Source organism: Triturus cristatus, chromosome 10 (genome assembly GCF_964204655.1).
Source record: "Triturus cristatus chromosome 10, aTriCri1.1, whole genome shotgun sequence".
NCBI lineage: Eukaryota > Metazoa > Chordata > Amphibia > Caudata > Salamandridae > Triturus > Triturus cristatus.
Window position 1 is genome coordinate 65,819,200 of NC_140593.1, and position 111,481 is coordinate 65,930,680.

The 111,481-nt window shown below is 49.1% G+C and overlaps 1 protein-coding gene across 1 annotated transcript; it reads right to left on the reverse strand.

Annotated features, from left to right (window-relative positions):
- Nucleotides 1–10,778: 10,778 nt before the first annotated feature.
- Nucleotides 10,779–77,305, reverse strand: LOC146788843 (vitelline membrane outer layer protein 1-like). Its single transcript, XM_085630433.1, has 3 exons — nt 77,081–77,305; nt 73,413–73,519; nt 10,779–11,165 (listed from the first exon to the last, which is right to left on the reverse strand). The coding sequence occupies exons 1-3, from the start codon at nt 77,282–77,284 to the stop codon at nt 10,868–10,870; spliced, it is 609 nt and encodes a 202-aa protein (XP_085486559.1). The 5' UTR covers nt 77,285–77,305; the 3' UTR covers nt 10,779–10,867.
- Nucleotides 77,306–111,481: the final 34,176 nt, after the last annotated feature.

A 111,481-nucleotide genomic window follows, 5' to 3' on the forward strand; every position in this document is an offset into this window, starting at 1 on the left:
GTTTTTTTTTAGTTTCAGTGTGTTTTTTTAGAATAAAAAAACAACATATAGAGGTGTAGAGTACTGTTATGTGCCCGGGTTAGACCCAGGTAACGGAGCTACACATTTTTTTTACATTGTCCTAATTTTGCACAAATACATTTCTACTGTGACCTTTTGGACATATTTGCATTCAAGACAATGTTCGATTAGTTTCTCTGAAACTACTTTGTTTACACAGCTAGTTTGGCATAACATTATCACAATGCCTCGAAGACCATGTGCAAAGCCTCTTGACGCACTATGTACAAATAACATCCTATCTTCATCCACGGGGTGACACGGCTATCTTCATATGCATAGCATCACTAATCTGTATGCACATCACAAGGGTGCTTTTTATTATACATAATGCGTATCCCAAAAGATTAGCAGAGGAAGCACTTCATCTGACACTGAGGGTCCCTGCATGCTGAGACTTCACGACGCAGCGGTCTGACATCTCAAGAGGGGTGCCCAGTTTGTAACCAAGACGGGGTCCTTCATTCTCTCCCACCAGGTAATGGGGTTGGATCGTTACACCTACAAGCACACTAGGTACACGCAGAGTAGGATTTACATAGTAGGAGTATGCCTGATTACTGCCTTGTTTAAATGCCTGCATATATACCGTGTTTTAGCACCATGGTAGAATTATACCTACAATTTACTCTTTTAGTGCTTGTAATCACTTTTATCTGCTTCTGTCTACTGATTATCACAGCCCAATGTATTCTATACAAGAAGAATAACGTTGGTTCAATAAATATATTGAAAACGTCCCACTGTGTATTCTATATATTTCTCTGAGTACTACCTCGACTGACTGAGCAAAAGGTTCTGATCTGTTTTCACGATCCCTGAGGGGCCAGGTTCGTCATGTTCAGTGGTTGCCAGAAACCATTCACACCCTGGTACAGTTAGGGGGGCTTTTGGTGGTACTGTGAGCTAGCTGGTCTCTAGGCCAACATATCCTACGGGGGTGCCTGGAATCAGCCTAGGCACCTCACCCAAAGTGTGTGTTGTCCAACAAATGCGCTGATCCTACGAATTAGTAGGAACTACCCGATAGTATAGAAACAAGGTTCATCGGTATTAGCTGATAATGGTTAGCGACTGATTTATACCTTGTAAGAGTTTAGAGGCTGGAGAAAATGTAGTGGAAAGACGGTGGAAGGGGAGGGGAGGAAGTTGTGGATTCACATCCCAGGTGACCTGTGGTGGGTGGGTATGGTAGACGTTTTATTGCCTGGTTTAGGGGGAGTAAAGGGGTTATTTTGGAGGGGGTTGTATAGACTTTATTAGACTTCCACATCTTGGCAACGTATTTCTGATTATCCACTTGGTTGATGTGTGTTTTGTGTGTAGGTGACCCGTGTCCTCCACGTGTGGGAGGAAATGTGGTCAGCTGATTTCCATTCACTCTATATGAGTCAGTAGTAAATCTAATAGATTTCTGTCATCTGCTTTGAGAGGAGTGTTGGGGCTTTGAGAGGGCCCAGGATTTCTTTGTCATGTCCAGTTTGAGAGGAGTTTTAAAAATATTACTGAGGAAGTTAGAGACCAATTCCCAGCATGGTCTGAAAAGGTCTCGCCTGAGGAACATGTGTTCTGTGTTTCCCTAACTCGCTTTACACTTACAGCAGAGATTGGAGTCGATCAGGGTATATTTTGCAAGTTTGTCACAAGTCCAGTATAATTTGTGTATTGAGAAAAGTGTTTTTATGGAAGGGAGGGTGATTATTATTTTTTTTATATCATTATTCCACAATTTTGACCAGATTTCGCCTGTGAAGTGGTCTCCTCTAGAGTTCTTGGATTTGTTTTGCATTTTGTTGTAGGTGAGTGGGGGTTTTAGTTTTGTGTTATCACTTTTTATGCATTTATGAGGCTGCATGTCCTGATGAATTCAATGTTTTTATTAGGGCCGAAACCGTAGGATCTTTCAGAGTACCCAGTTTAGATATTATAGTTTTTCATAAATCTGTAGGACTCGAGGTTAGCAAGGGAGTGGGTGCTTTGGTGTTCTGTATAGTTCAGGGGTCTGGCTGAGGAATATACCTCTCTGAAAAGGCAACTAGGTGCTTTTTGTAGCACAAAACTGCTCAATCGAGGGCAATGAATCTATTATGATTTAAAAAAAAAAATCCACAGTGTTATTAGTAATATTACATTTGTCAGTTGATTGGTCATCTTTTTGTCTACGTACATAAGAGATCTAACCATGAGTTGGGACAGAAAAGTCCTCTTCACGGTAATGAATGTGCACCTGCCCTGAGTGCCCAACAGTACTGTTGTCTGGATCCCTAATGCTAATTACGGATCAGCGCGTGCGCCATGACATACGCCTGTCTCACAGATTGCGGTCTTGTTGGACTGGGTGGGGCCTCCAAACAGCTGCCCTCACAGTGGTGAAAAGTGCCCGCCTTCACCAAAAATAAGTATAATCACCTGTGGTTCTGTTGGAATTATTTCAAAAACATTTACATAATTATGATGAGAGCAATAACTCTTACTCCATATCGTTTTGTATCAAACACATTAAAAACGGCCACCAGGTTCCGTAATATATTGCCCAATGTATTTAAGCAATATTTGCTGTTATGAATATAACACATTTTTGAAGAACACTTTCATAGAAACTGAATATGCTAGTACAATGGTGACATAGGTGCTCGTGCAGTACAGGGAAAGTGCTAATATTAAGATCAAAAGCAATTTCTTCAATGAAAGTTTGCAAGTTTTTTTACAAAAGACTTGGCAAAGAGCCACTTGCCAACCTCCTAGTACATTTGGGGCGCTGACATTCGCTGTCTCCCAGCCAGATAAAAGTAGACCAATCGCTGTTGTATAAAGCGCTTAGAGTAAGGGTTTTTGCTTTCCTAGAAATGATGTAAACATTTTTTCAATAATTCCGACTGAACCACATGTGAATATACTGCTTTATTAAAGCAAACAGAAGGAGATGATGGACGGAGCACTGAACCTTTTCAGACACTCGCCCCCAGTCACAGATCTGCGTTGAATGCATCATTGTTCTTTAGCTCACTTCACCACCCCAGTTCGGACACAGCCATATGCAAATCAGGCTTGACCCTGTGCATCACGGGAACAGTACAGACTGAACTGCCACGGCATATCTTCCCTGGACCAGAAATAAGCATCCTTGGACTGGTTTCAGGGTAACACCTCTCATCAGCCAGGCTAGCTTATATCCAGTGGCAAAGTGAGGAAGGGACCCACATCTGGACATACCCTGCCAGCTTAGGGCAAACAAAGCAAAACAAGGAGATGATGGACGGAGCGCTGAAACCTTTCAGACACTCACCCCCAGTCACAGATCTGGGTTGAATGCATCATTGTTCTTTAGCTCACTTCGCCACCCCAGGTTAAACTCAGCCATATAGCAATAAGTATTTGACTGAACATTGATTTATTGACACTGCTGTGCGTTCTTTGAGTTTTGAGTCGTGTTCGCTGACCTGTATTCACACTTCTCCACTGAGGGAGCCTTGTACTCCTCAGCCATAGCTACCACTAAGGGTCTAGTGCAGAAGGAGTACGTGGCCAGTTGCTCTGGATACATAGTAGGTCAGGCCCAGGACATCAATAGTAAAAGGCCTACCCCCATGGTTGGACCCAGTAATTCCTTTGTGCTCCTTGGCCCTCTGAAAGTAGTTCTGACCATGTCAAGTATTATTTACTTTGAGTGTAGGACATTGATAGGGTTCAGCTTTAGGAGCAAGATTATGGGGTAGGGGAAAGGGAGTTCCCGTTCCATATGATGCCAATAATGTTGGTGTTCAAGATGATCAATGAACCAGTGGGTACCGTGCGTCTGAGAAGAATGCTGTTTAGTAGTTAAACTAATTCGCGAACCTAAACCCACCTTTACTACGATCTAGGCGAGGTTTTAGTATGCTGTTCTGGCTCTCTTTGAATTCCAAAGAAAGACAGGGGTGAATTTGTCAACAGAAGTGTAGAAATTATTTGAGAGCCTTATAGGAATCAGACGTGACATTAATTATAGGTGTCATCATCATTTGTAGAGCTTTAGGTCTGCCCCACCGGGATATATAAACCAGAAGTCCAGAAGGTCTTTGATTTTGGCTTTTGTGTTTTCTGTTCATAATACCCTACTGATTCATTCAGCTCATTTGTGAACCATATAGCCAAGCATTTAATTAATGTTGTCTGCCAGTGTAGGCCTGTATGTCTAATACAGCTGGGGGGGGCACCAAGCATTGTGGGGTAAGACTTTGTTTTTTTTCTTTCTTCAGGCAGTAACCCATAGTGCTGCTTATGAAGTTATGGAAGAGGTTTTGTAGAGCTGTATTCAAGGTTTCTGCTTCCTCAGTGAATATCAAAATGGTGTCCGCGTCTGCAAAGTTTTGAGGATGCCAAATTGAAACTCAAAGCCTTTGATATTCACAGCGTGGTTTACTAGTTCTAATAGGGGATCCGTTGTGAGGAGCAATAATGGGGCGGGGGGAGTGGGCATCCCACTCGTGTTCCTGTCTGACATATTCCGCTGATTGTACCTCTTGGTGTTGGTTTTGCATACAGGGCCATGGTCACTTTAATGAATTGTGCTCCTAGTTTGTGTCAATGGAGCACTGTCACAGGTAAGACCATGTGACCTTATCGAAGGCCTTTTCTACATCCAGAGTAATAGCTAGCGCTGCTAATTCAGACAGACACGCTAGTTCTATGATATGGCTAAAACTGCAGGTGTTCTCGCTGGCAAGTCTACCTTTGACCAATCCCATTGTGATGTATGCATTCGTTTTGGGATTAATTTCTCTAGACATCTAGCTAGCACTTTAGCAAATATTTTTGTGTCCATAATGATGAGGAATACGGGTCTGTGGGTCTTTGGGTTTAGATGCTTTTTGTTCACTTTTGGTATAACAACAACATTCACCTCTGCAGCTGTTCCGGTAACCTCTTGCTTGAGAGGTAAATGTTTGAGAGCAGCTTCTAGTAGGTCAATAACCGCGCATGAAAATCGGGAAGCCACCTGGACCTGGGGTTTGCCAGAGGGAATGGCCTTGAGGGCAACGATGATCTCTTCTTTCTCAAGGGGTTTGTTGAAGGCGATTTTGTCTTTAGAGAGTTTGGTAATAGCAATGTTGCTTACGAATGCTAAGCTTTTTTCCTTTAATATAGAATTATTGGGGAAGGGTGGCAGAGAAATTCTTGAATGCCCTTATAATGGCATACTTTTTAGTCAAGATATACTTAGAAGATACCTTAATGCTAGAGATTATTGATTTGTTTTTTAACATTTTAGATAAGCAGCAAAGGTTTCCCTGCTTTGTTGAGATAATATAGTTTCATTTTCTGTGACTGTGCCCATAAAGGAGCTCTCTTGTTTACAATTCTGTTGTGTTTAAGGTGTTTGTGTGTGTCCAGGTGTTTCAATTTTTTGCCTTGCCAATTTGTTTATTCTATATCTTTGATTTCTTTGGACAGATTAATTAATTTAATTTTCATCTCTCTGGTCCTCCTCGACATACGGCTTGTCATTTGGCCTCTGGTGTAGCATTTTTAGGCACCTCAAATTATTGCGAAGGACAAAACCAAACCCTCATTATCCTGAATGAAGGGTTTATGTGTTCCTTTATCTCAGTATCATCAGCTTCATGCTCCAACAATTCATGTGCCAAGATTTATTTCTGGATGTGTTGGAGACATTTTTAAAGGATAGCGTGACACATACGTGGTCCGAGATTACCATGGTTCTATGGATGTCTCTGTGCCTGACTGTATTAGCCTAGACGCTGGATTTAGTCCCAGATCTCTGTACTGGGGTGAATGTATGACATTGTTCTGCATTCTGTCCATCAATTGTTCTTTTTGCATTTGTCACCACGAGTGGGCAATTATGCCCAGATGTGGGTCCCGTGCTCTCCATGCCACTGGAGTCAAACTCATATGGCTGATGATGGCTGAAAGCCCGAAACCGGTCCTAGGATGCTTGTTTTCAGTCCAGGTAGGACCTGGCCTGGCAGTTCGGGCTGGACTGTTCCTATTGGGCGCAGGGTCAAGACTGATTTGCATAAGGCTGGGTCCAAACTGGGATGGCATGGTGAGCAAAAAAACGATGGATTTAGACCCAGATCTCTGTACTGGGGTGAATGTATGACATTGTTCTGCATTCTGTCCATCAATTGTTCTTTTTGCATTTGTCACCACGAGTGGGACGAGTGTGCCCAGACGTTGGTCCCGTACTCTCCATGCCACTGGAGTCAAGCTATCCTGGCTGAAGAGGGCTGAAACCCCGAAACCGGTTCAAGGATGCTTGTTTCCAGTTCAGGGAAGACCTGGCCTGGCAGTTTCGGCTGGACTGTTCCCATTGGGCACAGGGTAAAGACTGATTTGCATATGGCTGGGTCCAAACTGGAATGGCATGGTGAGCAAAAAAACGATGGTTTTAGGCTCAGATCTCTGTACCGGAGTGAATGTATGACATTGTTCTGCATTCTGTCCATCAATTGTTCTTTTTGCATTAGCCTAGACACTACTAGTAGGTAGTTAATACATGTCTAGCTTTGATGAGTGGCTGAGGAAAAGGTGAGCTCACTACCATCTAAGTTGTGTAACCTCCAGACATTATTATGTTTGTGGAAGGAGTAGAAGTTGCAAATTTGTTTGTGGGTCTTGAAGGATCTGGATTTAGACCATGATTGTCTGTCTAATGTACCATCTATTGGTAGGTTAAAGTCACCTCCAAGTATGGTGGGAACATCACGAGGGAGGAGCGACAATTTTGTATTCATTGATTGCCAGAATTGAGGACATCCAGCGCTTGGAGCATATACATTTATGGGGGAATAAATCTTTATTGCCATTTTTAAGTCTGGTGATAAGCCATCTTCCCTCATCCTCGTGTTCCAATGTGACAACTGTGAGTCCAGAGTGTTTAGATAATAATGTGATGACATAATTTCATTTAGCAATGGCATCTGAGGAATTATGTCTTCAACCCAACCGGTCCTAATAGCTAGAGCTTTGCGGTAACCAATTTATGCTTCTTGCAGAAAAGCTATGGCTGCTTTTAATTTCATTGCATTATTAATATGAGGACCAGTTGGGATTCATTTTAAAGCACTGAAGCACTGCAGGCAGGAAACGTGGCCGGCACGGCTCCCAGCAACAAAACCAGCCCCCACCAGCAGCACAATGCCCCCACCTAGTTGGTAAATGTCCTGGCCTGCACCCCAATCCCCTCCACTCTGGGAATGGACATGTTGCAGCACTATGTGTGGCCAGTGACCAATCCTCTGATATTTGTGGACATAAGTGTACAACAGGGAGGCCTAGTACTTCAACGCAAGAGATTGACTCCACTGTAAGGTGTGGTGTTGGCGCTGTGTATTAATTCTGTGTTTTATCTTCACATTTCACTTGAGTGTCCATTTTCTCTTCTAGCGGGTGATTTTTTCCTCTGGAAACGAGGCAGGTCCTTGCGGTGGTTCATACGGTCCTGGTTACACCTGGTTGCAGCCTGAGGATGTGACGGTCAGCACTGGGTGGGTCCTCAAGCGGTTGGAACCCACAGTATCGGGCCCTTCAGTGTGCTTCTCCCAGACCCCAGCTTCCAGGGACCATGCTGGCCACTCCTGAGAGCTTGTTTCAAAGTTATGTGACTGTTTCCTCGACAAGTGTCAGGATTAGTTATTTTTGCAAATCTCATCAAAGTGTCCTTTCCACCTGTTTGTCTGGACCTGGGTTCTGTGCTGTTGTCTATATATAAACTAATTCAAGATCTTTGTGAATCCTTGTACCCAGGTATAGGAGCCACAACAGGCTTCTTGTGAGAATTACAGCATTCTTGAAAAGTCTCTTGGGACATGCTGGCCATTATCATGAACACAAAATTATGAATTGAAAAACTACAAGGAATCTTTTGAATTTTGATAGATTGGTCAAAAGGGTCTCATATCCACCTAAACTCCTAAAGGCTGCATGTCCCACCTGCTTTTTGTATAATTTACAGTGTGGAAATAATAATTTAGTGATATCCAGGATCCCAAGAAAGAAAATTGGAGCAATTTCTTTGCTTGGGAAATCTGCATAAGGATATAAAAAAAAGTGGATGCTTTACAAAGCCCCCCCGCAGGTTGAGCAATACTTGTACATTGTACGTGGCTAGGGATCTCTCTCATTCCATGGAATGGACTCAACATTTAGCAACTTTCTTTCACGGGAAAATTGTGACTATTCAAGACTCTTTCGCAAGGGTCTCTCCCGAGGATGGTCCTGACAGAGTTGCCCCTGGTAAAGAGCTCCCCACTAGAGACATTCCTGCTCTCCTGCAGTTCCCTCAGCTGCTGCCGAAAATATCCCTTGATAGCATCAAGTGTCTAAAGTCAGGTTCCCCTGCGGACCCTTGTCCAGCTAAATTTCTAGCTTCGGTGGCCCCGGTCATAAATCCTCTGGTCACTAAGGTACTCCATTCCTCTCGAGCTGCTGGCCATATGCCTTCCATTTGGAAACATGCTAAAATGTTGCCACTACTCAAGAAACCCTCAGCTGATCCTAAAGAACTAGCAAACTACAGACCCATATCGCTTCTGCCGTCTCTCTCTAAGGTTCTGGAGAAATTTATGAATTCTGCTTTTTCAGATTATGCTGAAAAAAATAACCTTCTTCACATTAGTCAGTCTGGCTTCAGAGCGAACTATAGTACTGAAACCGCTCTGCTGAAGGTCTCGGAACATGTCAAGGTGAAGCTTGATCAGGGGGGCAAAGCTTTTCTGATTCTACTAGATCTATCAAAAGCCTTTGTTACTGTCGCAGATAACAGGCTCCGGGAGAGGCTACGAGAACTTGGAATAGGCGGCTAGGTGTTAGAAAAGCTTGCCTCCTTCCTTGACAACAGAAGCCAGAAAGTCTGGACGCCTCCCTTTGCGGCCCTCATCCTGAGCCTGAAAGTTGGGGTTCCACAGGGCTCTGTATTGAGCCCCACTCTTTTCAACTTATATATGCCCCCTTTGGCCCCTCTGGCGGAAGAGTGTGGGGAAAAAATTATTTCATTTGCTGACGATGCACGCTTCAATTCACTTGTGACAAGGGAGCGGACTTTGAGGGTGAGAAGATCAGAACGTGCCTCACAAAGGTGTTTACGGGGCTAAGGAGGAATCAACTGAAATGTAATCCAGAGAAATCTGAAATCATTTTCTTTGGATCCTCACCGTCAGAAGAGTGGAGACGTTGGTGGCCGGCGGATATGTCTCCTCCCCTCACTGTGCAAAATACTGTATAAAATCTGGGCATTATTATGGATTGTACACTCTCGATGAGATCACAAGTCCAGTGAGTTGTAGGTACCTGCTTCGGCCTCCTGTGCATGCTGAGGACATTTATTTCCCTTCCGTCAGTGGACTACAAGAAAACTGTGGTCCAGGCGTTGGTCACTTCTAGACTTGATTATGCTAATGTCCTGTACCTGGGCCTCCCCGAATGCCTTCTCAATCGTTTGCAGGTGGCACAAAATGCAGCTGCTAGAATGATATTTATGCTTAAGCCCAGGATCCATGTATCCCCGCACCTCAAGGGGCTACACTGGCTACCAGTAAAAAAAAGGATCAAGTTTAAGACGCTGGTATTATTTTTCAAGGCCCTGCATGGTAGTGGTGCGGGATATCTCAGACGTAGAGAGCCTTGAGGTCAACCGCAGCGGGCCGTGCCTCCGTCCCTAGAATACGACGAGCCAGGTCTGCAGGTAGTTCTTTTAGGTTTCTGGGAGCCCAATCCTGGAATCTTCTTCTGTTATCCCTCAGGTCTGTGACAAACCTCGCCGTTTTCAAGAAGCTGCTTAAAACCTGGCCATTCCACAACTGACACTGTAGTTTTATGCTACTGCTTAAACCTGGCTTATTCAACAGCTAGGGGCTTTCATGCAGGATAGATGGGGACCATGAGAGCAGGGACACTCTGTTTGAGTAGCTGCGCGCTTTATAAATTATCTCATTCATTCATTCATTTCAAAGCAACTGATCTGTGACTCTAAAAGAACCAATCAACCTATATTAGGGCTAAAACATCTACATCTTTTAAATGTAGGCTTGGACATAGACTACGTGTGGCTTGCAGATCGTCCAAAAGTCAACTTGATGGATTAGCACAGGTTTGGGTCCTCCCCCGATTTGTAGCTCTATAGCCAGGCGAGGGCGCTTCCCGTGTGCTTGTCTGGAGCTGTGTAGACTGTATGCGGTGTGTTTATGCTTTGCTTCAATACCCGTGCGACACATCTACCATTGATAAGTTTCAAACGTCATCAGCATTTGTTCGCTCCTGGGTACCATTGATCCCAGTGGACGCTTCCGTTCTGAGGGTGCACTGGGTGAAGGCACTGCACATCACCCCAGGTCAGATCCCTCTTGTTCACATCACCCTTTAGAAGGGTAAGAAAGATGTTCTTATTGTCACTGTTGTGTGAGACTGAGGCCCTTTGGGGGGAGCAATATAAACACAAATCTCAATTCAAGACATAACAAACAATTTGTGTGTGTGCATATGTGTGTGGGTGCACGTGTGCATGTGTGTGCACGTGCATGTGGGTATGTGTGCGTGTTTATGCATGTGTGTGTGTGTGTGCGCGCATGTGCACGTGTCTTGGTGTGCGTGAGTGTGTGTTTCTGTAGGTGTGTGTGTGTGTGTAGGTGTGTGTGTGTGTAGGTGTGTGTAGGTGTGTGTATGTTTGCTTTGAGACCGACTGTGGCCTTTGGTTCAAAGGATGCCAACTAATGTCAGTAGTTCTATAATGTTATTTATTGCAGATTGCAACGCCCCAAAGACTAGACCCGTCCAATCTACAAACCCAGCCACATCACACTGAGATTTACTCGCAACAGTGGAAGCGCACATCGTTGAGGGAGGTGTCGTCCACAAAGGCCCCACCGTAGGGCTCCACCTTGGTTTGTATGCCACAGATGCCACCGCGTGCACAGTCGTCGCTCCAGTCACCATACTGACCCAAGTCTCCCACCTCCCCTTCAATAATGGCGCCCGAGGTACAGCGGAACTTGATGGTGTTGGCAGCGGTGTCGTCCAGAGCGCCCCGGGGTTCCTTCACCTTCAACTGGAAGGATTTCAGGTATCCATCCGGGCACCACGTCACCCTCGACCATTTGCCAAATCTGGAAAGAGGCACAATAGAACATTTATTGAGATGTCTGCATGTGGGGTTCAGCAACAACTGGATCAGAGCACTGCACATCTGGTTCAGAGCATTGCACATCTGGATCAGAGCAGAGCACGTCTGGATAAAAGCATTCCACATCTGGATCAAAGCATTCCACATCTGGATCAAAGCATTCCACATCTGGATCACAAGCATAACACATCTGGATCAAAAGCATAACACATCTGGATCAGAGCACAGCAAATGTGGATAAAAGGCATAGCACATCTGGACTTTAAAAACAAAGAAATGTTTACAACACATTATCCACAACAAGGAAGTTTCCAAGACACCTTGATCTTTTCTAATAGTATTCTCTCACTATCTCCTGCTACTACTTCAATTTATCTTTATTTCACATAAACCTTACATTTTAAACTAAATCTAAAATTAATTTTTGTCTTGTCTGAATATATATCAAGCCTACCTAGAGAGAAAAAAGATGCCAGAACATTAGCAATCCATGGTATACTAATTACCCCGTCCAGAGACAAACATTCCTCAAGAATCAACCGACTTAACTTCAGCTCCTCCCTACTCCAAATCCTAATCCAGCACAGGGGCGAGCTTAGAGCGACTGGGTACGAGACATATTCAAGCCCCAATTCCGCGTGCACAGAAAACGCCATGGTGGACTGGGGAACCTGGGCCAATTTGCTCAGAAAGTTGTTCTCCATAGTCTGAATCCGATCCACCTTAGTGTACCTCCAAACCTCGCTGCCATAGCGTAGCTATGTAATGCACTTTGTTTGATACGTTTTTGAAAGATCCCTTGGTGCTCTCGACCCAAACTTCTGTGCAAGCCTAAAAACCTCTCCCTCAGTTTTTACGGACTCTGATCTTTTGGCATCAACCAGGCGTTTCCAACAATTTTTAATGTCATATAAAACTCCAACATAAGGAAAGGCCTAATCTATGGCCAAGGTAAAATTGGATACCTTAAATGAACAACAAACAAGGGGTATGGGGTAATTGTCACTGCACCTATCTTAATGTACAGAGGTTAATATTTTTACAGAATTCACGGGTGCAGACAATCAGAGGCTCAATACCCCTTAAACCTCCTAGGAAACAAATCCTATAAATTTACAACAAATACAGCGATTCCGCACTCCAATAGGTCAAGAAATTAATGTAATTTGCAAATATAAACAACGTGAGAAAAGGCAAATGTATTCTGCAGGTTCTTAATTCTTGGTTTTTTTATTGAGAAAATCTTCTTAAAAACGACCGTAGCCAACGCGTTTTGACTCAGAAGGTCTTCTTCAGGGCAATCACAATAATAGCAGTATTTTTTAATTTATTTCTTAGCTTTTTCTGAACTTCTACTTGGCCCCTCGCTCCAAGGTCGAAGTGCAAGTTAGACCTTATTTTTTTCCAAGTACATCAACAACTGAAGTATAACTTGTTCAATAAATTCTTTAATGGATCATTTCCCATAATTCATAGTGATTTGCTGTGTCCATAAAAATTGCAGGACAGTGTTGCTTTCACCTCCATCACAACCCACTTGGGGAAAGAAATGTTTATGGACGCAGCAAATCACAATCACCCACTGTGGAAATGCAGAACTACCTGACCCATAATGCAAAGCAACAGAAGTCCCATATGGGAGGGTCGTATTGGCAAAGTTTGCACAGCTGTGATGCGGCGCTCATAAGCCAGTGATCAAGGGCAGGCTGCCCGAAACATGTTGGGCGTTATGTGTTTTAGGAGAGAGCACGGTGTCGGTGGCAACCTTCAATAAATATGGAGATACTTCACCTGTGTTGTGTTTTTTTTTTCTTCTTTGAGTAATTGAGTATTTTTTAAGTCATTTACACTTTTGAGTAAGTTTACTACTTTTGGATTTTCACGATTTTAATACTGAAAATAATACAGTAGTAAGTCCAGCACCACACATGGCGAACCACTGAAACTGCAACATTAGTAAATTATGTTTAATTAAATTAAAATATTTATATTAGTTAAATATATACATAAATATAATTTATTGCTAAAAAACATAAAAATCACACATAGTTATTATATAATTGTAAAAGATGTTAATACCCTTGTTTTCATTAAAACATAATTTAGCAATACGTTTTATTAAAATATAACTAAACTAACTGTAATTAATTCTTTACATTGCTTCGAATAATGGACCCATTAAGATTCAGCGGTGGTCTCAGGACAGTGGGTTAGATGAGTTTGCAGGTGTGGTTAGGCATACTGTGAAATATTCAGCAGGGGCTTCAGAACTGTTTTAGAAGCGCTCATGTGTGAGTTTAGGTGGACGCTTAAGATTCAACAGGTGCTTCTGAAGAGTGGTTTAGAAGTCCTCGGGTACTAGGTTAGGTGGACTCTCTAGCAGCTGCTTCTTAGGAGTGGTTTAGAAGACCTCGGGTACTCGTTATGTGGACTCTCTAGGATTCAGCAGGTGCTTCTGAAGAGCGGTTTAGAGGTCCTCGGGTACTAGGTTAGGTGAACTACCTAGGATTCAACAGGTGCTTTTGAAGAGCGGTTTAGTAGACCTCAGGTACTAGGTTAGGTGAACTCCCTAGTATTCAACAGATGCTTCTGAAGAGCAGTTTAGTAGACCTCGGGTACTAGGTTAGGTGGACTCCCTAGGATTCAACAGGTGCTTCTGAAGAGCGGTTTAGAGGTCCTCGGGTACTAGGTTAGGTGAACTCCCTAGGATTCAACAGGTGCTTCTGAAGAGCAGTTTAGTAGACCTCGGGTACTAGGTTAGGTGAACTCCCTAGGATTTAACAGGTGCTTTTGAAGAGCGGTTTAGTAGACCTTGGGTATTACGTTAGGTCAGAGGTCTTCAAACTGTGGGGCGCGACCCCCAGGGGGGCCCTGGAGTCATGGAAAGGGGGTCGCACATTTCCAGGCCTCACTTCTGCCTGGAATCCAAAAATGTGATTTTCATTTAGGATAAAGACAACAGTTCGGGACGCTTCATTCTGATCGGTAAAATGCTTCTGCTGAACTTGATTGCTGAAGTTACTCGAGTCTCCTGTGCGGCGAAAACAAGAGGCCGGGCAGAGAGGTAAAACAATCCCTCACACCAGGGTGCCTGCTTGGCTGAATGAAATGCAAATGCAGCTATGAGTTAATCTGCAAATGTAAAGGGTGCTTGGGAGCGGTAATCACTCCCAGCATTGTGAGTGCAAAGACTTGTTTATTTTTCAGTGGTAGTAGGAAGAGTTAATACCTGGGCTGTGAAGTGCGTGCTTTTAATCATAACTGTATTTACACAGCGCTTAGTACCCCTGAGGAGGGTTGAAGGGACAGTTATGTAAAAGAAAATTACATTACTTATGTACTGGTATTACTAAAATCTACATTTTGAAAGCTCCATTTTATCTTAAAATATTATAAAATAATGACTTCCGCATTCACAGTGCTTTTTGTCACAGCCTGTGGTCTCGTAGCACAAAAAATTACACATCACTATTCTCCACTGCACCAACCAAATATAAATCTCTGGCTCTCTGGTTACAGACACAGACCTCTGCAGTGCATTAACTAATATTGGTTTCATAATGTACTACAGTGCATTTCCCACTGAGTAACATATTTTTAAAATGTATTTTTCAGTTAAGCTATCCATTATTATATATGTAGCTACCGAATTGTGAAAGTTCTTAAAAACAAACAAAATATTTTGGGGCTTATTTATGAGACGCTTGTGCCGCTGGAGCGTCACTTTTTTGAAGCTCCAGCAGCGCAAGCGTCTCAATTATATCTATGTGGCGACGCAAAGTCACCCAGCGCGGCTCTGCGTGGCCTCATAGATATGGAGTTAGACAAAGCAGTGCAAGTCGCTGCGAAGCCTTACTCTGCGTCAAGTAGGCGTTCCATGGGCGTTGCGGTGGGTGTTCCAACGCAACACCCATGGATTGTGACGCTGCCCCAGATTTACAAAACCATGTAAACCCGGGGCAGCGCCAAAAGCTTACGCCTCCTCAGAGCAGGCATAACGGGGAGAAATGTTTTCATTTCTCTTCATTATTTCCACTTTCTGCAGCACACACAGAAAGAGGAACACCCCTCTCTGGATTGTTTTTGTGCAGGAAGGTGTCCCTCCCTGCACAAAAACAATGCTTACTATGTTGGCGCTAGGCAGCAATGTGTGCGCCAACGCAGGGGGAAAGGACAGAAATGTACCATATTTCATAAATAAGGTGCATTCCGGCCCTTTCACATTAACGCGCAGGGCAGCGCAGCCAGAGGACTTGCTGGTCTGCCCTTTGCCAATTCCTCATAAATGAGCCCCTTTGTTTTTAGCTACACCTCTGACCACACCCCTAGGATCATTAACCTTTGCTTTGCTAAACACTGTTTAATATTATTTCCCCACCGTAAAAAAGATTTGTTGTTGGAATTGGGGGCGTTTATGGTTGTTGATAGTTGTCAATGATGAGGAATACCAAGTTCTAGAATTTTTTGTCAGTGGGCGTCCTTACGCCGAAAAGATTTTGACACGGGGGTCTCGGCATCAAAAAGTTTAAAGACCTCTGGGTTAGGTGGACTCCCTAGGATTCAACAGGTGCTTCAGAAGAGCGGTTTAGAAGACCTCGGGTACTCGGTTAGGTGGACTCTGTGGGATTCAGCAGGTGCTTCTGAAGAGCGGTTTAGTAGACCTCGGGTACTAGGTTAGGTGAACTCCCTAGGATTCAACAGGTGCTTCTGAAGAGCGGTTTAGTAGACCTTGGGTACTAGGTTAGGTGAACTCCCGAGGATTCAACAGGTGCTTCTGAAGAGCAGTTTAGTGGACCTTGGGTACTAGGTTAGGTGAACTCCCTAGGATTCAACAGGTGCTTCTGAAGTGCGCTTTAGTAGACCTCGGGTACTAGGTTAGGTGGACTCCCGAGGATTCAACAGGTGCTTCTGAAGAGCAGTTTAGTAGACCTTGGGTACTAGGTTAGGTGAACTCCCTAGGATTCAACAGGTGCTTCTGAAGAGCGCTTTAGTAGACCTCGGGTACTAGGTTAGGTGGACTCCCTAGGATTCAACAGGTGCTTCAGAAGAGCGGTTTAGAAGACCTTGGGTACTAGGTTAGGTGGACTTCCTAAGATTCAGCAGGTGCTTCTGAAGAGCAGTTTAGAAGAACTCGGGTACTAGGTTAGGTGGACTCTTTAGGATTCAGCAAGTCCTTCTGAATAGCGGTTTAGAAGAACTCGGGTACTAGGTTAGGTGGACTCTGTAGGAGAGTAGGATCTGCTTCTTATGGTTACCCCCACTTTTTGCTGCTGTAACACTGTTTTCCGACTTTAGTCTGGCTGGGGCCCTGCTAGTCAGGACCCCAGCCTAGCTGCTACCTCTGTAAATTGATTCTTAGTACCTTAGGTACACCACAGATTGGATTCTGAGGTGCCCTTATAAGTCCCTAATATATGGTATACTATGTACACAGGGCATAGGTACCACAGAGGCCTACCAGGGGCTGAAGCATGCATTATGCCACCCCTGGGAAGCCATCCAAAATGACACCACAGGTCTGATACTGCAGCCTGGGTAAGGTGGTGCATGCAACCCTTACAGAGATATAGGTTCACTATATCTCACCTATCACTGCACACAGAAACCTATCAGTCACCCCCATGGCAGGCCTTATCAATCCGGAAAGCAGGGTGCTTGGTTTTGTGTGAGAGGGTGCCCATGCATGAGCAGAGCCCCTCTGCAGCCTTTGGAATCTCTTCTCCGGGGGTTGTCTGTGATGCAGCCTGACCATATACTCTTAAGTGCATTATAACTAGGGCTCCCGGCTTTATGGCATTTATTTTTTTGCCATTTCCGTCTGTATTTATCCATGTTTATTTTTTGCGAATGATATCTGGATTTATCCATATTTATTTGGGGTTTTGTGAATAAATTAAGATGAAACTAGTATTTTCCCACATTTATGTAACCAGTAAATGTGCATTTATACTTGAACGCCAGATAAGTTCCAGTGATAGGAACACCCACAGATAATAATTCAATGCACTTATAAGAAAATATGAACATTTTAGTATCAAGGTTGTGCACATCTACTGCTGTTTAAGCCTTTTTTAACCCCTTACCTGGCAATCAGCACAGCTATTGGCCTGGCAGTCATGATTGGCAGCATTTATAATCTCAAAAACAAAATCCAATTTCCGTTTTTATCCACATTTAAAAATAAATTCAGGCAGGAAAATAAATGGTTTCTGTCTGTTTTTTTCTGTAAAAATCAGTAAAACGGAAAACAGGGAGCCTTAATTATAACCCAACGGTAAATGCTAACTTTGGACTGGCTGCACGGAAACATGCCGTGCTTGGTGTCAAACACCTTGGAATCATACCCCCACACCAGTAACTGGTGAGGGAGTATGATCCCACCCTTCTAGAGGAAGAGACATGACAGCACCGGTATTACCGGTACCAGCTTAAAAGAGCCCTGGCATCACAAAATGGATGCTGCAGCCACAGACACGAGTCTGGCCTCCTCCTGCTGACCGAAACTCCAGCAGGGGAGGCCGGGACAATAGGTTTCCTGTCACAGGGAGGTGTTACCATCTCCCAGACAGGCGTTAGTGGATTAGGGCTGGGTGGGAGCACTCCAGGAGTGCTTTGAAGTCCTGCACTGGGGGACATTTGGTGTCCCTGTGCACAGTCGAGCTCTAATCGGTTGCAGGGGCTACCAGCCCCTGCTCTGGCGTGAAACTGGACAGAGGAAATGGGTGTAGCCACCCCTCTTTCCAAACCCTCCCATAGGTGGGTCCCCTGAGTTAGTCCAACCCCTTCCTTGGGTATGAAGAAGGAACCTCTGTAACCAGAATTTTAGATATCCCTGTACGAAACTCTGAAACCGAATCCTGGAACTTTGATGATCTGTTCAACACCAGATGACTGAAGAATCTCCCTTGGAGTAAAGGAGTTACTCCCCTGCTTGGCAGGCACCAAAGACGCATCTGCCCGGTCTGCATCTCCGAAGCTCCCGCCGGACGCTGAAGACTTTGCAACACCAGAGGTGGACTTCCAGACTTCCCAGAGGCTGAACCGAGTCTCCAGCAAAGCTGAGACCCGTAGCCCTTGTGGGTACTGTGGAACCGGAACCCTTTGACACCATGCACATTTGCAAGTGCATCAGCTTCCCGATGACTCTCGAGTCTGTGCATTGGATTACTTGTAGCCCAGATCCCGAGCCCCTTTTGCACTTAGGATTGTGGGCCTACACTCTACGAGTATTCCGTGAGCCTGCTCTTTGCATTCCCGCTCGAGGTCCCTTTGCGATCCCTGGTCCGTCGACTGGTGGGTCCCTGTGAAGGTAACTCTGATTTTCTTTGGGCTTCCCTGGTTGCTCCAGATTTGCCCTAACTCCTCCTTGCTGGGGGAGTCCCTCGGACCTTGCTGGTCCACACCGAAGTATCTTTCTCCTTTATGCATGGGTTGCTGTTGCCAAGGCTTGTTTTGTCCAATCCGGGCACTGACGCTGCAACACTCGACATCCTTCGTGGGGCAGCTCTAATCCAGCTCCTGGTCATCCTAGACACCTCCTGGTCCTCGTGGCTGAAGAGTCAATCTTCACCTTCTTTACCTGAAATACCCGACATCGGTGGGCATTCGTCTATCGTGCCCCTCGTCACTGGCAAGTGACCCAGACTCTGTCCCCTCTGCTTTCAGGTTCTTCACATCTCCGATCCAGGTTTGGATCCCTTCGGACACTTCGCATCTTCCTGGCATCAGCACTTCTTCGCCAGCGGCCATTGAAAACGACGACGCGACCCGGCACCATTTGACACCTATGCACCTGGCTTCCCTGGGTGAGGTAACTTGAGTACTCCGGTGCTCCCATGGGTGTTGTCCCTAGAACTGCCTAAGTCCAAGACGGTTTGGTCCTCGTCCAATTCTAAGTGTCCTTTATCTTTAAAAATCTAACCGCGACTTTCCCCATAGAAGCTAACGGGAGCTCGCAGCTGTGTTCTCACACTGCACACGGCCCCCGTGGATCCCCTGTGTCACTACCATGGGTTGTTCCTTGGGGTCCCAGTGATTCTACAGGCTCTAGGCCTTGTGTCTAGTTAAGTCGTGGTTCTTATACCACTATTTTAGTATATGGTTTGGTCCGCCCCTAGGGCCTAACGTGTATTTGTGCTACTTTACTGTAATATTGGAAGTGTAACTTATGTGCTTTTACCTCTAGCCTCATAAAGAGACTAATAGGGTGTGTTTAGGAATAAATACATATATTTTATATATATACCTGGTGTGGTCTCCTTTCATTTAGCCACTCAAGAGATTATAGACTGGTAAAACAAGCTGCTTTACATTCCTTCAAGACTTAGCCTGAAGGCTGCTCTCCATAGCTACCACTAGGATAGCTTTCAATAAAGGTTGTCTTTAACCTATCATCAATAAGGGGTTGTTTGGACTGGTGCAGGGTGCCCACTATAACTAGTGGACAGCATATACCAGGCCAACTTCTCAAATTGGTGTGCAGCGTGTGGGATTCCAGCTTGCTTTTGTTTTGAGTGACTAACTGAAAACCACTAAAGGTACCTAAGGTACATATAATACAAGCTTTAGAATACAGTAAGTTCTACTGAAGTTAGAATTGTGTGTCAAGGGCTTAGCACACCCTTCCTACAACTCAATAGTTTAGTAGGCCACACTAGAGTAGGTAGTGAATACAGCACACCTCACTAGTAATGTCTTCAAGGTCAGGAACCAGTGGGTCCCTGCCAGAAGCCAGTGGGCTTCTAGCCTCCAAGTATGACAAACTCCCATTCTTGGAATTGAGAGCATTGTGTAGTACTAGGAAGTTGAAGACAGGCAAGAGTGCAAACACCCAACGCCTCATAGAGTTACTCCTAGATGATCTCAGAAAGACCTCAGGGTCTGATGGGGTAGGTAGAGTGGGTGCGGTAGCTGATGAGGGAGGGCCTAGGGGTTCAGACACGCCTGACCTGACCTCTGGAGCTGTCCAGGAGGATGACAATGATCCTGACCTGGAAAATGCAACTCCTCCTGAAGATGAGGAAGATGGCCATGATGGCCCTCTCTTTACTCCACCAGGTAGAGTTGGGAGTGTGCCTAGAAGGTCTAGATCTCCTTCTCAGGAGTCTAACCATTCTGACGCCTCCATAGGGACCTCTGTCTCCTCTCATAGGATGGACACCTCTCAGGAGAGGAGGGAGAGACTGCTCCAGTATGAAGAAGCTCAGCTTAAGATTAGGAGAAGGCAGATAGCCCTAAAAAGGGAGTCCCTAGAGCTCCATAGAGCTGGACAAAAGATGGGACTAGAGTCCCATGGTGGCAGCAACATCCCTATTGTTAGGGAGAGGTCTCATGACCATAGAAACCTAAACAAGATTGTCCCTCCCTACCAGAATGGGGATTACACCCACAAATGGATTACTGCACTGGAAAGGGCCTGTAAAGTACAAAGGGTCCCCCCAGGAGCAGTGGGCAGCAATCTTGTGGCTCTTCTTTGCAGACAAAGGTAGAGATAAGCTCCTCACTGTTAGAGAGGAGGATGCCGATGATTACTCCAGTCTGAAAAGTGCATTGATTGATGGGTTTGGCCTAACCACTGAACAATACAGGTTAAAGTTCAGAGATACCCAAAAGGCACAAAATCAAGACAGGGTGGACTTTGTAGATTGTGCTACTAAGGCTCTGGAGGGCTGGTTGCTTGGCAGCAGGGTGCATGACTTTCAAGGATTGTACAACTTAATTATGAGGGAGCAGATCCTTAATAATTGTCAAAATCAGCTGTTGCATCAGTACCTGGTGGACTCTGATCTGACCTCTCCCCAAGAGATGGGAAAGAAGGCAGACAAATGGGTCAGAACCAGGGTGAGGCAGAAGGTGGTGACCCAAAGAAGCAAGGTTCAAAGAACTCTGACAAGGGTGGGGAGAAGGGTAAAGACCAGAAGTCTTCACAAGGTCCCCAAAAATCTTCTTTGGGGGGAGTCCCAATCCAACAAAGGAAAAGGCCAAAAGAAACCCTGGTGCAAGATCTGTAAACAGAAAACTCACTGGACTAGTGGTTGCACCAAGTCCAAAGACTCAACTCCAGCCACCATTGCCCCTAAGGCAACTGTTCCCCCTAGTGCAGCTAAAATTGGTGGTGGTAATACTCAGAAGAAGGGTGTAGTAGGGTTAACTCTGTGTTCTGAGATGGACTCTGGCCTAGTCAGAGTTCCAACTCAAGCTGTCCTTATCTGTGATGGAGGCATGGACATGTCCTCCTTTGTGAGTCCCAGTAACTTGGGCAAATACAGACAGCAGCCTTTGATTAATTGAAAAGAGGCTTTGGTATTCAGGGACACGGGAGCAAGTGTCACAATGGTGACAAAAGATCTTGTGGATCCTGGGTAGATTATACTTGGTGAAATGTACCAAGTGACCAATGCTAGCAATGTCAGGACAGACCATTCCTTGGCAGTTGTTAATTTCTCCTGGGGAGGGCTATCTGGCTTCAAAAAGGTTGTGGTAAGTGCAGACCTCCCTGTTGAATGCTTGCTTGGCAATGATCTAGAAACTTCAGCATGGGCTGAAGTGGAGCTCAGGACACACGCAGAAATGCTAGGGATCCCTGCACATGTATTTGCTGTGACCAGGTCACAGGCCAAAATGTCTAAAACTGAACTGGCCCTGGATTCTGGAAGAATGGACCAGGTGCCTCTCAAGAGGAGGAGCAGTAGGGTTAAGGCAGTGCCTTCCACCCTGACTCAGAATACAGATCCGCTTCCTGAGGGAGATGATCTACGACCTGCAGAAGAAACTGTCCCAGAGGAGCTGGAACCTGACCAGGTTGAGTTCTTGGGGACAGGGGGCTCTTCCAGGGCAGATCTGAGCCAGGAGCAGCACAACTACCCCTCTCTTGAACCCCTCAGAAAGCAAGCTGCTGATGAGGCTGCTGGGAATGCTAGTGGCACCCATAACATTTATTGGGATGGTGAACTCCTATATTCAGAGAGTAGAGACCCCAAGCCTGGTGCTTCCAGGAGGTTGGTAATACCTTTGAAGTTTAGGGGCTTCCTATTGACACTAACCCATGATATTCCCCTAGCAGGACACCTGGGTCAAAACAAAACTTGGGACAGAATTGTTCCTCACTTTCATTGGCCCCACATGTCTGAAGACACTAAGGAGTTTTGTCGCTCCTGTGTAACCTGTCAAGCCAGTGGGAAGGCAGGTGGAACCATAAAGGCCCCCTGATACCACTACCTGTGGTGGGGGTTCCCTTTGAGAGGGTTGGGATTGACATTGTTGGTCCCATGGCATGGATCCTCAGACAGCATCTGGGCACAGATTTATCCTGGTGGTGGTGGACCATGCCACTAGGTTTATGTTATGTTAAGCCGAACTTTTTGAGCGCACGGCTACCCCAAAAGGGTGTCCCGGCGCTTTAGCAAAGAGGCCCAGAGAAACAGGAAACCAAAGGCAAACCTACTACAGTCACAGCGGATTACTTGGTAAAGAGCAGAGTCTTCAACTCCTTCCTGAAAGCCAGGAGGTTGTTCGCTTTCCGAAGGGAAAGTGGGAGCTCGTTCCACAAGCAGGCTGTCACGTATTGGAAGGAACGACCTCCCATCCGAACACGTTTGACCACAGGCACCTCCATTTTAGCCAGGTCCGCCGACCTCAGCAACCTCCGCGGCACATAGAAAGCAATACGCTTCCTCAGATAGTTAGGGCCAATCGCATGGAGGGCTTTAAATGCCAGAGTGAGGAGCTTAAATCTGATTCTCCCCGAAATTGGCAGCCAGTGCAGCCTAGCCAGGAGCGCAGAGGCGCTAGCTCTCCTGGGCAGCCCATAGATGGCTCTGGCCGCCGAATTCTGGACAATCTGCAGTCTGGATAACAGATACTTAGGTAGGCCTGCAAAGAGTGCATTAGCATAGTCCAGGCGGGAGCCCACAAGCGCCTGGACTACATTCCTACGATACTGCAGTGAAAGCAGAGGAAGAAATTTCCTAAGCATCTTGAGGATGCTGAAACATTTCCCTGCTAATCCCAGGATGTGTGGACGGAAGGATAGATCATCGTCAAACACCACTCCGAGATTTTTTACCTGAGAAGATGGTTTCTCTGGGGGGGAACATGTCCTGGGGCCACCATGTCTTCCAGCCCGGATCAGGGGCACAGCCGAAAAAGAGCAGCTCAGATTTGTCTGAGTTGCATTTCAGGCTGTGCCGCTGAAACCACGCAAAGACTGCGCTCAGACAGTCCTTGATTCTGCCGCCGTTAAAGGCCTCTCCCTTCCTGCAGGTGAACAAGAGCTGGGTGTCATCAGTGTATGAGATGACCCGGGCCCCAAACGCCTCCGCTACCTCCGCTAGAGGGGCCATGTATATGTTGAAGATGGTGGGGCTCAGGATGGAACCTTGAGGCACCCCCACCTCCAGCGAAAGCATTTCGGCCGAGAACGGCGGAGCCCAGATCACCTGTCGGCGGTCGGCAAGAAAGGATTGAAACCAGTCCAGCACCGTCCCTCGCAGACCAATCTCCCTGAGTCTTGAGAGGAGACCTGCGTGTGGGACGGTGTCGAACGCCGCCGATAGGTCCAACATGACTAGCATAGCCTTTCCCCCATGATCGATTGTCTCCCTGATGGCGTCGGTAACCTCTACCAGAGCCGTCTCCGTGCTGTAATTCGCACGAAAGCCGGACTGGGAGTCATGCAGCAGTTTGTTGTTCTCAATAAAGGTGGTCAGAGTATGCTGAACATGTTTCTCCAACACCTTCGCCAGAGCAGGGAGGAGGGAGATTGGTCTATAGTTAGCGCATTGCAGGGGGTCGAGCAGAGGCTTCTTAATCAGCGGCAGAATGAGTGCGTGTTTCCATTGTCGTGGAACCACCCCTGAACTCAATGATAGATTAAGCAGGGGGTTCAGCAAGCTGTTCAACGCTGAGGCCACCTTGCCCAAGCATTTCGCCGGACAGGCATCCAGAGGCGAGCCAGATTGCAGCCGGGATAACAGCTCAAGCGATGTCTCACAGGACAGCTGGGGAAAGACAGATAGTAAAGGCCCAGATTCAGCCTGTGAGGGAGCTAAATAGGTCGACTTATCCCCTAACACAGCATCAGCCGTTCGGGAATCCACAGATGGTAAAGTGTCCTGAATCTTTAAGATTTTAGTCACAAAAAAGTCGGCGAGCTGTTTGATCCATTCTTCCGTGTGTGAATGGACCGGGGTCCCTACTACAGGGTTGACAAACTCCTTCACAATCCTAAAGAGTTCCCGGCTCGTATTATCGGCTTTGTCAATTCTCTGCTCAAGATAGTTCTTTTTGGCTGCGGCAATCTGTTTATAATAAGACTTTATCGCGTCGCGGTATTTCGTTAGCTCCACAAGATCGTACTTGCGCCGCCACCGCCTTTCCAACTTTTTGCAGTCTTGTCGCATTGTACGTAAAGTGGAAGAGAACCAAGGAGCGGAATTAAGATGAGGTGCTGTTCTAGCAGGCTTCAATGGGGCCAGCTCCTCGAATCTTGCCTGCATCCAGTTCTGGACCAGGATTAGGTCGGTTTCCAGAACCCCTGTCAGTTGACACGGGTATTGGCAGAGAGCATCGGAGACCATATCTGCTGTCACTAGGTGGTAGGCTCTAGATTGCCGGGACCCTTCCTTCAGAGCCCTTTGGCTAAGCTTAGATTCAAACACTAAGGCAAAGTTTATCAGATAATGATCTGACCAGAGGACCGGGAGTGGAGGGGACACCTCAATAGGCTTGGAGGAAAAGATCACATCTAATGTGTGGCCTTTCACGTGAGTGGGGCTGTGGATAAAAGGGGCTAGCCCTAACATCGCCGTGATATCACGGAGTTTGGTAGCTTCAGCATCGGTTAGACAGTCCATGTGCAAATTTAAGTCGCCTAATAACAAGCAGTGCGCAGAATGCATGCAAGGTACTGATAAGGCCGACTGTAGGTCCTCGAAAAAGGACCCGATGGGTCCAGGGGGTCTATAGAGGAGAATTCCCAGTACCCAGAAGCCATTCCACTTAGGATCACTACAGCACCTGTGCTGGCAAGGGCCCTCTTGGGTGTATTCTCAAGACTGGGTTTTCCTAAGGAGGTAGTATCTGACAGAGATGCAAACTTCATGTCCAGTTACTTGACTGAAATGTGGAAGGAGTGTGGAGTGAATTACAAATTCACCACACCCTATCACCCACAATGCAATAGTTTAGTTGAAAGATTCAACAAAACCTCGAAGAGCATGATCAAAGGTCTCCCAGAAAAGCTTAGGCGCAGATGGGACATCCTTTTGCCCTGCCTTTTATTTCCCTACAGGGAGGTGCCTCAAAAGGGGGTTGGTTACAGCCCTTTTGAACTTTTGTTTGGCCATCCTATTAGGGGTCCTTTGTGTCTGGTGAAGGAGGGATGGGAGTTACCTCTCAAACCCCCTAAACAGGACATAGTGGACTATGAACTTGGTCTCCGCTCCAGGAGTATATGAAAAAGGCAGATAAAAATGTCAAAAGGAGTAAATAATGGAATAATGTTTGATCTGAGCTTCACTGCTTATAATTATAATATTGTTAATATTTATAGTTTAAGATTCTATCAAAGTATGGTTGAAATAACTATGTGTTTGCTGAAGACAACTGAATGGACTTTAGAATTCTCTATAAGAGTGTTAGAAGGGCAGTCATCTGTATCACTTATGTGCCGAATTCTGATGTCTATTACCATAGTATTGCTAGTACTGTTGCCGTATATAGTTCTGAGGTCTATAAACCCCTGGCCGCAAAAACTTTTTTCTTGTTTCGATGCAAAGGATAACTTGCAGAGCTATGCTATGTGGGCCTTAGTTTTTTCTACGATTTATAAATGGAGCTAATCAAAATCATATCTTGGAATGTTGCCGGACTGAATTCAATGAACAAACGCCAGATGGTGCGGGCAGAACTCCAGAATTACAAACCCCATGTCGTCGCTCTGACCGAAACACATTTGGCATATAAGGGTAGGCATCTGCTAAAACAACTGGGCTATAAGATAGCGGTTTGTACTTCACAGATGGTGTCCATTAGAGGCGTTGCTTTGCTAGTCGATAAAAAGCTTGAATATACTCTGCTTAGAACCTCCCATGATATTAGAGGCAGATGGAAAATCGCACAGCTGCTTATCCAGGGCCATAAGCTTGTAATATGCGTAGTTTATGGTCCAAACCTGGATGACCCATCTATTTTTGATTCACTATCTTTGGATCTTTTTGAGTGGCAGGGGGATCTCTTAATTACTTACTATAGCAGACCTCACTGACAATATTCAAGAATTTATATGATTTTTGTTAGTAATTCTATCCTTAATATAGCTAAATGTGAAATTTGCCCCAAGATAGCCTCAGATCATAATTCTCCGACACTCACATTTAGCTCATCTAATAAACAAATATGTCAATTCTCTTTTCCTCGTTATCTGTTGACGGATATAGAATACCAATCTTTTATGAAGGAGAGTATTAACAATTTCTTAATTGATAATGATGGCTCTGCCTCCCTTTTTAGGTCTCGCCTACGCAGCGCACATGCGCTGCATAGGAAAGAGACCTTTAGTAATCGGCACAGCTTTCCCTGCAAAAACGTGCACGCAGTGCATTGTTTCCAATGGCAACGCGTGCACGTCTGGCAATTCACTTGCGGGTGCGAGCAGCTGGCGCCATATGTTATCAATTATCGTGCCTTACCGCTCGCTCCCGCAAGGAAATCACGCAGGCCCCCTCCTCTCTCCCCTCCCCCTGCTGCTGCGCGCGCGCTTGTTGTTTGTTAACCAGAATGTACTTCCTGCCGTGTCCAGGGCCCACGGGTGACGTGGTTATTCCATGGCGGTGACTTGTTGTGCCTGTGCCTCCGGGTGCCATGACAGTCGCTGCTCTTTGGAGTGATGTGTTTTGCTTTGAGCCCCGGGGTGCAGTTGTAACCGCTTGTTTCCCAGCAGTAACCTCCTGCTCCGTCCGCATTCCTGCTGCGACTCCTCGCTGCAAGGCCGTCCTCCCCGGAGGGAAGGGGCGGTGATTCGTCGCACAACAACAAAGGCGAGCATGTTGCGCTGCAGTGCGGGCAGTGATTGAGCCAAGGTGCAGCCGCTGCTCCCAGCTTCTGCCCGGCTCAGCCCCCAGCTCCTTCGCGCCCGACCCAACCCCAATTCTGACGCACTTTCTGATTTGTGATGATGAACGATCTGCTGGCGGAATACCACTGAGCGATGTACGTATTTTACAAGGCTGCGGGCCTTGTATATAGCTGCAGCAGTAGCAGCGTAGACACTGTCATTAGCCATAGTGCAAGGAAGAAATGCACGGCCGCCCCCCCACCCGGCTGTTTTTTAAATTATAAAATGAAGCAATAATGGGGGTTCAGTGGGCCCCTCGGGCCTCTTGACCACGGTGCTACTGCACCTGGTGCATAAATGGAAGATACGCCCCTACGCTGACTGTACCACTCAGACCCCTTCATTCTCCCTGGTGCAGGTGACCCACCAACTATAGGGGGTGCGCCAAGATAGCTAAATGCCTTTCATGTCGAGCTCGCCTCACAAAAAAACAGCAGCTGAAGAGTTAAAAAGCGGGTGGTTGGATCTCAGCCTACCCTGCCGAACCACATGTGTAGAAAATACCTTTCCGCTCTAGGTTAATCCAGCCATCCTGGTGCTTGTGCATGTACCACTGCCTCCCCCCACTCGCCCCACCCTAAAGATGTGGGTTCTCCCGATCAGGAAAGCCTTTCAAAGTGGGCCATGGGCTCTGCACTGCCCTGCAAGGCCCTACGCCAGCTTGCCTTGTTTAGTTCAAGGCCCTGAACCCTCCGGTTACCCCTTTGTAGCACAACCCTACCAGCGCCTTATCACCTGAAAAGCCCGGTTCTCCCACACATGCATTTTCCCTTCTCACACTTGACACATTGAGGCACTTCCCTCCTCTACCTACGACCCACCACCTCTCTGGACACCTTAAAATAGCCCTCAGACACCACGTTCTTTCACTGGTAGCACCCTCTTACCTCCCGTTCTCCACTACACCCACAGCATGGCCGCCACAGAGTGCAATTATAAAAGCACCGGAACTCTACTGCGTCATATCCACATTAACTGCTGCAGCTGCCTTTCGGTGTCTCACTCACCACATCCTCTCCCTCAGATCATATTTTTGTGTCTGTTACCAGGCACTACTAGGCTACTCGTGGGAAATATATTGCCTTTAGAACACGAGACTTGGAATTTATTCCCAGCACTCCTCCTTGACTAAACTGTGTGATCCGGGGTAAAGAATTCTGATTTAGTGTCCAGAATCTGCTAAATGCCAGAGACCCTCCTTGAATGAAATGCGTGATCGTGGGCAACTTGTAGCCTTGGTTACCATGGCGTACCCGTTTATACACCTTCTGTATACCTTTTGAAAACCAATAAAATATTTTTTTTAAAGTTAAAAGTCTGCTAAATACTATGAACGCTGAGGCGGCTCAGTGTGTACTGCCCGTCATGCAAGAAACATTAGTTCTACAAGCGTTTTATTTAATTTTTTTATACAGCGTTTTTATTCAAGATATTTATAGATAAAGATGCAAGCACAATCGAAAAATATGTCCTTGTTAGCAGATTCGTCTTCCCTTCAGTGGTATAGCTTTCAGTAGTGTAATATCTGTAGTAGCACTGCAGCCCAAAATATTACGGCCCATTGCTCTCCAGTGGCGTGGCTCCTTTTTAATGCTTAATCAAGGGATACGTAGCCCCTCCACACGTCACCACACTGGCACACAGCTGTGACAAGACTCTAGCCTTTCGACACTATGACATAGCAGCAAGTCATGGCAGGAAAGGAGTGTTTGTCATTAAGTCGAGGGAAGACAGAGCGAACCTACAATAAATGGAATGTTTGAAATCGAGGATCGATTGTTTCCTTTAACTATTTATTGACTGTTTACAAGGTATCTTAGTCCACAGGATTCCATAATAAAAGGGCACCAGGTTGCACCAAAAGTCCGCCAAAACTGCGGTGTTGCTAGGCGAGAGGGGAGTGACAAATTGATCAAATATACACAGCTACTTATGGCAAGGTTTCATGCGCAAGTTAAATCACAGTAATCCCTACAGTCAAATATGCTGGTTATCAAATTGTGTGCGCCAAGGTAGAGGGCAGCCACTAATACCCCCAAAACTTTAGGACCAGAATGACCAGTCCACCGATGCATAAACAATTTATCCTGAGCACCACTCCATGTATGAAAGTCACAGTCCAATCTGTCTTTGTTCCAACCCCGTTGTTTTATTCCTTCAATATTTCATTACACGTCTTCTCCAGATGCACGTATAGCCAACACGTGTTTCGTCAGATAGGATGCGTCTGCATCTCTGACTTCCTCAGGGCTTGACAGTGTACCGCTATTCAAAAAATGCAATACTTGTCGAAAATGTAACTGTAGTCGCTAGTCTTCCAACAACCTTCTTAAAGAATATACAGTGATCACAATATCGTTTCTCAGACTTTGAGTGGCAGAGAGTACTCTTCACTCGTCGGCCGGCGTTTTGATATAATTGCATTTTACCTGTGGCTCTGAAAAGCTTTTGACCGAAGGCGGGAATAGCCAGAATGCTACAGCAAGGGTTATTCTGAATCTCAGGATGGCTGACTCATTTAATTATTATATAATCTGTTTATTGGCATTTATCAAGGTTTGCAGCACACATTGAAGCCAGAGCAACTTAAAGCAATAGCAATATCAACGGCATTAACCCAAGCAGAAACACATGAAGTATCGGAAGGCCGGCATATGTCCAGCTCTCGTAGCAATAGTCAAGGCGTCTCAGCTGCGGGGAACCATAAAGCCCCTGTCAAGTTCTTGCCGCCGAGAAACCTTCCTCCCATAGGGGCCTGTCAACATGCCGGCTACCTTCCCCAGATGCCTTTCCATAAACAGTTAGCGAACCAGGACATAATGGGATAGAACATCAGATACCCAAGCGAAACAACAACAGCCCCAGCAACATCTGACTTATGTTCTAGCGTCACTTAACTCAGTCCCCCGATCCATCCCCCCCATCTCGATGCCCCTTGTATAACTACTCGATTGGCAATGTCATATTCGCTGTGCGCCACACCCGCGTGACTAGAACCTCATTGCCATACTGTCCACCCCGGCCCTGGGCTGCCCACTATCCGGCCTCTCTAGGGGACTGCTCATCCCGCACCCGTGACCGATCCCTGTACTCTCCTAGTCTAGTCTCACCATGGCCTGCAATAGTGCCTCCCACTGATGCGCTATAGTCGTCTTCCTGAGGCCCAGTGTTTCCTCCCTTGAAAGAGCCTTACCCTCCGCCTTGGCCCACACTAGGAATGATCCCCTCCATGCACGCGCATGAGGTGGGTCAGCTGCTTTCCATCGCTTAGTGAGCAGTCGCTTCGCTACCACCATCCCCAGGTCGATAAACCGAGAGGCGGTCTTCGTGGAGGGAGTTCTGCGGAAAAGGTGCAGCATGTAGGTACGCCATTCGAATGGGATGGTATGTCCTGTGCATGTGTAGAGTGTCTCGTGTACCACCTGCCAGTACGAGCACAGCGCGGGACAGCTCCATAACATGTGAACCAATACGGCATCTAGTTCTGCACAGCGAGGACAATCCGCGTCCGCACGATGGAAATATCTGTTGACGGATTTGGGCGTAAGGTACGCTCTATGTAGAATAAAAAATTGTATTTGGCGGAAGCGCATGTTCCAGGGAACGGGAGGCGAACACCATCTCGGTAAAGGTCCCCCATCGTTTGTATATCTGCCGCGGTCCAGTTCGCCAGCTCCGAGGCACTAAGCACACCCAGCCCGCTGGGGGAGCCCTCAATCAGTATAGCCGGAGCGTAAGGGGTTCGAGCTAGAGTAAGGTAGAGAGCGCGACGGTAGCACTTGTAGGCCACCACCATAAGGAGGGGCACAGGTCTTACTTCTTTTGCAGCCGGGTGGAATAGGTTGAGGAGACCAGCCAGAGGGATGAGGGGCGCCGTGGTCGCCGTATCGTCCCGCCCTCTATCCGCCAACCATCGGGCTATCCATTGCAGCTGCGCAGCCAGGTAATAATGCTCAAAACACGGCATCTCAAGGTCTCCCTGGTCAGTGGGGAGATCTACCTTAGGCAACGCGACTCTATGACAAGCGTTACCCCATATGAAGTCCCGGAGGGACCGTGTGAGGGTTGTAAAGAAGGAAGCCGGGATATAAGTGGGCAAATTAGCGAAGTAGTACAGGAGCCATGGTAGAATCACCATTTTGACTAAGGCGATTCGCCCCGTGACCGCCAATGGGAGGGTGCCCCAGAACCACATCTGGGTCCTGACCGCTGTCACAGCTCTGCCCAGGTTGCCCTCCACGAGATCTACTGGTCGTCTATATATCTGGATACCCAGATAACGGAAGGTGTCCGGCTGCCAATTAACCTGCACGCCTCCGAGATGGTAGTTCGGGTCCTGGGTGTTGTCTCGAAACGCGCAGAGGCATGATTTAGCAGCGTTCACCCTGAGGCCCGAAAGAGCGGCGAAGTCGAGTAGAATTCGCTCCAGTTCGGCCGGGATGTGTGCCACATCCCTGACAAAGACCAGCAGATCGTCCGCATAAAGCGATACCTGGTGCGTCGCGTCCCCTAACGGAATTCCATCGGCCAGCACCTTGCGAAACGTGGTGGCAAGGGGTTCTATTGCCAGTGCAAATAGGAGGGGTGAGAGCGGGCACCCCTGCCTGGTGCCACGACATATCGGAATAGCATCAGATATATATGGCCCTGTTCTTACCCTCACCGTGGGGTCCTTGTACAATAGGGCCGCCATTTGGAGAAACTCGAGGCCCAGCCCATAGTGCGACAGTGCCACTACCAAGTATCCCCACTCCAGGCAATCAAAGGCTTTCTCAAGATCTAGGACCAGACAGCCCACCCTAGGCCATTGCTGCGCACTGTCAAGTGCCACCCGGAAAAACCGCCGCAAATTAAGAGAGGTACTACGCTTGGGTACAAAGCCATTTTGGTCCCCATGTACTTGCACCGACAACGTTGGGGCCAGCCGCTCCGCTAGCACCTTAGCCAAAATGTTATAATCCGCATTAAGCAGAGCGAGAGGGCGATATGATCCTAAGTTGGTGGGATCCCATCCAGGTTTGAGCAGGGACACCAAGTGGGCCTCTTGCATAGAAGCAGGCAAGGTGCACTCCTCAAGGGCCGCAATGTAAAGAGCGTGCAACCTGGGCACAAGTGACAGAATTAAAGTGTATCGGCGTGCATCCCCCGTATATTCCATGTGATTACGTCAGTGGCAGCCATCTAGAGCGGTTGAGATCCACAGCGGTCACTGGAGCAGGGGCGAATCGGATGGAGGGGCGAATATAGACTCTATGTGTCATGTCAGTGTGCTGTGACAGAATCCCCCCGAACAAAAGAACACTTAGGAACTGCTGAGTGCATGTAATAAAGAACAATAACAGTGAAACTACCAGGGCAAACCCCAAAATAGGCATTCGTCCAAACTTCAAGCTAAACGCTTATTGAGCAAAACTAAGCCAGTTAATGACTAACGGATGCACGATGTGGCTGTAGCTAAGCCAACCTGCACTTTCCCTGCGTTACTCCCACATTCGCCAGGTGTGCCTCTGATGTCACCAGTGGTGCGAAGCATGCGTGGGTGGCCCCACCGCTCCTCCCGACACCGCCCGCCGCCAATCCCCCACCACACTCAGTCCCCCCCCTTTTCCAAACAGGAGCTCCCCCTCCACCCCATCCACCTAGCAGGATCCAGCAGACTTGTACATGCCCACGTCCGACACTGCACCACATCTTACAGGAGGAGAGGGAGAGACCCCCCCAGCTGTCCCTGCTGCATCTTGCCTCAGTTATTTCGTCCCTCGTTTCAGCAGTTGCCACCGCCCCAACACCCTGGGCTTATACAATATGGTCAGCAGTTTGGGGCGTCACCAGCGGGAGGACTTGATCATCTGAAAGTACGGTGGACGGGGAAGACGACCTGCTAGTTTCAGGCTCACTATGTTCATGAACAGCTGTTGCACCCTGGCTGCTCGTGGACCCCAGGGTTGCCACCGCTTCCAGGGCTTCCTGTCGCTCTTGCCGCATCCTTTCCGGGCTGGGTGCCATGGCAGGGCCCGACCGCGCTGTCCCGTGGGCCTCCTTCCGTCGTCGCCGTCTTGGTCTCCTCTCCTGGCGTCCGTTAGCTCCCGGGTCCATAGGTCTCCGGCCCCCGCTCAATCCTGCCTCCTCCAGCCAGTCCCAGACATCAGATGGGGCATCGAAGAACCGGGTCCCGTCTTTCGTAATCACTCTGAGGCGTGACGGGAACAGCAGGGAATATGGGATCCCCAGGTCCCACAACTGGTGCTTCACCGCCAGATAGTTACTTCTCCGTTTTTGGACTGTAGCAGTATAATCCAGAAAAAGCATCACCTGTCCTCCTCCTACTGTGATGGCGTCCAGTTTCCTGGCCTCACGAAGCACCACATCCCTGTCTCGGAAGTTGAGGAGTCTGAAGAGAAAGGGGCGTGGTCGTGCCCCAGGCTGAGGCTTCCGCGCAGGGACCCGGTGTGCGCGCTCCACCACGAACTGCTGAGAGCACCCCCAGAGAAGGAGGTCACGGATCCACCCTTCAACAAACTGCTCCGGGTTCCGTCCCTCCGCACCTTCCGGCAGACCCACCACTCGGACATTATTGCGCAGAGAGCGCCCTTCCGCGTCCTCAGCACGGTCCTCCAAGGCATGGACACGGTCGATCAGGTCCTGCAGGGCCGCAGTGTGGTGGCGCACCACGGGGTGGACCTCCTGGAGCGTTTGGCGTTGCTGGGTGACAGAATCCGCCAACTTACGATGGTCTGTGTGAAGGAGGGTAAAGTCCACCGTGACTTTATCTATCCGGGACTCCAATGAGGCCCTAGTCTGCTCCAGCGTAGTACCCAGACGCTCCACCGCCGCCAATACTCTGTCCATTTTCACCTCGAGCGCCGTCGCCGGAAGCGTCATATCACTGTCCGGACGGCCAGGTGTGGTGCCCAGCTACTCCGTCTGTGACCGGCCCACGGGCAGCTTGTTCCGTAGCCGGCCCATGGCCAGTTGCTGTGCGGAGGCAATTCAACGTCAACGCCCGTCCCCAACGTGCAGTCCAGCCGCCTCTGTCTGCCTTGCCAAGGTGCGACAGAAAGAACACCACGTTCTCCTTGCTGGCGCGGGGATAGGGAGGAAGGATGGGAGGAAGGCAAAGACCCCCCCGGGACGACTCGGGCACCTTCTGTCCAAGGCCCACTACTCGGTATCCGCCAAGCCCCGAGGCCGCCGGTGTCGCCTCACATCGCCCACACCATGGATTGGTGTCCCCGGCCTGGCACCGCACCTCCAACTCAGCGTCCGTGTCCCGCAACTGCCAGGCTAGTCACAATGCCACCTCCACGGCCAGTGCCCACTGCGCCCAGGCCACTAGCGAACTGGTCACTCTTCTTTTACCGCCGGTTGCGCATAAATAGCGGTGCAGTCCGGGTAGGGCCTCGAGTGTCGTCCAGGGCCGGGCCCTCTACACCATCGGCCCCAACCGGAACGGGGTACTCAGGGGCGTAAGTCTCTCCTCAGTGTGCCAGCTTCGTGGGGGTGCGCACCAAATGCCGCCACCGGTCTCGCTTTGAGGCCGAGCCGCTCCCCTCAGCCTCTTCAGTCGTGTGCCACTTGAGCTGCCTGTAATGGTCAGGACACCAGTCACAAGTCCCGCAGGCCCCTGGTCCCCGATGTTGTGTCCGCTAGGGGTGGGACATCCTGACACTCCCCAATCGATCGCTGCAGTCGTCGCTGGGCCCCCCACGGTGCCGCAGCCTTCAAGGAGGCCCACCTCACTACTGGGCCTCCCCGCTGCACCCTGCGCCCACTCCGGAGTGTTGGGGTCAGGTCCGCGCAACTCAACCGGGCAGTTCCGGCAGGGGGGAGGCGTCCAGATCACCCAACTAAGTCCTCTGGGCCAGGGTCGTGTGTAGGGCCTCAGGGGCGGCCTCCCCAACTCGTTCCGCGGCGGCGCTTCGCCAGAGTGGGCCCACGAGGCCTACAGTGAGCCACCGCCTCAATCGTACTTGCGCCGCCTTCTGTGCCGTTGCAGACCTGCCGGCTGGGACCCCGTGGCGGCCGGTAGCCACCAGGGCTGTCGCTGTCCTCCTCAGCTAGCACCAGCCTCTGTGCCCCTGACGGCCGGCCGCCGCCTCGACTCCACTATCGGAAGCACTGCCCCTGCGGTCCAGCTGCCTCGTGGCAAGCCGCGAGCTAAAGTAGTTCCCTTGGCCGGCCGAGGTCTAGGTCCCACTTCGCGCCTCCTGCAGGCTCCAGACTCAGCGCGGCTCGGCTGGGGGCTACAGGCTGTCTCCGGCTCCGAGCGCTTCCATGGAGTTGCGGGAGGTACTTGGTCCGCGGCCGGCGGCGTCTGTCGCGGCCACCCGCACCACAGGCAGGAGAATTCCCAACATTTCGGCACCCGATGGCAGGAGCTTCACGCTCCGGCGTCCATCTTGCCAGCGCGCCACCTAGCGCCCCCCCATGGCAGACTCATTTAATCGCCATTTTTCAAATTGGCTTCCTAATCACCGCCGCATTACAGTTGAGGCCTTCTGTACAGTGCGTCTTGCAGCGTGTGGCATTTTGCCCTAATTTCCCCCCAAATAAGCTTTGGCTATTACCCTACCCATTTTCTGCACTTCTAGGAACTGCAACTATGGGGCTCATTAAGATATCGGGCGATCGCCACCGCCCGTATGGCGGTGGCGATCTGCCCGCAGACAATAACCACCCGCATATGAATTCCCCCCCGCCACATTACCATGGCGGGGGGGACCCCGGCGGACGGGAAGACCGTCCACCGGTTTTCCACCGGTAGGCAATCCGCCCGATTGCCTACCGGGTGGAAAAGCAGTTAATATGGTGGTGTTGTCTGGTAGACACCGCCATCCATATTAGTATGCAGGTGGGGTGTTGCCTTTTCGTGGTGGCAACGCCGCCACAGAAAGGCAGGCGGTTCTCGCCATTGGGAGCCCATAGCAGGCCCCCAGGGATTCTGGGGGGTGCACATGGGGGGTACCTATGGTACCCCCCTGCCTTTCAATGAACAACGTGGCAGGCAACGCGTACGGTACCTGTCACGTTGTGCATTGAAACGCACAACCTGCCTTTGTGGCATTGCGGTGGGTGCTGCTCTCTGCACCGCCCGCCGCAATGTTGCAGATGCGCCATGAGCCCGCCAGTGTGGTGGGCGCATTCTAATCGGGAGTGCGGGACCGCCGCACCCTCAGCGGGCGATCCCGTTTCCCGATGGTATGACGGGCAGACTTTGTCTGCCCGCCATACTAATGTAGCCCTTAGTGTTCACATACTGGGCCTGGGGGAGACCCTACTGGCTGCTTGCTCCTTCCATGTGAAATACTCTTCGCCCCTCCCCGGACCCATTTTGCCTCTCTTTCAGCAAGACGCTGAAAACGTTTCTCTTCATTTGTCAGTGCAGGTAAATCCACAGTTTGAATTTTCAGCACCACCAAACTCTTGGTGTTTACACGTTCTGCGTAATTAAATAATATAAAACAAAATAATAATAAAATGCAACATTCAGGCTTATATAAAGTATTCAAAGATGGACTTCTTTTCATATTTCTATAGAAATCTGAGCTAATGGCCTCAGATGTTTGCTCTTTTGGATTACTTGTTTCAGAACATGTACAGAGAATCTCAGTGATGCCATGCCAATGGCAAATTGTGCGCTATAAAAATACCATCAATATTACAAATATAAATGAGGGAAGATACCCTGGTTACAGATACCCTGGTTACAATTCTTGGCAAAATGTAAGCTAAAACGTGAGAATTTATAGGTCATAAGTGTCGCCCCAAGGTGGTCTCTTAGGCTATTGAGAAATACTATGTTTTTTATTGCCTTCTTCAAAGATAATCGTCTTTTGAATGATGAAAGGCTGATTGGACAAGGCGAGATTCGCAGATTCGTTGTGCAGGTGCATCAGTGCACCGAGCTACTAGCGAAACATTATGCCCACCTAAAAGAACAAGCATTGGCATAGCCAATAGGTCTCGCCTTTGGGACCTTATAAGTGTTCAGTTATCCAGCACAATATTCTTGGAGCAACAACATCACCTGTTGTATGGCTAAACACTTATAAGGTCCCAAAGGCAAGACATATTGGCTATGCCAATGCTTGTTTCTGTCTGGGACTCACTTAAAGCTTTTATAAGAGGAGCTACCCAACAGTATGTCTGGAGACAAAATCGCATCAAACCTCAGACAAGTGAGGACACTAGAGCAGAAATCAGACAACTAGAAATAGCACATTCGGACGAAATTAGGCGAGGGAATATTCAAAAGACCTTAGCTCCCACACACTCTCAAACATATCTACTTCTAATTGAGAAACGTGCTGCATTAGGACGGTCTCTAAAAGATAAAACTGAGGCTTACTATAATAAAAATGGAGCTCTCCAATATGAGTATGGCGAACAAGTAGGCATAGTGCTTGCACACCAACTCTCTGATAAAAGGACGGGGCGAGTAATAAAAAGTAGAAGAGGAGCTGGTGGATTACTTCATACACACCCAGAAGAGATATTAGAGCAATTCTCAAATTTCTATCAGGCAGTTTACAGCAACCCTAACGTGTTCGACGCAAGGAAATTTATTGAATATATGGATAAATGCAAATTCCGCGAAGCTATCCACAGATTAGAAATAGATCAGATACAAGATCTTTATTTAGATATTACAGCCAAGGAAATATTTGACACTACTAATGTACTTCCATCTGGCAAAGCGGCAGGAGAAGGAAAAATACAGTTGGAATTCTATAAAATATTTAAGACTAACTTAGCCCCTATCATGTCCCGGCTTATGAATCATGTTGGTGTAAAGGGGATGGTACCGAACTCGTGGGATATGACAAATATTGTCTTCTTTTTTAAAAAGAGCAAACCGAGGGAAGAATGTGGGTCATATCGACCGATTTCATTAATCAACACCGACTCGAAAATCTTCGCAAAAATATTGGCTATGCGCCCTGCACCTCATATTGCACAATTAGTCTCTGGCCTACAACATGGATTCATACCCGACAGGGACACAACTTCACATGTGAATACAGCTCTAGTTGCCTTTGATGCTGCCTCCAAACTTAATAAGGACTTAGGAATGATCATGCTTGATGCTGAGACAGCATTTGATCGTGTAACTTGGGACTGTCTTTGGGCTATACTCTCAGCATATAACATCCATGGCCGCTTCTATGATGGATTCATGTTCTGTGCAAAAGCCCAGTAGCTAAATTAATGTATTTACTGCCTTAAGCTTATTGGTAATTAAACTGAAGTTCTTGTGATAGGTAAAGCTCCCACAATCTGGTCATCAGCATGGTGGCCTCAGACACTGGGACCAACCCCGTCCCCTTGTGATCAGGTAAAGAATCTTGGGGTGTGGTTGGATTCTAAGCTTTCCTTTGATAATCACACTAGGCGAGTGGCGGGAAAATGTTTTGGGGTTCTGTTAGGTCTCCGGAAGACCTTGGACCTTCCCTTATCGGGAAGCTGTACGGTCAGTCAGTGATAACTTTATTTCGGCCGTTAGACCATAAAAGTGCACATAAGTACATCAACAAGTACAATAAAACAATAAATAATTTTACAATTTAAAAAGGAATTAAACAACACGTTATCATGTGAAAAGTAGATACAAAGATTAATTTAGAAAGATTCGTCTCCTGCGCCACATGCCATATAAATAACGAGATACGGCGAATACAATAGGGGGGTGGGTATCATAAGTTAGGGACCTAAGAGCCTGCTTAAAATAACGAAATCCCAAATTCCTACAAATGGGAATTAACCAACATTTTCTAATTGCAGAGTATGCAGAGCAGAAGAACAACACATGTGAAACGGTCTCCAATTTGTAATTACATGCGGGACAACTTTCCTGATTCTGCGTCTGCCACTTAGCTGAAAAGGACCTGACTGGTAAAGTGCCGTGTCTTAGCTGAGTGTATAGTTTTCGAGCAAGCGGGGGTTCGATTTGATCCATGAATTCCTCAAATTTTAAGTCAGATTTAACTGTGAGGAACTCAGAAGTCAATCTTCCCACTGTTATAGAGCTCGAAAGTATTTGGAGATTCCGTGTACATATCAGTGAAGATAGTTCTTTCTTTGTTAATCCGGTACAAAAAGTTTCTGGGGAAGCCCAGAATTCCGGGAGTCCTAGACAGGCACTGGCAGCTTTGATATGTTGGAGCCAGGGGATCTTTTTAGATTTAAGGAGAGGCCAGATCGCAATGAATTCAGCTCTGTATGAGGCCAGTTCAGGAACCGACCACAACCTTTTCCAATACAAGATTGGTCTGGCACTTACAATCTCATCTATTGAGACTATGCCAAAATCCAATTTCAAGGGAGTCAGAGGCGTGCTAGAGGGGAGCCCTACAAGTGTTCTTAAGAAGGACTGCTCAACCTTAGTAAGGGTCTCTGTTTGCTTATGTCCCCACAAATCAGCCCCGTAAATTACGGCCGCTCTGGCCTGTCGACAAAAAGTCTCCAAAACAGGTGACACTGGTTTATAGGTCGATTTTTTAAAAACTTTAGTGAGACCCCCCACCAACTGGGAAAGCTTAAGCGTCGACTTAGCTATCTGCTTATCCCAGTTAAATTTCTCAGTCAGATTGAGGCCTAGATAGACAAAAGTTTTAACCCTTTCAAGGGGAGTGCCGTATAGAATTGGGTTTGGACGTACCCGGTTAGGGGGGTTGAAAATCATAAATTTTGTTTTCCCCAGGTTGATTTCCGATCCCCGCTGCTCACAGAACTGTACAAAACCATCGAGTGTGTTTTGAATGCCCGATGATGTTCTAGACAACAACAGAGTGTCGTCTGCGAACATCAGAGCGGGCACTCGTCCTGTTACTAGTTTTGGGGCATCGTTGTTTGCCACACAATTCAAATGGTCGACAAGACCATTGATGTAAAGGCTAAATAGTGTGGGGGCCAACACACACCCTTGGCGGACACTTTTACGAACAGGAAATCGATCAGTAAGGTCACCATGCTTGCCACATCTCACCTGGGCAAAATTATTTTCATGGAGCCTAAATAAGACTGCTAACAAATAGGGCGGGAGGCCCAAATCAGCTAGAACCTGCCACAATTTAGCTCGTGGAACTAAGTCGAAAGCTGCCCGCAGGTCGACAAACACAAGGTAGAGGCTGCCACCCTCCACCTTGGCTGTTTTCCAATACAGGACCTGCAGGCGAAAAATCTGATCGACAGTAGAAATACCAGCCCTAAAACCTGCCTGGAAGGTAGAAAGAATCCCTTTCTCTTCAATCCACTCCAGGACCCTATCCAGCAGAATCCTCCCCATTAATTTTTGGGAAGTATCAATTAGGCTAATGGGCCTGTAGTTGGAAGGGGTTAATGGACAACCCTTTTTTAGGATAGGGACAATTTCGGCTCCAAGCCAAGTTGGAGGCACATTGTCCCCCTGCAGAATACAGTTAAATAGGGTAACCAAATAAGGGGCCCATATCTTTGGTTGTGCCCTGAACAAATCTCCAGGCAATTTATCAAGGCCGGGAGCCTTATTGGGGAGCATCTTTCCTATTGCTGTTTCCACTTCAATCAGAGTAAAACAATCAGCTGAATCACAGCAACCGGGTGATGGTAAAAGTTCGGAAGTACCAATAGTTAGACTGTCCTGATCGGGCATACCATATAAGTCACCAAAATGACTTTCCCAGATTGAGGAGGCAATATTAGGTGTAGGAGCATGGTGTTGCCCACCAACTCCAGTTGCTACAATGGACCAAAAAGATTTGGCGTCATTTCGGCTAAGTGCCAAACCCAGTTCTTCCCACATCACAACCTCCCTTTCCTTCTTCGCGTCACTGATTGCTTTTTTATACAGGGAGCGATTTACCCTGATTACTTCTCTGTCGTTGGTTTTAATGGCCAGCAACAGAGCCTTTTTGGCCATGCGACAGGTCGTGTTAAACCAGCGAGCAGTTGTGGTCTGAAACTGAGTTACCTTCTTTACCGGAAACAATGTATCTTTTAGAGCCGTAACCAGTTGGCCATGTATATCAATTGGACTGGCCGATAGGCCAATTTTCCCCATTTCTTCAAGAAATGGTATGATAATCTCGTAAAGTTCCGCAAGTTTACTGTCGGACGTTAGGAATTTAGGCCATTTGACCCTCCTTCTGCAATTTGCAATAATCAGTGGACTAGTAACTTTGTTTACATTCGGTGAGGGATTTTTTAGGCCAAAGCTCCCTGGTTTAAGGGTCAATGCTAAGGCATTGTGGTCACTATCAAACCTCTCAATGACCTCAAATTTATAAATCCTGTCCCAATACCTAGCTTCCCAAAAAATATAATCAATTATTGAGGTATGATTTGGTCGATTAAATGTTGCCTTCCCAGGTCTATCTGGATTCACCCTGCCATTGCATGCTCGTAATGATGCCGCTAGGGCCAGCGACTGCAATTGCAAAACAGGGGGAGTCCAGACTTTAACCAACGGCATCAACGGATCAGGGATATTCCATAATAAATCTACTTCGTCTGCATCTCCTAAATTTGGGTCCCAAAGAGGCTCGAAGTGACAATTAAAGTCCCCACCCAGTAGTATCACAGTGGAGGGATCGAGTGACTGCATAAGTTTGGACAGTTCGACAATAGTCTCAGATTCATGGCCCCGCTTGTTTGGCCTTGCATAAACATTTATCAATGCAATTTTAGGGCCATTTACTAGATCCAATAAAACGAGTTGTACATCCCGAGAGTTGGTTTGAATTTCCACTGCCTTTACTCCTAGGCATGTACCAACCCATATGGACAGGCCACCCGAAGGTCTACCCCTAATGCCCATACTTGCCAAAATATCATATGTTACGAAGCCCAAAACCACACTCTCATTAAGCAGCCAAGTTTCCTGGAACAAACAGATATCAAAAGTGGCAATAAACGCGCCCCACTCAGCAATAGGAAGCTTGTTTTTAAGACCCGCCACATTCCACGAAAGGATTCTAACATGGTCAGCAGCCATAGCATTCTTAGATAATACAAGGTCCAGAGAACCATTAGAATTGCTCAATGTAGGTAAACCAACACCAGCCCCTTTAACAGGTATAGAATTTATGGGGAGGCAAAGAGTAGAAAAAGGGATAGGAGGGAATTCAACAAAGGGTTCTAAAATCTGGGTCCCCGTACACTGCACAGATCGTTCAATTGGGTCAGGTTTGCCAATATCCAATGGGCTAAAGATGTCATTTGGGTTAGATTGGGCAAGAACAGGGGGTGAGTTAGTCAGTGACCACGTATGTCAGTCACATCCGTCGAGGCCAGAAAGAGCTTCATATCTATTAGCAGCCTCGAACGGCGTGAATGGCATCAGGTGGTCCATCCTCCTGCTTCTATTCCCATAATTCCTAGGCGGTATGGTATCCCACTTTGGGGCATTATCCAAAGCTTTTGAAATATAGTTTGGCTCTAGTAATGTATAGCCATCATCAGAAGGTGCACGTAGGTTAATCTGGGGGAAATCACAAACTACAGGGTACCCAACTCTGTTCCCTTGAGTTCTGGGATAGAAATATGTAAGTTCGAGGGGGACAATAAAATTACCAGGGTTCCCTACTGGCCAATTTAGGATGTGTCTAACAGCCTTGGGATCTCTAAAATTTATAACGATTAGGTCCCCCTTGATATCCTTCACCCTGCTTCCTAGCCAAGAGAGTCGGCGTACATGGAGGATCTCACCATTGATGTTATAAGGAAGGGGACGATTCTGTCTTAACCAGTAAACTGTTTTATTTTTAAGTTGATAGAACCCTTCCCTCCTGCCTTCTGGTAGTTTAGGAACTCCCGCTAGTACAACTACGTAAGGGACAGATTCTGGAGGTAGTTCCACTTGGGGCTCCTTACATTTTATATCCTTAACAATACTAGAACTCCTATCGACACCCATATTTCCCACACCCTGATTTTTTTCGGCCCTAGATGTCATGCTGGGAGCAGGTGGGACTGAATGCCTTACAGGTTTGGGAGATATAGGCCTCTGTTGCCTGGGATCTGAAGTCGTACTACCTACAGTTGGGCATTCACTTAAGGCAGGAATAGACGAAGGCGTGATAGCTACAGGAGGATGGGCTAGAACCGATAGATCCTTAGCCTGCCCTACTTTACTACAAGTTGCCAACTCTAGATTCCGTAGCCTTTCCTCAACCCTCTTTAACCTCTCAATGATTGGTAAAATAAATGACCTTATAAGCTGTTCAATATTGGCCAACTGGTCAATATGCTGTGTTTCCTTAAGTGGACAATGTGAGGTAGCGACCAATTCCACTGATATCGGAGCTGTGTTAGAGGCAACCTTTGGGGTAGGTGTATTTACCATAGTGGCCTTAAGAGTAGATGCATCCAAATTAATGGCATTAATTTTTTTTTTTCCCAAAGTCACTATGGCTAATCCTAAGTCTGCTTGAATCTCCTCCCTTTTTCCTCCTTTTAATTGGTGGAGGACCAGGAACTTTAGAAGACACTAATTTCCTAGTCTTCTTTTTAGCTATCACCGCGTTTGGCAAAGGAGAATTTGCCATCTCTTCTATGAGTACAGGAACGCTATCTGTAGACAACAAGTCGTCACTGTCATTAAGAGGGCTGGGATCAGGCAAGGTAGCTTGTTGGATTAAATCTTCGAAGGGCCTATTCTTCCGTGTTAGACCTGGCACCTTGGCGTGAGTTTCCCTTCCACTTTTTTGATGGTGTGCCTCGATTGTTTTGCTGGTGTTGTCCGCTCAGGGCACTGCGCCACGGCTAATCCGTGCCGCAGTGCAAGTGCTCCCTAGGTAAAGTGTACCTGTAATTGATGTTCCTGATTGGTTTATTGGATTCACTGTCAGTCCCCAGTAAAGTGCACCAGGGGTGCCAGGGCTGGTGAATGCCAATGCTGCTGGTGGGCTTGCAGCGCTGGTTGCGCCACCCACAGAAAGCGGCTTTGTAAAATGTGTCTAGGGTCTGCCACCGCAGACCCTGCGTGCAGTCTGGGACTGTCGCGCTGACTGCGCAAGTGCCCCCACTTGCCAGTCCCTAAACCTTCCCTTACCTACATATTAGCCACCCCTCTGGTAGGCCCAAGGGCAGGGTGCATTGTAGGCATAAGGTAGGACATGCCCTGATGTGTGTGGCCTGTCTTAGTAGTGAATTACAGCCCTTTTCCGTTTTTCACTATTGAAGGCTACCTGCTCTCCATAGGCCAGAATGGGCTGCTGGGATCTCGCCAACGCTGTGACCCCAGTGGACTCAGAGAGCATGGTAGAGTGTCAAGTTTAGTATGCCTGAACTCAGAATAATAAAATACTTCTTGTAGTCAAGTTTATTTTAGTATCATGGGTTTGTAAATACTACTTTTTAGAAAGTTAGTACTTACTGACCTGACCATCTCAGTCCGCCTCTGCGGTGTGTGTGTGTTCTGCCTAGCAACCGTAAGGAGCAGGGTGGGGGGATCCCCAGAGACAGGTTGGCTGCCAGGTGGTGTGTAGAGAGGTGACACCTGGATGGGTGGGAGGAGTACACCTTGACTCTTGAATAGACCTGTGCTCTGCCACCACAAAGCCGGCGCCGCCCCCTGTGGAGCGGCTGATGTCTCTGCCCTGCTGCTGAAAGGAGAGAGCAGAGTCACCATAACAAAGTGCTCCAGAACTGGACTGAGCCAGGCCCAGGCCCCCTGGCGCTAAAGAACAAAAGAATCATGGTATAAAAATAGGAGCCTGGCTCCTAAGAAATCAGAATCCTGTTTACCACAAAGAACCTCTACCCGACTAGAAGGAGAAGAAGACGCTGGAGGAGCTGGCCTGCTGCTTGCCTTGCTGAGAAAGGAGAGGAAGAGACTTACTGAAAAGACTTTGCTACTTTGTGCTTGAACATTCTCCAAGCGTTACAACAAACAAATGATGGACGGAATGCTGACAATGCAGACATTCTCCCCCAGTCAAGAGATCTGGGTTAAATCCATCGTTCTTTTGCCCACTACACCACCCCAGTTCAGACATGGCCATATGCAAATCAGTCTTGACCCTGTGCCTCATGGGAACAGTCCAGCCCGAACTGCCAAGCCATGTCTTCCCTGGACCGGAATCAAGCATCCTAGGACCGGTTTCTGGCTATCAGCCATCATCAGCCAGGATAGCTTGACTCCAGTGGCGTAGTGAGCACGGGTCCCACGTCTGGGAATACCCATCCCACTTAGGGCGAAAAGCGTTACAACAAACAAATGATGGACGGAATGCTGACAATGCAGACATTCTGCCCCAGTCAAGAGATCTGGGTTAAATCCATCGTTCTTTTGCCCACTACACCACCCCAGTTCAGACATGGCCATATGCAAATCAGTCTTGACCCTGTGCCTCATGGGAACAGTCCAGCCCGAACTGCCAAGCCACGTCTTCCCTGGACCGGAATCAAGCATCCTAGGACCGGTTTCTGGCTATCAGCCGTCATCAGCCAGGATAGCTTGACTCCAGTGGCGTAGTGAGCACGGGTCCCACGTCTGGGAATACCCATCCCACTTAGGGCGAAAAGCGTTACAACAAACAAATGATGGACGGAATGCTGACAATGCAGACATTCTCCCCCAGTCAAGAGATCTGGGTTAAATCCATCGTTCTTTTGCCCACTACACCACCCCAGTTCAGACATGGCCATATGCAAATCAGTCTTGACCCTGTGCCTCATGGGAACAGTCCAGCCCGAACTGCCAAGCCATGTCTTCCCTGGACCGGAATCAAGCATCCTAGGACCGGTTTCTGGCTATCAGCCGTCATCAGCCAGGATAGCTTGACTCCAGTGGCGTAGTGAGCACGGGTCCCACGTCTGGGAATACCCATCCCACTTAGGGCGAAAAGCGTTACAACAAACAAATGATGGACGGAATGCTGACAATGCAGACATTCTCCCCCAGTCAAGAGATCTGGGTTAAATCCATCGTTCTTTTGCCCACTACACCACCCCAGTTCAGACATGGCCATATGCAAATCAGTCTTGACCCTGTGCCTCATGGGAACAGTCCAGCCCGAACTGCCCCCTTTTTCCCAAATCGATTTTATCCACACTCAGTGTGGGAGGGTATGCTCAGACGTGAGTCCCTTGCTCATTGCACCATCAGGATTCAGGCAAGCCGGGCCGACGAAGGCTGTGATGCCAGAAACTGGTCCCCGGAAGCTTGTTTCCTTCCCAGTACAAGAATTGGCTTGGTAGTTTGGTTTGCCCTGTTCCCATCATGCACTGGGACAGGTACAGACTAATTTGCATGTAGCCAGGTTCTGAGCTGGGATGGTGCAGTGAGCTAAAAAACGGTGATGGATTAAAACCATGATCTCTTGACTTGGTAAGAGTATTCTGCATCATTCAGAAACTCTGTCCATCACCGCCCCCTTTTTCCCAAATCGATTTTATCCACACTCAGTGTGGGAGGGTATGCTCAGACGTGAGTCCCTTGCTCATTGCACCATCAGGATTCAGGCAAGCCGGGCTGACGAAGGCTGTGATGCCAGAAACTGGTCCCCGGAAGCTTGTTTCCTTCCCAGTACAAGAATTGGCTTGGTAGTTTGGTTTGCCCTGTTCCCATCATGCACTGGGACAGGTACAGACTAATTTGCATGTAGCCAGGTTCTGAGCTGGGATGGTGCAGTGAGCTAAAAAACGGTGATGGATTAAAACCATGATCTCTTGACTTGGTAAGAGTATTCTGCATCATTCAGAAACTCTGTCCATCACCGCCCCCTTTTTCCCAAATCGATTTTATCCACACTCAGTGTGGGAGGGTATGCTCAGACGTGAGTCCCTTGCTCATTGCACCATCAGGATTCAGGCAAGCCGGGCCGACGAAGGCTGTGATGCCAGAAACTGGTCCCCGGAAGCTTGTTTCCTTCCCAGTACAAGAATTGGCTTGGTAGTTTGGTTTGCCCTGTTCCCATCATGCACTGGGACAGGTACAGACTAATTTGCATGTAGCCAGGTTCTGAGCTGGGATGGTGCAGTGAGCTAAAAAACGGTGATGGATTAAAACCATGATCTCTTGACTTGGTAAGAGTATTCTGCATCATTCAGAAACTCTGTCCATCACCGCCCCCTTTTTCCCAAATTGAACATTCTCCAAGGGCTTGATCTGAGCTTGCCCCCTGAACTGAACCCCAGGACCAGTGGGTTCTCTGTGCTTTTGCTCGTCCTCCAATTCGAGCCGTGTGTGCATCCCGCTGGAAAGAGACTGCGCCCCTCATCGCCCCTCCTAGGGCCGTGACACTCAGAAGCTTGCCTGCCTCAAACCCGTGAGAGCCCCGCTCCGTCCAGAGCCGCTCTCTGTCCCCGGGCCAGGCCGCCTGCATCCCTGTCACCGCCTGCTACTGGAGCGCGCTGACCGCGCTATCACCCCTCCCGCCGGAAGCCGTCCGACGACTGTGATCTACGCTGGGTCATCCAGCTGCACTGACCGTGCCCTGCGACCCCGCTTCGCTATCCCCGGACATCTCAGGCCGCGCCGCCCCCGCTGTGGAGACCCTCCGGCACCGCCGTGCTAAAGGGTCGCTGGCCGCACCTGCCTACTTGCCCACACCTGCTGATTGAGGACCCAAGAACACTTCCCAAGCTGAGAGTCGCACCGACCTGTGCCGACTCTCCACATCACGAAAGAAGTTCCAGTATCGGGCTCGGGGTCCGCAACGCCTTATTTCCCCGTTCGCAGGAGCCGATCTCTGTGAGTACTGGAAACTACAAGTAACATTTGCGAGAGACTACAAAGTACCCATTTGAAACTACGAACAAAGAACATCTGCCTGCTTGACAACCTGGTGGCATAGCGAAAACGTTATTGGTCTTGTGATAAGTCTGCTGAGATATATATACCTATTTTTACATAAAGAAGCGTATTTTTATATATATCCAAGTCTGGTGTCCGTTTCTGGGGGGATTGATGTATTTACTGTATGTGTGATTGTAAGTGCTTAACCAACAACGCCTAAGGAATCGCCTTGGCTGCTCACGCCACGCACCTAGAGGGTGAGCAAGGGTCATTCGCAAGGGGTTATCCTGCGCCCTGACGTGGAGGAGAGGGTTCCTGCTTGACACAAGGGCAACCTTGCGCCAACCAGAGATCCCCGACTCTAACATTGTTGGCAGCGGCTGGGATTTCGGATTTGCACTTGTAATTTGCATACAGTGAATTATTAATCACCAGATAGTGAGAGCAGACCAAGTAACGCAGCCACAGGTTCATTTTTGAACTTTGTTGAGACATCTGCCATTACTGCAACCATGCCTGGCTCACTCTCTGCTGAAAGAGCGCTCTCTGTGATTTCTGGAATAGATGAGGTGGATTGGGAGAGACTGGAAGGCTACACGATGGAGCAATTGAAAGGCTACAGTGTAAAATTCCGAGTTCCCCATGCTGGATTCAAGAGGAAGAACCAGTACACCAAGGCGTTGAGAGCCTGGAAGGAGTCACGAGACCCACGGAATGCGGGGGACATCGTTCCACCCGACAACCTTGAGGAGCCCAGCAGAGTCCGGTCGCCAGAGGAGCTGGCAGACAGGGCCGCCGACAGGGCGCATGCAATGGAGATGGCAAAGTTGGCAGGACAAATGGAAATGGAAAAGCAGAAGTTGGCCCTGGAGGCACAACAACGCCAAATGGATCATGATATAAGATTGAAGGAGTTGGAGCTGAAGGCGAAAAGTTTGGACACCGCTCCTTCTGGTGGCAGCACTCCACCGGTGCAGGTAGAGTCCAAGGTGTACATCCCCAAAGATGTAGTGAAGGAGTATTTTAGAAAGGATGACATAGGGCAGTGGTTTAGAGCCTACGAGGTGGCCATGTCCTCACACCGGGTCCCTGAGAAAGACTGGGGAGCGGGGTTGTGGGGAAGGTTCCTTGCTGAAGGGCGTGACACACTGTTAGATTTACCCTTAGATCTCCAAGCCTCATACCCCCATATGAAGGAAGCTTTAATGACCAGGTATGGGTTAACTCCTGAGCTATATAGACAGCGGTTCAGGGAGACTAAGAAGATCCCTGAGAGTACGTATGTGGAGTATGTAACCTTTTTCTGCAGAGCACTGGATGGTTGGGTGAAGGGTAGCAAAGTGAATGATTATCAAGGGCTGCTTGATTTAATTGCATGGGAGCACTTGTCCAGTCAATGTTTTCCTGAGCTACGCCAGCACCTGATTGATAGCAAGCTGTCCAACCCGAGGAAGCTTGCTGAGGAGGCGGACCGCTGGCTCAGCACCAGGGTCCACAAGGGTCAAGTGGGAGACTCCGCCAAAGGTGGGCAGGGTCCCCAGCAGAAGAGTGGGGGGGACAGGGGTAAACAGAAGGGGTTCCAAAAAGGCCCCCAAAGTAATTCCCAAGGGAACCAGCAGAAGGGTTCTCAGCCTCCCCCACCCCCGCAGCAGAACGGGGCCCCGACAGGTAGACCTGTTCCAAAGGGGCCCTTCAATTGTTATAGGTGTGGTGACCCGGGTCACATTGCCTCTGATCCTAAGTGTCGCCTGTTTGGTAAGACCGCACCCACTGGTGCTCCACCCCGGCAAGTAGCTAGTGTTAACTTTGGGGAGGAGGTAGCAGTCCAGGAGGGTGGGGGTCCCGGGCAGATGACCCTAGTCTCGCTAGGAGACAGTGAGATGGTCCCTGTAACCTACCTGCCCTCTAACACTAAGAAATATGGGCAAGTAGTGACCATCAATGGAAAGAAGGTTGAGGCTCTTAGAGATACAGGAGCCAGCGTGACCTCGGTGAGGCAACACCTGGTGTCTCAAGAGCAGATTGTACCCAATGCCTACTGTAGGGTTGTCAATGCTGACAACATAGAGAGCCGTTGTCCAATGGCTCAAGTTCCCTTTGAGTGGGGGGAGGTCTCTGGTACTCTACAAGTCGCTGTGAGAACCGACATGCCTGTAGACTGTCTGCTAGGGAACGACCTGGAGAGCTCCCCTTGGGAAAAGGTGGAGAAGACCACGCATCTGAGGATGGTGGGTCTACCCGACTGGGCGTGCGTGACTACCCGGTCCATGGCAGCCAGTAGGGGTGTTGAGAGGGTCCTGGAGCCTGAGGGAGAGGTCCAGGAACCGGCCTTAGGGAGAAGGCGCAGGAGGCGCGGGAAGCCGGCCCCCGAAGTTCCCACGGCCCAGGAGGAAGCAGACCCGGAGGGGGATGCTCTGGGGCCTACCGGGGAACAGATTGCCGAACTGGGAGACCTGCCTGAGCTGACCCATTGGCAGCAAGAAGGAGGTCCCTCCAGGGAGGAATTCTGCAGGGAGCAGAAAGAATGCCCTTCTCTCGTGGGTATGCGGCAACAGGCTGCAGACCAGGCCAATGGAGTTCAGGCCAAAACACATTACGTGTACTGGGAGAGTGACCTCCTGTATTCCGAGCCTAAGGCTGCTGAACCTGGGTCAGCCCGTGTGCTGGTGGTACCCCAGAAGTTCAGAACCTTCCTACTGGGGCTGGCTCATGATGTGCCTTTAGCAGGACATTTGGGGATGGACAAGACCTATGACAGGCTTGTCACCCACTTTTACTGGCCCCAAATGCACAAGAATTCAGATTCCTACTGCAGAACCTGTCAGACTTGCCAGGCAAGTGGTAAGAGCGGAGGGAAGCACAAGGCTCCTCTGCAACCTTTCCCTGTGGTCGGTACGCCATTCCAACGAGTGGGTATTGATATTGTGGGGCCTCTGGACCCCAAGACAGCCCTGGGCAACAGGTTCATCCTGGTCTTAGTGGACCATGCCACCCGGTACCCTGAAGCCATCCCTCTGAGGACAGTGACGGCCCCCGTGGTGGGACGGGCACTGATGGGAATTTTCTCCCGAGTGGGATTCCCTCTAGAGGTGGTGAGCGACAGGGGGACCAATTTTATATCCACGTATATGAAATCCCTGTGGAAGGAGTGTGGGGTAACTTACAAGTTCACCACTCCTTACCACCCCCAAGGAAATGGGTTGGTTGAGAGATTCAACCGAACCCTCAAAGGCATGATCATGGGCCTGGACGGTCCAATGAGGCGTAAGTGGGACGTCCTCTTGCCATGCCTGCTCTTCGCTTACCGAGAGGTGCCACAGAAGTCTCTAGGGTTCAGCCCCTTTGAGCTTCTGTATGGTCACCCGGTAAGAGGACCTCTGAGTTTGGTAAAGGAAGGCTGGGAGCAATCTCCCAGGAAACCTCCCCAGAATGTATACAGTTACATGCTGGCCTTCCGAAACCAGACTCGGCGTTTCAGGCAACTTGCTGAGGCAAATCTGGAAGCCAGCCAGGAGGAGATGAAGCGGTGGTACGACCGGAATGCCACTCTGGTAGAGCTTCAACCTGGACAAAAGGTGTGGGTCTTGGCCCCAGTGGAGCCTTGTGCACTTCAGGATAAGTGGACAGGTCCATTTGAGGTTGTGGAGCGCAAAAGTCCTATCACCTACTTGGTGGACATGCAGTCTCCCAGGAACCCCTTGAGGGTCCTACATGTTAACCGCCTTAAGCCCCACTTAGAGAGGACCGAAGTGGGCATGCTGCTGGCCACTGATGATGGAATGGAAGAGGAGACCGAGCCTCTTCCTGACCTCTTAGTGGCCTCTGAGAAAGATGGGTCAGTGGATGGAGTTAACCTCTCACCCACCCTGACGCCCGAACAACAGGAAGATTGCCGCCACTTGCTGGGGCAGTTTCCAGATAGATTCTCCCTGGTTCCTGGTGTCACAGATTGGTGCGTCCATGATGTGGACACAGGAGACAGCTTACCTGTGAAGCACAAGGCTTACAGGGTAACTGACAGGGTCAGAGCTTGCATCAAGGAGGAGGTCTCCAAGATGCTTGCGCTAGGGGTGGTTGAGTCCTCCAGCAGTCCTTGGTCCAGCCCCGTGGTCTTGGTCCCCAAAGCTGCTGCGCCGGGAGCCACACCTGAACTCCGGTTCTGTGTGGACTACAGAGGACTCAATTCAGTAACGAAGACTGACGCGCACCCCATCCCCGGAGCTGATGAGCTCATTGATCGGCTGGGGGCTGCCCGGTTCCTCAGCACGTTTGATTTAACGTCTGGGTACTGGCAGATCGCCTTGACCGATGGGGCCAAAGAGAGGTCAGCATTCTCTACTCCAGATAGGCACTTCCAGTTCCGAGTCATGCCATTTGGAATGAAGAATGCCCCTGCCACCTTTCAGAGATTGGTCAACCAGGTACTGGTTGGGCTGGATGCGTTCAGTGCCACCTACCTGGATGACATCGCAGTGTTCAGTGCCACCTGGCCCGAACACCTGCGCCACCTCTGGGAAGTGTTGATGGCTCTGCGCCGAGCAGGCCTCACGATCAAGGCAAGCAAGTGCCAGATCGGGCAGGGTTCCGTGGTGTACTTGGGACACCAAGTGGGGAGTGGCAAGGTGGCACCCTTGCAACCCAAAATTGAGACCATCCTGGCTTGGGAACCCCCCAAGACGCAGACCGCAGTGAGGGCCTTCCTGGGGCTCACTGGGTACTACAGGAGGTTTGTCAAGGGCTATGGAACGATTGTTGCCCCCTTGACAGAGCTGACTTCCAAGAAGCAGCCCAGGAACGTGATTTGGACTGACACCTGTCAGAAAGCTTTCGACACCCTGAAGACTGCCATGTGCACGGCGCCCGTGCTCTTGGCCCCTGACTTCTCCAAGGAATTCCTAGTGCAGACAGACGCTTCAGAGCATGGTGTAGGGGCTGTTCTCTCACAGATGACTGAGGAGGGCTGGGACCAACCCGTAGCCTTCATCAGTAGGAGGTTACTTCCACGGGAAAGTAGGTGGAGTACAATTGAGCGAGAAGCATTTGCTGTGGTCTGGGCGCTGAAGAAGCTAAGACCCTACTTGTTTGGGTCTCACTTCCGGGTTCAGACGGACCACAGGCCCCTCAGATGGTTGATGCAAATGAGGGGTGAGAACCCGAAGCTGTTGAGGTGGTCCATCTCCCTACAGGGTATGGACTTTACGGTGGAACACCGTCCTGGTACAGATCACGCCAACGCTGACGGTCTGTCCAGGTATTTCCGCCTTAGTGACGAGGAACCCCCTGGGCAAGGGTAGTTCTCCCCACATTTCAGCTGGAGGGGACACGTGTTAGACCTGGCACCTTGGCGTGAGTTTCCCTTCCACTTTTTTGATGGTGTGCCTCGATTGTTTTGCTGGTGTTGTCCGCTCAGGGCACTGCGCCACGGCTAATCCGTGCCGCAGTGCAAGTGCTCCCTAGGTAAAGTGTACCTGTAATTGATGTTCCCGATTGGTTTATTGGATTCACTGTCAGTCCCCAGTAAAGTGCACCAGGGGTGCCAGGGCTGGTGAATGCCAATGCTGCTGGTGGGCTTGCAGTGCTGGTTGCGCCACCCACAGAAAGCGGCTTTGTAAAATGTGTCTAGGGTCTGCCACCGCAGACCCTGCGTGCAGTCTGGGACTGTCGCGCTGACTGCGCAAGTGCCCCCACTTGCCAGTCCCTAAACCTTCCCTTACCTACATATTAGCCACCCCTCTGGTAGGCCCAAGGGCAGGGTGCATTGTAGGCATAAGGTAGGACATGCCCTGATGTGTGTGGCCTGTCTTAGTAGTGAATCACAGCCCTTTTCCGTTTTTCACTATTGAAGGCTACCTGCTCTCCATAGGCCAGAATGGGCTGCTGGGATCACGCCAACGCTGTGACCCCAGTGGACTCAGAGAGCATGGTAGAGTGTCAAGTTTAGTATGCCTGAACTCAGAATAATAAAATACTTCTTGTAGTCAAGTTTATTTTAGTATCCTGGGTTTGTAAATACTACTTTTTAGAAAGTTAGTACTTACTGACCTGACCATCTCAGTCCGCCTCTGCGGTGTGTGTGTGTTCTGCCTAGCAACCGTAAGGAGCAGGGTGGGGGGATCCCCAGAGACAGGTTGGCTGCCAGGTGGTGTGTAGAGAGGTGACACCTGGATGGGTGGGAGGAGTACACCTTGACTCTTGAATAGACCTGTGCTCTGCCACCACAAAGCCGGCGCCGCCCCCTGTGGAGCGGCTGATGTCTCTGCCCTGCTGCTGAAAGGAGAGAGCAGAGTCACCATAACAAAGTGCTCCAGAACTGGACTGAGCCAGGCCCAGGCCCCCTGGCGCTAAAGAACAAAAGAATCATGGTATAAAAATAGGAGCCTGGCTCCTAAGAAATCAGAATCCTGTTTACCACAAAGAACCTCTACCCGACTAGAAGGAGAAGAAGACGCTGGAGGAGCTGGCCTGCTGCTTGCCTTGCTGAGAAAGGAGAGGAAGAGACTTACTGAAAAGACTTTGCTACTTTGTGCTTGAACATTCTCCAAGGGCTTGATCTGAGCTTGCCCCCTGAACTGAACCCCAGGACCAGTGGGTTCTCTGTGCTTTTGCTCGTCCTCCAATTCGAGCCGTGTGTGCATCCCGCTGGAAAGAGACTGCGCCCCTCATCGCCCCTCCTAGGGCCGTGACACTCAGAAGCTTGCCTGCCTCAAACCCGTGAGAGCCCCGCTCCGTCCAGAGCCGCTCTCTGTCCCCGGGCCAGGCCGCCTGCATCCCTGTCACCGCCTGCTACTGGAGCGCGCTGACCGCGCTATCACCCCTCCCGCCGGAAGCCGTCCGACGACTGTGATCTACGCCGGGTCATCCAGCTGCACTGACCGTGCCCTGCGACCCCGCTTCGCTATCCCCGGACATCTCAGGCCGCGCCACCCCCGCTGTGGAGACCCTCCGGCACCGCCGTGCTAAAGGGTCGCTGGCCGCGCCTGCCTACTTGCCCACACCTGCTGATTGAGGACCCAAGAACACTTCCCAAGCTGAGAGTCGCACCGACCTGTGCCGACTCTCCACATCACGAAAGAAGTTCCAGTATCGGGCTCGGGGCCCGCAACGCCTTATTTTCCCGTTCGCAGGAGCCGATCTCTGTGAGTACTGGAAACTACAAGTAACATTTGCGAGAGACTACAAAGTACCCATTTGAAACTACGAACAAAGAACATCTGCCTGCTTGACAACCTGGTGGCATAGCGAAAACGTTATTGGTCTTGTGATAAGTCTGCTGAGATATATATACCTATTTTTACATAAAGAAGCGTATTTTTATATATATCCAAGTCTGGTGTCCGTTTCTGGGGGGATTGATGTATTTACTGTATGTGTGATTGTAAGTGCTTAACCAACAACGCCTGAGGAATCGCCTTGGCTGCTCACGCCACGCACCTAGAGGGTGAGCAAGGGTCATTCGCAAGGGGTTATCCTGCGCCCTGACGTGGAGGAGAGGGTTCCTGCTTGACACAAGGGCAACCTTGCGCCAACCAGAGATCCCCGACTCTAACATTCATGTATTCCACTGACTGGCGACGCTCAGCCCGTCGCTCAGCTAGAGTGTCTTCCTTCCCTCCATCTGTGAGAACCTTACTGAAATAGCGATCTAATGTACCTTTCATGGGACCCCCTGCCTTACTCAATGTCACAATATCGTGACTCTCGGCCATAATTGATAAGTGATATGGTGTACAGTGTATGACCCTCACGACGGACAGAGTATGACCCCCGCCCGGCCTCCTCTGGCCTCTGAGGGCCTCAAAGGGTCCACCCTTTGCCCGGGCTATGCCCCGCCCGCGTTCCGCTCACGCAAAAGAGGAAGGGAGTAAAATAGGGAAGATAATTAATAGGGGGGATCGGGAAGAGGACCAGGTGCGACAAATCAGTCAAACAGCAAAGCGCCCTGGTCCTCGCAGTCCCGCGATGGCAAATAATACAAGTCTATCCCTTTAGCTCCTCAAACGAAAGGAGAGTTCACCGCATCTGCCCTAAACAGAAAGAGTCATGGTCCAAAACCTCGAGCGGCGCCCACGAGGCGGGGGCCGGGAGGCGCTTTATGCAGGCAAAGGGAAAAGTCGGGAAGAGGACCAGGTGCAGCAAATCAGTCAAACAGCAAAGCGCCCTGGTCCTCGCAGTCCCGCGATAGCGAATAGTACAAGTCTATCCCTTTAGCTGCGCAAACGAAAGGAGAGTTCACCACATCTGCCCCAAACAGAAAGAGTCACGGTCCAAAACCTCGAGTTGGAATAGCAGTACGGCAGTACTGCAAGGGGGTAACAATGTCAGTTACAGTTAAAGATAGGAAGTAAGTGGTGCTCACCTGGCGAGTGACCTCTAGCTGTCCTCAGTTGTCAGGGGTATGGCCCAGACCAGACTCCTCCGGGCTCTGACGGGCAAGGTACGGAATACAGGCCATTGCAGCGAAACTCGCTTTAAATAGGCAGCGAGGGACCTCAATCACATTAGCCTTGCGAGATTTGCACTGGCTGCCGATCCACCCGCAAATTCAATTCAAAGCTCTATGCACTGTCTTTAGGGCAGCTCATGGAATGGGCCCTAAGAACCTGCAAAGAAAATTCAGCTGGTATTCTCCAACTAGAATTCTTTGTTCTGCTTCTGCATTTCTGATGAATGTAGTCAGGTTCAGGCGGTCCAGAACAGGTGGGAGATCCTTCTCTGCCGTTGCTTCTCGGCTATGGAACACTCTCCCTTTGGATCTACGTCAGGTCCAAAGTCTTATGGATTTCAGGAAACAGTTGAAAACGTTTTTATTCCCTAAGCTGGAGTAATTTTTCCTTCTGATATTATTTCTTTTTTCCTCCCTTCCTGTGTCACACCTCGGCTGCCCCTATTAACTTCTGGTGGGGACTCTCCTTTTTAAGCGCCAGGATACCCGTCGGGTGATAGAGCGCTATATAAGCACCTCATTACATTACATTACATTACATGTACTGCCAATTTCAGCGAGGAAAACTATGGTCCACGCTCTGGTGACGTCACGCATGGATTATGGGAACGCCCTTTATTTGGGAGCTAGTTCAAAATGTGTGCAGAGACTCCAGCGCATTCAGAATGCTGTGGCTTGTCTTGTTTTAATGTTACCCAGGAGAGCCTCTTCCAACAAGGCCCTGGCTTCCCTTCACTGGCTCCCGGTAAGGGGAAGAATTCTTTTCAAAGCTATGTGTGTGAGCCATCGCATTTTACAGAGAAAAAGGACTCACTTATCTGCATGACTTTCTTACCCCGTACGCACCCCGTACGCTCCGACCCGCTGTTTAAGATCTAGAGGGACAGGGCAGGTTAGAATTCCGACCATTAGGAGAGCTAGGATGGGCGGCCGCTCCTTTTGTTTCCTAGCTGCCAAACATTGGAATAAACTCCCCCCGGGGCTCCGGCTGGAGTCTGCGGAGACAGTCTTTCGGAAAAAGCTAAAGACCTGGCTCTTTCCATCTTTGAGTTCTCTTGTTTAATCTCTTCTTCTTTCCTCTGCCCGGAACCTGATTTGTGCCGCAGCGCGGGGACACCCTAGTAAGTGTAACCAAGCGCTTTATAAGCTTGTTATTATTATTATTATTATTTAAATTACCAGTCCGCTCCTTTCTCTATACTGAGGGGTACTCGGCAAGGGTGCCCTCTATCACCTTTACTATTTGCCTCATACATAGAGCCATTTATTAGATCCTTAATTACTAACCTTCAAATCATTCCTGTCTTACTAGGCTCTGAAGAATTAAGAGTGACGGCCTACGCGGACGACATTGCCGTTTTCTCTGCGGACCCAGCCAGGGCTATAGAGGCTATTCAAATCGAAGCCAGTACATTTGGGGACTTCTCTGGGTATAAATTAAATGTTAATAAGACCCAGATTATTCTTAACTTTCGGGCAAACAGGGCAATAATTGGGATTGTCACGTCAGCAACCTATCTAGGAGTACAGATTTCCGCAGACCTAGGACAGGTCATCAAAATGAACTATGAGCCTTTATTTAAAGATATGGTTGCTAAAATGAAGGAATGGCATAAACTTCCTATTAGTATCATAGGACGTTGTAATATCTTTAAGATGATTATTTTGCCCAGGGGGCGTGGCTTGGAGGCCGCCGAGCATGGACGCGTGAGCTCTGAGCTCCGTGTTGGCCGTGCAAATTCTCCTGATCTGACCCTCTCTGGCAGCGTCTGAGACCTGGGAGGGGGCTCCCCCGGACGGAGAGGAGCTGGCCGGACGATCGGACTTCCTGCGGCGGCACCGGGGGCCACCCGGATCGGAGACTGCGGGGAACCTGCCTGGTGGGGCAGCCCCGCCTGGAAGTGGCAGGTGACCAGGCTGGGGCGGGGCGCTGCGGCTTGCAGGACCTGAAGTGAGCGGAGGGAGCGGTGTCGGCCCAGGCGGGGTGTAGAGGATTGTGGATGGCCAGTGGCATCGGCGGAGCCTGCGAGGTCTGAGGCGGCACTGCTGGATCGGCGGCGCTGGTGGCGGCTGGATCGCGGCTGAGCGAGGCCGTGCCGCTTCGGGGCTCTGGAGGGCGGATTGTGGCCCACAGCGAGGACGGTGCAGTCGCCGGGGGGACCTCTGGGGTGCCAGACGACCCTACAGCGCTGTGGGGATCCCGCCCCTCCGCGTGCTGGAGTGTGTGGACATCGGCCCGCGGGAGGGCTAGCGAGGACTGGACCTGTGGTGGCCCCCGCTTCAGGTAGAGGTATAGGGGACTTGGCGCCTACCTTGTGGACCTCAGAGACAGTTGGTGCTGCGGGGGATGCTGCGGTGGCTGGGTTGTCCAGTGGCCTGCGCCCGGCTGTTGTGGTGATCAGACGCCCTTGCTGGCGTTGGCGTCGGGCGTGCTGAGCCTGCGCTTCCTGGGCGGTGGAGGGAGCCCTCATCCGGTGAGACGGGTTCGGGGCTGTGTGGTCCCATGCGGCGCGGAGCTGGGAGCGGTGCCGGACTTCAAGCTGATGGCATAACACCGGAGTGACCACGATGGAGCGCCGCACCCGCATTCCTATCGCTGCCCGCTGACCCCCTCCTGCCTAGCGGCGGTCGCTGCAGTTGCCCCTGCGGCAGGTGCGGCGGGCAAGGACTTGCCCTTACTGGTCCTGTTGTTGTGGATCTGGGTGGCCCCTGGAACTGTTGTTGCTGGCCGGGGAGCTCAGTGCTGGACTGTGGTTGGGGCCCGGGCATGAGGAAACCGCGGCGGGGCCCAGGGGCGGCTCCGGCTGAGCACCAGGAGGGTCCACCTGACTCTCAGCCTCTGGACACAGATGGCGCCTCGGCGGCGGGACTCCGGCAGCAGCAGCTGGATCAAATCCTAAAGGCCATATCGGACACGCGGGAGGCATTGGACCACGACATTGCGCAAGTGTCCACAAGTCTTGGATTTTTGCGCGTCGATCATGCCAAATTGGTTGACCGCGTCAAAACTGCAGAACAAAAGTTGGAGACGCTGGAGCCTGCCCAGAGGGCGACGGAGACCTCACTGAGTGACTTATTGCATAGAGTGCAGCTGTTGGAGAAAAGGGCTGAGGAGGCGGAAGGGTGCAATCGGCGCAATAACATCCGGGTGGTGGGCCTTCCCGAGAGAATCGAAGGGGACAACATGGTTGAGTTTTTGGAGAAGTGGCTGCGAGAGGTGGTGGCGCAGGAAGGATTATCGCAGTTCTACACCCTGGAGAGGGCCCACAGGGTGCCGTTCTGCCCCCCGGCTGTGGGCCGCCCCCCTAGGCCGGTGGTTGCACGCCTGCTGCACTACAGGGACCGCAACCCTATATTGCGGAATGCTCGGGCATCAGGCCCGTACAAAGTGGATAATGCTTCGGTCTCTCTTTATCCTGATTATTCCAAGGAGGTCCAGCGGAGCCGCTTCTCCTTCATGGCAGTCAAGAAGGTCCTCCGGGAGGAGGGGCTCCAGTATGCTCTGTACTTTCCGGCCCGTCTGAAGGTGATGGTGGATGGGAAGTCTACATTCTTTGATGCGCCGGACGACGCCTGGCACTGGCTGGAGCGGCACCGTGCAGGTGGGGACGGCACTGGTCAACGAGCCCCGGAGGTGGGGGCTGGGCTGCGGCTCCACGGCTCCGCCGGGGCCGCCGCAATAGACAGCGCGCCAGGAGTGGACGATCGCCGCCGGCTTCTCAGACGGAGCTGGAGAGGCAGGCGGCTCTGCAGCCAGTCTCTGCTATTTCTGGAGCGGCAGCGTCGCCGGCGGGTTCGGGCTCCCGGCGGACGTCCGCGGGGGCAGACTCGCCGGGGTCGGAGGACACTGGGGAGGACGTCGAACTCCTATCGGGGGTGACGCCAGGAACTGCCGATGGCCTTTTGGATGAGTGATGCTGCTTCTTTCTTCTTGGGCTACGACTGGAGTTGGCATGTTGAGGGTGGTTAAGTGGCGCAGTGGGATGTGGCGGGGGTTCTGCTGACGAGGGCAGGGGCTTGGTGGGGGTCTTGTGGTTCGGGGGGGCCGTCTGGGGCAGGACGCTGTCAGGGGGAGGGGAATGTTACGATTGAGGCCTGACACATAGGGTGGGCTGGTGAGATCCCGGTCCGGCTTGTGCTGATGCTAGGTCACCCCTTCTACCTCACACCTATTGTGAGTCCCTGGTAGGTACCAGGGGTTTTTCTTCGTTGGGACAGTGTTTGGATGGGTAACTGTGGTTTAGAGCCTGTTCTGGGGAAGGGTTGGAATGGGGTTTGTTGGGGATGTTTTGCAGGGGGGGGTTTGTCAGTGTGCCCGCTAGGCTGTGTTGGATTGTGCTCAGTTGTATTCTTCAGTATGGCGACCCGACTTGAGTTGCGATGTGTCACTTGGAATGTGCGTGGGCTGAAATCCATGAGGAAACGTTATAAGGTACATGCTTATTTAGTCCGTAGGGGGATCCAGGTGGCCTTCCTGCAGGAGACACACGTTGACCAGGCGGAAGGGCGGGCACTACAGCGGAGGTGGAGGGGTCAATTGTTCTACACCACATTCTCAGCCTTTGCTAGGGGGACTTTAATTTGGGTACGAGCTGGGGTTCCTTTCCAACCTCTGACCACGCTAATAGACCCTGAGGGGAGGTTTGTGTTGGTGTCTGGCCGTCTGGACGGCAGGGATGTGACATTTTGCAGTATATATGCCCCGAACTCTGATCACTCTGGATTCTTTGCGCGGCTTTCTGGGAAGCTGGCGACGTACTTAGCGGGTACGGTGTTTATCGGGGGAGACTTTAATTCTGTAACGGACGTGGAATTGGATCGATCTCACCCCCCGCTGGCTCAGTCAGGGGTGCGTAGAGTGGCTAAGGTGAGACGAGATTGGCAGGAGGCGTGGGGTCTTGTGGATGCATGGCGGGTTCACCACCCGTTAGACAGGGACTACTCCTTTTATTCGGTACCGCATGATTTGCATGTTCGACTGGATGGCTTTTTGTGTACCCCAGGGGCCCTAGAGTTTACGTCCTATAGTGAGTACCTGGCAAAGACGCTCTCGGATCACAACCCGTGCCTGATCACGATACTTTGGTCGCGACAGCGACCGGCGATCCCGACGTGGCGTTTGAACCCGGTGCTGCTGGAGGACCCCGTGTTTAATGCGGAGTTGGGGGACGGTGTGGAGCGCTACTTCCTAAGCAACTCGGGGACGGCGACGAGTAGAGCGCAAGAGTGGGACGCACTCAAAGCAGTGGTGAGAGGGATTTGCATTTCGTCAGTGGCTGGGACGCGCAAAGTGCTGCTACGGGACGTAGATCGGGCTGAGACGTGGCTGCGCCAGGCAGAGTTGAACGACCACGCGTCTGAGGGTGACCGGGGGGAGCTGCTGGCGGCGCGGGAGGAGGTAGCCCTGCAGGTTGAGCGGCTCCGCTGCTATGACCATAAGGAATATATGGTGCGGGCACAAGCGGAACAAGACAAGGTGGGGTCGCTTTTGGCCTGGTTGGCTGATCCGGCGGTTCGGGGCTCCCCGGTGGTGTCACTGGCTGCGCCGACGGGGAACCTAGTCCACTCGCAATAGGAGATTAATGACCAGTTCTTGGGTTATTATTCACTGCTGTACCAGAGTAGGATGCAGGGTCTACCGGATGGACTAGACGATTACTTGGATGCTGCGGGGTTGCCCAGCCTGGAGCCAGAGCAGGGCTCTGCTCTGGGGTCGGATATCTCTCTGGGCGAAATCAGAACAGAGGTCAAGCATATGGCGCGGAAGAAGACTCCTGGGGCGGATGGCCTTCCGGTGGAGTTCTACGCTGCGTATTTGGACGTTCTGGCGCCGCGGCTCCAGGCGGTATATCGGGAGGCGTGGGTTCTGGGATGGCTTCCGGTCACCATGAGAGAGGCGATCATAGTACCATTGCTGAAGAAGGGCGGGGTTTCTACCTCCATGACGGCATACCGACCGCTCTCTATGCTCTCGGTTGATTATAAGATCCTTAGTAAGATCTTGGCCACACGACTGTTGGGTCACATGCGCTCCCTGGTACATTCGGACCAATCGGGGTTCATCCCGACTAGGAACACTGCGACGTGCATCCGGCGGTTGGTGAGGATAATGGGAGACGAGGAGGAGGGGAGGTCGGACGCCGTGGTGCTGTCGGTGGACATTGAAAAGGCATTCGACAATGTGGAGTGGCCGTATTTGTTCCGGGTTTTGCGGGAGTTCGGCCTCGGTGATAACTATGTGCGCTGGACCGAGCTGTTGTATAGCTCCGCTACGGCTAGGGTTCGTACGGGACGTACTATCTCGGCGGCGCGTCAGGTGGGGAGGGGCACACGTCAGGGTTGCTCTCTCTCCCCACTGTTGTTCGCGCTGGCTGTGGAGCCCTTGGCGGCCCATGCCCGGCAGGGGCGGTACTACGGGGGTGTTTGGTTGCGAGGTGAATTACATCACATCTCGTTGTATGCGGATGACCTCCTATTATATCTGGCCGATGCGGGGGGTTCCCTCCGGGGTGCCAAGACCTTACTGGAGGAATTTGGTCGCTTGTCGGGGTTGCGGGTGAATTGGACTAAGACCTGCCTGTTTCCTTTGTCCCCGGGAATGCAACAGCCTTCGGAGTTGGCTGACCTGCAGTGGGAGCCTGTCTGCTTGCCGTACCTGGGCGTTCGTATATTCCACACCCCCAATGACCTTTTTGAGGGGAATGTGGGGGGCGCGCTGAGGGGGCTCAGGGGTAGTATGGCGTTCTGGCGCACCCTTCCTCTCTCGGTTGCTGGACGGGTGGCGCTGTTGAAGATGATAGCGCTACCGCGCCTGCTCTATCATTTCCGTACTTTGCCGGTCTGGATCCCGGTCACCTTTTTCAAGACGCTCCGGACATTGATAACAGGGTTTATTTGGGGATCCGGGAGGCGACGAGTGGCGCTGTCGACGCTGATGAGGCCGTGGGAGGAGGGAGGGCTGGCAGCCCCAGATTTTGAATGGTACTACTTGGCGGCACAGCTGCAGTGGCTGACGCAAGCCGTGGCGCGTGAGTTTCGAGGCCCTGAGGGCCCGCAAGATAGGGTCATCCCGTGCCATGTGCTGTCATTCATTGTGCTCCGGCAGAGGCTCAGACTGGACCAGCTTATCCTTGAGGAACGCACGCTCCGGCTCTGCTGGATCCGTAGTCAGAAAAGGGCAGGCTTTGCGATGCCGTATGCCCCAGAGATACCACTGGGCATGTGCACGGCCCTCCAGCACGGCGGGGATTGCTCGGCGCTGGCTCACTGGGAAGAGTGTGGGGTACACATGATTGGGGACTTATACAGGGATGGCGTCTTGTTGTCGTTCCAGGATCCTCAGGGGGTGTATGACCTGCCGAGGGGGGACTATCTTTTGCATTCCGCCTTGGTGTGTGGGATGCAGAAACAATGGAAGATGGGGCTGTCGGAGCCCCCAACTTCTCGGGGATGTCAATACGTCACTATGGCGGCAGGTACAGTCAAGGCCATCACTTGTCTCTACAGACGGCTGTCCACGGAGAGGTTGGCACCATTGGATGTCTTGCGGGGTAAATGGGAGGGGGATCTTGGCAGGCCCATTCCCGAGACGACGTGGGCGCAGCTTTTGCGGCGGGCCTGGAAGGGCACGCGCAATGCTAGATTTCAGTTGATCCAATTTTACACTCTTCACAGGGCTTACCTAACCCCGGTCAAAATTCTGGGGTATTTCGGAGGCTCTCAGTCGCCGTGCCCACGGTGCGGGGTAGAGGGGGCTGATTTTGGTCATATGTTCTGGTCCTGCCAGGGACTGGGCTCGTACTGGGCAGACGTGGTGGCGTGCCTGAATCAGGTGACTGAGCGTGAGCTGGAAGCGGAGATGGGGACTTGCCTTTTGTTGTGGTTTCCGCACACCCCCAGTACCAAAATTACGAGCAAGTTTTGCGATTTGGGTCTGATACTAGCGAAGAGGGAGCTCACTCTGCATTGGAAGGCCAGGCCCGGTCTGAGTTTTCGGAGATGGAGGGGGAGTTTCTTGGCCTGGGCGGGAAGCGAAGGGACGCTTCGGCTTCAGATGGCCAGACGGGCAGCTAACGATAAGGCGCTGGAAGTGGCGAGGACGTGGGGGGTGTTGGTGGAAGAGCTGCGATCCTGGGAGACGAGGAGTGAGGAGGACGTGGATTCTGTAGGTATGGACCGGAGAGAGGAACCTGGGACAGGGTCGGCGGGGGCTACGGGGGAGTCCATGCAGGACGGGGCTACTTAGGTACACTCATGGAGGACTCGGTATCTGCACTCTACATTGACAGCTGATGAGGAGTCTGGGTGGGAACAGGGCCGCGGAGGGAGGTCGCTGCGGGGCCCCTTCTCTCAGGAGACCACTGACAGGGTTTTCCCGTTTGTTCGGAGCTGGGATATCTCAGACCATGGGGCCCGATTGGCAGCGGGTGATGAGGGGGTTGCTGCGGGCACACTGACGGGGGGGTGGGGGTACAGAGGGTGGTGGGTGGGGAATATAAGTTGGGAACATAGCAGAGTGGATTTCTCCTAATGTGTATTTTGCCTTTTATGATGCTAATGTGTGTAATGTTAGTCCTCGGGACTCTGGGTGTGAAAAACTCAATAAAAATCTTTAAACAAAAAAAAAAAAAGATGATTATTTTGCCCAAATATCTTTATTTATTTAGGGCGATACTGCTGCGTGTCCCGAATTATTTCTTTGAAAAATTGGAGGGGGCTATCAGTATTTTTATTTGGAGCTATAAACAATCGAGACGTGCTATAAAACTTTTAAAACTACCTTACAGATATGGAGGATTACAATTACCTGATTTTAAAACATACTTTGGGCCTTCTTTGCAGGACGTCTTAGCGATCTCCTCGCTCCTAATAAGCTGCATTGTTGCTATAGTCTTGCCGTTGGCAATGATAGTACCATGTTTTTATACAGGATCCACGACCCAAACTACTTTAAAAGAGTAAAATTCAAGACACTGAAGGACATAGCGTACATATGGCGGGATATAACAGCTAGGTGCAATCCACCTTTGGCGCGTTTTTGCATGCCATTATTGAGCAACCCCTTGCTTCCGGAAATATTTCATGATATGCAAGCTAAATCTTGGAACATCTACGGTATTAATCAACTCAATCATCTATATAATCCTACTGGCTTCCTTACGTTCTCAGACCTTCAGAAGTCATATGGCATCCCCAAAAATATGTTTTACAAATATTTACAGATTAGAGACTGTCTACGGGGGAGTAGAGAAATCAGGCACCCTACAGGTTCGGATATACTGAATTACCTACACTCAGAGCGAAAATTGACCATCGGTAAGGCTTACCAACTATTTTCTCAAATATGGGAGAACGACTGCCTTAAAACAGCGTCTCAATGGAGTGAGATATTGAGACAAGATGTAGGTCCTGGGGATATTGAAGAATCATTGGAGAGCTTAGATACTGTGATATGTTCTATTGATTTAAAGCTGCAATAATTTAAAACTGTATATATGCTCTATTATACCCCAGAACGTATAGCTAAATGGACAGACCCCATTAGTAAAAATTCAAATGACAAATGCAAATGCCCCAAGTGCGGACTGGTTGCTGCAAATATCCTACATATGTTTATTACTTGTCCTGGCTTGACTGATTTTTGCAAGGACATCTTCTGTATAATAACTGTCCGCTTACAAATTAATATACATCTAACGGATAAAGATTTGATACTTGGCTACAAGCCAGATGTAGCTCTGGGATTAAGATCTTTTATTTCGATTATTATAGCAACAGCAAGACTCTGCATTGCCGGCGCATGGATATCTAAATTTCCACCCAAAGCTTATGAATGGTGGGTAATTTAATGGATATCTTTTAAAGGGAGATGGCTATAGCCAAAAGTAGAGGTATCCGTTCTGGAAAGAAGTTTCATCGAATTTGGGGTCCTATGTTAAATTGACTAATTGTCCCATGTCAAAATATTGTATTTCTCTTTTTTTTGCTTTTTCTCCTCTGTTTTCTTTATGCTTACCTCTTATTTGTTTAATGTAGTATGATCTTTTTAGAAGCTCGTTTTTTTCTACTGTTTTTTCCTTTGTTATTTACTCCTTGTGATGAATACAATTTATTTTCTTAAAGCAACTAAAAACCTTGAGGCTAGCCAGGAATTACAAAAGGCCTGGCATGACCAAAAGGCTGTGCTGACTGTTTACCAGCCAGGGCAGAAAGTGAGGGTGTTGGAGCCTGTGGCCCCAGCAGCCCTCCAAGGTAAATGGAGTGGCCCCCATACAACTGTTGAACAGAAAGGGGAGGTCACCTACTTGGTAGACCTTGGAACCCCTAGGAGTCCCCACAGGGTACTTCATGTCAACAGACTTAAACCATATGTTGACAGGGCAGACATGGGCTTGCTCATGGCTACTGATGAAGGACAGGAGGAAGAGAGTGACCCACTCCCTGACCTGCTCTCTCAGAACCCTGATGATGGCTCAGTAGATGGTGTAGCCTTGGCAGGCAGCCTCACTGCCCAGCCACAAACTGACTGCAGAAGACTTCTCAGCCAGTTCAGACATGTGTTTTCGCTGACTCCAAGTCAGACTACCTGGTGCACTCATGAAGTGGACACTGGAGACAGTCTGCCTGTGAAGAATAAAATCTACAGGCAACCTGATCATGTCAGGGAATGTCTAAGGACAGATGTCCAAAAGATGTTGGATTTGGGAGTCATTGAACCCTCAGATAGCCCTTGGGCTAGTCCAGTAGTCCTTGTGCCTAAACCTCACACCAAAGATGGAGAGAGATGAGGTTTTGTGTGGTAGAACAGGGGTCTCAATGCAGTCACCAGGACTGATCCTCATCCCATCCCAAGGGCAGATGAGCTGATAGACACTTTGGGAGTGCGGTGCGTACATACAGGGGGAGTGGGGGTACGGTGCGTACATACGGGGGTGGGAGTACGGTGCGTACAAACGGGGGTAGGGAGTACGGTGCGTACATACAGGGGGTGGGAGTACGGTGCGTACATACGGGGGTGGGAGTACGGTGCGTACATACGGGGGGTGGGAGTACGGTGCGTACATACGGGGGGTGGGAGTACGGTGCGTACATACGGGGGGTGGGAGTACGGTGCGTACATACGGGGGGTGGGAGTACGGTGCGTACATACGGGGGGTGGGAGTACGGTGCGTACATACGGGGGGTGGGAGTACGGTGCGTACATACGGGGGTGGGAGTATGGTGTGTACATACGGGGGGTGGGGGTACGGTGCGTACATACGGGGGTAGGGGTACAGTGCGTACATACGGGGTGGTGGGAGTATGATGCGTACATACGGGGGGTGGGAGTATGGGAGTACGGTGCGTACATACGGGGGTGGGAGTACGGTGCGTACATACAGGGGGTGGGAGTACGGTGCATACATACGGGGGTGGGAGTACGGTGCGTACATACGGAGGGGTGGAAGTACGGTGCGTACATACGGGGGTGGGAGTATGGTGCGTACATACGGGGGGTGGGAGTACGGTGCGTACATACGGGGGGTGGGAGTACGGTGCGTACATACGGGGGGTGGGAGTACGGGGCGTACATACGGGGGTGGGAGTATGGTGTGTACATATGGGGGTGGGAGTACGGTGCGTACATACGGGGGTAGGGGTACGGTGCGTACATACGGGGTGGTGGGAGTACGGTGCGTACATACGGGGGGTGGGAGTATGGGAGTACGGTGCGTACATACGGGGGTGGGAGTACGGTGCGTACATACAGGGGGTGGGAGTACGGTGCATACATACGGGGGTGGGAGTACGGTGCGTACATACGGGGGTGGGAGTACGGTGCGTACATACGGAGGGGTGGAAGTACGGTGCGTACATACGGGGGTGGGAGTATGGTGCGTACATACGGGGGGTGGGAGTACGGTGCGTACATACGGGGGTGGGAGTACGGTGCGTACATACGGGGGGTGGGAGTACGGTGCGTACATACGGGGGGTGGGAGTACGGTGCGTACATACGGGGGTGGGAGTACGGTGCATACATACGGGGGTGGGAGTACGGTGCGTACATATGGGGGTGGGAGTACGGTGCATACATATGGGGGTGGGGGTACGGTGCGTACATACAAGAGGGGTGGGAGAACAGTGCATATATACGGGTGGTGGGAGTACGGTGCGTACATACGGGGTGGGAGTACGGTGCGTACATACAGGGGGGTGGGAGTACGGTGCGTACATACGGGGGGTGGGAGTATGGGAATACGGTGCGTACATACGGGGGTGGGAGTATGGTGCGTACATACGGGGGGTGGGAGTACGGTGCGTACATACCGGGGTGGGAGTACGGTACATACATACGGGGGGTGGAAGTACGGTGCGTACATACGGGGGGTGGGAGTACGGTGCGTACATACGGGGGGTGGGAGTACGGTGCGTACATATGGGGGGTGGGAGTACAGTATGTACATACGGGGGTGGGAGTACGGTGCGTACATACGGGGGTGGGAGTACGGTGCATACATATGGGTGGGTGGGGGTGCAGTGCGTACATACGAGGGGGGTGGGAGTACAGTGCGTACATACGGGGGTAGGGGTAGGGTGCGTACATACGGGGGGTGGGAGTACGGTGTGTACATACGGGGGGTGGGGGTACGGTGCGTACATACAGGGTGGTGGGAGTACGGTGCGTACATACGGGGGATGGGAGTATGGGAGTACGGTGCGTACATACGGGGGTGGGAGTACGGTGCGTACATACGGGCGGTGGGAGTACGGTGCGTACATACGGGGGTGGGAGTACGGTGCATACATATGGAGGGGTGGAAGTACGGTGCGTACATACGGGAGTGGGAGTACGGTGCGTACATACGGGGGTGGGAGTACGGTGCGTACATACGGGGGTGGGAGTACGGTGCGTACATACGGGGGTGGGAGTACGGTGCGTACATACGGGGGTGGGAGTACGGTGCGTACATACGGGGGTGGGAGTACGGTGCGTACATACGGGGGTGGGAGTACGGTGCGTACATACGGGGGTGGGAGTACGGTGCGTACATACGGGGGTGGGAGTACGGTGCGTACATACGGGGGTGGGAGTACGGTGCGTACATACAGGGGTGGGAGTACGGTGCGTACATACGGGGGTGGGAGTACGGTGCGTACATACGGGGGTAGGAGTACGGTGCGTACATACGGGGGGTGGGAGTATGGTGCGTACATATGGGGGTGGGAGTACGGTGCATACATATGGGGGGTGGGGGTACAGTGCGTACATACGAGAGGGGTGGGAGTACAGTGCATACATACGGGTGGTGGGAGTACGGTGCGTACATACGGGGTGGGAGTACGGTGCGTACATACAGGGGGGTGGGAGTACGGTGCGTACATACGGGGGTGGGAGTATGGGAGTATGGTGCGTACATACGGGGGTGGGAGTATGGTGCGTACATACGGGGGGTGGGAGTATGGTGCGTACATACGGGGGTGGGAGTACGGTACGTACATACGGGGGTGGGAGTACGGTACGTACATATGGGGGGTGGGAGTACGGTGCGTACATACGGGGGGTGGGAGTACGGTGCGTACATATGGGGGTGGGAGTACAGTGCGTACATACGGGGGGTGGGAGTACAGTACATACATAAGGGGGGTGGGAGTACGGTGCATACATACGGGGGTGGGAGTACGGTGCATACATATGGGTGGGTGGGGGTACAGTGCGTACATACGAGGGGGTGGGAGTACAGTGCGTACATACGGGGGTGGGAGTACGATGCATACATACGGGGGTGGGAGTACGGTGCGTAAATATAGGGGGGGTGGGAGTACGGTGCGTACATACGGGGGGTGGGAGTACGGTGCGTACATGCGGGGGTGGGAGTACGGTGCATACATACGGGGGTGGGAGTACGGTGCGTACATACGGGGGTGGGAGTACGGTGCGTACATACGGGGGTGGGAGTACGGTGCGTACATACGGGGGGTGGGAGTACGGTGCGTACATATGGGGGTGGGAGTATGGTGCGTACATACGGGGGGTGGGAGTATGGTGCGTACATACGGGGGTGGGAGTACGGTACGTACATACGGGGGGTGGAAGTACGGTGCGTATATACGGGGGGTGGGAGTACGGTGCGTACATACGGGGGGTGGGAGTACGGTGCGTACATACGGGGGTGGGAGTACGGTGCGTACATACGGGGGGTGGGAGTACAGTACATACATAAGGGGGTGGGAGTACGGTGCGTACATACAGGGGTGGGAGTACGGTGCATACATATGGGTGGGTGGGGGTAAAGTGCGTACATACGAGGGGGGTGGGAGTACAGTACGTACATACGGGGGTGGGAGTATGATGCGTATATACGGGGGTGGGAGTACGGTGCGTACATATAGGGGGGTGGGAGAACGGTGCATACATACGGGGGGTGGGAGTACGGTGCGTACATGCGGGGGTGGGAGTACGGTGCGTACATACGGGGGTGGGAGTACGGTGCGTACATACGGGGGGGTGGGAGTACGGTGCGTACATACGGGGGGGTGGGAGTACGGTGCGTACATACGGGGGTGAGAGTACGGTGCGTACATATGGGGGGGTGGGAGTATGGTGCGTACATACGGGGGGGGGAGTACGGTGCGTACATACGAGGGGGTGGGGGGCCTGTACGACTCTACCCCAGGAACAACTTTTCCCGGGCTACGAGTCGTACAAACTTCGCTTCGTAGCGGGTAGAGTCATTCCCCGTGTACGGGCCGTTTTCCGTACGATTCGTAAATCGGATAGCCGGTCTGGATCGTACTTGCACGCTCGGACTGTCATTTTACGAATGGTACGGAAAAGTGTCCGGGTACATCTCGTACAACTTTTCTCGCTACGATTCGTACGGAGCGGGCCGATCCGTACGTACTTTTTCCCGTACGAATCGTACTTCACGGGTCGGACGTGACTTGTACGATTCGTACGGAAAAAAGTATGGATTCGAGTCGTACCGGAATAATTTTTAACGGATCGGAATCGGCCCCTATATGTATTAGTTATTATTTTTTTAAAAATTTAACTATGTTTCTTTTACTTATATGTATCATTTACTTTATTTTACATTATTTATTTAACATTTTAAAAAACCAATATTTTTTACAACGATATTTTTGACATCGATATTGTACTTACCATGATGTAGATAGGATGTCGATATTCTTGACTTTGATATTTTTGTCACGATATTTTTGTACCTCGGTATTATTGTAGTCGATATTTTGTCAGTGATTCATGACAATGATATACATTTAAGCACTCCCAAATGTTTGATCACCCATCCAGCTGATGGTTTAAAATACTTCAACCCGTCAGAATATGGTGCACCATTCATCTTTGTCAATCTCTTCAGGGGCTTTTTATCTTTAGCAGATCTTTCTGATGGTCCTGTGTCATCTATTACACCTTGTTTTAAACAGTACCTCAATTCTTGAGGGAGGGGCAGAAGCTGTAGAGACTGGTCGAGCAGCACTAAATGCTAATATCAATCATTTGGAGATCTCCCAATTCAAGCAGGCAATGAAAGGAGGGCTCTCCTCTCTGTGGTAGCATCCTCTACGAGTCTACGTAGGCACTGCAGGCTACCTAGAGCAGGTCTTTTTGGTTTTTAGTTTAAAAAACAGGAGGTTTCTTTTTTATTTCTGCAAGAAGTGCAGACAGTGTCTGGTAACCCATCCAGGAGGAGCACAGAGGTCACCTGGGGTGTTTGTGTGTAAAGCACCAAACTCAAACCAAGGTGGGTTGACCATACGGAAGTTTTTATATCAGCCAAGAGGCCTTCTACTGAAAAACTGCCTTTTAAAACGGTGACTTACTTTCCACCGTGGAGCCTTGACTAAAGTGATGTATTTCAACCGAGATGACTTCATCTGAAGAAACTTGCATCAAATGAAGCCTTTTCCTCCTCCTACAAGGTCTTCCACTGAAACAACTAACTCCAACCAACCTGACATTAGTCAAACTGAGGAGAGTTACTTAACTGTAGAGCCTTATTTTACTTCAGTTAAGTTGGCTTCCACTGCAGGAGCAGACTTAAAAAGAGGTACATACATGGGGAGCAGGGGCTGTTACTATGAACAGAGGAAAAACTAAGAAATAAAGGTCGGAACCCTGCAGATCCGAATGATCAGAAGACAGAGCCCTCAGACACCCCGAAAGGGTGTCATGCTTCATCATTGGTCATGCTCCTCATCGGGTCGGCACTGCAAAGCCTGACGGGCCCCGCAGGCTCTTTGTCGGAGATCTTCTGTTTTTGCCGTAATGATGACTGAGGGAAAGGTGAGTGTAGGGTGGCGCACTAGATCAAGTGCTGTGTGAATTAAAACTGCCTAAGGGGTACCGATCCAATTTTAATAAAGTGGCCCTTTTGACAGAGATAAAAAGAATGAGCGAGTGCTGTCAATTGAGATCTATGAATCGTGAGAGCCTCAGAGTGAGTGTTTTAGGGTCGGCATGTTTCGCGTCTCGCTGGCCCAAGATGGAATCATGGCGTTTCTTCAGGACCGAGAAAATCCCTACCCGGCACCTACGTGGGATATGGGACAAGAATTAAGCATTCCCAAATAAACTAACGTCTGCTATAGCTGCTTGTATGCAGATAAAAAGAGGGAAATGTTCCATCCTAAGAGGAAATTAAAACAAATGTACAAGTGTATAAGGGGTGTCACCTATCAGTCATATAGGCTGACAGTCCCAACAGCATTCATCATATGCCAATAGAGGTACATAACAGACGTCACTCGAAGCCGCTTACATCAAACTCAAACACTACAACTGAAGGTTCCTACTACTTACAAAAGGACTCGAATGGGCAGAAGAGACTTAAGCTTACTTCAACTGAGTGGTTACTTCATCCATGGACATTTATCTCAACCTAGTAGACTTCCTTCAACAAAAGAGCTTTACTTCATCGTGTAGTCCTACTTTGAGCGAAGAGACTTACTCTCCAACTGCAGACTCGACGGTGTAGGCCACTCCTTCTTGACTTGTGCAGAAGAGTCGGACACCGTTGAGGGCGGTGTCGTCACTTGCAGAGACGGACTTCTCCAGCTGAAATATAGCAACACAAATACATCATCACTGTTCAAAGGGACATTGTACAGACCAGGACACACCAGAGAGTGGACACAGGTTCACTGCTGGCCACCCTCCATAACAGCAGAAAGCATGGAGCCCGTGCAGGAGAACAGTCCACGACTCAGCAGAAGGGATGCTGTACCTCTACTGGGGGTTGCATTGCTGTAGTACCTTTTAGGGGGCAACTGCTGGCCTGCTGAGCAGGGCTGCTGTACCTCACATGGGTCTGCAGCCCCCTCTGAGCAGGGCAGCTGTACGAATATATACGCCTTTACAACGCATGCTTTAGATCACATGCCGTTACAACACGGACGTTACAACGACCGCGTTGTTACAATGTGAACCATTACATCGCAAGTTGTTACAACGACGTGCTGTAGGGGGCGCGCTGGATTTAGGAACAGTATAATTTACTATTCCTACTCCAGTTTATGCAACAGCAGGGAAGGTGTTGGATTATAAATCCAAAACCTTCTGTCCCCTACAGCAAGTCGTTGTAACGACTTGCGATGTAATGGTTCGCGTTATAACAATGCGGTCGTTGTAACGACCGCGTTGTAACGGCATGTGATCTAAAGCATGCGTTGTAAACGCTATTTCCCAGCTGTACCTCCACTGGGGCTGTGCCTCCCTTCTGAGCAGGACTGCGGGTACCTCTACTGGGGCTCCACCCCCTTCTAAGCAGGGCTTCTGTACGTGAAATGGGGCTGCACCTTCCACCTGAGCAGGGCTGCTGTACCTCTAATGGGGCTGCACTCCCCTCCTGAGCAGGGATGCTCTACCTCGACTGGGGCTGCACCCAGTTCTGAGCAGAGCTTCTGTACCTTCTAATGGGTCTGCAGCCCTCTCTGAGCAGGGCAGCTGTACCTCTACAGGGGCTGTACCTCCCTTCTGAGCAGGACTGCTGTGACCCTCATGAGCCTGCACCCCCCTCTGAGTAGACCTTCTAAACCTCTATTGAGGATGCACCCCTACTAAGCAGGGCTTCTGTACGTGAAATGGGGTTGCACCTTCCATCTGAGCGGGTCTGCTGTACCTCTAATGGGGATGCACCCTAACCTGAGCAGGAATGTTTAGGCACTCATGGGGCTGCACCCCCTCCGTAGCAGGGCTGCTCTATCTCTAATGGGGCTGCACCCCCCTCCTGAGCAGGGCTTTTGAACCTCTAATGTGGCTGCAACCCCTTCTGAGAAGGGCTACTATACCTCTATTAGGACTCCACCCCCTTCTGGGCAGGACAGCTGTGCCCCCCTCTTAGCAGGGCTGCCGTACCTCTTCTGAGGCTGCATCCCCTTCTGAGCAGGGTTTCTGTACCTCTAATGGGACTGCACCCCCCTCTGGCAAGGTCTTATGGGACTGTACCCCCCTCTGGCAAGGTCTTCTGTACCTCTAATGGGACTGCACCCCCCTCTGGCAAGGTCTTCTGTACCTCTAATGGGGCTACAGAGAACCCTGGCACTTCTCAGCAGGAATCAGGCAGTGATGGGGAAGTCACAGTACCACCACTCCCCGCAGAAATAACAGAGCCTGCAGGAAGGAGACAGAGTTCGACTGAAGCTCAGTACTGAAAACACCAGTGCCAGCTCTCTCTCCACTTCTGGGTGTGCAGTACTGAAAGTAGAGTGCTGGTGAGACTGGAAGGAAAGGACATGCACATCTAAGCAGGAAGATGGCAGTCAGACGGAGGGACAGAACTAAAATAATTCTGAGTGCCTGCACTTTCTCCATTTCTAAATGCTCAGTACTGCTGAGTGCCTGCACTTTCTCCATTTCTAAATGCACAGTACTGCTGAGTGCCTGCACTTTCTCCATTTCTAAATGCACAGTACTGCTGAGTGCCTGCACTTTCTCCATTTCTAAATGCTCAGTACTGCTGAGTGCCTGCACTTTCTCCATTTCTAAATGCTCAGTACTGCTGAGTGCCTGCACTTTCTCCATTTCTAGATAGACAATACTGCAGGAGAGTACTGGTGGGACAGAGCGTAAGCCACCTCTATATTTAAGCCGGAAGGAGGCACAATTAGACTGAAGATCGGGACTGAAAACACGGAGTGCCTGCACGGTCTCAGTGTCTAGATTTACCTTGCCATAGTCAAGTACAGGTGAGGCAGAAAAGACAGGGCCTGCATATGTAAGCAAGAAGGAGGCACGGTCAGGCTGGTGACTAGTACGGTAAACAAGTCTGAGTGCCTGCACTTTCTCCATTTCTAGATGCACAGTACTGCAGTACAGTACTGGTGAGATAGAAAGAACAGGGCCTGCGTGTTTAAGCAAGAAGGAGATGCAGTCATACTGGTATATGGTACTTATATGAGTCTGACTGCCCACACTTTCTCCATTTCTCGATTCACAGTACTGCAGAGTGCCTGCACTCTCTCCATTTCTAGATGCACAGCGCTGCTGAGTGCCTGCATTTTCTCAATTTCTAGATGCACAGTACTGCTGAGTGCCTGCACTTTCTCCATTTCTAGATGCACAGCGCTGCTGAGTGCCTGCACTCTCTCCATTTCTAGATGCACAGTGCTGTTGAGTGGCTGCACTTTCTCCATTTCTAGATGCACAGCGCTGCCGAGTGTCTGCATGTTCTCCATTTCTAAATGCACAGTACTGCTGAGTGCCTGCACTTTCTCCATTTCTAAATGCACAGTACTGCTGAGTGTCTGCATGTTCTCCATTTCTGGATGCACAGCGCTGCTGAGTGGCTACACTTTCTCTGTTTCTAAATGTACAGCGCTGCTGAGTGCCTGCACTTTCTCCACGCCTAGATGCACAGTGCTGCTGAGTGCCTGCACTTTCTCCATTTCTAGATGCAGTGCTGCTGAGTGCCTGAACATTCTCCATTTCTAGATGCAGTGCTGCTGAGTGCCTGAACATTCTCCATTTCTAGATGCACAATTTTGCTGAGTGCCTGCATGAACTTCATTTCTAGATGCACAGTGCTGCTGAGTGCCTACACTTTCTCCATTTCTAGATGCACAGTACTGCTGAGTGCCTGCACTTTCTCCATTTCTAGATGCACAGTACTGGTGAGTGCCTGCACTTTCTCCATTTCTAGATGCACAGTGCTGCTGAGTGCCTGCACTTTCTCAATTTCTAGATGCACAGTGCTGCTGAGCGTCTGCACTTTCTCCATTTCTAGATGCACAGTGCTACTGAGCGCCTGCACTTTCTCCATTTCTAGATGCAGTGCTGCTGAGTGCCTGCACTTTCTCCATTTCTAGATGCAGTGCTGCTGAGCGCCTGCACTTTCTCCATTTCTAGCTAGATGCACAGTGCTGAAAAGTTCCTGCACTTTCTCCATTTCTAGATGCACTGTGCTGTTGAGCGTCTGCACTTTCTCCATTTCTAGATGCACAGTGCTGCTGAGCGCCTGCACTTTCTCCATTTCCAGATGCACAGTGCTGCTGAGCGTCTGCACTTTCTCCATTTCTAGATGCACAGTGCTGCTGAGCGCCTGCACTTTCTCCATTTCTAGATGCACAGTGCTGCAGCCCCAGTGGCTTGGATGTGAGGTAGGGACACATCAGACAGTACCTGTACACTGTACCCGGTGGCGTAGGACCCCTTGGGGCACATGTCTATCCAGGTCCAGGACCCCCAGGGGCCGCCGTTGGTCACACTGATGCTGGTGTAGTACTGTCTGCCCGCGAAGGTGCCATTGGCCTTGATCTCGGTGCCATGGGCGTACTGGAGGCAGAGGGCAAGGGCACACAGGAGGCCTGGGAGCCACGACATCATTCACAGAAGCAGAGACGGGGGAACCACCGCCTTTTATGCACCTGCTCCGGCCCCCCTGCCTGTGTACTCAGCGCGGGAGGTGCGTCAGGAGGGCCCGTTGGCCCCTGTGGAGAAAGGGTTCAGACGCCAGCCGGAAACTAAGGGGGGCATGGGGCTGTAGGGATGGTTCCCACACTGCACTGAACCAACATAAACAAACAAACAGCTTTCGTATAGCGCACCGCTGTCACCCAGAGGGGTCTCTGGGCGCTGAGGGTGCCACGTCTCCATCGAAAAGCGTGGTGTTGAGTTTCTTCCTGAAGTCTGCCAGCGGGGGTGCTGCATGGAGGGGGGGAAGGGAGGCGGGAGCAGGTCGCTTCAGGTCATGTAGAAGAAGGCGTGGCCCCCGCTGCAAGTGCGTCAGATGTGGGGGGGTGAGTGTGTGGGGAGTGAGGCGGAGCCCAGGTGTCATGTGGGTAGATGGAAGTTGATGGAGGAACGCAGCTCCTGCTTTTATGCAGGTTTTTATTTTCCTGCGGCACTTTACTCTTGCATGGTGCACACTGTGAAATGAGTCACTTCTCGGGCTTGAGTGAGGTCAGGCTGTAGGTGGGTGTTTATAACGGGCATGATTGACAGCTCTGATGGCAAGCTCTGGCGCAGAGGCTGAGCAAGTGCCAGTAACTCTGTCAGTGGTCTTAAAGCTGTTCAGCACACATGCTCATCCACTCCTTGGCCTCTCTGTAGATCACAAAGAGCAATGGCCACGTGTGGTAATGTAAATTATGCTTCTATGCAAAAGTGTATAAAGGAGGTAGACGGCTGCTGAAATATTGACAGGGAGAAAGTAAAAGAAACGCAATTCCGACAGGTGAGTGTGGGGGGTTGAAGTGAAGGCGATGCACAGAAAATAGATGCAGGAGAGAGTGCTGAAGAGGAAGGAGACGAGGTGTGAAATGCACAAGTGGAGGATTTCAGAAGGATGTGGAGAAAAAAGTGACAAACCTAATCGAGAGACCACAGAGGACAGGGGTTGAAGCACTCCGAAGACCACTAAACTTCCAGACTTTAATATTATTTATTTCACAGTCTCAATTTTTCATAATTTAAACATTTTCAACGATAATGATTCAGAACAAAATCACTGTTTTCACTTGTTGATGTGATACTGCTTTTTTATCCATTGTTGTCAATGTTTTATATTGTTTTTATGTGCTTTTATGGATTATTCCGAAATAAAGTTTTCTTGAATTGATACTGCTGACAAGCATTGGCAAAGGCTTACTTGTTTTAGGAGCATGCCCGTCACTGTGTGATATTGTCTGATGCAACAGCAGAAAGCTCACAGAGGCGCCAGAATACTGGGCGCGAGGCTCTCTATGGGAAGCACAGCATTCTAATTCACATGTTTCATGCTTGATTACATAGGCCACGCCTCCAGGAGACATTCCAAATTATGCTTCTTAGGCCACGCCCCTTTTCGAGACCCCAACTTTTAAGGCCAGTTAAAGACCTCCTCATGTCTGCCGGATTCTGAATCCGATTGGTGGATGACATCCACGCCCTGCTGATGCTCTGAAGAAATATTGACCAGTGAGGAGCTCCTGTAACCCGACCTCGGTGAATGAGTGCTCTGGCATCACCAGTGACAACGTCATACCCGTGAAACTCGTCCCCAGTGGCACTAGGGTGACCAACTGGCATTGGTGCAAATTCAGGATGGTGAGTGTAAAAATTCAGGACAAAGGGTCAAAATTCAGGACACAAATTCAGGACAGGAGGTCAAAATTCAGGACAAAACTTCAGGACAATAGATACGTTTTACAGACACATCAGAGGAGGACGTGCAATAGTATATAAGTAAGCCCAGCCATATCCAAACATATTCAACCATTTGCAAACCTATCCATCATGTATCCTTCCATCTATCATTTCACTCATCCATTCCTTCATCCATCCTTTCACTCATCCATCCATCATCCATCCACCCTTTCACCCTATCCATCTGTACACTCATCCATCAACTCTTCTACCCATCCATCCATTCACTCATTCATCCAGCCATTTACCCTTTCACCCATCCAGCCATCCTTTCACTTACTCATCCATCCATCCAGTCACTCATCCTTCCACCCATCCACCCTTTCAGTCATCCATCCATCCTCCCTTTCTCTCTCCATCGACCCTTTCACTTAGCAATCCTTCCTTCCATCCATCCATCCACCCACCCATCCATCTACTCATCCACTCATGAATCCATCCATTGACCCTATCACTCATCCATCCTCTCTCTCATCCATCTATCCTTTCACTCCTTTACTCATTTATTCATCCTTTTGTCCATCTACCCTCCCTTTCACTCACTCATCCATCCTTACATCCACACTTTCACTCATCCGTCCATCCATTCACCCTTGCACTTATCAATTCATCAATCCATCCATCATTTCGCTCATCCATCCACCCACTCACTCATCATCCACCTTTTCACTCATCCATCCTTTCACGCATCCATCCTTTCACTCATCCATCCACCCATCCAGCTACACTTCCACCCATACAGCCAGCTATTTACCTTTTCTCTCATCCATCCTTCCACTCACTCATCAATCCATCCATCCATTCTCTCTCATTCTCCATCTATTCAATCTTTCATTCATCCCTTCACCCTTTCACTAATTCATCCAGCCATCCACCCATCCCTTCACTTACTCACTCGCTCACCTTTTCATATTAATTTTGAGCTGAGCCTTTTGGAGAAGAGGCCCATCAAGAACTCCACCCTCGCTTCAGGAGCCATTCCAGGACTGGGGCAGAAGCCACCCAGGGCAGAGACAGGATCCACCACAGGGGGGACAGGAGCCATCAAAGGCAGGGGGGGCGACAGGAGCCACCACATGGGGGGACAGGAGCCATCACTGGTTGGGAGGGGGGGCAGGAGCCATCACAAGAGGGGGAACAGGATCCACCAGGGTGGGCACAGGGATGGGCATGCAGTATTCAAGTTTCATCTTGGTCTCTTCCAGGGTGGGGTAGGGCTCCTCACCCTCTCCTGGACAAGACAACGAGAAGACACGCTCTCTTTCCAAAATGTTAGTTTTGCCATCCCTCACTGTGATGTACAGTACTTAAGGGAGATACTCCAAGAGAACTGATTTAACTGATTGTCCTCCATACTTTGTTAATCAGTGGGGGTGCGATTGTGCCATTTCTTTATTTTATTACATTATAGACTGCATGTTTGCAGAACCGAGGTTTGTTTGCATTTTAGTGACAGTAATTAAGCTCTGTGAAGAGAACCACGTGCTGCCTCGGGGTAATCAGGGCCGGTTCTAGGATGTTTGGGGCCCTGGGCAGAAAGGGAATGTGTGAGGCCCCTCTAAATTGCAGAGACATGAGGCATTCAGGGCTGTTTGCATCTGAATAGATGCCCCTGCGCCTGAAGCTGCAGCCCCTCCCTCTCAGTCACCTTCAAGCACCTCTTAACAGCTCATCAAGGGCGGAAGGTGTGAGGGTTGCCATCCCGCTGTGCCTCTCCAGTGCTGCCGGGTATCGGAGCTTTGGTGCTGCATCGGAGTCTGTTACACCGGCCTCAACAGCATCGGAGTCAAGCAGGGAGGTGGGTGGAAGCTGTGACTGCATTAGGGTGGTGCGATCGGTGTCCGGTTAAAATTACGGACAAATGGCGTCCGTTAAAGAACCCTTCACGGACAACGGACAGACGGCCGAAATTACGGACTGTCCGTGAAATTTACGGACGGTTGGTCACCCTAAGTGGCACTGGGCTAGTGTGACCCGGATATAATCACCAACCCTTCACCTCTCCCTTCTCACAGGGGATATTGAGTCACTGATGGCGGGCTACAGTTCCGGGCTGCGGATAAAGTCTTGTAGCACTCTAGCTTTTAACAGCACCTTTTCCTGCAAATTCTCCCTACAGCCAATACCTTACACCGAGCATCCCTATTCTGAAAGGGCCTCCACGTGTCTACTGCCCCAAGAAAAAGTCCCCAGCAGCTGACCTCTTGAAATTCCTTTGGAGTCCACCCTTTATGCACGGACGTCGATTTACCACAATGTCAGAGGTAAAGGAAGTGACATCACACACCCTTTGATCTTAATGACATCACAGAAAGGGCCATCACCTTTGACCATGAACCTTCTCAGGAAGTGATTTGCGTGCCCTTAACTCAGGTGACATCCCAGTAATTGACATTGCTGAAGTTTCATATTATCTGCATGAGAACATAACACCACAACACAACATGTCTATTGAGACATCACCTATGTGAGGGCTCTGACATTTATTTATTTATTTTATTTATAGGCTTATAACGCGCTAGACTCGACTCCCGAAGGAGTATCTCCGCGCCGTTGGTCGACCATCCTACAGTAAAAGAGGGCTAAGCAGTTTGTCATAATAATTAGTTCTGAAATAGGTATGTTTTTAATTGCTTCCTAAAAGGGAGATAATAGTCACAAAGTCTTAAGGATAATGGGAGGTTATTCCAAAGAGTAGGCCCGGCAACTGAAAGGGCTATAGCTCCCTGTCTTGTTCTTTTTACTCTGGGTACACACAGCAAAGCCTGTGCACTGGATCTCAGAGGGCGCAATGTTACATAAGGGGAGAATTTCTGAGACAAATATGCAGGGCCCATCCCATGCAAGCATTTGTGTATAACACAACAAACTTTAAACTTCACCCTTTGTCTGATGGATAGCCAGTGAAGCTTCGTTAACAGAGGTTTGGAGGGAGTGCGAGGGAGTTGATTTAGGACAAGGCGAGCAGCAGTATTCTGGACCACCTGGAGTCTAGAAATTACTCCCTCATTTGCTGCCAATAGTAGCCCATTACAATAGTCCAGTCGACTCATTACTAAAGCCTGCACCAAAGTCTTTCTAGCAGAATCTGGCAGCAAAGGGAAGACTTTCCGTAACAAACCAATAGTGTGGAAACAAGAGCCCACCACTTGGTTGCCATGATGTTTTAGGGATAACTCCTGATCCAATCTGACCCCAAGATTTTTCACTACGTGTTTGGGTTCAGGGACTGGACCCAGATCTTGGGGCCACCAATCCGGTGACCACAGGAGTTTAGCCTCCCCGAATAGCATCACTTCTGTCTTTGCAACATTGCATTGCAGGAAGTTAGATGCCATCCAGTGAGCCACTGCTTTCATCCCCCGGGAGAAGGAGTTTCGAACTTCCACAGTGAGGCTTTTAAACGGAAAGAGGAGTTGGGTGTCATCCGCATATGACACTGGGATAAAACCGTGGGACCTCATGATGTCAGCTAGGGGAGCCACATAGATGTTAAAAAGAGTAGGGCTCAGACAAGAGCCCTGTGGCACCCCTTTAGAGATCCCTACCTCCTCTGACCGATATTCACCCAGAATGACCCTTTGGGTACGACCTGTTAAGAAACTCCTCAGCCAGGCAAGAGCCTTGTCTTCCAGGCCGATGTTAGCTAGCCTAGTGGCCATGGTGCTATGTGACACCGTGTCAAACGCCGCAGACAGATCTAACAGAACCAGGACAACAGAGTAACCTTTGTCCTGGAACATGTGTAGATCGTCCGCGACTGACAACAAGGTGGACTCAGTACTATGTCGTGGCCTAAAGCCCGACTGGGAAGAGTCTAACCCGCCTGTCATTTCGATGTAGTTTGACAAGTGTCGATTTACAAATTTCTCAATCATTTTACCCAGAAAAGGGAGGAGCGAGATAGGTCTTAAGTTAGACAGTTCCGTCCAGGGGATCGCAGAGTTTTTACTCAGCGGTCTTACCAAGGCCCTTTTCCATTCTGGAGGAACATCCCCTGTGCTAAGGGAAAGATTGACTAAATTTAGCATATCTGGTCCTAGAACATCTGCCAACATAGGCATAATGCGTGCAGGGATGGAGTCTAAAGGACTACCACTCTTGATTTGAGAGATCAAAGAGATTACCTCCTCTAAGGAGATAGGGGGAAAGCTCTTAAGACAGTGAGTACCTTGCGCTTGCTGAATCGCATTCTGGGGGGTGTAGTTTTCTCCAGCAGCAATTGCATTTGAGGCTATAATCCTATCATAAATTCCATCTATCTTTTTCATAAAGAAGAGAGAGATCTCATCACAGAGGTCCTGAGAAGCATCCTCCATAGTATCGCAAGCTACTGGTTTGGTGAAAGTTTGTAGTATATTATACAATACTTTTGGGTCTTTCCCTGCTGCTATTAGTTGTGCTGCAATGTAATTTTTCCGTGCCGCCCTAATGGCCCTATGATATGTCTTTAGGGAAGTTCTATACTGTTCTTTATCACCTAAAGACTTAGACTGTCTCCATAGCTTTTCCAGTTTCCTGGTTTTTTGTTTCAGAGATTTTAAATCCTCCGAAAACCAAACTTCTTGTTTATTTGTCGGTCGAACCTTGTATGTTTTCAGCGGGATAATAGTGTTAATTACCACTTTGACCGTCTCCTCAAACCTGTTGAGAGCAGTTACCATATCATCTGTAGGGTTCTCGAGCCGGGAGGTATCATATACCTTTTTAAAGGTTTCCGTGGTAAGTTTGTGCCAGGGTCTCCTTTTACTAGCCAAAACATTCTGAATTCGTGGCTTACACATAGAGGCAGTATAAAATTTTAAAATAAAATGATCAGTCCATTCTACCTGAATAGGTGCCAAACATTTAATAAAGGGTGAGCTGGACAGAACTAAATCCAAGGTGTGACCTGCTTCATGTGTGGGCCCAATATTAATCTTTTTTAGTCCCAGAGAGTCAAGATCCATTAGGAGCATTTTTGCCTCCGTACATTTCTCTGACTCACTATGGACATTGAAATCCCCCACCAGAAGGAAATCCTGGTTTTCTGTGACATACGGTGCTAAAGCCTCTATAAGTGCGACAGAAAAATTCCCACTTGGGCCCGGTGGACGATACACCAATGCTCCCTTCCTTTGTTCCCTAGGTGTAGAATTAATTTTAAAAATTAATAGTTCCATCTGGGGTGTGCATATTTCTTCGAGGATAGTGATATTCAGGTCCTCCCTATGAACAATTGCCACCCCCCCACCTGTTTTAATAGGGCGGTCAAGCCTAATTATTTTGTATCCCAACGGGATGCCCATTGTAATGGCTGGGACTAAGTGAGACTTCATCCATGTTTCTGTTAAAAAACAGAGTTCAGGGGGCGTGGCTTGGACGCCGCAGCGACATGGCGGCTTTCCCGTGAGCTCCGTTGGGACGCGGAGCTTTTCTGCTGCTATTCCACCCTTGGACGCCACCTCTTCCCGCTTGGAAGACGTCTCCGTATCCGTGATGGGTCGGTGAGTCAGCGGGCTGCGAATGGAGGCTTCTACGTTGTTTTTCGCCCTGGGAGCTGCGGCGGTGAATATTTCCTCATAATAACGCGAGCGTCCGCCATTTTGAAGCGCGGCGCTCGCGTTCCGATTTTTCTGGCTTCTCCCTCCTCAAATGTTCGCTGCCTGGTTGTTCATGACTCTCATTTGGCCATTCCTACATTTTTATGATGTGGACAGTACAATACAGTACAATGAGTAATTTTTAACGCCCTTTTCATCAGTTTAAGTGGCTCTTCACAGTTTGATGCTGGTATTTACCTCTAAGATGCGAGCGTCCGCCATTTTGTATGTCTTTTTTGCGGTGCTCGGCTCTTTTTCCATTATTTAACTTTGTACTAAGGAATTGTCTCTTTTTTGTCTACAAATGCTCATACATATGGCCTGATGCTCCTCAAGGGCATTTTTGCTGCCTCTTTTCGCCTCCTGCTGCTGCATTTGTGTTTTTTTTTTCTTTTTCCATGGATTTCCAGCCAATGAGTCTTTCCTACTTATGTTCTTCATGACGTGTTTTTCCCGCCTCAGCTGCGGTCACCTCAATTGCTTGCTGTTTTCATGAGGCATTTTTCCGTTCGTCATCATTGTGCCAAGTCCAGTCATGGCGGGGTCTTGTTGTACTGTGTTCTAGTATTCAAATTGACTAACTGCTCCAGGATTCTTTATTACATATTAGACTTCTAAGTCGTGTTCCTGCTTCTGCTGAATTTGCTACTAGCCCACGTTAATAGTATCGCTAGGCTTTTCCTGCTTTCGGATTACTGTATCCTGAACTCTCTACCGCTCCAGGATGTCAAACGACCCTCATGTGCCTAGAGCTTCTAGCTCTGGTACAAAACCGAAAAGGCACAAAAACGACCCGCCTTCACCGATTTTATCTTCACAGAACCCTGTCCTGGACTCCATCTTGGATGAGGTTCGTGGCCTCCAGCCATTCATGTCCGCTACTAATGACAAACTTAAACAAATTGAGGAAAGATGGATTGTTATGGAAAGTAAGGTGCTAGATCTTGAACAACGGGTCAGTGATTTGCAGGATATCTCCACGAAGATCCCTTTTCTTGAACAGGAAGTTCTTAAATTAAAGCTCCATACAGAGGATCTTGAAAATCGCAATCGAAGAAACAACCTTCGCCTTTTTGGCCTGCCGGAAAATGTTGAAGGGGCTGATCTAGTTTCGTTCCTAAAGAACTTCCTTCGTGAGCTCTTAGATCTTCAACCTTCATCAAATCCTCTTAACATTCAAAGGGCTCACCGATTGGGTCGGCTTATACCATCTGCTAACAAACCGCGTGGTATTATAATGCTTTTCCTGGAGTTCACCGATCTTATGCAAGTCTTGAAAGCTGTCAGAATCAAGCGCCGTCTTTCCTGGTCTGGCCATAATATTTTTATTTCTCAAGATGTTTCCAACGCTACCAATGCCAGACGTAAAGAATTTCTTGCTCTACGACCTCAGCTGCGTCAACATAACATTCAATATGGAATTCTTCATCCCTGCCTGTGTAAAATTACTCATGAAGGTCGCACACGCTCCTTCGAGGATCCGGAAAAACTCAAACTGTTTCTACAGAATTTTTCTGCACATGGCATGGACACTGGCTCATGATGGCTTCCTTATTGCTGGATTGTTTCTTTTTATTGTTATATTGATCTGCTTATATTCCTTTCTTGTTTTTCTGTCAGCTCTCTACTTGTGAGGTTTTAGTACATTTTACTGTTCTCTCCCTCTGGTCTCATGGTGGTCCATGTTCTCGGTGTCACTATGCTCCCCATTCTTTGATCTTTTTTTACAGATCTGGATGTTTTTCCTTGATCTGTCTACTCTTCTTCATCTGCTCCTTTTTTGTATTCTCCTCTCTCTTTCATCTATTTCTATTTCTCTTTTCCTCTTTTCTCCATGCTTTTTCTTCTATCTTCTTGCGTTGGTGTTTTTTTCAGGATTATGTCCTTTGTTTTTGCTATTGTAACCTGTCTTACTTTATATTTTTCTGTCACCTTTGCAGTATTGTGGTCCTATGTCTGTACGTTCCCCTCCGTCCAGAAGAATGGTTAATGTCGTTTTGTGGAATGTTCGTGGTCTGGGTCACCCGGTCAAGCGTCAGAAGGTATTGTCTCATCTCGCTAAACTTAACACCCAGATTGCTTTTTTACAGGAAACCCACTGCAATGACTCAGAATCTCTTAAACTTAAACGTCAGTGGGCTAATCAAATTGTTTTCTCCCCTGCTGCAGATCGTCATGGTGGTGTTGCTATTTTGTTTCACAAATCTATTAATGCTCAAATTTTATCGACTGAATGTGATCAAAATGGTCGTTGGGTATTGGCTGAGGTTATCATAGCTAAGAAACAGATTGTTTTTTTCAATATTTACGGGCCTGTTAAACCAGATCCGGATTTTTGGCATTCTATAAAGTTGAAACTCCTATCCCTGTCCAATCCTAATCTTGTGGTAGGTGGTGATTTCAATAATTGGTTAGACCCGTTCACAGACAGACAATCCAAATGCAAGTTCAAACCTGATAAATCCCACAAGTCATTCCAAACTGCCATTGCCTCCCGCCCTCTATTTGATTCATGGAAAACGTGCAACCCTGATACTTCTGAGTTTACATTTTTTTCACCCGTTCACCATACTAGATCCCGTATTGACTATATACTTGTCTCTAAAGCACTGTTACCCTGTCTCCTGTCCTCCGACATTGGTTCCATTTTTATATCCGACCATGCTCCTGTCTCCACCCGTATTGATCTATCCCTCACCACTTGTAAACAGGGCAGATGGCGCTTCAATAATTTTCTGTTATCAGATCATACTTTTATTTTAGAAGCGTCTGCCTTTATCAAGGAATTCTTTTCCTTTAATAATTCCCTAGACACTTCCTTGCACAACAACTGGGATGCCTTTAAAGCATCTTTTAGAGCCTTCACTATTGCTTATTCCTCAAAGAAGAAAAGGTTACTACACACTAAATATAAAGAAACTTTATCCCATATAAAACTGCTTGAACATACTTATTTTTCTTCCAAATCTTCTTTATCATTGCAAGAGTTAATCAAAGCTAAATCCACTTTAAATAAGATTGTTACTAAGGATGCCTGTAATGTTCTCCTTAAGATTAAATCGAAATATCATGGTGGCCAAAACAAAGCTGGGAAATTACTTGCTAATTATCTAAAAATTAAATCAGAACGAAAAGTTATTGGTCCCATTCATTCAGAGTTGGATGATACACTCCTCTCATCTGATTCGGATATCATTGCCTCCTTTCAATCGTTTTACAAGCTCTTATATACCGAAACTACCAATCCTTCTAAGGAAGATTTTGCCTCTTTTTTCATGATATCCCTAAGCCTATAACCTCCCAAGATGATTTCCATTCCCTGGAAGAAGATATTTCCCTACAAGAATTGAATGATGCTCTTAAATCCTTAAAGAAAGCAAAAGCTCCTGGCCCCGATGGCTTTTCAATTGAATTAATTTCCGCTTTTTCCTCCATTTTCACTCCTAAATTACTTGAACTTTTTAATTCTTTTATTTCCAATTCCCGGGCATGTGGATCTTTTCTGGAAGCTCTTATTGTTGTAATCCCCAAACCTGGTAAAGATCCATCCTACTGCAAAAATTTCCGTCCTATTTCCCTAATTAATTATGATTGTAAAATTTTTGCAAAAATCTTGGCGTCTCGTCTAGAGAAAATTATCCCTATACTCATTAACCCTGACCAAGTTGGTTTTGTTAAGGGTCGATTGGCATCTGATAATGCCAGGATGTTTTCCAATATTATTGCCCTTAGCAAAAAATACCCTTCCCCGCTAGCTGCTCTATCCTTAGATGCAGAAAAAGCCTTTGACCGTGTTAATTGGGACTTTTTGATTCATACATTACAATGGTTTGGTTTTGGCCCGAAATTTATTTCTTTTGTAAAATTATTATATACTAATCCTAATGCTTGTATTTTGGTTAATGGTCTCTCTTCCCCCTACTTCTCCCTGCAAAGAGGTACACGTCAGGGCTGCCCTCTATCCCCATTACTGTTCCTGTTATGTTTAGAGCCATTTTTGGAACGTATTAGGAATAACCCTCTCATTACCGGTTTCAGTTTTAAGTCTACACAAATTAAGTTGTCTGCATATGCTGATGATGTTCTTGTTTATATGTCAAACCCTGAATCCTCCCTACCCCCCTTTTTACAGGAAATCTCGTCTTTTGCTAAAGTTTCAGGTTACAAATTAAACTTCTCTAAGACTGAAGTCCTTCCCTTAAATCCCTCCTGTTTCAGGTATATGTTTGAGACATCTAGTTTTATCTGGTGTCCTCAAAAAATTAAATATCTCGGCATTTGGTTCTTGTAACGCCCTGAACGTCTCAGGATCGTTTAACAGACACGACAATGAGGACGCAACCACTTGTGAAGGGTTAGTTCTTTTAATGAAGGCAAATAAAATACAAAGAACAAACAAAAGTTATAGTCACTGGAATCCTCCAGGCTAAGTACGTTACCAGCCCACAGCACGGATGGTCCTAACCGTCCTCTGCATATACGCCGATCCCGGCGTATGCCAACAGAGGGCAGAAATGAAATGGCCGACAATGCCAATCGGTAGGCTGTGAGGGGCACGAAGAGTGTTGGGGAGAATCGAGGAGTCAGGGAAACACCCAGCCGGGGTCTCTACCTGAAGGGAGCAGCCGCTCAACCTCTTCCTCAGACTGCACCGGGACGCGGAGTCACCTCCTGGTGATGCGTCACCGATACCCCAATCACAAGCAAGAAGACTGAACCGAGAGCAGCCGCTCGATCGATCCTGTGGACTTCCGAGTCTGTAACGCGGCAAACACCTCCTGGTGTGCGTTACAGCTGGCAGTCCCTGTGTCTCTGGTCGGGCTGGGAGTTACGACTCCAACCAGCAAAAGCGCCACTGCGCTTGGACTCAGCCGAGTCAAAAAGCGAAGCTCAATGGTTGACCGGTAGAGCTTCCGGGTCCTTCACAGGTGACGATGGGGCAAGACACGGCCCAGGGAGTAACGACTCGACCTACCTCCGTTCTTGCCTTACTGGAGCACCACTCCGGAACACTGCTCTTCACGAAGCAGGTACGTCGGTGTAAACACAATATCCGACAGCCTTGTACCTCCCGGTTCCTCCCTTTATAGGGCGTGTTTTCCTTGAGTTATGTAACAGCTCTCCTGTTTACATAAGGGCGTGTTTCCCTTGAGTTATGTAACAGCTCTCCTGTTTACATAAGGGCGTGTTTCCCTTGAGTTATGTAACAGCTCTCCTGTTTAGATAAGGGCGTGTTTCCCTTGAGTTATGTAACAGCTCTCCTGTTTACATAAGGGCGTGTTTCCCTTGTATGACAGGAATTCTTGACAGTTCTCTCCCAACATCCGTGATACACTACTTCATAATTTTTCTTCCCTAAAACTTAAGATTACTAACTTGTTAAATCTTTGGTCCCCTTTGTTTCTCTCTTGGTGGGGCAGACTTGATACAATTAAAATGATGATTGTCCCCCAGGTTCTATTTATATTGTCAATGTTACCATTTAAAATTCCTAGATACTATTTTACTCAAATTAATTCAATATGCTCCAAGTTTCTATGGAATAACAAACATGCACGTATTGCCTTATCTAAACTGATTCGTCCTAAAAATGAGGGTGGGGTGAGATTTCCTGATTTTAATTTATACCATGATGCATTTTTAATTCGTCAATTCTTTGCTCTGTCTAAGGATGATCAAAATTTACCTATGCCTCCATGGGTTGCTGTTGAAAGCTCACTGTTAAATGATTTTTCAATACGTGATGTTGTACACATGTCTAACTGTACTTTTATTTCTAAATATCCTATTTTGAAACACTCTCAAGTTTTGCTACGCACACTTTTCTTTAAGTCATTTACTAACTACCAATCTTTTCTAGCGTCATCACTCTGGTTTAACAAACACATCAGATTTCGCCACAAATCATTTTACTACAAACAATGGAAAGAGAAGGGTCTTTTTTATGTACATCAAATGTTTGCCAATAATGTAATTCTCTCCTTCCATCAGCTGCAAGAATCTTTTCATTTGCCTGACTCGTGTATTAAGCAATATGATACTTTAGCTCCAATTCTTCAGGGATGTTTTCTGTCTTTCCTCTCTCTGCCAGCTCCTACTTCTTTTCTTCCTGATTCTTCTTTGTATCAAATCTCTAATGACATTATTCCTACTGCCTCTTTCATCTATAAATCTCTATCTTCCCCTATAGTCACTCGGAATAAGTCTAAGGTTGAATTGGATTGGGAATTGGATCTCTCTTTGACTCTCTCTATCTCACAATGGGACAAGTTCTGGCTGAAAATTTTTAAGACATCTAAAGCTGCTAGTCTCACTCAATCACTATTTTTCATTTACAATAGAGTTGTTATTACTCCTGTCTTGCTGCATAAAGTTAATCACTCTGTCTCAGCATCTTGTTGGTCTTGCCTTTCTGCTGAAGGGTCTTTATTGCATCTTTTATTTTACTGTCCTAAGGTTTATGCTTTCTGGAATGCTATTTGGTCAAAATGTGCTGTGATTTTTTCCTATAACTTACAACTTACTCTCCAAAATGTGTTTTTAGGCACTTTGTCACCAGCTTTTGATAATGCGAATCCTATTTCACCATTACTGGATTTATTCCTTGCTATGGCCTTTAAAGTTATATTAATTTGTTGGAAAGACAATTCTAAATTATCCTCTTTTCATTGGTGGAACTTTATATGTGATGAGCATAGAATTGCCTCCATTCCTCAATCCTCCATTCATCTACAAATTAAAGCTGATCTATTGTGGCTTCCCTTTACATCTTTTCTGTCACCAACATCATAATCCTCTTTCTCTCCTTTCCTTCTACTCTTTCTCTCTCGTTCTCTCCTCTCTCTGTTCTTTTGTTTTCTTGCTCTTTTTCCCTTTTTTTGATAAAAAAATCTTAACCTATTTTTTACAGTTTTATTTTTTTTTACTCAGTCTCTTTAGGTCCTCTGGTTCTTTGTGTACTATTATATTACAATTAATTTTTGTTATAGCCTTCAGTTATTATCCACATTGTTATCTCTGTTTATAGAGTATATTACCTTTTTATATATAATATTTGCTTAGTGTTTTACTACTACTTTATATTTGCCTGTACGCTTACTCTTATATACTTATTGATTTTCTTCTCATTTGTATTCCTGTGCTTTCTTATCTTCAATAAAAATTTACCTAACTTAAAAAAAAAAACAGAGTTCAGGTTCTTCCGTCGAAATGAGATCCCACACTTGAGTAGCATGCTTCACTAATGAGCGGATATTGCACAGCAAATTTTTGCTCCCTAAAGGGTAACTGTCCGTTGTGTTTTTACTCGGGGCCAAGTCATGTACTATAGGTTGTATGGCAGATGAACCAAGCAAATGATCCTTTGCCACCCCAGAAAGGTGGAATTGTGTACGACATTTCTGACAAGTAAACGGTCCTTCAAGAGTAACCCCCATAGTTTCATAGCATCTGCTCGGGAGATGATGTCGTAACTTTAACAGTACCTGTGAGGTATATGTTATCCGGTTACTGGGCGGGTTCTCCATGGTTTGCGATCCTACTTCCATTTCCCCCTGCCCCTGGCCCCGGTCTGTCGCGGACGGGCGCAGACGGGCTGGTCTTTGGCTCGTCTTAGGCGCAGGAGTAGGCGCCTTACTGCGCGCCAACGCTGCGCGCTGGAGCCGACGAGGGGCTAAATAGCCCTGAACTAAGGAAGGGCTAGAGCGCTAACCGCTCGACTTCCTGTATGACCTGTCTCTGCCCCGCCCTCCGCACACCGTGATTGGTTAGCAGGCGTGCAGGCACAAATCAGGGTTCAGGAGGCCGTAAATGACACGCAGCACCTAGCAACCTCAGTGTTTGCGGGTATGCAATTTTGTACACAGTGTGTCACTAAAATAGATGTACTACATGATATTGGAAGTGGTGAGGTATAATACATGCCCTGAAGCGCAGCAGGTGAACAGAGTGAGTGAGATAGACTTCTTGAAGGAGAAGTTAGGGTGAGCTCTCAGCCCTAGAAACATTTGAGAAAAGGGTCAATTAGCGCTGGTTGACGCACATTCTAAAATAAATGTGTTTAATTCCACCCACCCTGTGTTCCCCTCAAGTCTCCAGATAAAAATAGTACCTCACTTGTGTGGGTAGATCAATTTCCTGCGACAGGAAATGTCCCAAAACGCAACTTGGACACATTACATTTTTCCAGTGAAAACTGACTCTTTTTTGCAATTTCTCTAGCTGCAGATTTTGAACCCTAGCTCAGCCAGAACTGAAGGAAACCTAGCAAACCTGTACTTTTAAAAAACTATACTGTGCAGGCAAAACGCAAAATGCACTGTAAGAGAATCGGAAACTTCTCTTCAGTGGTCCCTCAGAACTGGCAGGGACTGGTGGGGTATCTGGAAAGAGTAATACAGAGTTCAATAGTTACATCAATTACTCCTGAAGAATTTGACGCCAAGAGTGCGCACTGACAGCTGTGTTTACCGACCAAGGCGCTAGGTATGCACAGCCTGAGTGCCTCTTACTTCTGACAAGCTCTTAACACTCTGCATTCTCGCACGCATGTAACACCATCACGGCCAAACCCCAGGTGTGGCTTTGGAAGTGATAATGTCTGAATGAATGGGGGAGGAAGGCTGGTGCTACAGCACAGCACCACTTACAGAACTTACTATATGTGCATTGAAGCTGCCTTAAACCATCACAGATTGATTCTGCCTCTTACTAACACTTTTCACTTTTCCGGAGCCCACTTACATCCTCACAGATTAGTTCAGCCTCTAATTAAAACTTTCCACTTTACTGGAGCCGCATTACACCATCACAGATCGATTCCGCCTCTAACTAACACTTTTCACTTTACTGGAGCCGCCTTACACCATCACAGATCGATTCCACCTCTAACTAACTCTTTCCACTTTACTGGAGCCGCCTTACACCATCACAGATCGATTCCACCTCTAACTAACACTTTGCACTTTTCTGGAGCCGCCTTACACCATCACAGATCGATTCCACCTCTAACTAACACTTTGCACTTTTCTGGAGCCCCTTACCTTATTACAGATTGATTCCACCTCTAACACTTCACACTTTCCCGGAGGTGCCTTACATTATCACAGATTGATTCCACCTCTAATGAACACTTTCCACTTTTCTGAAGCCGCCTTACTTCATCACAGATTGATTCGGCCTCTAACACTTTCCACTTTTCTGTAGCCCCCTTAAATCATCACAGATTGATTCCACCTCTAACACTTTCTACTATTCTGGAGCCGCCTTACACCATAACAGATCGATTCCACCTCTAACTTACACTTTGCACTTTTCTGGAGCCCCTTCCATTATTACAGATTGATTCCACCTCTAACACTTCACACTTTCCTGGAGGTGCCTTACATTATCACAGATTGATTCCACCTCTAATTAACACTTTCCACTTTTCTGAAGCCCCCTTAAATCATCACAGATTGATTCAGCCTCTAATCATCACTTTTCACTTTTCTGGAGCCGCCTTACACCATCACAGATTGATTCAGCCTCTAATCATCACTTTTCACTTTTCTGGATACCAATTACATCATCACAGATTGCTTCAGCGTCTAACACTTTGTATACCTCTCCTCTTGCCTGCAGTCCTCTTTCCTTCCTGGCCTCTCCAGGAAGGTGCTTTGCAGCGCTTTGCAGTGTTAAGAGTTTATGAAACCCCCTTCTGGAGTGTAGGTTGATACATATCAGCAGAAGCAGTGCTTTAAATGGGAAAAAAAGTGCAGGTACTCATCAATTTGAGCTGTGACAAGGGGGCGTGGCAAGAAGGCGGGGCTAGGAGGCGGGACAATGGGCGGGGCTAATGTCACTTTAAAAGGCGCAAGAATTTTTTGGGGTGCGAATAATGACAAACTGCTTCAATCTGTAATATATTGTTGATACCCTTGCATGTATTAAAATACTTTTAACAAGGTGTAGGAGTCACATGACAACCATACAAGTAGGCAGCATAGTTTAATGGTGATTGGTCTGCAGAAACACAAACTCAGAATTAAAAACATAATACCATGGTTGGGGGTTCTCTTTAATAATCAGAATTGATTTCTACCCAAATTAACCCTTTTTTGCCACATTAGGATAACCGAAGACTGGGGAAAAAAACATAACGCTCTAATTTATACCTTGGAGTTTCCATGCAGCTCTTACATGACAGTTAATAGCTTACTGTTCTATGTTAGGATTTTAACTTATTAACTGCAAGTAACAATAGGGTCTCTCTGACAAAAGCAGTAACCCACTGACCTATTCACATTATGTGCACTTTGTGATCTGCATGGCACATGTGCGTAGCAGCATGCACGTTACACCTCTGCCATTCCATTTCATGAGTCAAACCTTCCACTAGACAATACACCATCTCTCTCTACTAAGAGCATTAATCACTGGAGTTATCAAGACATTTTTATTGTTGCCCAAAAATGTTGGAGGCCAGGGAGGAGGCAGCAAGTGCTTTTAAAACCATATTATACTTACAAACACAATGCCCCCACCTGAAGTTAGCGCCAGGTGCGGTCACACTGCCCTAGAGCTACCCTGCTCAAGGGTCCTGTGACCTCAGTGACAGAGTCACTGCCACTCTATGGTATGCTGCTTCATAGGTCTGTCCCCAAGACTGGAGGTGAACTTCATGGATAGTGGTGGACAGGCCTTCAAGGTTAATTCACACTTGCCACCGCTAGGGTCCACCTGCTGGTGCCATGACACCAGGGTTTTTAAGATCTTGCGGCGCCTTCTAAGGTGTAGCACAGGAATGTGCTCCCTCAAGATAGTGGTCTGGGAGCCTGGTCAGTAAGGCTGAACCTGGTTCACCAGTTCCACTTCAGCAGCTCTGACCATAGCGCCACATGCTCTCTCCCACTGAACACCATACTGCCCCACTGAGAGAAACTTGCACTGCACTGACCCGCTATAAACACCTGGATGTGACTCAATTCTAATTACGCACTAGACGAGCAATATGCTGCCTACAAAAAATTAACAACATCCTAGAAAAGCAAACACTCCTAGGGAATGCAAGATTACGTAAAGCATGTGAAATGTAAGCAGGAACAACATGCTTACCTTTTTCCTTATACACTCATTATTCTGAAATTAGTGAGTACTTTTGCATGAAAAGGTAAGGCCATGACTACAGGCCCCGGAAGGGACCCGTTTTTAGTGCCCATTGCTTATATCCTTTCAAAACATAGGCAATATGGTTTAAAAAGACCACATTCGTAAACACAGTCGCTGTACACATTTTGTTTTCCAATTCTCCCATCAAGCAGGTATTTCAGTACCTCCAGGCCGGGTGCACTTTCCCACCCAGGGTAAGCAATGTTGTCCAAGAGAGAGAGGAGAAAACAAAAGCATCCCTTCACTGGCAAACACTGTAAAGTGGCGCCAATGTGTTTAGATGTAAATAAATCAATCTGGCCACCTTGCTTAAATTAGTTATTCATTTTTCACATTTGGAATGTTTTATTTCTCTCCACCCCGAGGCTGCACTTGTGTCAGAAAAAGACGTTTCCAGCAAAATGTTTTTTTTTGGATCCATTTCACAGGGGAGCAAATAAACGAAGAAGGAAAGAGGGTGATACACTTTCTTGAAGTCTCGGTTTTCACTGACTGAGGAGCGAGACAGAAAGATAGGGAAGACATGGAGGCTTAGAGGCCGTCACCGTGCGGGGCCCTGCGGTAGTCTAAACAAATTAGGGTGCTTGTGTAATGCAGCCAGGGGCGGCTGATGCACTTCACCCAGGTGCCCTGCGTTACATCTTTCCAAGGGGCCCATCAATCCTGCAGGCAGAAACAAAACGCGTGCAGGGTACTAACCTGTGTACCGAGGAGTTGCTGGAGAGGGTTCCTCGCTGGCGATGGCAAAGCTCTTCTGATCTGATGCTGCGGCGCTGCTTTCCGTCCTGCAAACGGCTTCTGATCCTTCGCGCCAAACAACTACCTGGCGGGTGACGTCAGACGTTGCTTGGCTGTGCGACGTCACTGCTGCGCCACGGCACACATTGCAGCCATCAGTGCGAAAATGTGACGCATGCTCACAGCTCACTGTACCAGAAACGAATGCCGACCGGATTGAATGAGTACCGGTACTCTCCTTTGAAAGGAAAAAGTGCCGGTACTCTTGGGGGTAAAAAAAAGAAGTGCCGGTACTCAGTACCGGTGAGTACCGGCCCATTTAAAGCACCGAGCAGAAGAGAAGCACCAAGTGTAGGCTCCTCCTCTAAGGCGGAGGAGCATCGCCCCACTGCTTTTGAGCCGTGTAAAGGAAAGGAAATATAAAATAAGAATAACTTTCAATTATTATCATTTTATGTTTCCTGTGTGGGCGAGTGGGCGGGGCTGCTCTGCTCTCGGAGCAGGGCAGGGGAGGAGTGGTTTGCCCACTCCTAAGTGCGCAATGACTGTTTGGTCGGGCCTCTCGGGCTGCTAAACCAGTCATGCACACTTCCCATAGTCTCCATTCAGGCTGCATTACAGCCTACGTGGAGAACAAGCCGAGGCCCCCATTCCCTGGTTGAGCGTTGAACCAGGACACTTAAAACCAATCGCAGCACTGCATTGCAGCATTGTGATTGGTCAGGGGAGCCTGGCTGTTCTTCCTGGCTTCCTGTTCCACGAGGAGAGCAGGAGCAAGGAGCAGAGACGCAGCGGTGGGACCCGACGGCAAGGTAAGTGTATAATTAAAAAAAAAAAATTATTTACCTCATGCACCTCCGTCTCCGTGCCCCTTCTTAACACCCCCCCCCAGGACCCGCCTCACCACCCACAAGTCATCAAGTCATGCGGGCTGCCACTGACAGCACCCACATGTTGATCTTTGCTTCTGCGCTTCAGGGGGGGGCTGAACTCCTCTTAGAGGGGCCATGTCCCTTGGAACAGTGGTCATGAGACAAGCCGCGCCTTCATTCGTGGTATACCTGTCACATGAGTTCCAGGCCTGGTTGAATGACAGTCTCTGGAGGGCTCGCAGGACCCTGGGACCATCTCCAGGTCGGCCATGTTGTAATGCGTGTCCCTAGAGACAAAGGTATTCATCCGTCTTCACAAGGTGGCCATGTCGCAGAGACGCGAGATGTAGGGGAAGACTGTCTGAAGGACTGAGAGGAAGAGGCAGTCAGGAAGCGCCGCCATCTTTCCCTCCACCCCGGCAGGGCGGGTTTGGGAGCCAAGAGCAGTCCTGGCAAATGTTGTCAGACCCGCCCTCACACTGCACAGAGCGCACGAGCGCAGCCAGTGAGAATGAACACCGGAAGTGAGGGGGGGGGGGGGGGGCAGGACTTCTTCAAACAAGAAATCTGTTAAAAAGATTGCAACTATGGTGCGTTTTACAACACATTTTGCGTTATAGACCGCGGCCCAGTCATTGAATGGAGGGAGATTGGAGACATGGCTGCATGACTCAATGAATGAATGAATGAACAGTTGGAAGGGGCAGGAGTGAGTGACTGAAGTAATTCAAGAATGGATGACAATCAATAAAGACTTTTAACTGCGGAACAAAGGGTCTCAGAGCACTGACCGTGGGTGGGTGCTCCGGTTTCCATTTTAGTTTCCACATTAAGACATAAACCCTCCCCAAAGAGGCTTGTAAAAGATGCATAGCTCTGGTGCATTTAAATCTGTGCACTGATTTAGTGCATCAAATAACTAAACACAAAACATTAAGATTTGATCTAAAACAGGAGAGAAAGATAACCATGTAATGGCTGAATTGCACCATGTGAAACCAGGAAACCGGCATCAATCCCGGCTTCCACTTCACCACATTGTCTAATCCTAGGCAATTACTTTTTTTTATAGTGCCTCCTTTTGTTTCATCATCACATGAGAGAGCATCTTGAAATATATCAGCTCGGGGTGTGTGCACACTAAGTGGCGGCTGCTGCCAACAGAAAGTAGTGAGGCGGCGCCAGAGGAAATAATGATAATGAAAAATAAACATTTACTAGCCGCTCCCGGTCCTGCTGCCAGCCGCCTCAGTGCTACTCTGCTCCCGGCGGCCACACAGCACAGACTCCCAGACTCCCCACCCAATCCAGACGCTGCTCTCATACTATTACCCAGCATGAGAGTAGTGCCAGGATTGGCCTGAGCAGGCTGGTGTAACACTTGCTCAGGCACAGTGCTTTTTCTTCACCCGGCTGTGCAACACAGTTAGAGAAATCTAAGTGTGCATGTCGGTTTGGCCGGCCGAACCGACGCGCGCACTTACAGTGCCCACCATCCTCCTCCCTGCTGTCCATGTCTGTATCTGGAGTGAAATACCTGATATAAGGGAAAGGGGGGGTCTTAGGGTTCAGGACTGGGCAGGTTTGTCTCAGGGGCGGTTTTTGGATTCAGGGCTGGGCAGGGGTTGTTGCAGAGGGCGGTTTAAGGATTAGGAAAGGGGGCGCTTTTAGAGTTCACGGCTGGGCAGCGTTTGTGCAAGAGAATGGTTTTAGGGTTGGCAAAGGGGGGGCTTTAGGGTTCAGGGCTGGGCCAGGCTTGTGCAAGAGGGTGGTTTTAGGAGTAGGGGTGCTTTTAGAGTTCAGGGCTGGGCAGTACTTGTGCAAGAGGGTGGCTTTAGGTATGGTGAAGGGGGCGTTTAAGGTTCAGGGCTGGGCGGGAGTTGTACAAGAGGGTGGTTTAAGGGCTGACGAAGGGGGGCTTTAGGGTTCAGGGCTGGGTATGGGTTGTGGCAGAGAGGGTGCCTAAGCTCTGCGCCACGCAGCAGCAGGGCTTCAACCCACTTCCTGCTGAAGCCCTTAAGGTCAGGTCTGCTCCTGGTGGGCCTGCAGGAGAAAGAAACCAATCAAATGCAAAAATAAATGAGTTTGTACTGAGTGTGGTCCAACTGGGCAAGCTTTAAAACCATTTGTTTGCATTGTTTTTTTTTTGTTTCAGTGTGTTTTTTGAGAGTAAAAAAACAACATATAGAGGTGTAGAGCACTGTTATGTGCCCGGGTTAGACCCAGGTAACGGAGCTACACATTTTTTTTACATTGTCCTAATTTTGCACAAATACATTTCTACTGTGACCTTTTGGACATATTTGCATTCAAGACAATGTTCGATTAGTTTCTCTGAAACTACTTTGTTTACACAGCTAGTTTGGCATAACATTATCACAATGCCTCGAAGACCATGTGCAAGGCCTCTTGACGCACTATGTACAAATAACATCCTATCTTCATCCACGGGACGACACGGCTATCTTCATATCCATAGCATCACTAATCTGTACGCACATCACAAGGGTGCTTTTTATTATAAATAATGCGTATCCCAAAAGATTCGCAGAGGAAGCACTTCATCTGACACCGAGGGTCCCTGCATGCTGAGACTTCACCACGCAGCGGTCTGACATCTCAAGAGGGGTGCCCAGTTTGTAACCAAGACGGGGTCCTTCATTCTCTCCCACCAGGTAATGGGGTTGGATCGTTACACCTACAAGCACTCTAGGTACACGCAGAGTAGGATTTACATAGTAGGAGTATGCCTGATTGCTGCCTTGTTTAAATGCCTGCATATATACCCTGTTTTAGCACCATGGTAGAATTATACCTACTATTTACTCTTTTAGTGCTTGTAATCACTTTTATCTGCTTCTGTCTACTGATGATCACAGCCCAATGTATTCTATACAAGAAGAATAACGTTGGTTCAATAAATATATTGAAAACGTCCCACTGTGTATTCTATATATTTCTCTGAGTACTACCTCGAGTGACTGAGCAAAAGGTTCTGATCTGTTTTCACGATCCCTGAGGGGCCAGGTTCGTCATGTTCAGTGGTTGCCAGAAACCATTCGCACCCTGGTACGGTTAGGGGGGCTTTTGGTGGTACTGTGAGCTAGCTGGTCTCTAGGCCAACATATCCCACGGGGGTGCCTGGAATCAGCCTAGGCACCTCACCCAAAGTGTGTGTTGTCCAACAAATGCGCAGATCCTACGAATTAGTAGGAACTACCTGATAGTATAGAAACAAGGTTCATCGGTATTAGCTGATAATGGTTAGCGACTGATTTATACCTTGTAAGAGTTTAGAGGCTGGAGAAAATGTAGTGGAAAGACGGTGGAAGGGGAGGGGAGGAAGTTGTGGATTCACATCCCAGGTGACCTGTGGTGGGTGGGTATGGTAGACGTTTTATTGCCTGGTTTAGGGGGAGTAAAGTGGTTATTTTGGAGGGGGTTGTATAGACTTTTCATTAGACTTCCACATCTTGGCAACATATTTCTGATTATCCACTTGGTTGATGTGTGTTTTGTGTGTAGGTGACCCGTGTCCTCCACGTGTGGGAGGAAATGTGGTCAGCTGATTTCCATTCACTCTATATGAGTCAGTAGTAAATCTAATAGATTTCTGTCATCTGCTTTGAGAGGAGTGTTGGGGCTTTGAGAGGGCCCAGGATTTCTTTGTCATGTCCAGTTTGAGAGGAGTTTTAAAAATATTACTGAGGAAGTTAGAGACCAATTCCCAGCATGGTCTGAAAAGGTCTCGCCTGAGGAACATGTGTTCTGTGTTTCCCTAACTTGCTTTGCACTTACAGCAGAGATTGGAGTCGATCAGGGTATATTTTGCAAGTTTGTCACAAGTCCAGTATAATTTGTGTATTGAGAAAAGTTTTTTTTTTTTTTTTATAAACAAATTTTTATTTTCGGCATAAAGGACAATATCAAGGATGATACACAACAGTGCATTGAACATGGCATCAGTAACATAAATCAGGGAAGCATTGACAAACAGATGTAAAGACCCCCCCCTCCACCCCCATCCCCCGCCCCCGCCCCCCGCGCCCCCACCCCTCAAAATATGCCCCCCAGCCATTGCCCCCATATCTTGCGGAATTTTTGGGGGCAGCCCCGGGCAGCGTATAACGACCGCTCCTGGGCCGCACACCAATCCACCCCTCTACTCCAAGTAGCCCTTCTGGGTGGGTCTGGCTGTGACCACACGGCCGCTATATCTCTCTTAGCTACCATTAGGGCAGTAGTGAGAAAATATTTGTCGTTACGGGACCCATCCAGCCCGTCCGTGATGCCCAGCAGAGCCATTTTCGGCTCATGTGGGACCTCCCATCCCAGGACCTCCGCTAGGTCGGACTCAATCGCTGCCCAATAGTCCTCCAGGTGGGAACAAGACCACACCATATGGAAGAAATCCGCCGGAGCCACCCCACAGCGAGCACAGGAGGCGTCCACGCGGAGGCCCGCCCGATATAGGCGGTCCGGAGTCAGATAAGCGGTGTGGAGGTAATAGAGCTGGATGAGCCGCAGCCTAGCGGAGGTGGTAAGCGATCGAGGTGCCATAAGGGCGTCCCTCCAATCCGCGTCATCTAGGGGTCCCACCCAGACCTCCCATCGCTGCTTCAGTCCACTCCAGTCTACCGGGGTATTGTTAATCAGGGATTTGTAAATGCGGGATATTCCTCCCTTCCCCAGGCACCCTAACATCACCTGAGCCTCAGGTGGGCTATGAGAAGGCAATCTGGAGTCTAGAGGGACGTGGGCCCGGACCGCATGGCGCAGCTGAAGGTATCTATAGAATTGGGAAGACTGTAGCGAGAAGCGGGTCTGAAGCTCCTGGAAGGAACACATGTGGCTCCCCCGCAATATATCGCCCAGATTGGAGATCCCTATAAGATCCCACTGCCGAAAACCCGCCAGTCCCAACACCTCCCGCAGCCATGTCCTGTGCCAAAGCGGTGTGAGCTGTGTTTTCGTCCCCGACCATCGGGTGTGCCTCAGAGCTGCGCGCCACGTGAGAAAAGGGGCCCGCACGACGCCAGGGAGCGACAGGGGGACCGCTGCTCCATAGAGCATGTTTTGGATAGAGGAGAATCCGAGGCATTGCACCTCGAGTCGATAGGCCGGATCGCCCCATCCACTCGAGAACCAGTCGTGGATCACCAGTAGCTGGGTGGCCAAGTAATATAGATATAGGTTAGTCATGCTCAGGCCGCCGTCGTAGGAGGGGACCCTGCAGCGATCTAAGGCCAGCCGGGGCCTGCCGCCGCCGCAGAGGAATTTGACCACCATCTTATCCAGTTCCCGGAACCACGGGCGCGGAAAGGGGCACGGGGTGTTTTGTAGCATGTACAGAAACTTGGGGAGGATCATCATCTTATAGAGGGCGACTCTCCCCAGCGGATTCAATGGGAGTGACTGCCACCGGAGCATATCTGATCTGGTTTTGTTGACTATGGGAGCCACATTGAGGGCCCAGCAGAGTTCCGGAAGGAGGGCGACCCAGATCCCCAGGTATTTAAAGGAGAGTCTCCGGAGGGGAATGTCCGATTGCCAGTCGAAACAATCCCTTGACGGGTGTAGCAGGACTAGAACGGATTTTTTAGGGTTCAGATGAAGACCCGACGCTTGGCCAAACCGACGGAGAATCCGGCGGACCTGGGGCCCCGAGGTCGCTGGATCAGAGAGATAGAGGAGGACGTCGTCCGCATATAGGGCGATCTTATCGGGGGTCATACCTGGCCAGTCCCACCCGCGAAGAGCGGGGTCCGAGCGAATCAAGACCGCCAGGGGTTCCATGGCCCGAGCGAAAAGGAGGGGCGAGAACGGACATCCCTGGCGCGTTCCTCGACCTATGGGAAACGGGTGGGATAGAGCTCCGTTGACTAAAACACGGGCCCGCGGGCTCGCGTACAGGATCGCAACCATGGTACGGAACTGGGGGCCGAAGCCCATGTGCTCCAGGACCTCACCCAAGTACTCCCACCCCACTGAGTCGAAGGCCTTTTCAAAGTCGACCAGCAGGAGGGCCAGATAGGGGGAAAGGCGGCTGCGGTGCACTAGAGCGAGGTGCAGGCGCCGCAGGCAGTGTCTGGTCCCCCGTTCAGGCATAAATCCACATTGGTCCGGGTGGACCAGGGAGGCAAGAGATGGGCGCAACCGCTGCGCCAGGACCGTGGCATAGATTTTGAGCTCGGTGTTAATAAGGGATATCGGCCGGTAATCCGAGCAGGACTGTGAAGGGGGCTGCGTCTTAGGGAGGACAACTATGGTTGCTGTGTCCGTCTCGGGCCGGAACGAGCCCTTCTCCACCGCGTCCGCAAACAGGTCCCGAAGCCTCGGGGCCAGAGTCTCCCGATAGTGAGCGTAGTATTCCTGAGGGAACCCACCAGGTCCCGGGGTCTTCCCGGGCGCCAGGCGGCTGATCGCGTCCTCAATCTCCTGCAGCTCGATAGGTGAATCGAGGGTCTCCGAAACCTCGGGCAGCAGCCGCTTGAGCACCGCTCCATTCGTCCCCAGCAACTCCTCCAGGGAGAGCGTGGACGGCCGGCGTCGGTACAGCCGGGAATAATAGCCAGCGAACGCCTGGGCCATCGCCACCGAGGCTGTGTGGAGGCCGCCCGCAGAGTCCGCGATGGCTGGAATAATCCTGCCTGCCCGAGGGTAAGTGGCCAGCCGGTGGAGAAGAGTGCCGTTTTTGTCCCCCCAGCCGTATACCCGGGCCACCGAGGAGCGCCACAAAGTCTTTGCCGCCTCCAGGGAGTGTAGGCGAATTTCTTCCCGCAGGAAGGCCAAGCGACGCGACCGGGTGTTGTCTCCCAACTCCCCCAGGTTGCGCTCCAGTTCCAAGGCTTGAGCTTCGCATTCCGCGAGTTTCTGGGATTGAGCTCGTCTTTGCCGTTGCAGATGCCCCTTAGCGGCCCCCCGAATAGTCGCCTTGCCGGCCTCCCACAGGACAGCAGGGGAGGGGACGGAGCCCGCGTTGTGAGAGTAGTAATCGGCTATCTCGCCACCGACCACCTTCCGAAAAGCCTTGTCGTGGAGGAACCAGGCGTTCAAACGCCACATTGGACGGGCAGAGAGGGGGGGGGGGCAAGAGCCAGGAGCACCGGCGAATGGTCCGAGAGGCCCCTCGGGAGAATGCGCGCATCCTGCACCCCTGCACAGTCGGTAGATGGGACGAAGATGAGGTCGATCCGGGCATGGGAGTGATGGGCCGCCGACGTGTGGGTGTACTGGCGAACCTGCGGGTGCCAGATCCTCCAAACATCACAGAGGCCCTGAGATTCAGCCCAGGTCGAAAGCTGCTTTGCGCGAGCAATGCGGGCCAGGGATACCGGACCCGTCGAGTCCAGGTGGGGCGCGTAGACCGCGTTAAAATCCCCGCCGAGGATGAGAGAACCCGCCGGAAGCTTCGGGAGGAGGCCCCCGGTGTAGGAGAGGGCCGACGACAGGAGGGATGGAGCCGCGTAGAGGGACATCAGGGTGAGGGGTCGCCCCTCCAGAGTACCACATACCACCACCACCATGCCCAGGGGGTCCAAGTGCACCTGGGTCAGGACGAAGGGAAAGGACTTGCGGAGCAGGATAGCTACCCCTCGGGACCCCCGCGCAAAACTGGAGTGCCACACCCTGTCATAACCATAGCGGGACAGAAAGGGACAGTTATTGCCCAGAAGGTGAGTCTCCTGGAGGAGGAGCACATCAATCTCTGCGCGTTGCGCATATTTGAGGACCGCCATGCGTTTAAAACGGTCCAGAAGACCATTGACGTTCCAGGACAGTACGCGCATGGCGGCCCTAGGAACAGGTGGGTCAGCCATAGTCCAGGACAGAAGAGGGGGCCATTGGAGGCGCGGCTGGGCACGCCCCTAGAAGGGAGGGACAGTGGGACATCGGGCAGAAGAGCAGGTCAAAGAGTACAAGATGCCTTGGCACAACAACAAGGAGGGAGTAACCCCCCACCAACAAAACCTTCCCAATGAGGAAGAAACAACCCCAAACCAACCCCAAACCCCCACCCCCCACCCTATACTTCGAAAACAGAAGCATCTGTCGCCCGAACCAAATGAAAGAACCACCAAGCTAGAACGCTCGGGCTTGAGCACTAGTGGACCCCTGGTACAACTGAAGTCAAGCCTGATTCACCTGCCCTGGCCAAGAGCAACACTAACAGCGGAGCACTCCAGCCCCCGCCCGGGCACCCCCCACCCCCAAAGAAACAGAGAGAGTCAAATGTTAGGACTGCGAGAGAGGTCTGAAGTGTCCACCAACTCAGTCGGTTGGGTCGAGAAAAGTTTTTTTATGGAAGGGAGGGTGATTATTATTATTTTTTATATCATTACAATTTTGACCAGATTTCGCCAGTGAAGTGGTCTCCTCTAGAGTTCTTGGATTTGTTTTGCATTTTGTTGTAGGTGAGTGGGGGTTTTAGTTTTGTGTTATCACTTTTTATGCATTTATGAGGCTGCATGTCCTGATGAATTCAATGTTTTTATTAGGGCCGAAACAGTAGGATCTTTCAGAGTACCCAGTTTAGATATTATAGTTTTTCATAAATCTGTAGGACTCGAGGTTAGCAAGGGAGTGGGTGCTTTGGTGTTCTGTATAGTTCAGGGGTCTGGCTGAGGAATGTACCTCTCTGAAAAGGCAACTAGGTGCTTTTTGTAGCACAAAACTGCTCAATCGAGGGCAATTAATCTATTATGATTTAAAAAAAAAATCCACAGTGTTATTAGTAATATTACATTTGTCAGTTGATTGGTCATCTTTTTGTCTACATACATAAGAGATCTAACCATGAGTTGGGACAGAAAAGTCCTCTTCACGGTAATGAATGTGCACATGCCCTGAGTGCCCAACAGTACTGTTGTCTGGATCCCTAGTGCTAATTACGGATCACCGTGTGCGCCATGACATACGCCTGTCTCACAGATTGCGGTCTTGTTGGACTGGGTGGGGCCTCCAAACAGCTGCCCTCACAGTGGTGAAAAGCGCCCGCCTTCACCAAAAATAAGTATAATCACCTGTGGTTCTGTTGGAATTATTTCAAAAACATTTACATAATTATGATAGCAATAACTCTTACTCCATATCGTTTTGTATCAAACACATTAAAAACGCCCACCAGGTTCAGTAATATATTGCACAATGTATTTAAGCAATATTTGCTGTTATGAATATAACACATTTTGGAAGAACACTTTCATAGAAACAGAATATGCTAGTACAATGGTGACATAGGTGCTCGTGCAGTACAGGGAAAGTGCTAATATTAAGATCAAAAGCAATTTCTTCAATGAAAGTTTGCAAGTTTTTTTACAAAAGACTTGGCAAAGATCCACTTGCCAACCTCCTAGTAAATTTGGGGCGCTGACATTCGCTGTCTCCCAACCAGATACAAGTAGACCAATCACTGTTGTATAAAGCGCTTAGAGTAAGGGTTATTGCTTTCCTAGAAATGATGTAAACGTTTTTTCAATAATTCCGACTGAACCACATGTGAATATACTGCTTTATTAAAGCAAACAGAAGGAGATGATGGACGGAGCCCTGAACCTTTTCAGACACTCGCCCCCAGTCACAGATCTGGGTTGAATGCATCATTGTTTTTTAGCTCACTTCACCACCCCAGTTCAGACACATCCATATGCAAATCAGGCTTGACCCTGTGCCTCACGGTAACAGTACAGACTGAACTGCCATGGCATGTCTTCCCTGGACCAGAAATAAGCTTCCTTGGACTAGTTTCAGGGTAACACCTCTCATCAGCCAGGCTAGCTTATATCCAGTGGCAAAGTGAGCAAGGGACCCACGTCTGGACATACCCTGCCAGCTTAGGGCAAACAAAGCAAAACAAGGAGATGATAGACGGAGCGCTGAAACTTTTCAGACACTCATCCCCAGTCACAGATCTGGGTTGAATACATCATTGTTCTTTAGCTCACTTCGCCACTCCAGGTTAAACTCAGCCATATAGCAAAAAGTATTTGACTGAACATTGATTTATTGAAACTGCTGTGCGTTCTTTGAGTTTTGAGTCGTGTTCGCTGACCTGTATTCACACTTCTCCACTGAGGTAGCCTTGGACTGCTCAGCCATAGCTACCACTAAGGGTCTAGTGCAGAAGGAGTACGTGGCCAGTTGCTCTGGATACATAGTAGGTCAGGCCCAGGACATCAATAGTAAAAGGCCTACTCCCATGGTTGGACCCAGTAATTCCTTTGTGCTCCTTGGCCCTCTGAAAGTAGTTCTGACACCATGTCAAGTATTATTTACTTTGAGTGTAGGACATTGATAGGGTTCAGCTTTAGGAGCCAGATTATGTGGTAGGGGAAAGGGAGTTCCCGTTCCATATGATGCCAATAATGTTGGTGTTCAAGATGGACAATGAACCAGTGGGTACTGTGGGTCTGAGAAGAATGCTGTTTAGTAGTTAAACTAATTCGCGATCCTGAACCCACCTTTACTACGATCTAGGCAAAGTTTAGTATGCTGTTCTGGCTCTCTTCGAATTCCAAAGAAAGACAGGGGTGATTTTGACAACAGAAGTGTAGAAATTATTTGAGAGCCTTATAGGACATACGGCTTATCATTTGGCCTCTGGTGTAGCATTTTTAGGCACCTCAAATTATTGCGAAGTACAAAACCAAACCCTCATTATCCTGAAGGAAGAGTTTATGTGTTCCTTTATCTCAGTATCATCAGCTTCATGCTCCAACAATTCATGTGCCAAGATTTATTTCTGGATGGGTTGGAGACATTTTTAAAGGATAGCGTGACACATACGTGGTCCGAGATTACCATGGTTCTGTGGATGTCTCTGTGGCTGACTGTATTAGCCTAGACGCTGGATTTAGTCCCAGATCTCTGTACTGGGGAGAATGTATGACATTGTTCTGCATTCCGGTCCTAGGGTGCTTGTTTCCAGTCCAGGTGGGATCTGGCCTGACAGTTCGGACTGGACTGTTCCTATTGGGCGCAGGGTCAAGACTGATTTGCATAAGGCTGGGTCCAAACTGGGATGGCATGGTGAGCAAAAAAACGATGGATTTAGGCCCAGATCTCTGTACTGGGGTGAATGTATGACACTGTTCTGCATTCTGTCCATCAATTGTTCTTTTTGCATTTGTCACCACGAGTGGGACGGGTGTGCCCAGACGTGGGTCCCGTGCTCTGGAGTCAAGCTATCCTGGCTGATGAGGGCTGAAAGCCCGAAACCGCTGCTAGGATGATTGTTTCCAGTCCAGGAAAGACCTGGCTTGGCAGTTCGGGCAGGACTGTCCCCATTGAGCACAGGGTCAAGACTGATTTGCATATGGCTGGGTCCAAACTGGAATGGCATGGTGATCAAAAAAACGATGGATTTAGGCTTAGATCTCTGTTCCCGGAGTGAATGTATGACATTGTTTTGCATTCTGTCCATCAACTGTTCTTTTTGCATTAGCCTAGACACTACTAGTAGGTAGTCAATACATGTGTAGCTTTTATGAGTGGCTGAGAAAAAGGTAAACTCACTACCATCTAAGTTGTGTAACCTCGAGACATTATTATGTTTGTGGAAGGAGTAGAAGTTGCACATTTGTTTGTGGGTCTTGAAGGATCTGGATTTAGACCATGATTGTCTGTCTAATGTACCATCTATTGGTAGGTTAAAGTCACCTCCAAGTATTGTGGGAACATCATGAGGGAGGAGCGACAATTTTGTATTCATTGATTGCCAGAATTGAGGACATCCAGCGCTTGGCGCATATACACTTATGGGGTAATAAATCTTTATTGCCATTTTTAAGTCTGGTGATAAGCCGTCTCCCCTCATCCTCGTGTTCCAATGTGACAACTGTGAGTCCAGAGTGTTTAGATATTAATGTGAAGACATAATTTCTTTTAGCAATGGCATCTGAGGAATTATGTCTTCAACCCAACCGGTCCTAATAGCTAGAGCTTTGTGGTAACCAATTTATGCTTCTTGCAGAAAGCTATGGCTGCTTTTAATTTCATTGCATTGTTCATATGACGACCAGTTGGGATTCATTTTAAAGCACTGAAGCACTGCTGGCAGGAAACGTGGCCGGCACGGCTCCCAGCAACAAAACCAGCCCCCTACAGCAGCACAATGCCCCACCTACTAGGTAAATGTCTTGGCCTGCACCCCAATACCCTTCACTCTGGGAATGGACATGTTGCATCCCTGTGGTTGGGCCAGTGACCAATCCTCTGATATTTGTGGACATAAGTGTACAATAGGGAGGCCTAGTACTTCAACGCACCAGATTGACTCCACTGTAAGGTGTGGTGTTGACGCTGTGTATTATTTCTGTGTTTTATCTTCACATTTCACTTGAGTTTCCATTTTCTCTTCTAGCGGGTGATTTTTTCCTTTGGAAACGAGGCAGGTCCTTGCGGTGGCTCATACGGTCCTGGTTGCACCTGGTTGCAGCCTGAGGATGTGACGGTCCGCACTGGGTGGGTCCTCAAGCGGTTGGAACCCACAGTATCAGGCCCTTCAGTGTGCTTCTCTCATACCCTAGCTTCCAGGGACCATGCTGGCCACTCCTGAGAGCTTGTTTCAAAGTTATGTTATTTTTGCAACTCTCCTCAAAGTGTCCTTTCCACCTGTTTGTCTGGACCTGGATTCTGTGCTGTTGTCGTATATAAACTCATTCAAGATCTATGTGAATCCTTGTACCCAGGTATAGGACCATTCAGTGTAACAGACCCACAACAGGCTTCTTGTGAGAGTTGCAGCATTCTTGAAAAGTCTCTTAGGACATGCTGGCCATTATCATGAACACCAAATTATGAATTGAAAAACTACAAGGAATCTTTTGAATTTTGATACATTGGTCAAAAGGGTCTCATATGCACCTAAAGGCTGCATGTCCCACCTGCTTTTTGTATAATTTACAGTGTGGAAATAATAATTTAGGGAAATCCAGGATCCCAAGAGAGAAAATTGGAGCAATTTGTTTGCTTGGGAAAACTGCATAAGGATATAAAAAAATTGGATGCTTTACAAAGCCCCCCGCAGGTTGTGCAATACTTGTACATTGTACGTGTCTAGGGATCTCTCTCATTCCATGGAATGGACTCACCATTTAGCGACTTTCTTTCACGGGAAAATTGTGACTATTCAGGACTCCTTCGTAAGGGGCTCTCCCGAGGATGATCCTGACAGAGTTGCCCCTGGTAAAGAGCTCCCCACAAGAGACATTCTTGCTCTCCTGCAGTTCCCTCAGCTGCTGCCGAAAATATCCCTTGATAGCATCAAGGGTCTAGTCAGGTTCCCCTGCGGACCCTTGTCCAGCTAAATTGCTAGCTTCGGTGGCCACGGTCATAAATGCTCTGGTCACTAAGGTACTCCATTCCTCTCGAGCTGCTGGCCATATGCCTTCCATTTGGAAACATGCTAAAATGTTGCCACTACTCAAGAAGCCCTCAGCTGATCCTAAAGAACTAGCAAACTACAGACCCATATCGCTTCTGCCGTCTCTCTCTAAGGTTCTGGAGAAATTTATGAATTCTGCTTTTTCAGATTATGCTGAAAAAAATAACCTTCTTCACATTAGTCAGTCTGGTTTCAGAGCAAACTATAGTACTGAAACCGCTCTGCTGGAGGTCTCAGAACACGTCAAGGAGAAGCTTGATCAGGGGGGCAAAGCCGTTCTGATTCTACTAGATCTATCAGCAGCCTTTGATACTGTCCCGCATGACAGGCTCCGGGAGAGGCTACGAGAACTTGGAATAGGCGGCTAGGTGTTAGAAAAGATTGCCTCCTTCCTTGACAACAGAAGCCAGGAAGTCTGGACGCCTCCCTTTGCGGCCCTCATCCCGAGCCTGAAAGTGGGGGTTCCACAGGGCTCTGTATTGAGCCCCACTCGTTTCAACTTATATATGCCCCCTTTGGCCCCTCTGGCGGAAGAGTGTGGGGCAAAAATAATTTCATTTGCTGACGATGCACGCTTCAATTCACTTGTGACAAGGGAGCGGACTTTGAGGGTGAGAAGATCAGAACGAGCCGCACAAAGGTGTCTACGGGGCTAAGGAGGAATCAACTGAAA

Excerpts from the sequence above, each read along its gene's own strand:
- LOC146788843 (XM_085630433.1), bottom strand. The coding sequence starts at position 77,284 with ATGATGTCGTGGCTCCCAGGCCTCCTGTGTGCCCTTGCCCTCTGCCTC. Across the intron at positions 73,520-77,080 it reads CCACCGGGTACAGTGTACAG|CTGGAGAAGTCCGTCTCTGC; the intron begins GTACTGTCTGAT and ends GCTATATTTCAG. Across the intron at positions 11,166-73,412 it reads GTCGAGTCTGCAGTTGGAGA|ATTTGGCAAATGGTCGAGGG; the intron begins GTAAGTCTCTTC and ends GCCTCTTTCCAG.